General features: G+C 40.4%; 1 protein-coding gene across 3 annotated transcripts; it reads right to left on the bottom strand.

The window, feature by feature from the left end:
* Positions 1-45,473: 45,473 nt before the first annotated feature.
* CA8 (carbonic anhydrase 8) lies at positions 45,474-137,286 on the bottom strand. 3 transcript variants are annotated; one of them, XM_078072363.1, is made up of 9 exons: positions 136,879-137,284; positions 135,514-135,705; positions 124,297-124,421; positions 93,357-93,452; positions 87,447-87,509; positions 84,690-84,738; positions 82,957-83,069; positions 71,681-71,850; positions 45,474-46,483 (listed from the first exon to the last, which is right to left on the bottom strand). In XM_078072363.1, exons 1-8 carry the CDS (start codon positions 136,976-136,978, stop codon positions 71,716-71,718), a joined length of 873 nt encoding a protein of 290 aa, XP_077928489.1. In that variant the 5' UTR covers positions 136,979-137,284; the 3' UTR covers positions 45,474-46,483; positions 71,681-71,715. The 3 variants fall into 3 exon arrangements, with proteins under 3 accessions (XP_077928489.1, XP_077928487.1, XP_077928488.1); XM_078072361.1 differs by lacking the exon at positions 71,681-71,850 and having other exon boundaries at positions 136,879-137,286; XM_078072362.1 differs by lacking the exons at positions 45,474-46,483; positions 71,681-71,850 and adding an exon at positions 78,657-80,082 and having other exon boundaries at positions 136,879-137,286.
* Positions 137,287-144,179: the final 6,893 nt, after the last annotated feature.

Raw genomic sequence — 144,179 nt, 5'->3', positions numbered from 1 at the left:
AAGAGAACCAAGACCCCGCATTCAAGAAACATAACACAATAAAATAAAATAAAATAAAATAAAATAAAATAAAATACATCATTCCAGAAACTACACAATAGTCAGCTACAATTTAGTGAAACTCTGCCTTATCTTAGGTGTATCTAAATGTAAACTCATCACTGCTATATCCTCCTTAGTTATCACAGAGACTGTTAAATAATAGCAATAACTTTTTGTCTACATAAACTAATAAGTTAAAGAGGTAATTAATTTCTAACTAGAGTTAGGAATAAACCCACTGACAGTCTGTCCATCATTAACCATCTTGCAGTGCTACAATAATCTAATCATCTCTTAGTTCTTAGCACAGAATACGAATGTGCTCACTGAGTTTTCTAAGCTGTGAACGTGTGTATGATGTCCTTCTGTTAGCCAGTAAACAGAAGACAATGTTATTCTATTAGGAGATGTTTTGACCAGGAGAAGATCTTGTCAGGAAATTCAGGTCTATGTGGTCAAATCTAATTCTCCACAATTTTAATCAAGGAGATTAACATATTGACTCTGAGGTCAACTAGGGTCAGCTATGTTGACAGAATAAATAGGCTCTATATCTGTGGAACCTTGCTTTTCAGCCAATTCTTCAAGGTAGGACAATGAATTCATTTAATAAATATTTGTTGAGTGTCTATTATGTACAAAGCAATATAAATAGATACTTGAGGGGTATGAATATGTATGAGATAGCACAGAGCCACAGGAAACTCACTAAAGTGATCATGAGTGGATAGAATTTTAGACTAAGAAATGGACAAAATACCTTCAGAAAATCTTCCAGATGCCTCTTGGTAAATGTGTGACCTTTGGACTAAGTAACTATATAAAGTTAATGCTTGATGAGAAGATCTTTCTGGAGGAAAATAATGAATTGTACCAAACATAGTCTCCAGAAAGTTGTTCCGTCAATAGGCATAATTTTCTTTTTGCTTAGTCCATTTACATAAACCTCATATTAAAACAGTCCAAAAACAGCTAGCACTATACTTCATTTTGAGTAATTATCTCAATAGCTTCATGCTTTTGAATAATGTTGTTCCGTAATGACACAGATACTAAAAAACTATGAATAATCTATTCTATAGTCTTGTAGAGGCTACTTTATCCAGAAATATCTATTAACCAAGACTTGTGTAGATGTACAGTACAATGGAAATTGATGTTCATAATTATGTCCTAAAGGGACCTGGAGATCTCAAAATACCTTCTAAAAAAATGTCATCTAAAGTATAAAGCAATTAAAGTTAATCAGTCAGCAAATTTGTATTAGTCTCTATTATTATAGATAGAGACAATACAAAAATGTGTTAAGATGTGGTTTCTGTTCTCAGGAAGCTCAGAACCATAGAGAAATTTATAACTCACCCAACAAATCTTTAAGAAAGACCATGTGGAGTATTAAAAAGGGGAATTTGGGCTCCCATCCCATGGTCCCTGCCTAGCCCTCCTGCCCTCAAATGAAAAGATGTTACTATTGGCCAAAACATGACACCTTTATTGGACTTTGTTTTCCCAGTGGGAGGGATCAGCACCCATGCACTGAGGCCATCTTTCACTTCCTGCCTCCATGGGGTAAGCAGATTTCTCAGATCCAGTCATCCTAGATTCCGAAGAGAGGTTTCAAGCCTGAGCCATGTTCTCCTGCACAGATATTACCAAAGAGGACTGTGCTGGAAGAGATGGAATGATTATCAACTATTAATAAATCAGTATTTTATTAAGAACTGCTATATAATAATCTCTTTGCTTGAAGCCATGAAGGAAAGAAGAATAAGTAAGAAAATTACCAAAATCATGCTTTGAACTGTAAACATGGCATTAGGCCAGAAAGTAAAACTAAGTTTAGATTTATTTGTGTTATCATGAAGTTATTACATGCGTTTAACTTTTTCTCAGCTTTACTGAGATGCGATCGACATCGACATATAACATTGTGTAAATTTAAGATGTACAATGTGTTGATTTCATACACTTATATACTGCATTATGATTAGCACCCTAGCCTTAGCTAACACCTTCATCACATCACACAATTACCATTTCTTCTTATGGTGAAAACATTTAAGATCTACTCTCTCAGCAACTTTCAAGTACGTAATACAGTATCTTTAACTATATTCACAATGCTGTGTATTAGATCCCCAGAATTTATTTATCTTCTAACTGGAAGTTTGCAGCCTTTAACCAACATCTCCCCTATATGCATCTAACTTTACCTTTAATGTTAGCTGGAAACTATGTGTGATTTCCATACATTACTTTTGTAAACAGTATTTATGTGTGCTTTTATATATGCACCTATCCTATGTGTCTTAAGAGGAAATGCTGGAAAATGAAAGGAAGATTGCATGACAAAACATGAATGCTCATGTAACTAACCCTACCTTCCTCATTCTTTCTCTTTACTGTAGGCAGCTGGAGGGTAAACGGTGTCATTTCAGTACTTAACTTAGTGGCTGACAATTAGCAGTGCTTAAAATGGCTTGTTGAATGAATGAATGAATGAATGCATGAATTTCTAACCAGGGTTTGGAGAAAATTAGCTAAGGTGCTACCCAATATCCACTGTCTAGGTAATCTAACCATCTTTCGGGGCTTATCGATGAGCTAAAAATTAATTACGGAGGTGTCTGGGTATGAATGAATCTGGTGTCTTTTTGCATCAACAAGTGAAGGATGATGTTACTGGATTGCAAGATATTTCTGACTTAGAATAGCCCTTGTGGTATAAAAATGACCGTAAAGCACATTTCCTAATACCACCTCTCTGTCTCTCTCTCTCTCTCTTTTTCACTCTCTCTCTGCATGTGTGTGTGTGTCACACAGTTATCAAAATCAAGGTTTTTAGAATTAATATTATCTCATTATTAGTCCACATTCAAATTTTGCCCATTGTTCTCATGATGGCCCTTATAGTTCTGTCTTCAGTGCCCACATATTACATTTAGTTGCCCTGTCTCTAGTCTCCTTTACTCTGAAATAGTTACTCAGTCTTACTTGATGTTTCTTGCCTCTTGAAATGGAGGGGTTTAGGCAGTTATTCTGTAGCAGGTCCCTACATTTAGGATATACGCATATCATCAAAATCAAACTAACTGAATTTTAGCACATGCTTAAAATCAGCCTCTAATTCCACTGCTGTGCAGACCCAAAGTCCACATCTGTTCTTGGATAAAAGACGGAGAGTGGTTCTGTTTTGCCAACTTCTAAAATGCGGACTTATTCCACAACCATTTTGACAAATTTGCTGCAGGGAAAATTTGGAACATTGGAAATGGGCCCAAAAGGAAGGGTCACATGCATGAGCACCCAGCCAAATGTTTTGCCAACAGCAACGATTTAATTGACAGGCCATATTCAAATAACAAGCGTGTGGCTATTGATGATATTGCTGATGACTGAGAAAGAGAAAATTATACTTCTACGTCTTTTTCTTTATTAGTTTTTATTTTGACATAATTTTAAACTTAGAGAAGATTTCTGGTGTATATATATATATATATATATACATATACATATATATATATATATATATATATATATATATATATATATATATTACCCTTTACCAACTCGATTCACCAATTCCATTTTGCTTTCTCATTCCCTCTTTCTGTCTCTCTTTCTGTGTGGTTTGTGTGTGTGTGTGTGTGTGTGTGTGTGTAGTATATGCATGTATCTGTATGCATATATATGTTTGCATATTTTTTCTGAACCATTTGAATAAGTTGCAGACATCATGATGTTTTCAACTTAAATCTTCAGTGTTTATTTTCTAAGGATAGGATATTTTCTTATATAACTACAACACAGTTATCAAAATCAAGATTCCTAGAATTTATATATCTAATGGACTGTCCATGTTCAAATTTTATCAGTTGTTCCAATAATGTCTCTTATTGCTTTTTTTCCTTGTCCATGACCAGACATTGCATTTAGTTGTCTTGTCTCTTTAGCTTTCTTTAATCTGAAATACTTTCTCAGCCTTGCTTTGTGTTTCTTGCTCCTGATATTTTTGAAGTATACAGGCAGTTATTCTGTAAGTTATTCTCAAATTGAGGTTGCTATTTTTGAGATGTAGTTTAGAAAGTGCTATAGGACCCCGGTTGCCTGAATAGGTGTGTTCTATGAACATACCTGGGTATCTGGGATGCCCAACATTGGGATACTTGCTTTAAATTGAGATGCTCTTGGGGCGCCTGGGTGGCTCAGTCGTTAAGCGTCTGCCTTCGGCTCAGGTTATGGTCCCAGGGTCCTGGGATCGAGCCCCGCATCGGGCTCCCTGCTCGGCAGGAAGCCTGCTTCTCCCTCTCCCACTCCCCCTGCTTGTGCTCCCTTTCTCGCTGTGTCTCTGTTAAATAAAATCTTTAAAAAAAAAAAAAATTGAGATGCTCTTTTTTGAATATTCCTAAGTCATTTATATTATTTTGAGTCAATGCTTTAGAACCCAGTATAGCACTCTGTGATTGTTAGTTTCAGAATAGGCTGCCCAGCTATATAGGATGCAAATATGGCTTAAACTGAACTTTACTTCCTGCTTATGTAACAGGCCAATGAAGAATGTTCTAGAGCTGCTTGGGTGCCTCAGTCATGTTCAGTGCACAGCTTCTCTCTCAGGTCCGGAGCAGCTGCTCTAGGTCTTGCTATTACCCAACCAGTGGGAAGAGCCAGAGATGTGCACCCATGTCCCTTTTTAGAGACATGCACTAGAGATAGGACAGCATCACTTTTGCTTATACGCCAGTGTGCAGAACTCAGTCACATAGAGCACACCAACCTGTAAGAGAGGCTAAGAAATGGGGTCTCCAGCAGGTGGCCATGTATCCTGCAGTCCCATTACTACAGACAGGGAGAAGAGTGCTGATAGACATCTGATCGTCACCGACCCAGAGGCTATCTACACATGAACACTTCCTGATTAGCAGACTGTCATATAAAGAGGACAGTATCCAAAGGTACAATATTAGGAAAGGGGAATTTAGTGAGAAGCCCAATTTATATAAAGTCTGCCTCTCCCCAAATGCAAAGGGAAGGGCTGAGACGGGGAACCCCTTGAAGATGCATTAGATGCCCGGAAAAAGAGTTCAGCTGGTCATGCCTCTTGTGCCTCTCGATCTTATTTCTTACCAAGTACTTCCCTTGTCCACCATACTCCAGTGACACAGAATCACCTGAGGCTTTCCCTATGTGCCTGGGGCTTCATGTTCTTTCCAACTTAAGTCTTACTCGTACCTCTGTGTGGAATGTCCTCTTGCTGCCACTATTGTCCAGTTGGCAAATATCAACTCATCTTTGAGCAGGCATTCAGATCTCACCTCTGAGAAAGCAGTCTTGACTCATGGCCAGTTTACCCTTACAGCACTGAGAGTCCCAGTGCATTTGCATGGTTGTCTCCCACTACGGGACTCTAAGCTTCTTGAGGGAAAGGCTGCCTGACTACCTCTGCACCCTTGTGCTCTGTGGTTCTGACAGACAGACCCCGGTTATTTACTCTGCCAGTGTGTTAGAGGGTGACCACAAGGAGAAAGCTAGGAAGTTAGAAGATCAATGGAAGGCATTCTAGGGCAACTGGTGGCTGAGGGAAAGAAACCAAGGAAGACACAGAGACTATAGATGTAGAAGAGAGAGAAGAATTCAATCAAGAAATGAGAAGGCAGGGGCGTTGGGTGGCTCAGTCGTTAGGCGTCTGCCTTCAGCTCAGGTCATGATCCCAGGGTCCTGGGATCGAGCCCCGCATCGGGCTCCCTGTTCAGCGGGGAGTCTTCTTCTCCCTCTCCCACTCCCCCTGCTTGTGTTCCCTCTCTCGCTGTGTCTCTCTCTGTCAAATAAATAAATGAAATCTTAAAAAAAAAAAAAAAAGAAATGAGAAGGCAATAGAACAAGAGCATGGAGCTTGTCACAAAAGAATATCTAGACTTAAAAGCGAGAATAAAGAGAGAGACAACAGAGAAAGTCACAGAGAATTGCTGAAGTAGAGAAAAGGCAAATTGAAGTTACTCATTATGTACATACGTACATAAATTAATAAGTCATGTACCAAATTCCTTTCTGATTTATGTGTTTATGTTAAAAATAAGGTTTTAGGTTTGATTCCCTACCAAAATACACTTAAACAAAATAATGTCTGTCCTTAATTTAAGACCCAAATTCTTTTACTGTAGCATTTTAATCGGAAACGATCTTCACATGGAGTTCTGGTAAAATCTAGCAACTTTTGGTTGCAGTGAATTTAATGAGCATATTTTCAGGAAATAAATTGAAGAAGGATGTGACATGAAAGACCTGATAAATGCCTTTGTTTCTAATAAGTAGTGACAAGGTTCAGATACTTTTTCCAGATGGCTTCTTAAATATTTTTTTTACAAAGGTGAATTGTGGGGTGCCTGGGTGGCTCAGATGGCTGAACATCTGTCTTCGGCTCAGGCCATGATCCTGGGGTCCTGGGATCGAGTCCCACATCAGGCTCCCTGCTAGGAGGGGAGCTGCTTCTCCCTCTCACTCTCCTGTTGCCCCTGCTTGTGCTCTCTCACTCTCTCTGTCAAATAAATAAATAAAATCTTTAAAAAAATAAAAAAAGAAAGGTAAATTGTTCAATAATAAAAAATATCAACACCATAGTCTAGTTTGGATACCAAATCACACTGGGCAGAGGGGAAGTTTTTTCTATCATCTCTCTCTTCCCTTTCACCCCTCCTATCACCCCCATCAAGTGCTCTGTCATTTGGCGTGTTTTCCTAAAATCTGTGCTGCCTGACACCTGCACCTCCTGGGTGATCCCTGTTCAGGCCTATTTTGCCCTGGGCTGCCCCCACTAGTCCTAATAAACCATGATTTACTGGTGTTAACGTCACCTTTGATAAAGAGATTGAGGGATGTTAATATCCCTTTGATTAAAATCAGCCTATCCTGAATCATCAGGGCAGTAACAATGAAATGATACGATTGGTGATTCTGGTAAGATGTGCTCTAGGAAGGAGATCAGAAAGGCTTCTCATGGGGATTTCTTTCCAATTAATTCATGTGATTCTTCAAACTTTCTGAAGATGAATGGCTAAAGAAAATGTGGAACATGAATACAATGGAATACTACTCAGCTTTAACAAAGGACACCCTGCCATATGTGACAACATGGATGGAATTTGGGGACATTATGCTAAAGTGAAACAAGTGAAATAAGCTGAGAAGGACAAATTTTGCATCATTCCATTTATATGAGGTATCTAAATTAGTCAAATTCATAGAAACAGAGAGTAGAGTGGTGATTATCAGGGTCTTGGAGATATGGGGAGATATGGGAAGTTGCTTATCAGTCAGTATAAACTTCTAGTTATTCAATATGAATAAGTTCTAGAGAACTGCTGTATGAATGATATTGTGCCTTTAGGCTATAACAACACTGTACTGTGCCCTTATAATCTGTTAAGAGGGCAGAACTTAAATACTCTTACCATAATAATAAATAAATAAATAAATAAATGTGAAAAATATGCCTTTTTATTAAAAACAGAGAATGACCTTTAAAATATTATATTAAAGCACACATCCTCAAACTTGGAAAACATTTTTTGGGCTTTTCAGTGTGTATGCATGTTCATGCCCACGCACATGCACATAAATAAATGATTTACCTTTAACAACATATTACATTTTATATTATATCACATATTTTAATATATATCACATATTCTCTAGTGTGGTTGCAGCATGCAAAAAGGATATAATTTCTATAATGAAGTAAACTGATGGGAAACACATTGCTTTTCAACTTAACTATATATCCTTTGAGCGGACATGAGATTCAACCTCCAAGTAGTTTTTGACATTTGACATTTGATAGCAGACCTTGCTATAAGATTTCAGTTTTTAAAGCTCTTATCTACACCAGGTGCTCTTGCCACTCTTTTGATAGTGTTTTATAGCTGATTCTTCCGGTGAATGTAAGGCAGATTTGTTTATCCTTCCCCTCCTCTATCTAAGGAACACTACACTAAAATTCCCCTAAAAACGTATTTTTTCGCTTCCCTGTGTCTCTTCCTACCCTGGTCTCCCCACAAGAATTACAGTAATAATCATCATCATCATCATCATCTAACCACCAAAATGGCTGCTTTCCCAAAACTCAAAAAGAATTGTAATCTGGGTAGCCTGGCTATTTTCTCTATTAACCATGCAGTCAGGGACTAAATCTGACAGATTTCTCAGGAATATCTCTGCCTGTCAGTATCATGGTAATGATTCAAGAACAGTTAGGCTAAATGCCTCAGACTTTTCTAAACACAGCCGATCCCATGTTCTTTTCCATTTTATGAGCTGCTGTTGACATTGAGATTTTCCACATCCTCAGAGCCGTTATGCTATTTCTGTTGGAAGGACTGGCTATTTTAGTCAGTGTTGCTCTGACAAAAAACGTGCCTCGAACATCCTCTGGTGGTGACAGTGGGAATCATCAGCTTCCACATAACTAAAGGTTCATTGCCAGCCCCATTCCTCACCACCGACACTTCCCAGAAAACATACATAATGACAGAGAAACCTGCTGCTTTCAACACATTTCAACTACCCAGCCACATATTTTAGTCACTCCGCTGTCGAAGTTCTTAACACATGGTGGCATCATCCTGCCACAGGACTTGCTTTTTTCACTTTTTTTCTACCACAGGTATAAATCTGTGAAGAGACTTTACAAGTCTGTTTTTAGAAAGGCAAAGTCTCATATGACCCTTCTTCGCAAATTTCCACAAAGATACACAAATTATTATTCTACAAAGGTAAGTATTTAAAATTATTCTGCACTAAAAAGAAGAAATTCTAACTCATGAAAACAGCAAGTAGAATGATGGTTGCCAGGGCCTTAGGGGATGGGGAAAAGGGGAGACGCTGGTCAAAGGGCATAAACCTTCAGTTGTAAGATAAATGAGTTTTGGGGATCTAATATACAGCATGGAGACCATAACTAACAATACTGTATTGTCTACTTGAAATTTGCTAACAGAGTAGGTCTTAAGCATGTTCACCACACAAACACACACACACACACACACACACACACACACACACACGGTAGCTATGATCAACTTCATTGTAGTAATCACTTCACAATGTATACATATATCAACCCACCACACTGTACATTTTAAGTACATATCATTTTATTTGTGAATTATATTGCAATAAAGCTGGGGAAAAAACCCTGAATTTTTATGAATAAAAATGACAAAGTATTACACAAAGATAAACAAAATGTATTGTTTGGATTTCTTTGCCACAAAAATTAAAGTTTAATAAAAGCTGTGCAATCATCACAGTTGGAGATTCAAAAGCTGCAAAATGACATTTCCTCACCTGGTGATTGTGGTCTTGAGTGCTTTGCTTCAAAACTGCAAACCCCACAGAGACTGCGTTTTTTGTTTTTTGTTTTTTCCAAGAGTAAATTATAGAAATCAGTAAACAATGATAGTCTTTCCAGAGATGGGAGGTCTAAGGCATCAATTATGAATTAATTAAGCTTATGTGGCAATTGAAACCTGTGAATTAGGTGAGAAGCAGTCTTCATTTAAACCAGTGATGAGAGCTATTGAGATCATCATGCCGCCTGATCCAGGCTACGTGTTCTTTGTATTTTATTACACATCATAGAATGAATTAAAACTAATGAGGCTGGCTTGTGTTGCTAATTTCATTAATGATTTTGATTAATGTAAAGTTTAAAGGATGTGGCACATGACTAGCTGTTGAATGTCATGGTACTGACAACATTTTTTTGGGCTTCTGGCTCCCAGAGATGTCGTCATCCAAAGGAATTACTACTTTGTAAATGTTTCCTTTGTAAATTCCTTAGGATGTTAAGAAGATAAATATGAACACGTGTTCCTGGTTCACAGACTAGAACATTATTATAGTAATCATAGGTTAAAAATAACAATACTATGACGTCAAAGATGGAAGTATCCTTTGCCCTATTTGAAACAAAACAGATAATCGATAGTACATTCCAGACAACACAACGCCCCCTACCACTTACCCTTTCTACTTGGTTGGCATTTCTTCAATCTCAAGCAGCAAAAGTTGAACTCTGGCTGGATACAGCAAAATTGGTAATTTAATAGAAAAATCCAGGAAAGCTCCCAAGTCTGGAAGACAGACTGAAAAACCCAGCTTGGAAAAGTCAAGAAAAGGCAGCTCTGCAGTTTCCCATGGGTCTACCTTCGCCATGTGCAGGATGATGGTGACAAGGATTGGAGGAAAGAGACACAGAGATCCCACTGGCTTCCCTCACAAAAGGAAGGCACCTGAATTTACCATCCCACCCAGACTAGGCACACTGAGGGAGAAGCATTTCTTCAAAGAGAAGTTGAGTGGAGAAGGGATAATGTACGCAGGTAACTGGATGGCAATTGCCCACCACCCAAGCCATGGTCCCCTGCCTTAGCATGTGCCTTTCCACCCTTCAACTGATGTTGGATTTGGAGCACCATGACCATGTAACTCTACTTAAAATCCTTTTTGTGTACACTTTCAATGTTTCGCCTTTTTTTTTAATTGTACATTTTCAAAAATTTAATATTGTTTTTAATCTTAACATGGCACAGGTCTAAGAAAAAGATGAATAAAATTTTTAGGGAAGGTTTGCTTCATAATTCAAGGTGTCAGGCAGGACTACATAGGACAGAGGCGACACCTCCTTTGATTGACAAAGACGACCAAGTCCACAGCCACTGTTGACCATGCCCTTGCTTAATCACTGGGATGATACACAATTCAAGTAAAGAGTTGAGCCTGGTCTGGGGTCCCAGTCAAGAAAGATGGGATTTATAAGACTCCCAGTCCACCAGAGAGCCAGAGTACACACCATAACAAAGTCTAGGGACTGAGCACACACAGAAAGCCAGGGAAAAAAGACACACCTTACACACCGGATACTGAGACCAAGTGCAGGACATTAACGTTAGAGCACCCCTGTTGGAAGGATTGAGTTGAAACACACTTCCCAGTGTGACCTACAGTGGCTGAACCGGACTACTCAGAGAGGAGCTTATGGAAGGCAATTCTTTGATGTCAGGAGCTAAAAAATATTAAATTTACAAAATAATAATTCCCCATGTGATAACATCTCCAGAGGTAGGTGATCTATAAAATGGTGCTATCATCTTGCCATTCACTAGGTATTTGTGTGGCCTGGACTGATGAAGTCATAAAAAACACTTGCTCTCCCCCGAGCCCCCACCACCCCCAAACCCAAGGAACAAGAAAAGCACTTTAAGTTCAGTGAGGGGAAGGAGATCTCATAATTTTCTAACAAGTAAGAGGTAGACATGGAAATCAATATTTATTCACCTGTTATTACTAGGTTAGAATGAATTAGTATCTTTAATATGTCTTTCTGTATTACTTTATTATTATTATTATTGCCTAAATAGCCATAAATAATATTTATAAGAGTCAGTACATTTAATCCAGACATTGATCCCCTTGTGCCTCATAAACATTCCTTTGTGTGCCTAAGCAAATTGTCCCTCAAGGCTGGGGGCAAAAGCGTTGTATAAATGTAAAGCAAAATGATGGAAGAGGTTTGCCAGGGAAGAAACTAAGAAAATGTTAGCAAATAACCAGAACTGATTGTATTAATTTCTGGTAGGCAGAAACGATGCCTATTGTTTTCAGTGTTATTTATCATAATCAGCCATGGGGCCTGATAATAACACAAATGTTCAGCAATGGTTATACTTTATCTCAATCTAACTAGCTAGCTGTTTTCTCAATTCAGATCATCAAATACTTATGTACCCCCAATCAAATAGGTGCTGTAAGGATGTAGAGATGAGATCACATGACTCCTGTCCTCAAGGAGGTTATAGTCTGGCATAATAGAGATACATCAAAGTACAAAGTGGAGCACCACAGGTTAACACTTCAACCACAAAGTGTGAAGGGAACAAAGAAGACAAGTTATATGGAATATGATATCCTCAGAAACACAAAAGAGCTTGTCACAAATATTCTATCAGGTAAGAAGGAAGTCCTTTTTGTTTTCTTATTTTTTTAAAGATTTTATTTATTCATTTGAGAGAGACAGAGAGAACACAAGCAGGGGGAGAGGCAGAGGGAAAGGGAGAAGCAGACTCCCCGCTGAGCTGGGAGCCCCACATAGGACTCAATCCCAGGACCTGGAGATCATGATCTGAGCCAAAGGTAGATGCTTAATAGCCTGAGCCACCCAGGTGCCCCCAGGAAGCCCTTTTTAATTGAGAACTTCATGCGCACATTCTTATTCTCCCTCACGTATTATAAATAAAACAATGCCCTTCATACCAGTGGACCTTGAACTTCGGTTTGCATAAGGATAGCTAAGGAGATAGTAAACATGCCAACACCCCACCCCCATTCTTAAGCATCTAATTCAGTGAGTCTACATTTTAATGTGTACTCAAGGTGATTTTGATATGGGTCCTTGGCCTATACTTTGAGAAATGTCATTCAGACGTTGATATTTTGTTCCGTGTCCTTTAAAGTTTGTACTCCTTTACCACGGCAAAAGTGAGTGATAAGGGTTTGGGAGAGTTCTGTAAGATATTTTATACAGGTACTGCCCTTTCCTCAGATGACACCCATACTAACTTTGCCTACTCTGTACTTTAGGTAAAAACGTGGCTGCATTTTAATGGGGCTGACGAAGAATTCTAAGATGCGTTAAGCAATAGAAGAGCAAAATTCATACACTATTAAGGCCTACATATCATTTGCCCACAAATCATTATTTGGAAAGAAGTAGACATATCTGACATAACAAGATTTAGGAGAGACCAACACAGATATTTTCACTTCTTTGCATTGCAAATTTTATGTGATACCTTATCATTATATTGAAAAAATATTATCAGGTTTATATGACATTGATTTGTTCTTAATAAACCCATGCTGTTTATGTCTCAATTCATTTGATTGTAGAACTCTGAATAGACTATAAAAACAAATTTCTAGTTAATGAGCTAAAAAATTGCCATTAATTGAAGTACAAGCATTTATTTCAATTAAAGAATGTCACAATATTTAGTTTACATCTCATAGCTACCACCGTAAATCTAATCAATGGCGTAATTTATACCAAAGAGCAATTTGAATAATTTAATACACTGTACTTAATGTTGGTCATTAGATGTAATTGCAAATTTATACTATTATAAATGCAATATGTACTGTTCTTTACTTTGTGTATTTCCTGCACATTACTTATTATTACTATTAATAAACAACACATAAGAAACCACCCCTTTTTACCAATAGCCTCAGAGAAAGTTTAAGCAGTGTAATCCCGTGGGCAAAATCCATCCTTCCTAAATAAACTGGAAAAAAAAAAAAAAAAAAAAAAACCCAGATTTTATAAATATTAAACATGCAATTACTTGGGATTATTCAATAAACTTAAATATCTATATTCTAATTTCCCCTTTTGTGCCAATTAGCTCTTGCTAAGGTGAATTTCAATTTTTTTTTTTTTTTAAGATTTTATTTATTTATTTGAGAGCGAGAGAGAGTGAGAGAGAGAGTGCAGGAGGGGGTAGGGTTAGAAGGAGAAGCAGACTCCCCGTTGAGCAGGGAGCCCAATGTGGGACTCGATCCCGAGACTCCGGGATCATGACCTGAGCCGAAGGCAGTCGCTTAACCAACTGAGCCACCCAGGCGCCCTGAATTTCAATTTCTATAGAAGGAAAGTAAAAAGCAGGCATGTGGTTGCAAGTCTACGACTCACCTAATACCTCCTACTTGAAACAGTCCCTTGTGCAGGAGATTGAGGGTAAGTCATAATGAGATCATGCACCGTTGAGAGGATGCGGTGAGAGGACACTTCACCTCTGTGATCTTCCATGATCTTCCTCCCCCAAACACACCCCAGCCAAACCATGAGAAAATATCAGACAAACCTGAATCAAAGGACAATCTACCAAATCCCTGACCAGTCCTCCTCAAAACTGTCAAGATCATTAGAAAAAAGGGAACCCTGGGAAACCCGGGTGGCTCAGTCAGTTAAGCATCTGCCTTTGGCTCAGGATCCCGGGGTCCTGGGATCAAGTCCCGCATCGGGCTCCCTGCTCAGTGGGGAGCCTGCATCTCCCTCTGCCTGCCTCTCTCACTGCATGTGCACTCTCTCTCTCTCTCACTCGCTGTCTCTCTGTCTCTCTGATAAATAAATAAATAAATAAATAAATAAATAAATAAATAATAAAATCTTTTAAAAAATAGGTTGTAAGGACCTGGATTTAAAAAAAAGAGGTGGGGTGGGGGGAGTCTGACAAGAGGCACAAATCAGAGGAGGCTAAGAACACTTGACCACTAAATGTAAGCTGACATCCTGAACGGAAGCTGAACCAGAAAAGGGGCTTTGCAGAAAATTAATAAAATGTGAACTCAGCATGGGCTTTGGTTAATAGTAATGTATCAATACCGGTTTGTCATTTGTGGCAAATGTAGCTTAGCAGTGTGAAATGTTAACAGGAGGGGGAACTGAATGAAGGGGGTATGGGAACGCTCCGTATCACCTTGGCAACTTCTCTGCAAACTGAACACTATTCTAAAATCAAAAGATTATTTACAGATGAAAAAACAATAATATTAAAGGACAACCCGGGTGGGGGATGGGGCAACTGGGTGATGGGCATTAAGGAGGGCACCTGATGTGATGAGCGCTGGGTGTTACACGCAACTGATGAATCACTGAACACTACATCGGAACCAGTGATGTACTATATGCTGGCTAATTGAATTTAAATTAGAAAACTAAGGAAAAAAAAGGACAACCTGAGAGAAAATACTTGTAGCATAATAATAAACTAATAATTAGCATCCAGAATATAGCCTCCAATTTTATTAGAAAAAAGACAAAAATAGAAAAGTGGGAAAAACACCAGAAGTGGTAATTGCCTAAAACACACAAAATGTTCAATAAACATAAAATGATGTTAAGCGAAACACAAATTAAAATGACCACTTTTTATTCATTTTGTTGGCAAATGTAGATTAACTACATCTATGTCAAAATTAGAGAAACTGCATTGCCACGCGCTGCTGGTAGATCTGAGTGGTATTATGACATCTTTGGGAAGCGATTTGACAGTATATATTATAATTATAAATGCTCATGCCCTTAAACCCAGAAATTCCAAATGTCATTATTTATCCTAGACATGCAATGGCCAGAAAGCAAGTACAAGGCCATCCATGGGGCAGTGTTTGTAGTGGTAAAAAATTTAGAACTATGCACATATTCATAGAGCAATCATTACATAAATTAAACGTGATAGTATATGCATCCCACATATATGATACATGCTCTATCACAATGTACAAAATGAGGCAGACCTCTCTGAGCTAACACGGAGAGATGTCCAAGATTTTGCTGAGGGGGGGAAAAAAGCAAGCTACAGAACAGCAAGTTTATCGTGACACATTAAAAAGTAAAGAGAAAAAAAAAATGCTAACAAAATTATATGTTTTATCTGGAACCCCAAAATATATAAATACACAGAAAGTCATCTGGAAGATTTATAGTGTATTGATAGTGGTGGTAAAGCTTAAGAGCGAGGAGGTACAACTCGTGTTAAGGATGCTTGTCCAAGAGAAATCTAGTCGGTGCTGTGCTCATACGGGTCTGCCACAAGCCCCCCTGTGGAAGTATCTGCTGATTTCTGACAAGCAAATACACACCTTGCAAAATTCCTAAAACATTAACAACTGTTTCTTCCAAGTCAGTACAATCCTGTTCTAGTACCTTGCTGACTCTAGCCCTACCTCTTTTTTTTTTTTTTAAACTTATGTGGTTAGAAGTTATTTCTCAATTAAAAAAAAAAAATCTTCTATTTGAGTCATTCAGGGACATTCCAGAGGCGGAAATTTCCCGAATTATATTAAAACCTCTAAGTGCTACAAAGGGCTCCTGATGTCATAGAAAATGTCTGTGTCCACAGATGATGGTTTTGGGGTGTTTGGACGGTAGACATCGTCTCTCTCACAGTAGTATAAGCAAACTTCAAATAATTTTAAACAAATGATTTCTCTGCTTTTCATCATGAAGCTTCATGAATGACGAGATCATTAAGGCTGTTGTGTTAGTTTCCTCCACCTGCTGTAGTAAATCACCACAAATGTAGTGGCTTAAAACAATATAAATTTATCTTACAGTTCTGCAATTCACAAGTCTGAAGTGGGCCTTAGTGGGCTAAAATCAAGGTGTCAGCAGGGCTGCATTCCTTTCTGGAAGCTCTAGGGGAGAATCTACTACCTTGCCATTCTTAGCTTCTAGAAGCCACCTGCATTTCTTAGCTAATGGCCCCGTCCTCCGTCTTCACAGCTGGCAGTAGTAGGTTGAGCCCTTCTCACCTCGCATTCCTCGGACCTTCTCTCCAGTCTCCCCTTCCCACATTTTAAGGACCCTTGAGATTGCACTGGGCCCACCTGGAGAATCCAGGATAACCCCTCCATCTCAAGGTCAGCTGATTAGCAAGCTTAATTCCATCTGTGACCTTAATTCCATTTGCCATGTGACCTAACCCATTCACCAGTTCTGGAATTAGGACATGGACATCTTCAGGGGACTATTAATCTGCCTACCAGAGTCAGGAAGAGAGCTATTGGAATAATGCCACTAATGACCAGTATGACCCTCCTGCCTCCCATTCCAGCCCCTGACAGTCCACAGATTTGCTGCCTCCTTTTCAGTCTTGGCTGAAGGGTCACAAAGATGATGGTGTGGGGTTGCTGACCATTTGTAATGAGAGTGTTAGTTTCTCTGGGAATGATGAAGTTGGTTGGAACTGTGTGATACAAGGTTTTGATCAGACATGAATAGCAATGGTAACCCCAACGACCAAGACTTTTCTTTCTGATGAATGTGATAACAGCAATGTAACAGGACTATCAGACTCGTCTCTGGAGCCATTTGGTCCTGACATTATTCGGTTACTTCACCCAATAATACTTAAGAGTCATAGGGAAGCAATGGTTTTGGTGGGGCTCCCACAGATGCTGGGTTGAATTACCTGGCACTCGGTTCCCACCTTCTGCATCTATCCTGTGGGCACTTAGACTAGAATTGCTCAGCGGAGTTCTTAAGCCAGGGAAGTGCTGGAGCCCGTATATCCCCTGCCTGTTAATTATTCTTTAACACAAAGAAGAAAAGGAATGTTTTGTCCAGATTTTAAGTACCAAAGGCATTATGATGCTATTAACAATGGGCTCTACAAAGGCAAAAATTAAACAACAAAAGCTTTAACTGCATGAAATGGGAAATCAATGTTGTATTTATAAAAGCACCAAGGGGAACAGGATATAATTGAAGGTTTCGAGACACATTCAGTACCAATATGATGCGTACACACTGACTTGGACAGCAGGTAGGATACAGGGAGGTCAGTCATGGGAGAAGAAAAAAACACTAATATATTATTCCTTCCACAGAGAGAAGGAATTTGGTTCTTTAAAATACTATTTTATATTTTCAGCTACTTGATACATACACCATAATATAATCCAGGGCTTTTGATGAGTTGGGTTTTTGTTTGTTTGTTCGTTTACCTAATTTAGTGTGATAATAGTTTGGTAAAGTACTCAAAGTGTTTCCAGTTTAGTTGTTGGATAGCAAGGATCAGGTCATGAACCCAGGAGCTGTCATATGGTGTTGAGGCTCAGACCCTTGTCTTGGCATCTCATCTCTTGACCCGGGGCTGCAAGTGTGTCTTCATCCCAAACACTCAGTGAAACTTACACAGTTAAAGAACTTAAGAGGATTATGAAATATCATCTTAGGTTAAAGTGATTTGGATAGCTACCTTGTTTTTTTATTCCCCCTCCTCTTTGTACCCCTCTGAGCTTTCTGGGAATACTTGTTTTGGGAAAAACTAAAGTATTAAAATTATCTTAAGTACCAACTTCACAACATACAAAGAAAGTCTTTAAATTCTTGAGAAAGTTAATGAGAAGATGATATGACTACCTCTACTTTCAAAAAAAATATGTTAAAGTCTAAAAAACACTGAAGTGAGAAATTTCTAGTCTATACTTCAAATAAGAAAACACAATAGAAGATAAGCTAAATTACTTTCTCCCCAAAGTAGACCAAAATACAGGGGGGAGGGGTTGTGTATGAATGAAGAAAAAACATATTTCTGCATCTGCCATGTCATTTTTCTTTTCTTTTCTTTAAACACAGAGTCTTTATGAAGAGAATGAAGAAGTATGGGGCAGAAAGGAAGATAATAGATTCAAAATAATAACTTTAATTCCCTCATGTATACGTGTCCTGAGAATGATTTTTGTCCTCTGTGAAAAAAAAGAGATCCAGTTATAAATAGAGCAACATTTACCCTCATATTTCAAAGGAAATAAATTTGAAGTAAACCGATATGCATATTACTTGTTTGAGTAACATTATATTCCTAATCCTGGAGGCATTTGGAAAAATAGTATAATTCAAAGCCTCACTTTTCCCAAAGGAACAATGGTATAATCAGAGGGATAACTGTAAGATATTTCTGGTTAGATGTGATAAAACTGAAAAAAGAGTTAAAATAAATCAGATGACAGGCTGGCAAGAAATGAGGGTGAGAAAAGAAGAGAAATTCTTATGACTTTGCTGCAGTTCGGTTTTATCTTCTTGTTGGAATGAATATTGAATTCAAGAAAGCACAATTATTAGCAGTTCTTAGAAAAGAGGGAGTTTCAAGCTTAACAATTAATGTACTTAGGTTATTTCAAAGTAACTTTTAATACTATTTCTTTTATCGACAGCAGTCTATATCAGACAGGTAGCTCTTGGATAGTCTTTCAGGGACCATATCACTGTGATCAAATCTCTCAGATTCTGTAAGACACCCTCAATATAATCAGGACAAATTACAGTGTAATATCTGTGTGGCTATTCTTGTGCAAAAGCACTGTTACTGCTCCATTACCTGTACTTTTTGATTATCTTCTAAAGTAGTAGAAACAAATAAAGATCGCATATAGAACTTTCTTTAAAAAAAAAAAAGACTTTTTTCACTAAGGCAATATAAATATTAATCAGTTAAAACTCTAAAAGTCCTGTGACCCAAAATATTAAATCTAGAATAATTTTATTTAATGTTTGAAATATACAACAAGGAGCTTAAAAGGGAAAATAGAACATTAATCAAATAAGTTTTAATCAAATATGCAAAAGGCATGACTATAAATCCCTGGCCCAAAGTTAGCTATTAGATCGTTAGCTTCTCCCAAATTAACAGATTTAATAATATGAATAGATAAAGGCAGATGTACACATGTATTTCTTAACAACACAATGGAATCTCAATTTGTAGCCCACTAATCAATTCAGACAGATGCCACAGAATTTTTTTAAAGATTTATTGATTTGTTTGAGAGAGAGAAAGAACAGGGAGAAGGTCAGAAGGAGAGGGAGAGAGAGAATCACCAAGCAGGCTCCTTGCTGAGCTCAGAGCCTGATGCGGGCCTCAATCCTAGGACCCTGAGATCATGACCTGAGCTGAAATCAAGAGTTGGCCACATAACTTACAGAGCCCCTAGGTGTCCCAATACCACAGAATTTTATAATTTATAAAGACCCTAAAGATATTCAAGATAAGATTTTATCATCTGGGGCCTCAAATTATTCCATAACTTTAGTGTCCAATAGACAACTAAGCATACAAAAACCAAGACCCCATGAACAAAAATCAGCAGAAATGACAGAAAACTGAAATAGATCCAGACTACAGACTATGAAACAACTAGTATTATTATAAAGCCAAGGTTAAAATTATCAACACCAAAATGGAAACTATTAAACAGTGACATAGATGATTTGGAGAAAAACCAAGTAGAAATTATAAAAACTGAAAAATTAACAACTCAATGAAAAGGTTTATCAGATTACATCCAGCTGAAGCGAGAGCTAGTGAACCAGAAGATAGATGAAATTAGCGGAATGAAACATGAAGAAATGAAAAGACAGAAAATATTTTTTTAAGTGTAGGATACGCAAAAGTGAACAGCATATATAGTAAGAAAAGGGTCTATCATAGGTTTAGTTGGAGACTCAGGAGAGAACAGAAAAAATCAAGCAGAAGCAATATTCAAAAAACCAATGGCTAAACATTTTCCAGAATTGATGACAGATATCAACTCACGTATTTGTGAAACCCAATGAATGCTAAGCAGGAAAATATAAAAGAAATACACATGTATATTATAGTGAAACTGAAAAAAATCAAAACAAATATACAACTTTAAAAGAAGCTAGTGAATAAAGGATAGATTTATTTAAATAACACAAAAGAACAAATAATCAATGACTCTCAGTTTTTGTTGGTCTGAAAAAAGTCTTTATTTTGCCTTTATTTTTGAGGACTATTTTGCTGCATATAGAATCCTGGCAAAGGCTCTCAAGAGGAAAATGCTTCTGTCAGGAATGCAACAATGACATCACTAAAACTTCTATCTGGCCATTTGGGGCTCCTTATACCACCGAGCCAAGAGATGAAAAAGATGTTGGTCTACTAATTGGGGTGATTATTCCCAGTTACCAAAGGAATATTGAATTGCTGCCTGACAGTGGAGGCAAGGAAAACTACATCAATAACCCAGAGGATCCTCAGGGATGCCTCTTGGTATTTCCATGCCCAATAGTAAAAATTACTTTAAAAATACAAAAAGAAACAGAATGGGTGAGGACTCAGGCCATTCAGGAGAGAAATGTTTGGCTCCCTCCACCAGATAAAGAACCCAGGGAAGCTGAGATTCTGGCTGAGAGCAAGGAGATACAGGAGAGGCAGTCGAAGAAGACATAGCCAACAATAAGCTTGTGACCAACTACAGAAGTGATGACTATATGAGCTTTCCATATTTTTTTCTTTGTTATGTGCATATATTTGTCTACTCTAGCCACTTACTTCTTTCTTCCCATTCCTATTTTATATATAAGTTATTAGAAATTGCATTTAGATTTCAGTTCTTAAGTAATAGAATAGTCTAGCTAAATTTGAGAAGGAATTAATATAATTTAGTAATGGATACAATGATTATTGGGACAGTGAGGTTTTTCCTTTTGGGGAAAGGATAGGAACTTTTACGTGTCAGATGGATGGATGGATCTTATTAGGTGCAAAGATAGAGTTGTTCTGATGATGTACGAAAGCTCAAATGTGTGTAGAAAAGTGCATCTGGAAGCTCGGTAGTCAAGAGGTGGACTGGGCCAGTTACCGGTTTATTGTGTCTCAGCTCCAAAGTCATATTTCACTGTCTAGTCTGCAAAAAAAAAAAAAAAAAAAAAAAACTAGATCTGGACCCTTTGTCTATTTTTTTCCTTTGCCAGTGGCTGTAAGTTTTGTCAATAAAGGGTGCTGGGAAAGACACTGCAGTAGGAAGGGGCTTTCGATTGGGTTCTGGTGTGCTCATTTGGCAGGACTCTGCAGTGCACGCAGCCAACAGCAGTCCATTGCCAGCAACTTCCCCTGGCACCCTACTCAGGTGGTTTTGTAGCAGAGTGCCTTAGCGAAACACCTCCCCGTGAACAGCTTTCCCCAGTGCCCTAGAGTATGGAATGTTAGCAAGTTCCAGAGGGCACATTTCCAGCAAGTTCCACAGCATGGCACCACGGTGACTTCTCTGCCATCAGTGAGCCACAGCTGTGCCTCTGCATTGAGATCTGGATCTCAGCCCTGGATGGTATCTTCCTTGAGCGCTCTACCTCAGCCCTAGGCTGCTCCTTACACTGCTGCTCCTGTATTCCTCAGAATCCTCTTTATTTCTCACTAGTGAATCTCTCATTATGCCAATCCCCTATTACAGTTAATAATTCTTGATATTAAACCTTCCCTTTCAAATTCCTTTTCCTTTCAAAAAAACCATGTGGTTTCCCTCTTCTAACTGGACACTGATTGACACACTGTGGTTTTCTCTATTTTTATTTTTCCTGAGGTTTATGGATTTTCTTGGATTCTAAAAAATTACTCTGTACCACTCTTTTTCCTCTTACTCTGAGACTCTGATTAAACATACGTTAGACTGCTTGATATTGTATCATAGGTCACAGAGATTTTGTTCATTTTCTCCAGTACTTTTCTCTCTCTCTCTCACTTTATTCTGGATTCTTTCTATTGCTTTGTCTTCAAGTTCATTGATCTTCTGCAGTGTCTAATCTCATGTTAATCTCATTCAGTCTGTTTGTCTTTGTGGATATTGTATTTTTCACCTCTCAGTTTCATTTGGTTCTTTATCATATCTACCATTTCTTTCCTCATCTTTTTTCATGTTTCCTTTTATATCCTTGAGCATATGTAAGATTTATAAATGTTGTCTTAAGATCTTTATCTCCCGATTCCTTTATCTCTGTCGGTTTTTGTTTCTTTTACACTGATAGATCTTTCTCCTGGGTATCAGGCATATTTTTCCTACTTATTTGCAAGCAGACTGATCTCTTTAAATCATTTCCTGGCCATTGTGAATTTCATGTCATTGGGTGTTGGATTTTATTGTTTTCCTTTAGTATTTGGCTTTCTTACAGAATTTTACTTGCACATCACTTTGCTCTTTTCAAGGCTTGCTTAAGCTTTATCACGGTGGGCCTAGAGCACCTGCTTTAGAGCTAGATTGCCTGGAAACAATATTATGACCTTTCTGAGGATTCTTTCCCAAACCCCATGTCATACCAGATTTCTTTACCCAGGCTGGTGCAAAGCCAAACTTCCCCCCTGAGATCCACGTGAGCTCTGGGAATTATTTGGCCCACTGCCTTCTGGTGGCTCTCTTCTTGGCTTATGAAGATTCACCCCCACCTGCATGTGCAGACTCAGAGAGAACCCTATGTAGATCTCCAGAGCTCTCCTTCTGTGGGGCCCCCCTCTGGTACTTTGCCTACGAACTGTGACTACTTGCTGCCTCTCCAAACTACAGTCTCTGTCTCCCCAGTCAGCAAACCACTGGGCCCACTTGTGTTCTCTGTCTTGTGCCATGGCCTGGAGACTGGCCCTCAGCAGTAACCCGGGGCGACTGTAGAGCTCACTCCATTGTTTTCCTTCTCTTGGGGTCACAGTCCAGTTTTCTAGGTTTCATGGAAGGAGAGTGATTTCCAAAGCATTTGATTCTTCATGGGCAGAAGTAGAAGTTCTGCATTAGCTATTATTTTATGCTTTCTTGGGAATTAATAGTGCAAATGCAACCCACATTTAAATTTATTTAAATAGCATACACCAACAGATATTTATTCCCAGGATTTTAATAATAATCACAAATCATGTTTTCCATGTAGCAAAGCATCTTTAAAAGAGATACTGGATGTACTCTGTTATTTGTGCAAATGTATGCTTTGCAATTAATACATCTCAATTTTTAAAATTATCCTATAAAGCTTTCATTCATTCACCCAACCACAACTTTTCTAAATAACACTAAGTTTTATGCCCGAAACTTCAACAACTACATTTGCTACTTGCTGGAGTTCTAAAGGGAAAAAAGCCAGAAGAAAGGACGCTGATGTTTGACAACGGTGAAATCTGAGTTTCACGTGTATGTAATACTAGCTCACTTTCTGGATAGGAATAGAGGAGCACCTGCCCCAGGCCACGGAGCTAATTAGAGACCATGATGACTCTGATTGCAAGTTCAAACTCTTTCTAAACCATTACATTGTCTACACCCAGTGCTCCTGTTCCTTGTGATGACATTTAGCACTTACAACCTGCATAGAGAAGTGAAGTATTTATCCTTTGAGACAACTGCTACAGCCCACATAGTCATGCAATGGGGAAGAGCACTGAACTTGGAGCAGCTCACATGTATTCAGTGTCATCTTGCCACTGGTAAGATCTGTGTGGCCTCCGTTCAGGCCTCAGTTTCCACCTCAAGAACCACGTATAACCAGAGAAGTGAAATATAAAAGTTCCTTATATGTCAAAATACAATACTTTGTCTATTTATGTCTAACAGTTTTAATCCAATTAAGTTCTAGGATATAAAGGTGTTAGCATCTAAGACTTTCTCTCTCCTCCTCAACCTGTCACCTGACCCTTTTCTCCTTCAAATATTTAATTACCTGGCTACCGTCATAAAATATTCACTGATGAGGTCTGATATATGGAGGAATGAATATGCATTGTACTGAGTAGGCTGCCTGCCGCCCTCATTTACAGACTAATAAGGAATCTCACCTGTGATGATCTGGCTGGTCAAGGGTTAAAGATTAGTAATTTCTGTTTCAAAAATGACAATACATTCCTTGTCACTTCCTAAATCTGAGTCATTCATATCAGCCTGATAGCTGACATTTTAAAGAATAGATCTCTCTCTGTGATTTTTTTTTCCATTGGACTTATTTTTGCTACTTCTAAGGAAAGTGTCACAAGAAAGCAATATGTATGTACATCGTCTGAGCAGCCACCCTGGGTAAAGCATTAATGGAATGGGATGTTGGCTTGCGAGCAGATCTATGAGGAGGGGCAGGAGACAGGTGGAAGGATGCAGATAATCGAGGCGGGAGACAGAGAAAGAAATTTTGAAAACTTTGCAAAACAAAGCAATGCTATCAATGCTGAAAAAGGAAGAATTTTGGCATCAATATAACTACCATAGGAGGAAGGCTAAGGTTTTAACACTGTGCAAAGATCTTTCCTATAGTACAAAATTTACAAATGTTGTATGTTAGGGGTGCCTGGGTGGTTCAGTCGGCTGAGCATCCAACTCTTAATTTCTGCACAGTCCATGATCTCAGGGTCCTGGGACTGAGCCCTGCATTAGACTCTCCACTCATCTGGAAGTCTGCTTGGGGATTCTCTCTCTCTCTCTGCCCCTCCCCTTGCTTGCCCTCTTTCTCTCTAAATAAATATTTTTTAAAAATCCTTCAAGGGGTGGGGCGCCTGGGTGGCTCAGTAGCTAAGCATCTGCCTTCAGCTCAGGTCATGATCCCAGGGTCCTGGGATCGAGCCCCACATCGGGCTCCCTGCTCCGCGGGAAGCGTGCTTCTCCCTCTCCCACTCCCCCTACTTGTGTTCCCTCTCTCACTGTGTCTCTCTCTGTCAAGTAAATAAAATAAATAAAATCTTTATTAAAAAAATCCTTTAAGGGGTGCCTGGGTGGCTCAGTCGTTAAGCATCTGCTTTCGGCTCAGGTCATGATCTCAGGGTCCTGGGATCAAGCCCAGCATTGGGCTCCCTGCTCAGCAGGGAGCCTGCTTCTCCCTCTCTCTCTGCCCCTCCCCCTGCTTATGCCCTCTCTCTATATCAAATAAATAAATAAAATCTTTTTAAAAAATCCTTTAAAAATGCTATATGTTAGAAAAGGTCTCATACAGTTACAAAGATAGATATTTCTGACATCTTTAGAAAGAAGCAATCTAAATGGCCACCAAGTCAGGAACAAATGAACAAAATACAAGCATAAGATAGAACACTCTACAACATGCCGAGACAGCAAAAATGTAATATTGGGTAAAAAAGATAAGATAAAATGATACTAACATAATAAATGCATTAATAAAAACATGCAATACTATGTAATTTTACATGCATTTTGACGAACTGGAAAGCTACACACTAATCATAGTGATTGCCTCAGGAAAACAGGTTAAATGGTGGGACTGGTTATAATGGTCAAAGGAGATGTTAGCTGCATGTTATGTTTCACATTTTTAACAAGCAGAGAACACAGATATGACAGCTTTTTTTTTATACTTAACTCTTGGTGATAAGAAAGTCGGTATTCTTAATTCCGTTATCATTGTTTTAGCTTTTTGTAAATTTTAAATTTACAAATTTATTGTCCAAAGTAAAAGTAAAATAAAAAGAACTCAAAGCCTGAGAATTTAAAAAATGATTTGTTTGGAGCAGTGATGGAGAGAAGACACTAGAATCATGAGTGGATCAGAGCTGAGTAAATGTGACTTTATACGGTCTCCTTCTCAAGCTATGCACCCTGAAATCTGTGGAGATGAATATATACACACACTTATTATTTATTATATTTATATAAAATTCTATTGCTTTTATTATTTATATATTATAATATGTAGTATATATATAAAACAAATATATATACATATACATATATATATTTACATATATATAAAACAAAACTGGTATGCTGAGATGTGCACTGTGAACCCCCAAGGAGAACCTTGGCTGAGGGGATAAAAAACCATTTAAAAACCGACATTTCATTAGCATGGGATGGAAGTGTTTGTATACTTTATATACTTCATCAGACTCTTTAAAAGAAACCCCAAGGGAAGAAGCAACGGCCAACATGTTTTTGCAGGGGGGCTATTTTATAACGTTAACCAATAGTGGCTTAAGGACACAGAAATTAGAGACCTGTAGTTGGAGAGAAAGAAAGGTGAGAGGAAGAAGGAAGGAAGAACTACAGATGCCCATCAACGGATGAACGGATAAAGATAAAGATGTGTATATATATATATATATATATATATATATATATATACACACACAATGGAATATTACTCAGCCATCAGAAAGGATGAAACCTTACCATTTACATCAACATGGATGGAACTGGAGGGTATCATGCTGAGTGAAATAAGTCAATCAGAGAAAGACAATTTTCATATGGTTTTACTCATATGTGGAATATAAGAAACAGCACAAAGGATCATAGGAGAAGGGATGGAAAAACAGAATGGGAAGAAATCAGAGAGAGAGAAAAACCATGAGAGACTCTTAACTACAGGAAGGAAACTGAGGGCTGCTGGAGGGGAGGTGGGTGCCAGGATGGAGTAACTGGGTGATGGATGGGCATTAAGGAGGGCATGTGATGTGATGAGCACCAATGATTTACTGAACTCTACATCTGAAACTAATAATGTTCTATATGTTGGTTAATTGAATTTAAATAATAAATAAATAAAATATTCTTAACTTTTTAGAGCTCTCCTTTTGAATTTTAAAAACCCCAGTAAGTCCTATATGATATTATTTATGCATTTAAAATCCACTGATTGAAAAAAATAATTGCAAAAACCTATTTTGAATTAGGCAATATTTCTCAAGAAGATTTACTTAATTACTAATTCAAAATTATCTTTCGATACTTGAAAAATAGTAGCATACTATTTTTGTTTATAGGCAATATAGAGGAAGTATCTCTGATTCTGTGGACACTTATAACAATTTTGTAGACCCCTACCTCTTTCCATCAGATTGTGGCAACATTAATCTGGACATAACCTCTGGCTTTAGGTGTAAGATGATTAGAATAAATGGAAAAACAACTCCACAGAAATTTGTGGCATGAGTTCAGTAGAGAATTCTGTGGGCTTAGAAATGGATTAAGAAAGCTTATTTGCCAAATGCTAAGTGGCAGAACCAGGACTCAAATTAATCTGATTGATTTCAAAGCTTGCGCTCCTTCCACCCAACACACAACACTATTTTTGAACATTGCATTTTGTACCCAACGCTAGGATGACTAAAACACAGTTAAAGCCAAACTCGACACAAGCCCTAAAGTGAAGACTTAAGCTTTAGATAAATCAGTTGATATATTATACTGGTAGAGGTTTATTTTACATTATTCCAACCAAGATCTTCCCTGGGAGCATAAGGCTGAGCAAACAAACCTGGTCCATCCATGAGGCAACCTGGCAATGTGGGCAGGGCCCTGCTGAATGGGCAATATTCACTGTCTTACTCTGTATCTATGGATGCCTCATTCATGCATCCTGAGACCCTCTGTAAAAATTGTCTTTCCATTGTCCAATTTTAGCAAAAAGAGAGTCAGGGCAGACCTGGATCTCCTGGACAAAGATTGAACTGAAGAAAGGAATCAAATCACCTGGTGTTTAACAACCGGGTGCTCCTGACCAGGAACATGAGCAGCTAAGCAATGAAGCTGAAATCCTTAGTCATAGTTCCAGGAGCCAAATGCTGACTCCCATTTGGAGTATGTTCCTGAGTAGAGTCCTGCCTCTATTTTGAAATGCAAGCACCATGGGAACAGAAGCTGATTCACACATCCCCCCTGCTAGTGCCCCAGCACCAGCACATAGAACAGTGCCTGAGACATAGAAGCACTCAAATATTTGTTAAATGAATGGATACTAGTGGCTGTGGGATTTTTATTCCTTTCCTGTTAGTATAAATTATAAACATAGTTCACTTGGAATCGTGATGATACCTTTGAGTAGAAGACCAAGATTCAGCTTAAGAGCTGATAATCTCACTAGAGTATCTGAGAGCTTCAGCAAAGTGTTCACTCCCTTAACTTCCCCATCTCAAGGCTAGTGGGCCTTTCCAAGTCCTTCACCCATGATCAGTGATGCATTCCATAGGTAATGTATGTAGTTTACTTGCACCTACCTTACCTCATGCAATCATCACAGCTAATCTTTAAGGAGAATAATAATGCTCATTATTATTATTATTATTATTATTATTATTATTATTATTCCAATTTTACCAATGAAGAACCCAAATGTTCTTGTCAGGACTCAAACTAGTCCAAACAAAATGAAACACAAAAAGGTTAAAAAAAAAAAAAAAGTTGATTCCAAATAACTGAAATGTCCAGAACTGGATCCAGGTTAAGTTTAGAATCAGTGACTCAAAACATGTCAGAGCTCTGTCATGTGGGCTCTTCTCAGCTCTGTGGGCTTCCTTCTCTGCGGGTTAAAATTTATTCTCAGGTGAGTTCATTCCAGTTCCATAACTGGAAACTCAGTTAATACCATCCTTATAGCTTATGATCCTGGAGAACAAGAGCTCACTTATTCCTCTTTCCAAGAAACTTCAGCAAAATTCCCAGATTGGGCCAGTTTGGGCCACGTGTCCACCCATCCCACATTAATCACCGAGGCCAATAAAGTGAGTGTTTACATTGCCCCAGTCCACATCATGTTACGGAGGAGGTCAGGTATTGGCCACCTTGTTAGGTAGAAGAGAGAGAGTTCCTACAGAAAATTGCTGGGCAGACGAAATGTGACAGACTGTCCTCAATACCAAAGCCCAAAAAATTCAGTTCCACATACACAATTCCATTGCCACTAAGAGGCTGAGCACCTGAGTCCATAACACATAAGTATTTACTGAGTAACTAAATAAATGTGAGCCTGCGTTCTAACTCCCAAACCCATGCCCCATCTACTATGCGGGTAGCCTCCTGTATTTTCAGCAAAATGCAGAACTACCCCCAAGTTCTCAAAGTGAATAGGATTCACCATATGGATTGACATAGAAAACTGAACCATAAAAATGGTCATTCTTAGAACAGTGCTACATAATATTGACCTATTGTCGAATGCTTTCTATTACTCTTGGTTGTAAGGATTTCCTAATTGATCTAATAGTTTGAAAATGCTTCATTTTCTGTGCACTTAGCCAGCCAACATCAGAAGTAGTTTCGCTCAATAGGAATGACAGAACTCGCTCCCTTAAGAGATGAGGAACAGGACCATCATGTTGCTACTATTTCTGTCTTCCATCTAGTATGTCTTATCCCCTCTCCTTTTCTGATTGATAAGACACTTGACTTGAATTAGTGAGAAAATGAGTGGGTAGCATCTGTAAAATGTTTTTAAACCTCCTTTTTATCTTGCAAAGGTCCAAATGATTTTTATTTTCACTTCAAGGAGAAAAAGAGAAACAAGCCTAAAAAGTATCAAGAGCAGGTGGAACCATTTGCATTTATGTTCTGACACTAAAGTATTTTTCTAGTGTCAACAAATGGAGAGCTTTATTTTAAATGTTGCTAGACTCTGCCTAAGCTTCATTATTCCAGTCCGCTCCGATACAAAAAGGACAGGTACTCTTTCTTTATAATCTAGGATTCCTGGGGAAAGCTTGAGGCATCCTTTCTGGCTGGGAGGAAAATGTGTGACTTTTCATTAACGTTAGCAGGAGTGCTTTGTGCTGAAATAGCAGACTCCATGTTTTTAAATGCTTGAGTGATGATTCACACAAAGCTGGGAAAAGCCTTTTTGTCTTATGCAGCTCTGACCACTGTTGCAGTACTGGGATTACGAATCACAGGAGGCTGTCCTTCTAAGACAGTTCATCCATCCACAGACATTCCAGAAAGATGTCATGGCTCCTCACTGCAACATCAAGGGACAAGGCTTCCGGGTAACACTCTTGTTAGACCCTTATGAAAAGAAAGACTAAGTTAATTGAAAAACTGCTTAAGGCTGTATCTTTTCTCTGGTAGGTTTAAAGTCAGAGAAAAATAATAGTATTGCTCCTGTATTTGCAAAGGCTGAAGAAAATCCATTGAAGTATGTGGACACAAGAAGCTAAACCTGGTAATTTTTTTACCCTGTATTTACCACATAAACAGAATGATGCTGTTTTCTTATGTTCACTTCTAAATAAGAAAAAAAAAGTATAACTTTACAACCTTTTAAGTAAAATAATTATGAAATAAGAAGAGATATTAATGGTTTTTTAAAGATCCAATAAATCATATAAACTAGACTTTCCAAGTAATATTTGTAAGTTGCTGAAGATATGAAGAGAGGAAGAAATGACTGAAATTAATTCCAAAGACAAATCCCCATCAAAATGAGAAATAGTGCACTAGCTTATATTAAATGAAAAATCACTCGGGTGGCATAAAGCAGATAGAATAAATCCATTTTTTAAAGGAATACAAATATGCAAAGGAGCCCTGTGTAAAAATAAGCAAAAAAGAGAGCGGAAGACTGGACACTGACCAGGTAAGGGATGAGCCCATGAGAGCACCACGGTGGGTTTGCCCACCCTTTGGTCTTGCTCTGTCTCCCTACCCAGTACTCCCCCAGCCTGGGGACCTCTGTGTTCAAATAACTCTCCATGGGCCAGCAGAGGAAGGCCCAGTGCCCACCTCCTCTGCTTTGCCTTGTGGATGCCCATCTCCAAAGTCCTTTCCGATTTGTCTTCTATGGCTCGGAGAAGTCTGCTGGGTCTGGAGAAAATGGGGAACCTACAGGGTTCCAGGATGCTGAGGGGGAAGTTGAGGGGGCCGGGCCCATGCATCCTCTTAAAGAACACTTTTAGAAAATAGAAACAAGGTCAGAAGCTGATAGAATAACCACATGGTCCATTAGTTTGTATCAAGAAGACACGCCCATCCTGAGCATATGACCCTGAACAACTGTGTTGGCAGCAAATCGAAAAGAAGAAGGGTGATGTGGCTTTAGGATCATGTGAAGGGCCAGGAAGCTGCTGGGTGTTTTCCAGATCACAAATATTTCCACCGTGAAATCATGGATTCGGCAAGGATTGCTGAGAAGAGATGAGGGCTGGGGGAAACACACACACACAAAGATTATGTTTTACCTTCCCACAAAGATAAGTAAATTTGTATTTCATTGTTACTGAGGTTTGTTTGTGTCTGGTAGCAAGTTCAGAATCTTTTACCTCATTGGGAAATCTGTCAAGCATCAGAAGTGTATGGGAGAAAACATGCTGTGGGAACCTATCAAAGAGACTGAAAATAGTCCTTACTTTGGAGGTGTCTAAATGCTACCTGCGAGGAGCAGACATGGGCCCAATACCGTTTTTTGAGGGCAATTTACAAGTAAGACATTTAAAGCACGCAAGAGAACTATTTTCTATTTCTTGGAGTCTGCGGAGTAACAAGAAATGTTTGTAGATGACCCGTCCCACAAAGTAAGCTGAGGATAGCTACACTCATCTGCTCGTCAGATGAGTGACTCATGAGGAGAAGAGCTTGTACAAAGTAAGGAGGCAGCCTCATACCCCAGCTCTCAAGCCAGGAGGTGGAGCAGGCACCTGTCCCACCTCATCAGCTTCTCCATCTTGCTTCTTGGCCCTGATCTGTCTCTGCCTGCCCACATCTGTGGGCAATGGGCCTGCCAACCCCCAGGTTCCCCCCTTCCAGACCACCATGAATAACATGGGGGGCTAATCTCCAGAAACCTCAATCCCCTGTTCAAAATTCTTCTGGGCCTTGTTGCTGGCTCTGTATCATTTATCCTCCAGTGTCTCCAGTGTCTATTATGGTGCATGCTACTTAGGTGCTTGTAATTAACTTGCATAATGAATCCATTATCTCCGGTAGATAGATAAAGGTCAAACTTCATAATCTAGCTCTCAAAGTACTCAGTGCGATTCCTTCACCTGCCTTTTATTGTAATATTTCTCCACTTTCTTGCATATATTTAGATTCAGAGAAAATGGCCCATCACCAACTCTGTACCCCATCCACCCTCCTCACACCTCTCTTCCTCTTTCTTCTGATCTATGTACCTGGATGCCTTCTCCTCACCTGCCTCTCGAACCTTCCTCTCCAACTTTCAAGTCCAATGCCACCCTCCCCATGAAACAGTCCTTGCTCACCTCAGAATGTTCTTTTTTTTTCTTTTTTGAGCATATACTTTGCACCATCCATCTGGCTTTAGAAGATGCTCTGAATTATATTTAGGTGTGTGTCAGGCAAGAAGTGAATTTCCCTTAGCATGGGACACTAATTGACACACAGTAAGAACTCAGTAAGTATTCATGGAATACATAAACGATATGCTTGCATGCTGTCACCCTCACTGCCAAGGGAGAAATGTCAGATGTTACCAATCATGTTTAATTACAACAGAAGAAGAGAAACAAACAGAAGGAGGAGCGTATTACTGCACTTGACTTTGCCAGGTTTCCAAGGCCATCATAACCATCTTGTATATACCCTTCCTACGTGCAACAGCCCTTGTGTTTGTGGATAGAGATGCCTGCTCACCGAAACATCAAATCTGCATCAGGACATGCATGGTATTAAAGATAACTATAGACTATATGATAAACATTAAGTAAAATTATCATAATGGGCTTGTCTGACCCCAACAACATGTAAACCTTATTCTATCTTCAGCTTCAGAGTGAGTCTGGCCATCATCCCAGGAGGGATCTCAGTGAGCAGTACCTCTTACCCCAATCAGTTAGGGGCCCCTGTCAGTGGGACTGCTCTCTAGAAAGCTCTACATCTCTAAAAAAAGATAATGCATCAACTAAATGCATCCAAGAAAATAATTTCCTTTAGGAATAGTTTCACAGTATTATATAGGGCATTTGTTAAATATTTCTGATGGGTGGAAATTGAGAAGCATATAATAATATATGGTTACATAAATTTCACTGGATCTGACTAGAGAGTGGGCATGGAAATAAATGGAATGTGTACATTAAGAAAACTTACCAATGGTGATACCATAAATTGGTGTTCTGTGATAGAAATGTATAAAGGAACACAATAAGGTAGTGTTCCAATAGTGTGGGATTAATTAGAAATATGGGAGAATGGAATTAAAAGGACTATTGTTAACTCACACTTATATTCTGGATCACCTCCCACAAACCGACATCCTGTCCAAGAAAGGACTTGTCCATTGTGTACGTGAATGAGACTTTCAGTCCCAGGGTGACCCTCAAGTCTCCTTGTCACTTAATTCTGTACTCAATGTGCTACCGCAAAGGGCCCTGCCCATTTCCTAACTATGCAATTCAATAATTCAGTAATTGCTGATTTTTTTAGAACCTTGTCTAAAACCCAGCTAACACAAAGCTACTAAAATTTTAATGTACTAGAACTAGAGCAAATTCAGTAGCTTTGAGTTCATAGGAACCAAATAACCATCTATTTTATCTGCTTCAGATTCTCTTGCTAGAGTGTTTTTAGGCAGAAACAGGAAAGTTCTGTTAGCATTGTATATTTGCTTGGTGGATGAAGGGCAACTGAAAATCTACCTCTGTGCAGACTTATTCATTTTTATGCACACCCCAAGATGAAGCAAACAGTCCATGCATTGCAATTGTTTGCCTTTGGTGCTCTATCATTATGAAGAAGTCTGATTTATCAATGTAGATGGCCAATCGAAGAGCTTACTTTCATTCACCCACCTGGCCCCAAGAGAGGCCTCATTAATGTGGGCAATGAACAGGCCACAGACTAAACAAATGCCGACTCTCCACTGGAAGCAGAAGCAATGAGTGTTGATATTTAGTGAATATAGAAGTTCTCCAGATAACAATTCCACTTACCTTCACAGAGTTTTCAACTCTTTCTCACCTAAGTGGCTCTTGGAAATTAAATATTCTACTTCCATTTGAGATAAGACAAGCTAAAAATTCTTAACCTAACCATTATCTAGCACACACAAACCTGGGAATTCATGGATTAAAAAATATTGCCCCATGCTACCCAGATTTCATGTTGCTGCCTAGGAAGTCTGGTGTGTTGTGAGGGAATGTGGGAGATAAGATTCCAGTCAGATTCCAAGGAGAAAGTGACTTTTTCCAACCAGATTGGTGCTAAGTATGACATCCATCATGACGTAGTGGAGAATGATATCACCAGACAGAAAGAAGCTGCCATGGAGGACACCGAGAGCACCTTCAAGACAGGAGGGGCAGAGAGCTGTGGCTTCATGTGGCCACTTCCATTAACAAGTCTGGGTAGCAGCCTCCATCTCACGGAACATTACGGCGGGAAGAGAGCCTTCAAAACAATCTGCTGAGAAAGACTCAGGACTTAACAACTGCATTTGGAATGAGTACGTAAGCAAAAATCAAAGAATTATCAGGGCTGAGGAAAAAAATTATGAGGAAAAAGGGAGTTGGCTTGGAAGAGAACAATCTGCAAACACAAGGACAGGATCCAGAGAGGACGACATTGATTCCTTTTGTCACATTGCTTAAGGACTGACAACACTTCCTTAGTGAGGAGGAACTGCAGATTTATATCTGATTCCCCTGTGTCTCCTTTACAGTTTGTTGGGTATAAATAATAAGTAGGACTACCCTTACCAGTGTGAGCGTCAAAACTGTTCACCTCTTTTTTTAGTGTGGCACTTGCAGCTCCACATAGCCTCATTCATAGAAAGTCTAAGTACCCCCTTGGGGAAAGCTGTCCAAGCAGGTACCATTTGCATCCCAAGGGAGCCAGTCTGGGCACTTCTGGTTTCTCCCATAGCCTTCAGAGTCACTCACATTCTGCATTGTTATCCAAGAGGGTGAAGGGTGGAGAGATCCAGAGAAGATTCCAGCCTCAGCCCCCAAAATACTGCCACCAGTCCTAAGCCCACAACCCTTAGGCTTTAGCTTTCATCGGATGTCACCAGATCAGCCTGCCCCTCCCACGTGGTGCCTTGTTTTGTTGGGCCTCCGGTGCCCTTCCCAAGGAGTGAACTACCACCAGGTTCCTCTAACTTTCAAATTCACTTGAGAGTCTTAGCTTCTTCCCTCCCCAGAAGGACCCTAGCTCTTCATGGAAATAGTGTCAACTCTACCCCAGAGCTCTCCTTACAGAGAGGAGCTCCCCTTTGTCACACTCCTCTGTGCCCTCCCTCCAAGTGAGGCGTACCTACGTGCCAACATGTGCATCTCTAAGAGGGGGTCCCTCAGCGACTCTGAAACACAAGGAAGTTACCTTGGGAGACTGTCTCTACCTAACCATACAAGAAGCAGGCACAGTCAGCTCTTTAAGCTATTTGCATCAACAGACAATAACATATAAAATGACACTAAGTAAACCTATTGACTCCTCATTTCAGAGTATGGCTTCACTCGTCCTTCACAAATTATTTCATCATCTTTCTTCAAGTAATTTGATATTCAGGCACCTAGTTGAGGCTGATCCTTCCTAAGGACTACAGCTACTTTTAGTGCCCAGCATGTGGGAAGAAGAAAAATGATGAGAAACTCCTCAGGAGATTTTGCCTTGGGGAATGATATTCCTCTCTCTCAGTATGGGGGTGACTAATATGGCATGTGCCACAGAGGGAGGTCCTGTCCGTGCGGAAGCCCAGGGAGAGCCAGTGGGCACAAAACCGATGATCTTTCCAAAAAGGCAAAAGGGAATGATAAAGAAGAGAAGACTGCCCAACACAGTCCCCTTCCAAAAGCCTAGGGCTCTTGGGCACTGGTGGTATGAAGTGCCCCCTTCATCCATGGACACGTGGACCTGCCAGCCATCATGAAGAAAGCACAGAACCATAAGGAGGGTCCATTCCAATCTTATGACAGAGTTAATACGTGTCATTAACAAGGTAAGGCAATGAAAACACCAGACAGTTACAGTTCTTCAGTCTTTATATCGTACTCAGTGTCATGAAAGCTTCTGTTTGCTATTTTGTCATCAGACTATTAAAGGTTAGAGAAAACCTACCTCTCAGTGTTTTGACCAAGAAATGAAAGACTGGAACTGGATATCAATCCTCTTGGATATGAAATGAGATCTGGGGAGATCTATGCAGTCCTGGATACGCTGAGAGGCTAAATGCAGAGGTGTATACATTGCAAAGTCTCCAGAAAGAGTGCAAGATGGGTGGGCAAGCTGAGGTCGCCAGGCAGCCTACCCACTGTCACTCCACAAAAGTGGGGACTGCTCTGACCCATTCTTCACTATATCCCCATCACCTCGCACAATGCCTGGGACTTATAAAACTGCATAATCAACAGTTGTTGCACAAGTGAATACATCTTTTATACATGATTAAGACAACTATATGGTAAAAGGGCTTCTCTAAGGTCTTAGACATTCCTGTAAGTGATGGAGTAGTAACAGCAAACACTTAATTTAGATGCTCCCATGAGTGCTACAGTATTAAAAACGAACAACATAAGATTTAAATCTTGAGATCCAAAGATAAAGAAACTGATACCAATGTGATTAAGTACATGACTCTAGGTCACATGTCACTCGCAGGAGGACTCAGACGCAGAATTCAAATCAAGAAGTCTGGCTCCAGTCTATGCCTGGAACCCTCTAGAACACCAGCCCATGTGACCACCTGACACGAGGTGAGCACATAACTGGGAGTCAGTCAAAAACTTTGCCCAGTGAATGGTGTGAGGAATACCACTTTGGATCATCTAAGGTACTGACCTGTATTTATTACAGCCATTACTCTACTGTGGGTCTGGCTTCACTGAAATTCTTTGTTCCTTTTGTGACGTTTTCACCTCCTTTCATTCGTGCACCTGCCCCAGGTGCGTGCTCTTACTATATGTCACTTTCCACGTGCAGGCCCTGGTTTCCCTCCATTTGTCTATATGTTGGGGCTTCCTTTCCGCACATCAGCTGGAAGACATGGGTCATAGCTTCCTATTCCTGATTCTCCCACCTCACACGGTAACAGTGGGGACTAATGCTGTTGAGGCAAGTCTGCTTTGTTAAGAGCATTGTGCAATGCATTGGAAAGATTCCAAAGGAAATAAAAAATACAAATAATTCATCAGATGCAGAGGTTTGACCATAGGTACTGGACACATTTTTTTTTTCCTTTCTGGTCAAAAAAAGGAAAGAAAGTTTCCCTTGGCTGAATCAGAGGACAGAATTAAGAAACTCCAGAAATCAATTATGTCATCCTCTCTCAATAGTTTTTAAAAGTGAGTTAGAAAGAAAGAAAGAAAAAAGTCTCTTCTGGACTCAATATTTTCTGCCTCCTTTGAACTAATTCCTATGGTATAGAGATTACAATGAGAAAAAAATATATTTAATACAAATGTGTGAGAATGTAAAAATACAGACCAATTGTTAGTAAGCCAGAAGAAAGAAAACTTCTCCAAGGGTAGTACTGAAAATACTATCATCCTGCCAAAGATGTGTAAGTTAGCAACAATGTATCCTATAGTCTCAAGGAGGCTCTGAGAATAGAGCAATGCAAGGCTGGAACCCAAGGGTCAGAACTGCAGTGAGAAATAATAGGTGTAATCAATGTCCATAAGATGTTTTCAAATATGTGGTTTTGTGCAAGGACTAGCAGTAATAATGGTCCTAACCTAGGTGTGATGTACCATCCCTTGGAGCTAACTGTTCACCTGCTTCTTGTCCCACACAACAGAGTACCACTTAGGATGTTTTCTCACATTTACATAAATGAGAAAATCACCTCCTTGGGGCTCTGAAGTATTAATTTCTCTTCCTGGGAAGACCCATCTCCCCACAAGAACTATATTTACATTTGCTTTGTGGGGACTTAGAAAATAAAAACCTGTGGAGTTATAGGCTTCTCTTAACTGGTCTCTGTTTTTCCCAGACTGCTTCACATTTCTGGTTATGGGTGAAGGCTGAGCTTGGCCATCTTGACTACTGAGCCTAAGAGCAGAGGCAAGTTCCTTTCTGCAAAGCCATCATAAAACACTCCCCTAGACTGGCGTGTGAATTTTTTTAATAATGCCTCAAATATATTTATTGGATATTTGGAACCATTTCACATGAAAATAATTTCTAAGTATGAGTAGAAAAAAGGGGAAAGAAGGCACATATATTACAGGAGTTTTTTTGTATGAAGATCATTTCATTCAAATGAGATTTGTTCAAAAAAGTATTCATAAGGAAATTTATTTAATATGACTGAAATTTCAAGGGCTCAATTTTCATCTCAGTCTTGTGCTACAATAATACTGTAGATCTCTTTTATGCCATAAGGAAGCATCTTTATGTTATAAAAGATAAAATGTTTTTCATGCAACATATAGACTTTAATCTGCATTTTCAGAAAATCCCTTTGGGCCAGATTCTAATACAATTTCACAGGAAAATTCCTATTGAGGCTGACTGAATTCCAATATAATTTGAAAGCAATTAAGGTTTATCAAAGGAATTATGCAGTAGAGTTATTCTGGAAATGAATCAGGCCCAAAGGCAGTAAAACAAGCATATTAGGTCTTTGGAGCAGCTCTAAGAAATTTCTTAAGTTCTATTGACTCACTAAAACTATAGTGTTCCAGTGGAGGGAGGGAGGACAAAAGCCTTATAAGGCAGTTTAAACAGAGTCATTGAAAAGTTTCTTAAAACTTGACACCGTCATTTGCAAATGGGCATTCCTGTACAACCTGAAGTATAACGCTTCTAGTATGCTTTAATAAAACATAATCTAAGCCTGATACAACACAAAATTTCCAATTTAAAATCCTTTCTTCTGTGTTGTTTTTATCTTTCTTAAAAATGTCTGAAGGGTCATATTTCACCACCTCACTACCTCAGTGAGTGCCAGTTAAGAGTTTCACACAAAAGTAACACTGGAAACAACTCTAAACAAAGGAAGGGAACATAGAAAGGAAGGAAAGAATGTTTCCCTGTGCATATCCTCAGGGGTCACATTACATCATCGATGTACAATACCTCATCTTTTCCATAATGTTCTATACTATTAATTAAATTTAATTAATTAAATATAGGTTGCTTTTTATCATAGGAATATTTGCTATATCAATATGCTCTAAAAAAGTGAATAGATTCTAAGGAAAATGAGATTTATCGGGAGTCTATTTATGCACATGCCACCTTAGGATTAAGTTTGTAGAGTTAACTTGAAAATCATCAGCACACGTTAGCTAATTGCTTTTAATTAGTTGGTTAAATAGAGAAATAAGATCTCAGGGTAATTAATTCCATAAGTTAGTGACTAGTATTATGTCAAGGTCATTTTCATTTTAAGAAATTTTACCAAAAACTACAAGTTTACCCTCAATCACAATGATGATATTTGACACAAAATTCTGGAAAATATGCTCACTCAAGTGAAAATTCCAAAAGGGAAATGATAGCCAGACATTTCAAGTCAATACACTATCTTAAATGAGAGAAAATTACATCCAGAATGACAACATGTGGAGCTTCACAGACCTGCTCCCCAGCAAAACAACCATGACTGATAAAATTGAAAAAAAAAACAAAAGAAGAAATTTAAAAGTCTGAAAATTTTTCTAAGGACACACAGCAAAAGAAGAAACATTTATTCAAGAAAATCTCCTAAATCTCAGTAAGAACAGGAAGAGTATTTGGAATCTGAGCCATAAACCTACTCCTTCCCTTCCCCTACTCCAGGCTTATAGCACAATTAAATCTCCACTTTTGGTGGGGATGACCAAGAAGATGGGCCTCACCTCAATTCCCAATCAAGGGATACTAAACAGGCTGCAGTGGCTAAGCCCCTGAGGACTACAGCCAAGAGCTCACAGATCCCTTTCTTCCACAGCCCCCACTCATAGAGCAGAGGTTCTACACCAGATACAGCAAGCTGAGAATACTAGGGTCTTGATCACCTTAGCCTCAGCTCACTCATAGAGCGGTAGTTCCATCCTGGGAGAGGCAAGCCACAAAGATCCGAGGCTATTGCCCCTACCCAGAGACCTATTTGCAAAGCAGGAGTGTCACTTGCATAAGAAGCAAGCCACTGACCCCACCCACAGCTGAAGAGCTGTGACTTAAAGATTTTGCCTAGGGCAAGAGGCAGTTGGTAAGAGCAAAGAGCACCAAAACTTCTCCAAAGAATTAACTTTACTCATAACAGAGTGTGGGGAAGTTCAAGCCTGAGGTTGCTCTGGAAAACAATGGAGATTCTGGTGGCAAGTAATTAAGAGGAGAATATTAACTGTATGAAGGTAACAAGTTAAATCACTAGCTAGTTTATCAGACAGAACCATGGAAAGAGACAGCCAAGAACCCTCCGAGGATCAGAACAAATCTCACAGCTGGCCTCAAAACCATTCCAGCAAAGGGGTCCAAATTTAACTGAACCAGATGTGGAGCAATTTATGCCCCAGGGCATTGTCAAAAACAATGAAGCAACCAGCCAGGAAGTAGTGGACATAAGAGCTAGGGTGTTTGTGAGGCAAAGAGCTTAGCAGAGAGATCGAGGAAAGAGACCACCCAAGAGAGTCCTGTTACATCACTGTCATCCCAGGATGACTGTGCACATGCCCAGAATTGCAGTTCTCTGAGAAGCTACATCATAGGCTTCACAGTGCATAGAGTAATAGATGTGATAAAAAAAAAAAAAAAGTCAAGTCATTAAACAAGTAAACAAAGCAAACAACAACAAAAACAAGCGGCGGGGGGAATGGGGGGAAAGGGGAGAAAATGAGCACAGGATCAGAGAAATATGGGACAGTATCAAGTGTCCTAACAACGGGTGCCTGGGTGGCTCAGTTGGTTAAGTGTCTGCCTTTGGCTCAGGTCATGATGTCAGGGTCCTGGGATGGAGTCCCGTATCAGGCTCCCTGCTCAGTGGGGAGTCTGTTTCTCCCTCTACCCCTCCCCCCTGCTCTGGTGCTCTCTCTCTCAAATAAATAAAATCTTAAAAAAGAAAAGTGTCTTAATATTTGCATAACAGGAGTACCAGAAGGAGAAGAGAGAAGCAGGAAAAAAAATATTGAAAGAAGGAATGACCAAAAACATCCCAAATTTGATGAAACATTAATTTACATATCTAAGAAGCACAACAAACTCTAAGTAGGATAAACACAAACGGATCTACACCCAGACACATCATAGTAAGAATGCATAGGAGAGGGCAGGTAACAGGAAGGGCAGGAAAAAAAAAGAAGAAGAATTTGATAGCAGCAACATAAAAATGATTTGTCATGTAGAAGGAAACCCCATTAAGTTTAATGGCTGACATCTGGGACACCTGGGTGGCTCAGTCGGTTAAGCGTCTGCCTTCAGCTCAGGTCATGATCCCAGGGTCCTGGGATCAAGTCCCACATCAGGCTCCCGGCTCAGCAAGGAGCCTGCTTCTCCCTCTGCCTGCCACTCCCCCTGCTTGCTCTCTCCCTAATAAATAAATAAAATCTTTAAAAAAAAAGTTTAATGGCTGACATCTCATGAGAAACAATGGAAACAGTGGAGGCCAAAAGGCAGCGAGATATCATACTCAAAGTGCTACAAGAAAAAAAAACTGTTAATCAAGAATCTTATATACAACAAACTATCTTTCACACATAAAGGTAAAATAAATATATTCCCACATTAACAAAAAGAATCTGTTGCTAGTAGACTTGCCTTACATGAAATCCTTCAGTTTGAAACCAAGTGACCCCAGACAGCAATATGAATCCATACCAGAAACCAAAGAGCACTGGTAAAAGTAATTATGTAATTATAAAAGACAGTATAAGTGCATATTTCTTCCATTTCTTACTTAAAAAGCAGCTGTATAAAACAGTATTATATAATTGCACTATTAGGTTTATGACATACAGAAATGTAACATATTTGACAATAATAACATAGGAGATAGGTGAAAACAAAGTAAGAAAATGGAGTAAGAAAATTACACAGACGGCAATGTGAATCCACAGGGCCAAATAAAGAACCAGAAATGATAAATAAGAAGGCTAACTTTATAAGAAATTCTATAAATAAGAAATTCTACTTGTCCTTTCTTTGCTTAGCTTCTTTAATAGACAAACAATTCTATAAAGTAATAATTATAACAATATATTGTTGGATTTGTAGGATATATATATGTAATATATAAAACAATGATAGCACAAAAAGGAAGAAAAGTGAATAGAGAAATATAAAGGTAATATTTCTGATCTCACTGTGATCAAGTTAGTATAAATCTGAAGTAGATTCTGATGAATTACATGTATATCGTAAGCTCTATGGGGCACCTCAGTGGCTCAGTTGGTTAAGTATACGAGTCTTGGTTTTGGCTTAGGTCGTAACTCAGGGTCATGGGACTGAGCTCCATGTCAGGCTCCAAGTTCAGCATGGAATTTGCTTGGGATTCTTGCCCTCCCTCTCCCTTTGCCCCTCCCCCTGCTCAGGCTCTCTAAATAAATAAATACATAAACTTAAAAAAAAAAAAAAAAACACGTATATGGTAAGCTCTAGAGCAGCCACTAAGAAAATAAAGTCCAAAGAAAGTAAAAGAAAAAAATCATTAACTGAAATAGTACAATGGAAAATATTCACTTAATGCAAAAGAAAGCAATAAAGGAGGGAGAGAAGAACAACAAAGACATGAGACACGTAGGAAACAGAAAGCAAATTGGCAGACATAAATCCAACTACATCAACAGTAACACTAAACGTGAATGGGTTAAACAATGCAATCAAAAGTCAGAGAGATTGTTAGGCTGGATGAAAAAACAAGATCCAACTTTAAGTTGTCTACAGGAGACACACTTTAGGGGGCCTGGGTGGCTCAGTCATTAAGCGTCTGTCGGGCTCCCTGCTCCATGGGAACCCTGCTTCTCCCTCTCCCACTCCCCCTGCTTGTGTTCTCTCTCTCGCTGTGTCTCTCTCTGTCAAATAAATAAATAAAATCTTAAAAAAAAAAAGGAGACACACTTTAGATTTAAAAATACAAATACACTGAAAGTGAAAGAATGGAAAAGACAGATCATGCAAATAGCAACCATAAGAAAGCTGTAATGGCTATACTAATATCTTACAAGGTACTTCTTAAAGCAAAACAGATTTCTAGAGATAAAGAAGGACATTTTATAATAATATAAGGAGAACTCCTTCAGAAAGATATGAAAATTAGAAACATATATGCACCTAGCAATAGAGCCCAAAATGCCTGAAGAAAAGGCTGACAGAAATGAAAGGAAAAATAGATAATTCAAAAATAATAGTTGGAGCCATCAATATCCTATTTTCAATAATAGAAATAGGAAGATCAACAAAATAGAATACATGAACAACATCATAAACCAACCAGACCTAATAGACATCTACAGAACACATCAACAACAGCAGAATACACATTCTTCTCAGGTGCACATAGAACCATCTCCAGAATAAACCACATGCTAGGCCATAAAACAAGCCTCAACAGATTTAAAAGGATTGAGAACATGCAGAGTTAGTCCTCTCACCACAATGGAAGGAAATTATGTATCAATAACAGAAATTTGGGAATTCATAAATATGTGGGAATTAACCAACACACACCTAAATAATCATTAAGTAAAAGAAAAAATCACAAGGCAAATTAGAAAATACTTTGAGATAAAGAAAGCAAAAACATAGCAAACAAAACTTATAAGATGAAGCAGAAAGCAATGCTTAGAGAAAATTTTATAACTGTAAATGGCTTTATTAAAAAAAAAAAAAAAGATCTCAAACCAATAACCTAATCTTCCACCTTAAGAGATTAGAAAAATCACAAACCAAACCCAAAGCAAGCGGAAAGGAAATAATAAAGATTAGAGAAGAACTTAATGAAATAGAGAATAGAAACACAGTAGAGACAATCAAGAAAACCAAATGCTAGTTTTTTGAAAGAGCAACAATATTGGCAAGCCTTTAGCTCAACTGACCAACAACAGAAAAGACTCAAATTATCTTAATTGACAAAACTTTTGAGGACAATATTACTTTACACACCATCAGGTACATTAATCACCATGAATCAGAGACACTTTCAGATGTGTAAGCTATGTGAAAAAGCACCTCAGCTTGTTGCGCTTTTTTTCCGTTAGGTAAACAAATCCACCCTAAATTACATTTCAAGATCTGCGAAATTTGTCATTTATCCCAAGTTAACTTCTCCCTACACCCCAACACACACACACTTTTGCTTTGAGAGGCTCCTTCCTCAATTTCAGGGCCCATTACATACCTTTTACTTTCTTTCCCATGACACCATCAAAGCAGGATAGATTTGAGATCAGTTATTTGCACTTGTGTTGATTTACAAATTACACTTTCAAATTCATTCTTACACAAGCATACTCTCACCAGCATTCATATTCTGAGTCTGAGGTACCAAAGTGTGGAAGGAAGAAGGGCTTTCCTATATTAAAGATTAGTAAGCCTCCACACAACCTTGCCAATGGCTACCATAAGCTGAATCAAGTAGTTCATGTCAGTCTTTTGACTCAAAACATAGATGGTAAATAAATTTGATTGCGTCAATTAAAAAACATTGGAGGGGGAAATATGGGCAACTAGATATTTCCCTACAGGTCATTTGAATTGTTATGTTTATTTTGTGTTTTTCAGGGACAGATGGTTGGAGACTACAGGAAGCAGCAGAAGTTAAGTCCAAGACGATCCCCTAGCTGCTCAGTACCAACGGCATCAGGGGCAGAGGCTGGGTACCTGCACCCTGCTTTCAGGCCCCAAACACAGGCTCTACCAAAAGAGTGCGAGGGCGCCTTTTGACTGGCTTCTCATCCACAAGAAAATGAAATCTTCGGAGGTCATCTTTAGATGTCAACTACTAATGAGGCAACACCTACAACCCGTGTTAGGCGTGTGTGGCATGTTTTAGTCGAGGAGAGAGAAGTCTTTAAATATGCTACAGTTTTTGCAACCATGCTTTGCCATTTCTTCATTTTTGCATAGGAGAAACTACAGAAAGAAGAATCCAGGGCTTCTCTCCACTTCTGAGAGGCTCTGTCCGATGCTGCCCTCCTGTGGTGCGGGGCTCAGGGCAGACCCCAAACCTTCACAAGCCCCCGCGCTTTTCCTCACTCTCCTGCCACGCCCATCCTTTCTCTCCCTGCACAAGGCTCTACCAGGATCTTCCTTTGCTGCCATTTTCAGGGATACTCGGTGTGATTTTTATTTGTATTTAATGCTTTCGTTATTACAGCTCTACCCAACACATCTAATATCTAAAATCTACCCAACACATACTTTTTGCACCTGTATGATTTCTAACTTAGACATTGTGCATCCCCAAATCCCTCCAAATTAGGACTATGAAGTCTTTAGTTTTACAACAATAATTATAACAACAAATAACATTTATTAAGTACTTGGTTTGTGCCAGGCACTCTACTGCTTTACATAAATTATCTCATTCCGTCACATCTAACTGCTTCTAAGCATATGCTTACATTTGCCAGTAGCACTTAAAATTAATTAAAATATATTGTTGATTATCTTGGAAAGCAATGTCTCAACATACTAAAGTAAAATCCATAGAATAAAATATTTTAAGGTCTTACAAAATGTACACCACTAAGTTATTATAGGATACTATTAAATTTATGTTTCTATCATGGAAAATAAAGCTATTTTCTGGCATGTTGTACCCACTTACTTTTTTATCCTATTTTTATGCCTTTCTCAAACTCCTAGAAACCAGAGCTTCAATTACGTCAAATAAATACAATTAGATTCATACATTCAATTTGATCCTTTGAGAAATATATAAAGTGATTTTGTTCTTGCATTAACTCCCAAATTGTTTTGTATAATAACCAGCCTGACATTAATTGTGGCATGAGGGCTGAAAAACAACACGAGATATGACTTTTACTAATCCTTCACATTCCATTTTCAAGCCATATGCTGTTTCTGATCAAAACTCTTATTTATTATCAAGAATTACATTATTCTCTGAATGAGTGAATTTTCTCTCAGAGACAGGAAATGAAGGATCGCTAACACTGGGAGTGTATTTTTCCTGTCTCAGTATTAATGCATGATATATATTCATATTAATAACAACTCTGAAAACTAGTTTCATTTCTTCTACACATAAGCAATAAACAGTATGTGCAAAAATCTGAATCCTAGCAGCAGTGGTGTGGATATAGAATATTGGGTTTCTTTTGAAGGTACAGCCATTTCTAATATTTCATTAGAGCATGTGTAGAGGCAACTGTCACAGATGTCCATCAAAGCTGGATTAGATGAAGACAAACAATGCAGGCTTTGAGGATAAACTGTAGCTGCAGCTCAAAAGTTTCCGTTTCTCATCGAAGGGCACTATAGGATCATTGTCTTCCTCCTTGAGGCAAAAAGAATGAATCAGTTATGTTACTGACATCCCTCCACAGCAGACCGAAAAGTCTTTTTTGCAGTCCCACAAGAGACAGTGAGAGCAAGATTTCATAAGAAAATGTGGAAATTTCAAAAATATCTTCACGCTCAAGTTTGTCATCTCTGCAATTTTCCCATAAAGTGTACCATCATTTTATTTCTGTGGCAGAATCTACTAGTGCAAAATTTCACAGAAGTACTTTCAACAGAAGTAAATGCTTGAACTACTAAACAAAACATTTCTGTACCATGTTTAATAATAAAATTCAGCTTTAAGTTATTGTCATTAATTTCATGTATATTAATCACAGATGGTAACTGCTTGCACACAAAGACCACTTCTTGCTAGCCCCCAAATAACTTTGCAATTCTATTAAGTAAATGGATAAATAATAAATACAAAATAATACATGATACATAGTCTTTTTTGAGATAGTGAATTTCCCATTTAGGAAGAAAAAAAGACAGCTAAGATTTTAGTTCAATAACATCTATTCATGTTGCCAGCGATGGGAGTGGCAAAACCAACTTTCATATAGGTGCTGCACATTAACTGGTCCACTCTTTTGGACAATAAATGCCTATTAAAATTCAGATGCATATACTTTCTGACCTGAAATTATATTCCTAGAAGCTTACTGTACAGATAAACCATCCAATCATACGAAGATTTTGTGTCGGGATATTCACTGCAGCAATTAAATGACTTCCTTCCTTAATCAAGTATAGAGTAGGACACAATAGAGTACTTGAAAAATGTCCACATAGGCTGTGTGTGTATGGATGTATTGTACATACACACATACACGTGTCTGCCTACATATGCGTATGTACATACAGATACATGCAATTTCTGGAACAATTTATTAGAAAGTATTTGTAATGTGGGGTATATTTTTCCAAACTACATTTCAAAGAAGATATAGTCCTAATCAAATCTTTTAAGATCTCAGATAGAACTTCAAAGGTAAAATAGGACTTTGTGTATATATTTGACAATTATAACCCAGCAAATTTTAAGTCAAAGTGACTCAAATGAAACTGATAATCAAAATTGTGAAGCCACAGCATTTCAGAGCTAAAAGGAGCCTAAAGGTCATGATGTATACATTTTCTGCAAAAGAAAAATAACCTGGAGTCCCCCATTTTTACCTAAAATGTGTTCCACGTAAGTAAAAATTAGTTGGAAAAATTAATCCATGTTCAAAAAAAAAAAAACAAAACTGGAAACTCTGGTTAAATACAGTAACACATGGTTCTTATATGTAAAACCACCTCAGAGTTCTTATATACAAAACCACCTAACATGCTAATGTGCACTGTAAATCTCTGAAAGGAGGTTATGATATCCAGGATTCTCCAAATTTGTAGACTATCATCAGCTCTTGACTTAACAAACACCTTAATGGGTATCTTAATGGCTCCGCAGAACACTTTTGGAAAAGGCTAGTCGACAGGAATATATATTCCAAGTTTACCAGAGTAACGAAATTTCGTATTAAGAATATATGAAGCCATTCTAAAAATTAAACTATCATGGTCCAAAATACCAATTAAACAAAAGATAGTTAATATGCAGTCTCCCTAATCATACAAATTCAGGTCTTAACACAAAGCATTTTAACACTGAATGTTCATACACCCAGAGTGCAAGAGATGCACATGCCCATTGGTGTCTCGTTCATTTTGAAGTTCTAAGGGTCTGATGTAAATGGTTCTCAACAGATGCTAAGTGAATTCTAGTCTACCAGAGTGTGGACTCTTCCTGGTAAATTTAGGTACTCACTCTGCTAAAATCTCCCTCAAGAAGAAACTAAAGATAATAATGCCCCCTACTTGTTGGGCTTATTCTTCTCAACAAGGCACTGTGAGGATGATCTTTATGTTAGCTCCCCCCAAAGATGGATGCTTGATCTTGTTCACTGCAGAGACCAAGTTACCTGGGAAAATATTTATATCGATTGCAATCTGCGGTATGGATTTGGAATCAGGGAGACCAAGGTTCAAATCCCAGCTCTGCCACCAACTTGCTGTGAGATTTTAGGCAATCTACTCGCCCCTTCTGAGCTTTGGATGATAGCAGAACCAGATAGAACCTTCATAGGGTTGTGTGAGAATGTAACAGGACAACAGATAAAAGGTGACAACAGTGAGTCGCGGGCACATAATTGAACTACTAGCAAGGATTTCGGTTGATTCTACAGACATCTCACTAGCTGAAAGTTGAACTATGCTATGGCCTATTATTTTCCATAGCATGTGTTCAAAATTTACTTTTCAGAATTTCAGAGAAAGTTTTCATGGAAGGAAATTACACTTGATCTCATTTGCACTGTGTTCCCAAGGTCCAATGCAATATCTGGCCCATAGCAAGCACTCCAAGAAAATCAAGTGTGTGTGTGTGTACATACATTAAAAAGTATAACAAAATGACAGGGGCAACTTCATTATATAATTTTTTTAATTTTTAAAAATTTGTATCAAAATTACACATTCACATAAAGGGTTAAATAGCTTTAGAATGTTTCTTATGAAAACTAGCAGGTCCCTGTCTCTTACGCCACCAATTTCCTCAACTCTTTTAACTGATTATTTTATTTACACCAAAGAGCTAAATAGTGTAATTGTATTACTCCTTTTACATTTTTAGTATTGTCTTTTGACTTTCCCCATGGAGAATGAAGATTTGACCCTCCTTGTTCCTGTCAGACACCCCCCCGCCCCCCGCCACACACACACACACCACCCACATGCATATAAACCCTTCCTTCACTCCATCCTTCCAATACGGTTATGTAGTAACTATGGCTGGATCAGTTTCTACTCTATTCTTTCCATTATTGTGATGATGTAAATCTTATTCAGAGCTGAATTATGTGTATTAATGTATCATTTTCTTCCTGCACTACTTTTCCCCTTCTGGAGTGAATAACTGTAATTATCTTGGGGTTTTTCCACCTTAGTTTTCTATGTACTGAACCCAAAACTACCTCCCAATCCTCTGACACTCAGAAAGTTAAAGGCATATCATACAATTTCTAGAACCTTCTCATTTGCTCACATCTGGACTCATGACTCTATCCCTACAACCCTACTTCACAAACATTCTGGGCATCTCCTTTGCTGGATCTCCTGGTTCCCAAATTCCCCATCTGTTTTCCCCATTTTGGTGACGCATACCTTCTAGTAGCTTCCTAGGAAATAATCTTCAATGATCTTGATATTTAAAAATGACTACTGTAAGTTTGACTGGGTAAAAAATTCTAGATCAGTTGTAATTTTCACGCAGAATTCATGCTTGACATTTGGCTTCCAGTGTTGCTATTAGTCTGATGTTCAAATTCCAGGTTCTTTCAATGTTTTTTCTCCCTGTAATTCCTCCCTCCGTGTCTAGGAATTTCACAATGGTAGTGCCTTGCATTTCGATCAACCGTGCTGGAAATTCAATGGGTCCTTTCAAACTGTAAATGTATGTCCATGAGTCCTGAGAAAATGTTTAAATGATTTTGTTGCTACTTCCTCTCCTCCATTTTCTCTGTTCTCTCTCTCGTTTTCTGATTATTTGGACAATGGACCTCCTGCGCGGGTTCTCCAATTTTCTTATTTATCTCCTGGTTTTGCTCTATTTTCTAAGAAATTTCAGTTCTGCTTTCTGATTCTACTACAGAAGTTTTCATTTCTGCTATCATGTTTTCGGTTTCCAAAAGCTTTTTAGAATATTCCTTTTCTTCACAGCATCCAATTCCTGTTTCATGGTTGCAATCTCTTCCCTTACCTCTCTGAAGATATGAATGATCACTTTTTTGAACTTTTCCTAAGTATTTATTTCTTATATCTTGCCTTCTTCTATTTGTTTTGGGTTCTTATGTATTATATGCCTTCTTCAAATGTCCGTAACTGTTCATACCTAAGAATGAGAACCACCACTATAAAAACAACACACCACCACCACAACAAAAATCCAGAGTGGAGGCTCCGAGCACACAGAAGGCACTTATTTGTCTGTCCTGCCTTCACCATAGAAGTACCACCTGGGCCATTTCATTAAGAAGTCCCCGGGGTTCCTCAGATTCTCCAGAAAGACCCTTCCAGCCCCCAGTCTAGAGAGTAGAGGCCTTTCTGCCAGTGTCCTGGAGGCCAAGTGGGGGAGGAGCAAACACAAGACATGAGGATATTATTTAATTATCCTATTTTTCAGAGAGGTATCCTGATACTCAATTGCACCTAGGTCCCCTAATAGGCAGATTCTCTCTTCATCAGCTTTTAACAACTACACAGGATTCCAGCCTCCTCTCACTCCAACTTCTAGAGATTATCTGTTGCCACCAATTCCTGCGATTTTGAGAGATTATCACGTAAACAGGCTTGTTCCTCACATCTGCTAAGTCTGTTACCTCACAACCATCTGCTTCCAGCTTCCAAAGTATTTTTGCTGCTGTCTCTTTTGTTTTCTCTATCCTTGGAGATTTGTGCACTTAAAAAAAAAAAAACACACACACACAAAAACCTTTCCTGTTATTTTAATGCAATTTGTGGTGGAAAACAAAATTAATTGCCTACAATCAATGGATTACCATCATGTGATACAAAAGTTCTTTTTTATACATTTGTGTATTTTCTCAAGTTTCTACCGTAACTATATTACTTGATAATCAGAATATATATTTATTCAGAAAAGCCATCTAAAGAAATGATACTTTCAATATACAAAGGCAATCAGACTGACTTGCTCCCCGCTCCCCTTTGGGACGTCCTTCAAATACCCATTTATGTATATATAAAAAATAAGAAAGCTTAACTCTAAAAAAGAATGTTCTGTTATACGATGATCACTGTTCATAACGAGACCCTGAAGTATGGCCATATCCTAAGAAGTCCTCTAAATCATCTGGTATTTCAGTATAATTGTAACAGATGCTATCTTTCACATGTGAGTATTTCTGAACCTTAAATCACCTTCCATGAAGAGACCCTAGGGAATGAGTGCAAATCAAATCACTACTGGGAGAATTTCCTGAAAAGCTATCAAAAATAAACAAGCACGTAAAATTAAAAGAAATCATAATAAAATAATAAAAAGGCACGCATGCCCACGTGCCCTACTTCTCAGAGGTCACTGCAGGTCTCAGGACTGACCTAAGTGTTAGTCTGGCTCAGCTCACTGATAACACATTAAAGCTTCCCTCCTTAAGTAAGATAATTCAGGGTAAAATCTCCAAAATAAGAATCTTTTAAGAAATAGGGATGGGGGTGCCTGGGTGGTTCAGTCAGTTAAACATCTGCCTTCAGCTCAGGTCATGATCCCAGGGTCCTGGGATAGAGCCCTGCGTCAGGCTCCCTGCTCAGCAGGAAGCCGGCTTCTCCCTCTGCCCCTCCCTTTGCCTCTCCCCCTGCTCGTGCTCTCTGGCTCTCTCAAATAAATAAAATCTTAAAAAAAAAAAAGAAAAGAAATAGGAATATGTTATACATGAGGATTCTCGCTTTCAGAATGGTCTCTTTGTCCTGTACACTAGAAGAACACTTTCTTGGGGGAGTTTTTACATGCTGTTTTAATTTGGAATTAGCCATGTACCTGACTTACTACCAACATTAGGCTGTAAGCCCCTTTAGGGAGAGTCTATATATGTCTGATTATGTTATTTTCACACAGCCCCTAGAATGCCACCATACACAAAACAGAAGGCTAAAAATAAATGTCCTTCCATGACAAACAAGGATGCATGGCCACCTTCCCCCCCCCCAACATACCCACTAATAACAACATCAGGTCATGAGGAGGGAAAGAAAGAGAGAAAGGAGGAAGAGAAAGGAAGAGGTCAGAAGTGTCCAATGCATTTGAAGATTCAAAGAAAAGAGTGAGGAAAATGCCATTGTATTTGGAAAGAGAAGTCAAAGCATATCAGAAATAAGAAAGGGGTGCCAGATTATTTAACATTATTCTGAAAGTACTATATGGTGCGGTAAGTACTGAAATTAGAAAGGAGAAGACTATCATTATTTACATATGTGATCATGGTCTGTTTAAAAAATTCAAAATAATCAGCTAAAATGTTACTGGAAACTATGTGAAAGGTCAGTTAAGAAAGCCAAGGACAAACCTAAGCAATTATTTGTTCAATGAAGAAATATTAACCCATAGAAAAATATAATGGAAAATGACACTAATCAAAATCGATAATGACAGCAGTAACAATAATAGTAAAGAAAGAAAAAGAAAATAATAGTAATAGCTCACATTTGTTGAACGCTAACCTCAGCTAGGCACCACGCTGTGCATTTTACCTTATTTCATTTCGTCCTCACAACATCTCTAGGAGGTTATTACTCTTAGTATCTTTACATCATAGATGAGGACACTGAGGCTCACAGAGTATATCGTTAATTTGCCCAAGTTGTGGAGCAAGTGGTGGTGCCAAGTTCCCCATCAAGCCACACCCAAAGCTGACTCTAGAGCCCAAGTGCACACACATCTGTAATAAGTCTAGTCGTGACAAGAGAGAACCATCCAATGAATGAAGAACATAAAAACTTTTAATAAAGCACCGACCTATGCATTGTTCCTTGATAGAAAGATTCGATACCAATTCTCCTTAAAATTATATATTCAATGCAATCCAAATGAAATATTCTAACAAGATTCTTTTTTCTTTTTCTTTTCTCAAACTCTTTTCACACCCCCTCTTTCTTTTACTCTTTATTTCAACCCATCTGATAAAATGACCGTATAGATTATCTGGAAGAATTAAGCATGTGAAAACAGCTGGGGGTGGGGGTGCCACAGGGAAGAAAATAGCCAGGAAAATTCTGCAGGAGGGGCTAGGTAAGGGATCTTGTCCTACCAAACACTGAAACATACACAAATGCCATAAACATTGAGCAATGCTCATGAATAGGCAGGTTGATGGAACAGGAGAGGGACTTCAGGAATAGAACCAAGTAGTCACGAGATTCAATGTCGTAACATATTTTTATCCTTTTTAGTCAGATGAGCATGGATGAAAAATCTGAAAATAGTTAATGGTGGTGAAGGTGAGGAGAACTGTGGTTAGTGGAAGCATAAATGGATACAACTCCTGGGAAGAGCAATCTGCATATATATGTACTATAATTGAAACTCTCTGACCTGGTAACTCGTTACTAAGAAATTTTTAAGGAAATAGTTGCATAAATCAACCACAGTATGACTGATAGCAAAATACTGTAAATAACCTAAATGAATAATAATAGAGGAACAGCTCAATAAAATTTTGGTACATACTTAAAGGTAACTTATTTAAAAGGCAATCATTTAAAAGTATGGCATATATATACTTGATGGTATAAAAAGATATATTATCAAGCAGACAGAAAAACAGCCTGGGGCACCTGCCTGCCTCAACTGGTAGAGCATGCAACGTCTGATCTCGGAGTTATGAGTTCAAGCCCCACACTGGATAGAGAGCCTACCTAAAAAAAAAAAAAAAAAAAAATTCCTCTGGGTAGCCTGGCTGGCTCAGTCAGTAGAACATGTGACTCTTGATCTCAGAGTTGTAAATTCAAGTCCCATGTTGGGTGTAGAGATTACTTTAAAATAAAAAAATAAAATAAAAATTTTAGAAAAGAAAAAGAAAAATAGCCTGAATATAATCCCATAAGGAACATTCTACGTCTACATATCCCACAGAAGATAAATGCATAAAGAGAGATCAAATGGAGAAAAATAACAATAAAGTTTAAGTATTCACTGAATACCTACGCCATGGACCAAAAACATGTTAAGCCCTTTACATTATCTCATTGTATCTTCCCAATCACCCTATGGGGTACTTATGGACTTCTTTTAACTGAGGAAAAAAGTAACTTAGAGAAATTAGTAACTTTTTCAAGATCACACAACTAATTACTAATTAGTGGTGGAGTCAAAATGGAACCTGAGACATCCCCACTATGTTGTGAGGCCTCCATGTTCACATCCTGGTGACGGCCGTCACTCACAGAGGGTTTGAGAAATCATTGCTTCTTCTTTAGTTTGTTCTGTATTATTTGAATTTTCTGTCATGAACATGTATCATATTTAGACACATGGGAACAAAGAACAAAAAAAGAAAGAAATCAAAGGCGACTCTTGCCACAGCAATTTCAAGAGGTAGATGGAAGATGAACACATCTCAAGAAATCGAGGAGGAAAGAGGAGATGAGAAAGAGGTGGAAAGTATACTGAATGATAAAAAAAAACTGGCAGAAACACCTTCTATAAAATATTTGATCAATGGTACAAGCGTACATACATAAAGGGACTCCATGAAAAGCTGTTTTTGTTTTGTTTTGTTTTGTTTTGCTCCTTCTGCTTTTATTCTTGCTAGGACCCATACCCCTGCCTTCCACATGCCTCACATAACAGATAATGTCTGTCCTCGTTGCAGAGGTCAAGGAGTTAGTGATTTCTTTGGAGTCTTCAGCAAAATAGGTAACATCTTAGGAGTGACCAAGCAGGGTAATTATGTTTTCCAAGACCACTGACTCACCAAGAGCCCCGGCTCTAGGGCACACGTGACTTACGGAGGACATCTAAACACTCATCTTTGTTCCTGGATGTCTAAGAAGACATGTGCACAAGACCACAATCCCCAGTAAAAACCCCAGACCCCAAGTAACGACGAGACTCACTCTCCTCTCCTTTCCGAGTCTCCGAAACACTGTATCTGCACTCGCTCTATGTCCTCAGTGAACTCTGCTTTCACTTCGTCTTGGCTCGAGTTTGCCTTGTATCCTGCACTAAGCCAAGGACTATGTTGGCTGGTCCTGCAGGACCCACTCTGGGTCCTCAGGGACCCAGCCAGCCTGCATCATTAGCATAACCCTTATTATCATAACCCTGTATTTTAGCAATATGTTACCAAAAACGAAAACATGCGTGTTTTTTCCCAGAAATCTCATTTCCAGGAAATTATCTAAAAGAGATAAGGAGGCAAAGATATACAAGGACTTCATAACTTTCTGCCCTTTGTTATTTGAAATGTGGTATAGTAACAAGAGCTCCGGGTTTGCAGTTAAACTTGCCTGGGTCTGAATCCTTGCTCTGTACTTTACTGGCTGTGACCTTGACCAAGTTACTCAACCTCTTTCAGCCTCGGTTTATCTCTAAAATCTAAGTCAAAACACAGGCCTCACAGGATTGTTGTGGGGATTAAATGAGATAAAATACAGCACCATGTCTGAACGATAACAAAGCCCTCAATTCTTTTTCTTCCCACCACTCGCTAATATGTTTAACTTAGAATGAATACATAAACTTTAATCAGAACTCTAAAATAAATCATACAGCTTGGTAATTTCTACATTATTCTGCATCCAAGTATCATAAAACATTAAACTTAGCTTTTAAGTTTGTTCAGTAGTAAACCTATGTTATGATACTTTGACACTTCCTCAATCTCAATTAGCTGTAAACCAATTAACAAAACTTTTATACACTACAGTGAGTCACATTTTTCTTCTTTCTTCCCTAATCCCTGGTGTGTTGTAAGGGTGATTGAGTATCTAATTACTTCTTAATTGAATGCACATATTATACATTTTTCACTAGTTCAAGCTTAATGCTTTTAGTCCAGAAATCAAAGTCAATGAAATTCAGTTGAATTGGGATTTGGGCAACTATTACAATGAGAGAAGGTTTGTATTATGTCTAATTATAAGTAAATGTGGATTTTAGCATTATTTCCTATGGAAATATTTCAGGTACAGGAATGTGCCATAACTAATTTGGATGATTAATAACATTGTTATTCTTACTTACAATCTTTTATTCCTCATTACAGTGATTTTTATTGCTGGGACCCACTAAATATAATCATTCTTTAAAGAAAAGATACCATTAGAGAATCATTAGTTGCACCAAAATCAGAATGAACATTCACAAGAGTGACTAGATGAGTTTCTCTGCAGCATAAAGGTTACAGGAATTCTCAAATGCTGCCAACAGAAGAAAAACGTAACTTGGGAATATAATCAGTTACATTAATAAAAAATATTTATTTATGGCAAACCATAAAAACATTACTATCAAAATAGCATACCAAATTCAGTTAATACTTTACAGAGAGACTATTTTCATGAGAGGTTTTCTTCTTTCCCCCTTTGTGCATTATACAGGAGTGAAAAAAAAAAAAGTCTGAAGTAGATATTCTCCAACAACAAAGGTCTGTTTGCTTGTTTATAGATACAGGGAGCAGCCATCTGAAATAATTGAGTTGAAGACCTCCTCCCACAGATGACTAGATTAAGTAACTTTTTCAGGTCCAATTCAACTCTGTATTTCCAAGATGTCCTAAAAAGATTTTCTTTAGACAAGCCCTAAAGACCTTTATGGGTTTCTAAACACTAAAGTTACAACAAGAATTCAGAAATTTTGAAGGCGGTTAAAGAAGCACTGTAATGGAAAACAGACCCATCAAAAACCAATGTGGTTTTCTTGTTTTAACAATTTATTTTGAGAAGGTGTTACCTACCTAGTGGCAAATTTCTTGATCAGAGAAACCTCCACATTACCTAAAAGTATATCAGATTCTGCCCCAAGATATTGGGTATTATCTAGATTATTTTAGCTTTGTATGTTATCAAAACGAGTTTTAACTGGAATGTTTGTTTAATTAAACTGAAGTAGCCCCAGGGGCGAGAAGCAAGATGGCAGAGGAGTAGGAGACGTAAATTTCGTCTGGTCCCAGGAATTCAGCTGGATAGGGATCAAACCATTCTGAACACCTACAAACTCAACAGGAGATCGAAGAAAAGAATAGCAGCAACTCTCTGAACAGAAAAGCGACCACTTTCTGGAAGGTAGGACGTGCGGAGAAGTGAATCCGAGGCGATATTCGGGAAGATAGACGGTGGGGGAGGGGGCCTCTGTCAGCCGCTACAGGCAAGTCATAGAGCAGCGGAGCACAAAATCGGAACTTTTAGAACTCAGCTCCGCTGAGGGATGTCGCTCCAGTGGCTAAGCGGGGGGTGGAACCCTCACTGGGACAGTGTGGTCTCAGGACCCTCGGGGTCACAGAAAGACCGGGGATCCCTGAGTGCGGCAGAGCTCCCAGGTATTGGAGCAGGGAAGCCGGCTGCAGAGACGGAGCCGAGGTGCAGGCTCTCAGCTCGGGGTTGCCGTAAACCAGGCTCCGCGGCACAGTTGGGCCACTGCTCTTCCAGCAGGGACCCAACAAGTGGCAGATCTGGGGAGACTCCCTTTTCTCCCCTGAGAGGAGCAGCGTGGGAAGGCACCACAGGGATCTGCTGGGTTTGGAAACTCCACACGGGGTTGTGTGCCAGAGATAGAAAACGCTCGGTCACAGGCCGGGTGAGCACGGAGTGCAGCCGGAGACCGGGGAGACAGGAGTGATGGACTGCTTTTCTCTGGGGCTCACTGAAGAGTGGGGCCCCGAGTTCTTGGCTCCTCCGGGGCAGAGACTGGGAGGCCGCCATTTCCTCCAATGCTGTACGGAAAGTTTGCAGGGAACAAAAGCTCCGGAGAGCAAACCTGAGCAGATTACTTAGCCCAGAACCGGCGGGGGCAGGGCAATTCCGCCTCCGGCAAAGACATTTGGGAACCACGGAAACAGGCCCCTCCCCCAGAAGATCAGCAAGAACTGCCAGCCAAGACTAAGTTTACTGATCAATGAGAACAGCAGAACTCCAGCACTAGGGGAATACAGCAGAGAATTCATGGCTTTTTTCCCCAATTCCTTAGTCTTTCAAAGTTAATTTTTTAAATTTTTTTTTTCTTGAATTTTTCTTTATCCCTTTTTCAACCAATATCTTATCAATCCCTTTTTTAAAAAATCTTTTTTATTTTTCATTTTTAGAGTCATATTCTATCCCTTCATAGTAGTTAACCTTATTTTTGGTATATACATAAGTTGTTCTCTCTTTAAAATTTTGGGATACAGTTTTTTCTAACAGACCAAAATATACCCTAAATCTCTAGTGTATGGCTTTGTTCTAGTCTCCTGCCCGATCACATTCTCTCCCTTTTTTTCTTTTAATTCCTCTTCTTTCTTTTTTCAACCAACTTCTTATCAATTCCTTTTATAAAATCTTTCATAATTTTCATCTTTACAGTCATATTCCATCCCTTCATCGTATTTACCCGTATTTTTGTACATATATAAGTGTTTCTTTCTTTAAAATTTTGGGAGGCACTTTCTTCTAACAGACCAAAATATGCCCAAAATCTAGTGTGTGGCACTGATCTATGCACCAGCCTGATCATATTTGATCATTTTCTTCTTTTTTTTATCTTTTTCTTTTTTTTTCTTTCTTTCCCTTTCTTTTCCCCCGGTTTCAGGTCTCTTCTGATTTGCTTAGTGTATATTTTTGGGGTCGGGTTACCCTGTTAGCATTTTGTTCTCTCATTCATCTATTCTCCTCTGGACAAAATGACAAGACAGAAAAATCACCTCAAAAAAAAGAACAAGAGGCAGTACCGACTGCCAAGGACCTAATCAATACGGACATTAGCAAGATGTCAGAACTAGAGTTCAGAATGACAATTATAAAGATACTAGCTGGGCTTGAAAAAAGCATGGAAGATATTAGAGAAACCCTTCCTGGAGAAATAAAAGAACCAAAATCTAACCAAGTCAAAATCAAAAAGGCTATTAATGAGGTGCAATCAAAAATGGAGGCTCTCACTGCTAGGACAAATGAGGCAGAAGAGAGAATTAGTGATATGGAAGACCAAATGATGGAAAATTAAGAAGCTAGGAAAAAGAGAGATAAACAACTACTGGATCACGAGGGCAGAATTTGAGAGATAAGTGATACCATAAGATGAAACCATATTAGAGTAATTGGGATCCCAGAAGAAGAAGAAAGAGAAGAGGGGCAGAAGGTATATTGGAGCAAATTATAGCAGAGAACTTCCCTAATTTGGGGAAGGAAACAGGCATCAAAATCCAGGAGGCACAGAGAAACCCCCTCAACATCAATAAAAATAAGTCAAAACCCTGATACCTAATAGTAAAATTTCAGAGACAAAGTCTCAGAGACAAAGAGAAAATCCTGAAAGCAGCTCAGGAGAAGAGAGATGTAACCTACAATGGTAGAAACATTAGATTGGCAACAGACCTATCCACAGAGACCTGGCAGGCCAGAAAGGATTGGCATGGTAATATTCAGAGCACTAAATGAGAAAAATATGCAGCCAAGAATACTATATCCAGCTAGGCTGTCATTGAAAATAGAAGGAGAGATAAAAAGTTTCCAGGACAAACAAAAACTAAAGGAATTTGCAAACACGAAACCAGCCCTACAAGAAATATTGAAAGGGATCCTCTAAGCAAAGAGAGAGCCTAAAAGTAACATAGACCAGAAAGGAACACAGACAATATACAGTAACAGTCACCTTATAGGCAATACAATGGCACTAAATTCATATCTTTCAATAGTTACCCTGAATGTAAATGGGCTAAATGCCCCAATCAAAAGACACAGGCTATCAGACTGGATTAAAAAACAAGACCCACTGATATGCTGTCTGCAAGAGACTCATTTTAGACACAAAGACACCTTCAGATTGACAGTGAGGGGGTGGAAAACCATTTACCATGCTAACGGACACCAAAAGAAAGCTGGGGTGGCAATCCTTATATCAGACAAATTAGATTTTAAACCAAAGACTATAATAAGAGATGAGGAAGAACACTATATCATACTTAAAAGGGTCTATCCAACAAGAATTGTAACAATTGTAAATATCTATGCCCCAAACATGAGAGCATGCAATTATATAAGCCAATTAATAACAAAGGCAAAGAAACACATCGACAACAATACAATAATAGTAGGGGACCTTAACACCCCCCTCACTGAAATGGAGAGATCATCTAAGCAAAAGATCAACAAGGAAATAAAGACTAAATGACACACTGGACCAAATGGACTTCATAGATATATTCAGAACATTCCATCCCAAAGCAACAGAATACACATTCTTCTCTAGTGCCCATGGAACATTCTCCAGAATAGATCACATCCTAGGACACAAATCAGGTCTCAACTGCTACCAAAAGACTGGGATCATTCCCTGCATATTTTCAGACCACAATGCTTTGAAACTAGAACTCAATCACAAGAGGAAAGTCGGAAAGAACTCAAATCCATGGAGGCCAAAGAGCATCCTACTAAAGAATGAATGGGTCAACCAGGAAATTAAAGAAGAATTTAAAAAATTCATGGGAACCAATGAAAATGAAAACACAACTGTTCAAGATCTTTGGGATGCAGCAAAGGCGGTCCTAAGAGGAAAGTATATAGCAATACAAGCCTTTCTCAAGAAACTAGAAAGGTCTCAAATACACAACCTAACCCTACACCTAAAGGAGCTGGAAAAAGAACAGCAAATAAAGCCGAAACCCAGCAGGAGAGGAGAAATAATAAAGATCAGAGCAGAAATCAATGAAACAGAAACCAAAAGAACAGTAGAACAGATCAACAAAAGTAGGAGCTGATTCTCTGAAAGAATTAGTAAGATTGATAAACACCTGGCCAGACTTATCAAAAAAGAAGAGAGAAATGACCCAAATAAATAAAATCATGAATGAAAGAGGAGAGATCACAACCAACACCAAAGAAATACAAACAATTCTAAGAACAAATTATGAGCAACTATATGCCAGCAAATTAGATAATCTGGAAGAAATGGATGCATTCCTAGAGATGTATAAACTACCAAAACTGAACCAGGAAGAAATAGAAAACCTGGACAGACCTATAACCACCAAGGAAATTGAAGCAGTAATCAAAAATCTCCCCACAAGCAAGAGCCCAGGGCCAGATGGCTTCCCAGGGGAATTCTACCAAACATTTAAAGAAGAATTAATACCTATTCTTCTGAAATTGTTCCAAAAAACAGAAAAGGAAGGAAAACTTCCAAACTCGTTTTATGAGGCTACCATTACCTTGATCCCAAAACCAGACAAAGACCCCATCAAAAAGGAGAACTACAGACCAATATCCCTGATGAACATGGATGCAAAAATTCTCACCAAAATACTAGCCAATAGGATCCAACAGTACATTAAAAGGATTATTCACCATGACCAAGTGGGATTTATCCCTGGGCTACAAGGTTGGTTCAACATCCACAAATCAATCAATGTGATACATTAATAAAAGAAAGAACAAGAACCATATGATCCTGTCAATAGATGCAGAAAAAGCATTTGACAAAGTACAGCATCCTTTCTTGATCAAAACGCTTCAGAGTATAGGGATAGAGAGTACATACCTCCATATCATAAAAGCCATCTATGAAAAACCTACAGCGAATATCATTCTCAATGGGGAAAAACTGAGAACTTTCCCCCTAAGGTCAGGAACACAGCAGGGATGTCCACTATCACCACTGCTATTCAACATAGTATTAGAAGTCCTAGCCATAGCAATCAGACAACAAAAAGAAATAAAAGGCATCCGAATCAGCAAAGAAGTCAAACTCTCACTCTTTGCAGATGATGTGATACTTTATGTGGAAAACCCAAAAGACTCCACCCCAAAACTGCTAGAACTCATACAGGAATTCAGTAAAGTGGCAGGATATAAAATCAATGCACAGAAATCAGTGACATTCCTATACACCACCACCGAGACAGAAGAAAGAGAAATGAAGGAGTCGATCCTGTTTACAATTGCACCCAAAACCATAAGATACCTAGGAATAAATCTAACCAAAGGAGCAAAGAATCTGTACTCAGAAAACTATAAAATACTCATGAAAGAAATTGAGGAAGACACAAAGAAATGGAAAAACGTTCCATGCTCATGGATTGGAAGAATAAATATTGTGAAGATGTCAATGCTACCTAGAGCAATCTACACATTTAATGCAATCCCCATCAAAATACCACCCACTTTTTTCAAAGAAATGGAACAAATAATCCTAAAATTTGTATGGAACCAGAAAAGACCCCGCATAGCCAGAGGAATGTTGAAAAAGATAAACAAACCTGGTGGCATCACAATTCTGGACTTCAAGCTCTATTACAAAGCTGTGATCATCAAGACAGTATGGTCCTGGTACAAAAACAGACACATAGATCAATGGAACAGAATAGAGAGCCCAGAAATGGACTCTCATTCAACTCCATGGTCAAATAATCTTCGACAAAGCAGGAAAGAATGTCCAGTGGAAAAAAAACGGTCTCTTCAACAAATGGTGTTGGGAAAATTGGACAGCCACATGTAGAAGAATTCTGCATTTCCTTACACCACACACAAAAATAGACTCAAAATGGTTGAAAGACCTCAATGTGAGACAGGAGTCCATCAAAATCCTAAAGGAGAACACAGGCAGCAACCTCTTCGACCTCAGCCGCAGCAACTTCTTCCTAGAAATATCAGCAAAGGCAAGGGAAGCAAGGGCAAAAATGAACTATTGGGACTTCATCAAGATAAAAAGCTTTTGCACAGCAAAAGAAACAGTCAACAAAACCGAAAGACAACTGACAGAATGGGAGAATATATTTGCAAATGACATACTAGATAAAGGGCTAGTATCCAAAATCCATAAAGAACTTACCAACTCAACCCCCAAAGAACAAATAATCCAATCAAGAAATGGGCAGAAGACATGAACATTTTTCCAAAGAAGACATCCAAATGGCCAACAGACACATGAAAAAGTGTTCAACATCGCTCCGCATCAGGGAAATCCAAATCAAAACCTCAATGAGATACCACCTCACACCAGTCAGAATGGCTAAAATTAACAAGTCAGGAAACGACAGATGTTGGCAGGGATGTGGAGAAAAGGGGAACCCTCCTACAGTGTTGGTGGGAATGCAAGCTGGTGCAGCCAGTCTGGAAAACAGTATGGAGGTTCCTCAAAAAGTTGAAAATAGAGCTACTGTACGACCCAGAAATTGCACTACTGGGTATTTACCCCAAAGATACAAATGTAGTGATCCAAAAGGGTACGTGCACTCCGATGTTTATAGCAGCAATGTCCACAATAGCCAAACTATGGAAAGAACCTAGATGTCCATCAACAGATGAATGGATAAAGAAGATGTGGTATATATATACAATGAAGTATTATGCAGCCATCAAAAGGAATGAAATCCTGCCATTTGCAACGACGTGGATGGAACTGGAGGGTATTACGCTGAGTGAAATAAGTCAATCAGAGAAAGACATGTATCATATGATCTCACTGGTATGAGAAATTCTTAATCTCAAGAAACAAACTGAGGGTTGCTGGAGTGGTGGGGGGTGGGAGGGATGGGGTGGCTGGGTGATAGACATTGGGGAAGGTATGTGCTATGGTGAGCGCAGTGAATCGTGTAAGACTGTTGAATCACAGGCCTGTACCTCTGAATTAAATAATACATTATATGTTAAAAAAAAGAAGAAAATAGTAGGAAGGGAATAATGAAGGGGGGGGAAATTGGAGGGGGAGACGAACGATGAGAGACTATGGACTCTGAGAAACAAACTGAGGGTTCTAGAGGGGAGGGGAGTGGGGGGATGGGTTAGCCTGGTGATGGGTATTAAAGAGGGAACGTACTGAATGGAGCACTGGGTGTTATACGCAAACAATGAATCATGGATCTCTACATCAAAAACTAAATGGTGATTAACAAAAAAAAAAAAAAAACTGAAGCAGCCCCCAAAATAAGGCAAACCTATACACACATACACACACTCAGGCACACACACACACACGCACCTCCAAGACCTATACAGTTAAATGAACTTTTTATGGCGTATTTTTACTAAAAATATTTTAAAATATGTTCTCACCCTTTTGAGGGTCCTATCAATATCCTTCTCTTATATGGTTTCTTCTCTAACTCACCATTTTCCCTTCTTCAGGAGATGGCTTTCAAGAGGTCCGGGGTAGTTTCCTCCTCACTGTCACGGCATAATTCTTTCCTCACCCTCATGTCATTTCATTTCCATGCTGAGATTTTAGATTCCCTAGGTTTTGCTATATGTAAGCAATTTGCTATATATAATCGTCAGGACCATAACTATTGCATAACAAAATGAAAATGTTAAAAAGAGGACTTCAGTCATTTCGTCATGCTTCCGTGTTTCCTGGATAACTGCTAACACCTAGCTGCGGATCAGTAGCTCTAATGCAGATAGGTTTTCCAAAGCCCATTTTCAAAAGACTCTGTACCTTAAAAGCAAACATTAAATCAGATGCCAATAATAGTACCTTTCGTTATGGATGGCAATCACCACCACCACCAAACTCCCAACGGCAGGTGTTGCCAACTAGTCACAGCACCCCTTCGCACTGTGCTGAGAGCAAGCTTCATTGTCCCTTTCAACCAATCACAGCTGACACACAAGCCTGACTGCACCATGTCCTCCATGTCTTTTATTTTTATCAATCTTTCCTTAATAATCCTATGTAGACACCACATCCTCCATGTCTTTTATTTTTATCAATCTTTCTTTAATAATCCTATGTAGAAGAGCGGAGGGTGCTCTTGTGACAGTCTAGGTGAGAAATGGGGCTAATTTCATGGGGTGTGATGCTGGGGATGGGGACACAGAGACAGATTTGGGAGCTGTCAGAAGGCAAATCTGCAGAACTGGATGATCAATTAGAAACATTGAGGTGAGGTGAGGAAGAGAAGTGTCAAGTGTAACTCTGGTTTCTACGAAAACTGGAAGAGAGCCAGGTCTGTGAAGAAAAATCGTAAATACACCCTCGTATATATTGAGTTTAAGATGTCTTTGACACCTCCAAAAGAAAAGTCGGACAGACAGTCGGGCATTCAATACTAGAGTTTAATAGAGAGACCTAGTCTGGGACTAAATGCATGGGTCATCTGCAGTTGGTGGGAACAGAAACTGTAGGTTTTCTGTCCCCTACCAAGAGAGCACGCCTCCTCACAGGTTGAGCTGTGAGGACTCCAACCGGAAGTGGCCTCCTGGAAGGTCCGTCTGAGTGCTGAGTGCTGAGCTTTTATACCTCCCCAGTTCCAGAATGACTGCTTTCCTCAGTCTCTGTAAACTCCATCATGAAAAAGAGAAACTCGAGAGAATGGACAGCAAATAAATGAGGAGGAAACTGAAATGAGTGCCTCCTTATGAGTATGGTTTTCTTAATAATTCGTCTCAAAGTGGAAAAACGGAGCTAAAAAAATTGATCTGAGGAAATTACCCAAAACGAGCACCCATGATGCAAAAGGCATAAGAGAACATGTTTAGAGGAGATCACCTGGTCTCAGGAATTTTCTTATGGAAAACATATGCTCTAGGTTTAAAATCATGAAACCTACCATATTTAAGGTATCAGACTATATGAATGTTCAACATACAAGCTGGCCCATGACTGCAAAATGTTCTCTTTTCTTCCTCCCAAACACAATTTTCTTTGAATTCATTGGGGGGGGGGGGGAGAAAAACCAAATCATTCTGCAATTTTTATCCACAATAAATCATTAACATTTCTAAAACATAAAAAGGGATATATGTGGGGCGCCTGGGTGGCTCAGTCGGTTAAGCGACTGCCTTCGGCTCAGGTCATGATCCTGGAGTCCCTGGATCGAGTCCCGCATCAGGCTCCCTGCTCGGCGGGGAGTCTGCTTCTCCCTCTGACCCTCCCCCCTCTCATGTGCTCTCTCTCATTCTCTCTCTCAAATAAATAAATAAAAAAATAAAAAAATAAAAAAAAAAGGGATATATGTGGAAGTAAGGATTATTTGCCTTGTTGAGTAATCTTAAAGAAATGCCTATACAGCTTTGATGCTTTTCATTCTTGGGTTAATAACAATTTTTATATCACATAATCAAAACATAATAGACAGATTGAGCACCCTTGATATTCTGTCTTTTTCCTGAAATCATTTTGAAATCCTGTAGGAAATCCATTCCATTTTCAAGAAATTCTATATGATACAGTAAATAGAAAACAGCTATATCCGAGTTTTCATTTCTCACCCTAATGCTGTGCATCAAGTTAAATTATTAGAGTGAGGAAAAGTCCAAGTTCTATTGACTGAAAATATGGCTTTGAGCTTTCCATTTGTCTAGGAAGGATAATAGCTTTTCCCTACTTGGTCATTCAGAATTGACGCTCTCCCTTTCCCCACGTAGCCCCTCCTTTTCTAGAACGCCTTATCCTTTTCTAACCTATAACTCTTTATGTTATAAAAGAGAACAGATAAGAAACTGATGCTTGTGATAGTGTTATTAAAGCTAAAAAGACAACATTATTAATTGCAAAAGTATATGGGGGGAAGAGTTCAACACAGTCAAGGGTGGCTTCAAAGACCCAGAAACAAAAATGAGGGCAAGCCTGAAAAGGGATCATTCAGAGTCATTTGGTTTATAACCCTCTTTTTTCTTCTTCCTTTATTTTTTCCCCTAATTTACTTGGAGGCATACTTAGATTTCTTCCCCCTTTTAAGGGGGGGGGGGAAGAAAGGAAACTATTTAAAGAGCATTGTGGCACAGGTTTTACAGAAAATAAATAATTATAATTAAGTATAGTTACTGTACACATGTGCAGCTTAACGATATCTGAGCTACTGGGGAAACAGACAAGTCTTTGAGTAGTCAGAAAAGCTCTAAATAATGGGCTAAAACTTCATGAAACAGGCAAGTAATCATCTCATCAGAACTAAGTACCAATATTAAGATACCAAGAGCAACAAGTAAACTGGACCAAAACTTTGGTCTTGCTTTTTGTTTGTTATTATTAAGATTTGGTTCTCATACAGAAAATTCAATGGGTAAAGGATCATTTCATGTCCACTGGCTCCCAGAAATCTGAACTAGCACTGCCAAACTAAAGAATTTCCAGCACCTGGATGAGTTATGTGCTAGTTCTTTAAACAAGTATAAAACCATAGTTCATACTTCTTAAATGGTAATATAAAAAGTCACAGATTATTCATGGAAATAATAAGTCTTGGTTATCAAAGCCCTCCAGATGTCTAGACATGTCATGCAAAAAAAAAAAAAAGTCATTTTAAGTCTAAAAACTAAAGTAATTTTAGTAAGACATAGCTAAAATAAATCTGAATTATTTTAAACATTTTTTTAGAGAATCACCAGAAAAAAATTTTTTTTCCTTTTCAGTTCCAAGAGCTTAAATGAAACATTCATGCATTAAATTCAAAGTCTGACTGTCAAATCATTTCACTTTAATAAAAATTTGAATTACCTGCCTTAGGGCATTATTAAATATCAAATAAAAAGCACACATCCATAAGTCTGATTTCCCAATATAATTTTTATGTAGAACTATGACTAGATTTGTATTACACATTTCAAGATAAAAGGGTCAAAAATGTATTCATAGAAGGATGAAGTCAGAACTGGAGTTGCCTTTGAAAGAATTCCTGCACCATTCTTAGGAATTTGGGGGAAAGTGACCCCTCTTAAGTCATCTCAGTCACCAAGATAAGGATACAAATCCGTCCTCCTTTGAAAAAACCTAGATCATAATTAATTTAAAGCCTTGAAAAATTATACATTATCTTCCTATCATATAAGGAATATGAAGCATCTGAAATACGCATAATCTCATCAACAGCATTTCAGTCTGTGTGCACGTACGGGGGAGATAAAAGAGTGATGGTTATTTAGATATTTAGAGAAAGGCAACTCTGGTCTAGGGCTAGATGTGGATCAAAAGTTCATGGTGGTAATGTGATTTCATAAAAAGTGTCATTTACAGTTACTGATATTCAGAGAGGACACAAAACCTAGACTGGGGAAATTAATAAATTCACATTCACCAAACCTCACCACACACCTCCTGCCAGCCCACCTGCCCCTCCTACTGGGTCGCTCCTGCGAGCCCCCCATCCCCCTTCTCCTCTGCTCCAGTCTCCCACCTTCCCTTCTCCTCTCACCTCTCCTAGCTGCAGCCCCACTCTTCCTTAAATAAGAAAGGCAAGTCACGGAAATGCTAACTCTACAAACCACTGCCTCCGTCTCCCTTCCTATTATAGCCCAGAAAGTGTCCCTTCTTGTAATAAAGGCAATCTCCTCCACATTTGCTTAGGATTTCATTGCCTTTCTTTTTTCGTAATCCCTATACCCGGGGTGGGGTTCGAACTCAAGATCCCCAGATCAAGAGGCTCATGCTCTTCCAACTGAGCCAGCCAGGCACCCCAGATTCCATCCCCTCTCAAGTCTTCAGAGACTGCACAGCTAGGATTAGCCCCTCTGAGAAGTGGCATCTTCATCGCCTCCCACCGACTGGCTCATTACCCCAACATACAGACAAGGGCTAGTGGTTTTTTTGTTTAAAAAGTGTCCCTGGATCCCTTCACCCCCTCTATTGCTGCAGCCTTCTGCTCTCCTCCCACCCAGCTCATCAACCGCTGCCATCACACTGTATCTGCCCCTCCTCCCTTCCCACTGGACTCCGCTCTAACACACCACCCTCACGGCAAGCTTGGGCATGCTCCCTGACCCCTGATGGGCAGTGGGTAAAAAAGAGGCTCTGCCAGCCAGGCTGCCTGGGTCCAATTTCAGCTCTGCTGCTCAAAGACTGCGTTCTTGGCCAGTGATCTAACTTCTCTGTGCTTCTGTGAACTTATCTACCAAGTCTCACATTAAATTTTGTGAACACTTAATGAAACGATCCCATGCAGCATTAGAACGTGATACATGTATATCCAAGCTCCATGCCAATGACTCAATGACTCCCATATTTGGTTCAGACCTCCTTTCTGATCTCCGCTTCTGAAAGTCCAGTTAGCTGCATGAAGGGTCCACTAGTGCGATTGACAGACATCTCTCATTCAATGAGCTCCAACTCAACTCTTAACTTCCCAAGAGTCTCCTCCAGTTTTCCTGCTGTCATTCGATGACGGCACTTCACCCGCACACAGTTTCTAAAGCCCCCAAATCCCAGAAGTTATCTTTGATATTTCTGTCTCTCTCCACCATCATCCAATTTGTCAACTAGGTACTATCACTTTCAAGGTCTACTAAACATACTTTAACTTCTCCCCATCTCCACGGCTCCTGGTCTAGTATCCGAGTCTCTGCGTCTTTCACCTCGGCTACCCGGCAGACTTCTAAAATACCTCCCTACTCCTACCCCTGGTCCACTATCATCCAATCTGTTCATTCTGCAGCTACTGTGATCTACTGGAAACGTACATGAGGTCAGCCCACGCCCCTGAGCAGAAGTCTTTAGAGATTCTCAATGCATCAACAGCAAAATAAAGATGCCTTAACGAGGCTGACAAGGCCTCCAAGATAAGAGCCCTGCCCCTTTGAGTCCTACACCCCAGACTCACAGGGCCTTCCTGTGTACCTCAATGCATCAAATTCTTACCTCCACAGGGAATAGCCCCTTAGGGCCCTTGCAAAAGATACTCCCTCTACCTGAAATCTCCTTCACTGCCTTTTTTTGTTCTTCTCATTCATGGATTTATTAGAAGTTGTAGTTGTATGTTTTCTGAAGTATTTATTTTAGTATTTATTTTTCTACTCTCAGGCTCCCCACAGGAGATTCTAAGTTTTCTGAGAGCAGAGACATCTATTCTTCTGAACTTTGATACCCAGAACCAATCATACGGTAGTGATTTTTGATCAAATATAATTTGAATTCTTTAATCCTTCCATCATAAGGCTTAGCTTAAAGCACTCTTGCATGTTCTCTCATGTTACCACATATGAATTACAGAAAGTCCCTTCGCAGTCCTACCAAAGCAACTTTGCCTGGCCCTCACCCTCTCCAAAATCAGAAGAAGAACCATACCAGCTAACTCAGAAACGAAGAGTCAGGAAATGACTGACATGTGGCTGGCTGATATAAGCTACGTGTAGCTCTCAAGAATTGCTAATGGGCCAACGGACATTCAAGACGCCAAGTGTTATGTGTCACGATGGATTCAAAGCAAAATGAACATGTTTCAACCCTTTAAAAGCTTGACTAACACAGAAAGTAAGAAATACACAAACAGCTAAATGGAAGAAAGAATGTGAATAGAAAGGTACAATTTAAGGGAGAAGCAAAGAATTCGTGCTGAGAACAGGATTTGGGTTGAGCCTGCAGGGTAGCTAGGATTTCAATAGGCAACAAGAGGGGTGGGAAGGACTGTATGAGCAAAGCACATTCACAAAGCAAAAAGACAGTTTGGATGGAGTACTGGATATATATGGTTATAGTAACAGAGAAGCAAGAAAAATGGACTGGAGAACACATGGACAAAATGATCACCTCTGAAAATTCCCATGTCAACTGTCTAGCTCAAGACACTGTTTGAGCTTCTCGAAGCCAGAGACTTCTATTCATCTGTGACTCCCACTCTATACTGTTCCACTTGCACAGTATGTGAGCTTATACTCACCACAGTCCATTATACCAAGTCCAAGCTCTGTCCTGTTTACCTACGTAACTTCCAACCGATGCTTTCCTCTTGTGGGAAGCAGCAGCTGGCCAGCTATGTGCGCTGATCTATGTTATGCACTCTTAGGCAATTCACGAGGTAAAGAAATAATCCAGGATATAGTCGTTCATGTATATTTGATCTTTGCCATGTCTGTGAGGTTTTATTTTGTCAGCTCTTTGGGGATAAGGTATGCATATATTCAATCCAATATATTAAAATGCATAGATTATATTTCAGTCAATAAGAAACGTACCATATTCATATACCTAGTAAGTGCTTCTTGATCTTTCAAATAAAAGCACTTCCACAGGACAAGGATTTTAATGCACGCCAGATCTGCCCTCGCCTACCCCGATAAAGAAGTCGAACATGCATTAGACAAGGGTCAGCCCTGAGGCTCACAAATCCCTCCAGAGGATCCCTTTATGTTCCTCAGTCATCAGGAGGTGACTGCTGCCATTTCAAGGGTGCAGCACAGGGAGCCCTAAAAAGGACTTTTACCTCTTTACCTTGAATAAAGAGGGGATGCTTCTCTGCCTTGGGGCTCCTTACCTGATTAAGGCCAGTAGTAAAGCAAAATGGGAATTAAAGGCTGCTCTGGTGGGAAAATACAAGGATCGGAGGTTCTTTTTCAACACTGCATGAAATTTTTAAAGCCACCTGACTTGTAATTAATAGGGTTTGAGAACATGTCATCCCTTTCATCAAAGCGAAGTGCACTCACACTGCTACATCATCAGGATCACCGTGAGACTAACTCTGGTGTGACAGGTTTACAGGACTGGCAGCCCCATTTTCCTTACTCGATCTGCACATACCCAGATGAAGGCCGTCTTGTTCCCATTCTCTCTGGCTACTGAAATGCGGCTCTAATGACTCTGTCACTAAGTGGCTGAGTGGGTCTAAAATTGTCTCCCAAAACCCCATCACAGCCTTCCACGAGCTCTGCCCCCTTCACATGTGTCCTCAGCCTGCGAAATTCTTCGATCTGAAAATAAAAACAGAGCAAAACAGCTTGATTATTTACTAGACATGAACAAGACTGGAGTTTCCTCAGTGACTTAAAATATGCATAAATTGTAGCAGTTTGTAAAAAAAAATGAAAATTAATCTTCAAGAAGAGTAAGACGGGGGGCACCTGGGTGGCTCAGTCATTAAGCATCTGCCTTCGGCTCAGGTCACGATCCCAGAGTCCTGGGATCGAGCCCCGCGTCAGGCTCCCTGCTCTGCGGAAAGCCTGCTTCTCCCTCTCCCACTCCCCTGCTTGTGTTCCCTCTCTCGCTGTGTCTCTGTCAAATAAATAAAATTAAAAAAAAAAAAAAAGGAAGAGTAAGACGGACTTAATTCTTCCAAACCTAGTAAGACATGAGACATCACTGCTGCACAAGAAGTGGAGACAGCAGAAGGAGAGGTAGTAACGTCTCCAGACAACCCCAACAGCCACAGAAACCTGCTGGATTTGCTCATGCCAAAATGCAATACACCTCTCTCTAAAAGCTCTCACGCCTGTCTGTAACATAATAAGAGGCGAACAAATGAGTAAGTGCTCCAAGCATAGCTTTAATTAATGAATTCCAGTATTACTGTATGTTAGCACCGATCAGGCATTAGATTTATCAGATGGAGGTGTCCTTCATCACAAGACTCTCTCTGCTGCTCTTCTACCTTTTTGGAGAACACTGGTCTAATGAAAACCTCGGACTTTCCAAAAATGTAAGCCCAACTTCCCCCCTTAGCAGTATCAATTTTCACATTCATCTCCCTTTCTCAGGTGGCCTCCCCAGATCCCATGGATTCTCATTACACGTTAAGAAAGTCCCAGAGTCCCAAGGGTCAGTTTCTCCAACTTGACAGGTCTGTGCCCCCTAAGAACCTTCTGAGGAGTAGCTGAACCCTCCGAGAAGCTGAACCCTCCGAGAAGTAGCTGAACAACAAGCAAACGTGATGAACGTTCGCCAGACTCATTCCCATCAGTCGATTTATCTACAGGACTCATCGTCTGCCATTCGCTTAAATGCCACATGGTCACACGACACAGTCCTCATTCCTTTCACAGAAGAGGAAAACTGAAAGATTAAGAGAGTTTCCACGTTAGCTGGGTCTGACAAGTCCAAATCCACCTGCCCTTCTCCCAGCTCCACTGCCACCTCCTCAGAAATTCCCATCAAGCCAGTATAACCCGCATCTTCCATATATCGCAGGATATGGAACTGCTTTAAACAGCATCAATCCCCCAAAAGTCCACCAGGTCTGTATCACAGGGCTTTATCTACAAAAGTTCTTCCTACAGCACAGACACAGAAGTCTGCCATTCATGAACTAAAATGAAATGCAGGAGATCCACGAATTCAGGGATTCTAATAAAAGTATACACACCCCTAGAGACTTTAGGGACTCATGAAACCCCTGAATGATATGCAAAATTTTACACGTGCATTTCCTAAGAAGAGGCTCCCGGACCCCAAAAGAATGGACTCTCACAGGATTCTAATATTCCAAAAACTCGCATACATGTTGGGAAACAGAGCTGAGGGAAAAGGAAGTCGCTTGTTATATTAGAACGCAAGTTAGAAATCTAACCTCTAAGGCCTGATTTTCTCATGTCTCCAAATGATTTCCCTAAATGTTGATTTCCCTACATGGGATAAGACTGACCCACTTGGTACTGTCCTGTTTTTTGCTTTTTTATCATACCTACGTGCTATCCTTCTACGGAAGTGCCAGTGACATAAGCAATTAGCTGTTTAATCTACACAGTGGTTTTTCCCTAGACCTTCTTGGGATCTTAGGTTGGGAATATAATATGAGCATCACCTATTGTTTGCTGCACCTGGAAAACTTCCAGAGCCAAGGCTGCATGAGAATCCCCTGTCCTTATTTGTGGCACGTATTTTTACTGAATTTTCTCTAAGCATGGAGTGGAAAGGAAACTAGTCAGGCTTTTTCAAACAGGAGAATATGAAGGCAGTTGGGCTCTGCATCAAAAGCCCAGTTCAGAGGCACCTGGGTGGCTCAGTTGGTTAAGCGACTGCCTTCAGCTCGGGTCATGATCCCAGGACCCTGGGATCGAGTCCCCCATCAGGCTCCCCACTCAGCAGGGAGCCTGCTTCTCCCTCTTCCACTCCCTCTGCTTGTGCTCTCTCTCAAATAAGTAAATAAAATCTTTCAAAAAAAATAAAAATAAAAAATAAAATTTTAAAAAGCCCAATTCACACCCTGGCTCGGACACCTAAGACCCAAACGGCCAGACTATGTCTCCTCTTTACGCTTCAGTTTTCACATGGATATAAGGGATGACAATAACAGGATTTGCAAGGACAGTGTAAGAAGCAAGATAATTCATGAGAATCACTCAGCATACTTCCACGGCACACAGAAGGGTTCAGTAGATACTGGCACAACTTCTTTTGAAGCCAAACCTTTAGCATCTTGAGATAAATATTTAGCTGAAATTTTCTGTGCAAAAAGTATACTGGAAATAATAAACCAATTGACTGAGAAAACAAAGTCCTGCCCTCCTCGTACCCCCTTCTACGTGTAATCACAAGTAATGGCGGCAACTAGAATCCACACGCTATGCACGGGGTCACCGATGAGCAATGCGGACTAGAAAGTGTACTGCCTAAGCATATTTTAAGAAAGACTCCATTTCTGATTGACTTTAAAGCTTATTTTAAAACTAGGTTAATTTTATATTTACATATTCTGAAGTGACAAATAAATCTTTCAAGCCCCAGACCTCAGCCTGAAGCAAATTCTGTGAAAACAGCTTCTTCTAGAACAGACGATCAGAATCCACAGCCAGCCAGTCTCAAATCACTGCATTCTTGGAGAGAACTATTTCACAAGAAATGTTTTTCTCTGATCATAGCAACACTTTGAAGACTTCAAACATCAACAGAGATGGAGGGGAAAACACGTCTTTCTGAAATGCCAATTTTTCTGAAGTAACCACCCCTCAAAACCTTTAGTCACTTCAAATGGTTTCAAGCGCGTACTGCGGTATCTCCCACTGAAAAGAGAGAGAGTGAGAAACGAGCAGAATAATACTTCAGGATAAAAGTCTGCAACGAAATTCAAATGTCAGGGCAGTACAGAGACTATCACACGTATCAGTAGGGATGATTTCGTCAATTTTTAATGCTACTCTACTTAAACATGGCTATTGGTTTTTAACCAATTTACAAGAGAGAAAGAGAGGACAGAAACCCAAGCTTCAGGGAGACATGCTTGTCTTCTGAAGGTAGCAGAGTTGAATAGCTATTCTCTGAATCGGGCGTGCACTCTGCTTGGTCTAAAGCATTGACTCCAACCTTCACTGACTCATGAACCAGATTATTCGCTCAAAGTTCAGCTTTAAAACCATTTTCTTTAGGAGTGCATTTAAAGTGCTAATTTACAGGGCTTAGGGTTTGGCATTAATTATTTTTAAAAGTTCCCAAGTTCCTGTGCATATCCTCTAACAAATGTCTTTTCACTTGCATCTCTGTTACCACGTTAAAATTAAGAGAAAAAGAACACATCAAAGTCAACGTTCTCGTCTTATTTTTTCTTTTATCATCAGGCAACAAAATACATGAATTCGAGTAATATAATTCCTGATGGAAGCCATCAAGTAAGAGTCAAAAGCCAGCTATACTTAAATAGTCCATAAATACATATATATACTGAGATTATGTCATTGATAAGACTCACCACCTTTCATGTACTCAGTCTTATTATTTCATTTTCTTCAACAATCTCACTTTTTTTCTAAAATCATTGCTTTTTTTTTTTTAAAGACTTCTCATCCATAAATCAACTCATCTGTCACTGACTCCTTAGTCTCATCTAATTTTTCTGAGCAAGAGCTCAGAGAAGAGAAGATCCTCTACCCAGTACGACTGATGCCAACTTGCCCTTCTTCCAATCCCCAGTCCTGGTCTCTGCCATGGGTCTTCCCATCTTCACTTGAGGGCAGCTACTGAAGAGCTACACGTAACGCAAACTTAGTCAAGAATTACAATCTAGGGCGCCTGGGTGGCTCAGTCAGTTAAGTGTCTGCCTTCAGCTCAGGTCATGATCTCAGGGTCCTGGGATCGAGTCCCGCATCGGGCTCCCTGCTCAGCGAGGGGCCTGCTTCTCCCTCTCCCTCTGCTTGCCAGTCCCCCTGCATGTGCTCTTTCTCTCTCTCTCTCTGTCAAATAAATAAATAAAATCCTAAAGAAAAAAAAAAAAAAGAATTACAGTCTATAGAGTTCGTGACCACAGAGGAAGCACTATCATGGAAGACACTGAGGAAATATATCCCAAACTCCCCACAAGTGCCTAAAAACCACACATTTTAAGAAAGGGAAGAAGGAGTGTCCCAGGAGAATCTAGAGTTGCACTGTCTCAGTGTGGCCCCTGAGCATCTGAAATGCGGCTGGTCTGAACTGAGATGTGTTGGCAACACAGGACACACCGCGAAGTCAGACTTAGCATGAAGTACCATGTAAAAAATCCCACTCATGCTTTTTTATATTCATTACATGTTAAAACAGTATTCGGGGTATATTGGGTTAAAATATACTATTTAAATTCATTTCAGCTATTTATATTTAGATTGTTTTATTGTGGACACTAGAAATTTTAATCTTATATATGTGGCTCACATGGTTTCCACTGGATATTCAATGCTTCCCTTAAGAAACTGCATTCTGCTGTTACAATGCGGTTCTAAATTACACATGGAGGTAAACGCCAGTAGACAAGAAACAGGGGTCCTCAAAGCGTGCTTCCTGGAATAAGTTCCTCTCCCAGTCCTACTGGATCGGCAACTCTGGGGTGGGGCCCAGCAATCTGTGTTCGAACAAGCCCACCCAGGTTTGAGAATCATGGATACGGAAGAAAATTCACAACAAATGTTCCCAATCACTTGAAATCATTTTCAAACATGACCATGTGGTGGTCCCACAGCAACTTGGGTCTTTAGAACCCATATGGGGAGCACACAGACAAGAAAGGCCCTGCTGCTGAGTCCTGGACCTAATCGGACCTCTCTCGTCACCCAGGACCAGGTGGGCTCTCAGATCCCAATGGCCAAGCACACACCATACCCTGACTCGGGCTGTCAGGGCTAGGAAGAGTCCCACTTCTCAACCTCTAAGAAATATGTAATGGGGAAGGATGAAGAAGAGGCAAAACCAAGAAGAAAAGAAAATTAAAGTGGTTTTCCAAGTTGTTACAGACATATATCCACATAGTGAAAAACAGTGAACACATTTATGTTCCTTTGCTTCACTGGTGTTACTGAAGTTGAAAGAGAAAGAAAAAAAGACAGGAGCATCTAACTGGAGAAAGCAGATAAACTAAGAAGTAGGAATAGATGAGTAAGGGGGAACAGAAAAAGAAGAGAGAAGCAAAGTAGAAAACGGAGAGTAAAACTTAATCATTTCTCTGTGTATGCGTGCATACTCGCACACATGCCATCATATTATCAATTCCGAATATTGTTCACATTTTCATGTCTCTGAAAATCAGGATGGGTCCTACAATTTGTTGACAGATTTGATGAAATTTGGTATTTTATTCTGTTCTTGGAATCTCATCTCCAAACATAACAATTCAGCTGAAAAAATTTTTTCCTTCAGCTTCCTAATGCTTAGACCACTATTTATTGAAAAGTAATTTAACAGTTATAGATCACAGCAAAATAAAATTACACTCATTGAAATCCATCCAGTTGCATGTTTTTTTCCCCTAGCATATGGTATGCTAACCAAGAATAAGATGAAAAAATTCAGTTGAGCAGGGGCTTCCAGTTGCTTACTCTAGAATTCTGAGTACCCAGGAGGATGTGAATGTTCCATGATAGGCTTAACTGTCAACGCTGCACGTCAACAGATGACTCCTCCTTAATTGAGATGCTGTGCATTTCATTAAAAACTACGATGATTTAGAGCCTTTTCTTTAATGTGGTTAGTGCAGACATTCTTATCCTATGGCAGATGGTACATTTCAAGAGACCAATTGTTTCCATAATAATACCCAGCAGCTTAATTTACATACATTAACCCCGAGATCTAAAAGGAAACATTTTTTCTTCAATACAAAGTTTTATATTTCTCAAAATACTCAGCTATGCAAAGATTCTACCTACTACTGGTCGTTCCTTTTGTTATTTTATATACAAATAATATTTTATAATCCCTCCCTCCGTCTCTGTTCCTCTTTAAGGGTAATAATATGAGACGTCTCAATTTTTCTTGGTCTGAATTCTAGAATCCCATCTTTCCCTTTAGTCCTCATTTTTACTGCCCTCTCTGGACCCTTTCTGTTTTTGCTCTGCTTTCTCTGAAGTTATATGAGCAGCAACAGTAAAACATTTGAGTCAAGAACAGATTAATTTACATTCTCCAAAGATTGTAATTTTTTTTTCCAAAATCAACCTAAAATGCATTTTAATGTGTGTGTGTGTATGTGTGTGTGTGTGTGTGTGTGCGCGCATTTTAACACCGCTGTCCTCTGAACAGATGCTGTAATGGAGCTTTGTGCTAATAGTACCTAAATCTTTTTTCTTAAAAAGCTGCAGCTAATTGGAAAGTCATCTATTTTCAAGAGCAGTTGATGTTATTCTTTCCAATACACATTCCTTTGGCTTTGGCTCCCAATTAGGAAGATATAGGTTTTCCCAACAATCGAGGAAATGACTTGGTGGGTTAAGGTTATTAGAGTCTGTCACCAGCCTTACTCAAAGGGATAACAGAAAGCAAGGTTCCCTTTGAAGCCAGCCAGACACAAAGGCAGGCACAGTGATTTGTCTCTGAATTTTGGTATAACGTGCTAGTCAACAGGGGAGTAAAACTTTATTGCTCACATTTACAGAACATCAGTTAACATTCACAGTATAGTTCAACAGTAACATTCCCACATATTAACATACTGGCAAGGGAATCCTTAATGGAATTCCAAGAGGAATTAAGAATGTTCTCTTTTGTGGCTCAACAAGGTTAATCTCAGCTAACTTCCAATAAACAGAAATTTATTGTGCTGATAAAAGTTTTATTTTTCACTAAAAGGTTTGATCTATTTTTAGAAAAATACCCCTAAATAGAGCAATGCTGAACAAATGGGACTGCAGACTCAGCTTCTTCCATTTCATCTCCATGCCTGAGACCTCTCCTTGTGGCTCAATCCAATTAATACTTTTCCGCCCTTCACTTAATGTGTGTGCAGAATCTGATACTTTCCATCTCTCCACTCCCTTCTCCTTAAAACTCACGCCTCCCTTGGCTTCCAGACATTACATCCCACCAACCTCCTGACTCTTCCCACCCCTTGAGTCATTCCATGGGGACAACTGTCCCAATGCATGGCCTTATCAGCTCCCCTCCCCATGCTCTGCATTGTTTCTTTTTCTCTCCCTAAAGGATCTCCTCTTCTCCACATGTGGCTTCAACCATCACCTATGTATTACGTCCCTTTCTTGGGACGTCTCAAAGGCATCCTCAAACTCTCAGCATTTACAACCACAAACTCATAGTACTCTGCATAAAGCCTGCTCTTCCATTTTTATCCCCTGTCATAGTGAAGAGCGACATTACACTCATCAGTCACTCAAACCAAAATCCAGGGAGTAATATGCGGCTTCGTCCTCCCTGAAAACCCTCCTATGTCGTCAGTCACCAATTCTACTGATTCTACTGCTTTATTATTTCTAAAGCCATTCCTCTCCTTTCATCCCACTTCACAATCTTAACTCAGATTGACATCTTCATACAGGAGCTACAGAGAGGTTTCTCAAATTCAGACTTGGTCTTGTCTCTCTCTCTTTCTCACAACGTTCCAGTAATTCCTTGCTGCCTTCAGGAAGCCTCCACAGCACAACATCAAGGCTCTTTGGTGAGTGTCAGGCCCATGATCCCCTCTCCGGTTGCATTTCATGACCCTGGCCCTTTACACTAACTGTGGGCATCCCCAAAGGCCTCTGTGCCCATGCAGACTCTTCTTCCCCAGTCGGCAATGCCCACTAACACACCACACCCCATTACCTGGCCTGGGGAAGGTCTACCAGATGGCTAAATCTTATCAGGTGCCTGTCTTATGTGCTAGGGCACATTCATGTCATACCAAAGCACTGTTCACATGAAATTACTATTCTTTCAATGTGAACATATTTGCCTTTCCCCCCAGATGGTGAATTCCTTGAGGTCAGAACCATGTCTTATTGGTCCTCCATTTGCAGTGCTTACTACAGCTCCTGGAATATAGAAAATGCCAAATTACCAAATTAATCAACGAATGCATGAATTAACGAATAAATTATCCACCTTACTCTCAAAGGAGAAATTCCACATCCTAACATCTGACTATGACAAGAGTAAAGGAAGATGGGACTACAGCAACATACTACCTTATCAGTAATTTGCTTGTGTTCATAGAATCAGGGACATGTAAAGGCAAATGAATGAGTCCCCAGCAAAACATACTGTGTATTAAGCTTCAGTGTTTGAAACTTAGTCATCTAAGATGTTGTGCTACTTACTGCAACAATGAGGAAATGTATCATTGTCCCTAAAAGCAAGGTGTAGGAAAAGTAAATGCAGAGGGATGTTCGCTCTTTGATATACATCATTCCCAGAACAATCACAACTCTCCTGCCCCAGCTTAGGACAGCTGAGGCTGCAGTCTCAGTCTGACCTGGACGGGTCAGCCAACAACGGCCTTCACATGCCCACCTGCTCATTCCAAACCTTCTTCCCTGCTTCGGAAATGTGGTATCAGCGAGAGAAGTGACTTGGAGTAACCAGATGGCAAATGGAGAGTAGTAAGTCCCATGGGACCCTACCAGCTTTGGAAGAGTTCTCTTATAAAAATTTTCTCAGGAAAACCTCCCAAGAGACTGCTTCTCCCATCTTCTCCACTCTTCTTTTCCCATACTCTTTTCTTTCATCTCATTTGTTTGTGTCCCTTGGCTCCTTCTCTTATGCCAATGATCCCTAAATCTGTATGTCCCCCTCAGCCTCTGAAGGTCTCATTCTGTGTTTCTGTCAAAAGAAACCAAACTCCTCCACCTGAGGACACAAAACAGGCCAAAAAGGTAGAAACCTTCTCTAGTACCAGTGAGATTTTCCTGACAAGGTCTCATATAGAAAGAGGATCTCAAAGGAACTGTGATATCATAAAGGGCAGGAGTTGAAAGGGGACAGTGGTTAAGCACCCAAACCACTGACAATCACCCGGAACCGGGTTGGATCCCAAAACCACCCAGTGGCATCTGGGCCCATTTCTATAAGATACAGTTATTTGCCACTCGGGCAGGCAGCACCCACCCTCCTTAAATTCTCTGAGGCATCTGTCACTATTAACTTCCCTCCCCTCCTCCACATGTTGGCCATCCTCTCCCCCGTCCTGGGCCCCAGGACATCACTCCCTCTCAGGTGTCCTTAAGTCCTTCTTAGCTCCCTGCATGGTACCATCTCCTCCAGGTATACTGAGGTTTGGCCATCAGCCGACTGTCTTGTCTCCTCCTCAACTTGAGCTCAACTCATCATCAAATCCATTTCTTCTCCTTCCTGGACATGAATCCTGAATGCACTTCCCAGCTCAGCAGGGAGTCTGCTTAAGACTCTCTCTCCCTCTGCCCCTCCTGAGTTGGCATGTGCACACACCCATGCTCTCTCTCTAAAATAAATAAATAAATCTTTAAAAATAAATAAATAAATCTCTTCTGTGAGAGGTCACTGGAATGTTGAGGTTTCTTTGTTACAGCAGCTACCATCTTTGTGGTTAAAATCCAAACCCGTAATTATTAGTCCAAACTTCTATCCCTAACATTAGGCTCAAATTTCTAATTTCTTTCCTCTTCTTTACCAGACTTACTCCTAATATTTTTCAGGAATTACTCCCAGTCCCACCTAGGCCAGGTTGGGTTTCTTTCCTATGTGTGTCTGGAGCACCCTTACTTCTCACAATCAACATAACCATCTGTATGACTGTCTGCCTCTTCTACTCTATGGTAAACATTTTGAGGGTAAAGACTGTGTTTTAATCTCTATATTCTTTGTGTGTCTGCTTGGCACTCAGGAATGGTTTCTTTTAAGAACACAGGGATATATGAATAAATAAGGGATTTGTCATATTAAAAATATGAAAGCCTAAAGGTGGTGTGATCAAAGGCTGTAAAAGGATGGAGAAGCTAAATTGGGAAGTTTTAAAATTAATCCTTAGAAAAAGAAAAAGAAGAAGAAACTGTTAAAGGTTGAAAGGATTTTGAAGATTTAAGGACAAGCAAAGGAAGGCTTTACTGAGTAGTTAATACACTTAAAGTTCTTAGAAAGTGATAGGAGATGTAATAAAAATTTGTAAAAAGTCACTAAAGGAAACTTCATTTGTTTGGAGTACAGCCTAAGCCTTCTGAGGTTGATCATGAAGGAAAAAATACAGCCTTTTAGAACACATCCCTGAGATCCCTGGAGGACAGGAGACATTTAAAGCACCTCTTTTGTAATAATATCAAAATCATTATTTAAACACATTATAATGATGTTGCCTCATGTTCCACCAGCTAACATCCCATGACAGTTCAACTCAGTGCCCCCACCCACTGTGCATCAGCATTTAGAGCACCTACGCAAAGCCCAAGGTGAGAAGTAGGTAACCAGAAGTGGAGCTAGAGAACAATCCAGCTCTTTCCAGAGCATTCTTTTTACCTCCTTCACCCTTCTGCTTACAGAACTTTTCCTGTGCAAGCCAAGGAAGAAGTATTGTACAAAGCCCATATGACTCACAGAAATAAGCAACATTTTCACTTCCAAGACCTTTCTCCTCTTCACTCCTGGGGAATCCCACACAAAGAAATAACTAGACTAATCAAAAGTCTGACTATTTCAGTGACTTGTATTTACTCTATAAAAACTAACTTTTAAAATACAAATCATAAACGATAGCTGGCTTTTATTCATCCCTGACCTTTCAATTGCTTGCACTGGTTCAAGACGTCTAACTTTCATCTGCGAAGATGTGACTGATCTAAAGGAAGCTAAAACATAAAACAGACATTTCCCTTTTACAGAAATAGTATTTAACCTTTAGCTCAGAACTTCTTCTGAAAGATTTGAAGTGCTATACTCACCTGCAGCTGGGATATAGTTAAAGGGTATCGGAATAATATCCAGGTAACACCTTCGCTGCAAGGTGGAATGGTAAGAGAGCCTTCATACACCCAATAATCCCGCAGCAAAGGATCTGTGCAACCGGGTGGACACGTCACAAAACAGTAAATTAATTAATAATAATTTTGAAGATGCCAACAATAATTTTCAAAATTACAAACTGCCTATAAACAACACTTTTCCGAATGAGGTCATTTTCAACTACAGCCTCACATATGCATTCTTAAACTAATGATCACGGAGAAAATAACCAATGGGAAAATACGATGAGCCCTCTTCCTAATATCATAGTGATTTCTATCCATGTATCACTATATAAGCCAAAGATGGCTATCCAAACCTGATATATACATATATGTGTGTACGTACAGATCCAGTTTAGTCACTTTAGAAGAAGTGGATCTGTGTTTTTACTTTATTGAAGGATTTACCTGACTTATTCATCACCTAACCCAATACTAACTACATATGAGGCACTATTCTAAGCATCTCACATGAACTCATTTAATCCTCACAACAAAACAATGAGACAGGTACTATTACGGTACTATTATTAGCCCCATTTTTCAGATGGGGAAACTGAACCACAAAGGGTTACATAATTTGCCCAAGGTCACCCAGCTAATAACTGGCAGAGCCAGATTCAAAACTAAACAGTCTGACTTCAAAGACTGTGTTTTTAAACATTCTGTCTTAGCCCTCTCTATACATCTCCCTCAACAGCAAAACACGGAAGTCCTATTATGACAGGACAAAAAAAATCATTCCTATGTAATCTTTAAGTTCTGCATTAGAAGAGCTCTTGATCAAATATGGTGGATAAATGTTCAACACATGGTAAAAACTGGTTTGTTGTAAAGCAATTAAATGTAAGCCGTAGATGATACATACAGTGCATCAGCCTATTTGGTTTTGTTTAAAACACTAAGAAACAGGGGCGCCTGGGTGGCTCAGTCATTAAGCGTCTGCCTTCGGCTCAGGTCATGATCCCAGGGTTCTGGGATCAAGCCCCCCGCATCAGGCTCCCTGCTCAGCAGGAAGCCTGCTTCTCCCTCTCCCACTCCCCCTGCTTGTGTTCCCTCTCTCGCTGTGTCTCTGTCAAATAAATAAATAAAATCTTTTTAAAATAAATAAATAAATAAACAAATAAAACACTAAGAAACAGCATATAATTTAGGCAGAGAAATGTGAAGACCAAAATTTTGTACAAAACAACCTTTAACTACAAACTATGTTTTGAGTATTTTATACCCAACTCTTACCTGTGTAGGTATACCTAAATAATTAGAATAACATCTATATGATAGTAGCACTGCAGAGTTTACCTTATTAAAATTAGATATAAAATCTAATTCACTCTAGAGATTAGTTAAGAACCTCACTGACCAATCCTAGAAGTATATCAAAGTTATGTTATTATGCTCATGCTTTACACAGAGGTAGCAATTTTTGCAAATGAAAATCCAAAGGAAACTCTTCAGAGAATAATGGAAAAAGGAACAAAATGTTTATTATTTCAAAAGGTTTACTCCCATGTGTAGAGCAGTCTGAAACTGCTACCTACTACAGAGAAAGTAAATTGTAAAGAAACTTTACTAACTAATAACATATAGCTATATGTATTGGGAGGTAAACAACGCAATCATATTCACATGGTTAAAATTCACCTGATGAGATCAAGATTAACACCTACCTGGTAATAAAGTGTTAGGATTGAAGCAGGGTATTGTTTTGGACTTCCCCTGAAAAACAAAAGAATTCACCATATGTTATCATAAGACTCCTAAATTTTATTATTTTTTATTTTTTTAAGATTTTATTTATTTATTTGACAGAGAGAGACACAGCGAGAGAGGGAACACAAGCAGGGGGAGTGGGAGAGGGAGAAGCAGGCTTCCCGTGGAGCAGGGAGCCAAATGCGAGGCTCGATCCCAGGACCCTGGGATCATGACCTGAGCTGAAGGCAGCCGCTTAACCAACTGAGCCACCCAGGTGCCCCAAGACTCCTACTAAATTTTAGAATAAAAAAATTGTTAGCACTGAAAACGCAGGTTGACATCTTTCTCAAATGGCACTCCGGACCACACAGATCTGGCGCGGTCTCATTCTGTCTTCTCACCGGAGCCACATCGGCTGATTCCAACAAGACACTCCTGCTCTGAGTCCATAGCTATTTCTTTGCGACCACAGTTCAATTTCCCCTATAATTTCAGAGTGAAACTTACAACTGTCTGTCCAGTGTCTGTCTGTCCCACTTTTCCTGCTCCTAGCACATCCACACCAGAGAGTTGGGCTTTGGTGTAAAATGCCTGTACCCTGGTTGGTTCAGAGAATGCTTTTGAAATGACCTTCCCCCTGCTACTCTGACCTCAGCTCCTAATCTTGGCATTACAACCTGCCTCCTAAATTCTCATTTTGTTTCATTTGCATTTGGTAACTTGTCTCTAGGATCTATTGTAGATGCTCTCTTTCTGCAGAGAGGGAAAACTAACACCTGAATGAAAATATTCAATTCTATAGGCTCCTGGGTGGCTCAGTCGGTTAAATGTCTGACTCGGTTTCGGTTCAGGTCGTGATCTCAGGATCCTGAGATCGAGCCCCGAGACAGGCTCTGCATTCAGCATGGAGTCTGTTTGAGATTCTCTCTCCCTCTCCCCTCCAGCTTGTGCTCTCTCTCTCAAATAAATAAATAAATCTTTAAAAAAAAAATTCAATTCTAATCAACTTTTATCAGAGTTGTATTTAAATTTCAATAAAATTGGGGCTCCTGGGTGGCTCAGTTGGTTAAGCTACTGCCTTCGGCTCGGGTCATGATCCTGGAGTCCCGGGATCAAGTCCCGCATCGGGCTCCCTGCTCAGTGGGGGGTCTGCTTCTCCCTCTGACCCTCCCCCTCTCATGCTCTCTGTCTCCCATTCTCTCTCTCAGATAAATAAATAAAATCTTTAAAAAATAAATAAATAAATAAATAAATAAATTTCAATAAAATTAAAATAAAGAATTTCACTAAAATATTTGTGCCATTGTTCAAAAGTCACATTTGCAATCACTATTTTAAATAGTGCCACTTAAATTGCTCAGGCCCTAGAGGCAAACAGACCTGTCGCAGTAGTTGGAGATCTCTTGTAAGATGACTCTGTCAATGCAGACATAACAGGGCAAGTTAATGTGTAACCTCTTAGTCTCTTCCTTACTTCTAAGAACTATTTGACACATTAAAGAATCCAGCTTACCTGCTTCCCACCAGCCCCCTGTATTCCATAAAGACGGATGTTGTATGAGCTGGAGCAATAAAAGAAAATTTCTGAACCCATTTCTATTGGACAAATGTCAGTCAAAATATGTCCTTCCCTCTTCTTACCAGCTTTTTGACTAGTCTGTGCTTTCCCTCGGTAGCTGGATTCATTCTAAGCCTGCTCAGGAAATCTATGGTAGATGTTTTTGCCTAGTCCAAGATGCCCTGGGTTTGCACTGGCCTGGAGCTAATCAGACTTCATTCCCAGATTGATTTTTGGATCGGCCTTGGGTCTTTGAATCTCTGTGCTGTATCTGCAGTAGCCATCCAGGATTAAACTACTGCCCTCCAAGGCCACTCAGATTCAATCGATTCAACGTGAGCGTAAAAGGTACTGGTTACAACAGAACTTGGCTTCCCAGCAAAGGTGGGCTGAATCACTACAGAGTCGTATCAAACTAAATCACCTTCTCTGAGATATGTGATCTTACAGCTTATGTGTACTTGCCTTTTTTCTTTTTTTAACATAAATGCTTTGAAGTATAGTCGCCATAATTTTTGTTTCATTTACACAACTTTCCTATAACCAATGGGCGGAAGGGGTTAACTCAGCAGGCCTGGGTTGCTCAAAAAGCTGCCTGTCTTGAGGACTGGCCTTGATTGGCTCTGAGGTCTTGGGATATTCTGCCTGATAAGAGTGTTTTTGTATGCCTGAGGCCTCGGGCCATGCTGTACCAGTTGGACCTTATAGCTTACCCCGACGACAATGTGATTTGTGATGAAGGCTTGGTTTGGCTGGGGCTGGGGGTGGAAAGGATGGAGGCAGGGTAGCGGAGGTCAGTTACACAGACACTGCATGCTCACATAACTGACCCCTCATAAAATCCCTATACACAAAGGCTCAGCTAGGCTTCCCTGGCTGGCCACACTTCACATGCGTTGTGGCACATCACTGCCGAAAGATTTAGGTTCATCCCCACGTGATTCCACTGGGAGGGCACAGCTGGAAGCTTGTGCCTGGTTTCTCCTGGACTTGGCCCCACGAACGTTTGCACTGTCCTCGTTTTTGATCTGTAGCCTTCCTCTGTCATAAGCCACAACCATGAGAGTAACAGCTACTCTATGAGTCTCCTTGGAGTGAATCATCAAATCTGAGAGTGGTCTTGGGGTCTGCTTTCATAACCAGTATTTTTATTTTCTTTTAAATAAAAACTTACCTTGTACTGGATATCCTGGAGGATTTCAGTCACAGCCTTCAAGCCTACGTGCTCTTTTCCTATCTGCAATACATAAAGCATAAACCATACCACAACCATCTTTAAATACTTTGCTTTCATCCAAAAGAACTAACAGAAAGTGAAGCTCAAGTCTACCTGAATTTCCTTCTCAGGGAATAAGTAAAATACCTTTTCATTAATAACCAGGTCAACATCTACATAGAGAAATTGAAGTTGTAAGAGAGGCTAGTACAAGAAAGTATTAGTTCTTGGGGCGCCTGGGTGGCTCAGTCGGTTAAGCGTCTGCCTTCGGCTCAGGTCATGATCCCAGGGTCCTGGGATCGAGCCCCGCATTGGGCTCCCTGCTCAGTGGGAAGCCTGCTTCTCCCTCTACCACTCCCCCTGCTTGTGTTCCCTCTCTCGCTGTGTCTCTGTCAAATAAATAAAATCTTAAAAAAAAAAAAAAAAAAAACTTAGCTCTTAGACATTTTAAAGAATTCATTCTAAATTCATCTTGCTGTGCACAGATTATCACCCACTGTGCTGTCTGCAGTCAACCCCTGAACACTGACCCCCGTGCCGTCAAAAATCGCGTATGATGTTTGACTCCCCCAAAAACTAAACTACTAATAGCCTACTGTTGACCAGAAGCCTTACTGATAACAATAGTTAATTAACATGTATTTTGAATGTGACATGCATTATATGCTCTATTCTCACAATAAAGTAAGCTAGAGAAAAAATGTTATCAGGAACATCGTAAGAAGGAGAAAATACATTTACAGTACTGTAAAAAATCCATGTTTAAGTGGACCCATGTAGCTCAAAGTCATGTTTGTTCAAGGGCCAACCGTATATCAAATGATAGAACACTGCAATGTAAACATTTCAAGGATATTTCTGAATTAAAATTGCTCATCACATTCCAAACCCTTTCATTTTTGCCTCTGGCATTCTAGATCATTGTTATAAAGATTGTACCTATGCTGGGGACGCCTGGGTGGCTCAGTCAGTTAAGTGTCTGCCTTCGGCTCGGGTCATGGTCCCAGGGTCCTGCGATCGAGCCCTGCTGCATCGGGCTCCCTGCTCAGCGGGGAGCCTGCTTTTCCCTCTCCCTCTGCCCCTCTCCCCACCGCCCCCACTCGTGCTCACTCTCTCTCAAATAAATAAATAAAACCTTTTTTAAAAAGATTGGACATAATCGTATAATCACCATTTTATTCTTAAACATATCAGAATATGCTGTTCACAGATTTCTACTTTAAAACATTATATATCATTACACATTTTTAGTGTAAAAAATGCTCCAAAGAATGTGAGGTTTCAAAAGAAATTTGACATTAAGTATTCTTGACTTTAACTTTAAAAATTATAAACGCCATCTGATTTCCACTTTTCAACCGGGTTTCAATGGTCCATGATAATGGAGGACAGTTAACAACAGGAGGTAATTTAAAATCTGAGATAAACAGTGTTATCATTTGCTTTTTCTCTTCCGCACAAATTTGTGCAGGATGACCTACAGGAGCTAGAAAAGCTGTCAACATGTCCACATTCCCGGTTTCTCGCCATGTGTACCACGTGAGAAATATGCCAGGTGAAAGGGCATCAGAGAGCAAAGAAAAGAGACAAGACACTTACATAATCTAAGATAGGCCAATCGGTTCAAAAGAGTCAAGACTTCAACTATTTCCCAAGTGTCTGCCATTCCTCAGACAGGCTTTAAAGATGCAAAATGAATTCTCTAAAGTTAAGAAAATAATACTTCAGGCAAGCGCACGCGTGAGTGCAGAAGCCTGGGCCCGACCTTCGGGGCAACCGACCTCCCTTCGCTGTCCTGGTTTAACCGTGAGGTAGCATTCGGAGGACTACGCCTCCATTGGTTGGCGTGTTTTCCTTTCATGCATCTCCTGTCAGACTGTAACTCTTGGAAGAGTCCTTATCTGAATGCTGTAAGGCCACATACTGTAGTGGTTCAGGAACAAGGCCACCTACGCTGGAGGCCGGCTTCTGGTCCTGTTTTTAGCTGTAAGCAAGTTTACTTAACCTCCCTGTCCTTCAGCTGCCTCATCTATCTAATGGGGGAGGGGCGGGGAGGGAGGATAAAAGTGATAGGGTTGAAGAGAAGACTACAGCAAAGACCGCAGAAGAGGACATGGACCGTCCTCATTCAATTAATATGACCCATTATTACCCTTACTCAGAATGCCAAACAGCATCAAATACAGTTTTTACATATATTAGCACTTAACTCTCACGGGCTCCTTCTTCCATAAAGATTCCGTACTTTATGGGCAAGAGTTTTAAATCTGCAACAAACTCCAGCTATTACTCCATCTCTTCCCTTTCCTTCTTTGCCAGATCTCTGTAGGAAGAGGTGATAACCACCAAACAGCAAGTATAGACGCTACTCTGCACAGCCGAGTCCCCCAAATCCTCGAGCAGTCCAGGTGACAACACAGCCTGGTGCCAGGAGTCTGCCAAGGACCACAAGACCCATTACCTCCTTACCTCTCACCATCCAAAAGGCAACCCGTCAGCCCTGCCCGGCCCTGGCCCTGTGCTTTTCCATTTCTCACTCGAACCTCACCTCATTTCCGTTGTGCCCTCTGCAACAGGCTGCCACCACCTGCTGGTCTGTGTGAACCCCTCAGGGCTGCTCAAGGCCCAGCTCTCCCGGGCCTTCCGAGTGGACGCTGTGCAGTCTCCCCCAGAGACAGGGCTGAAAGCTGTGGTCAGTGCCCTGCGGGTACCCTCCGATGCATACTCTGACCCATAGGCACAAGGCCGTCCTCCGAGTGGACCATCCTCCTCAGATACTACCATGCTCTACTTGTGGCGAAGTTCAACTGTCGCCAAGTTTTTTAAAAAACGACCCACTGGTCACTCCCCTGTCATCATCACCTCCTGCTGCCACTACGGAGGACTTCAACTCCCTGGAATGCGTCTTCACCCCTCAGCCCATGGCTATCAGCCCCCTTCCACCTCAGCACCCATCCTGAGAACATTCCCTGAATTTGTTTCACTCCGAAAACTTCAACTCCGAAGACCATTCCCTCTGACCCCAGCTTCTCATCCATGCAGCTTTTTTTTTTTTTAAAGATTTTATTTATTTATTTGACAGAGAGAGAGAGACAGCAAGAGAGGGAACACAAGCAGGGGGAAGTGGGAGAGGGAGAAGCAGGCTTCCTACGGAGCAGAGAGCCCGATGTAGGGCTTGATCCCAGGACCCTGGGATCATGACCTGAGCCGAAGGCAGACGCTTAACGACTAAGCCACCCAGGTGCCCCCTCATCCACGCAGCTCTTACTCTCTCTTCTCTCTCTCCCCATTCACTGATCTGAGGAGCCACGGCTCCCAGGAGCATCTTGGCTTTGTCTCTTTCCCTTCCTACCTACTGAATGACACCTCTCCAACCATCCTCAATTCTCTAATCCCTGTGTCCCCCTAAATCATCCACTCTGCAAAGAGATCAATGCAACAATTTGCAAGAATTTCCTACTCTTCTACTTGAATAGAGAACAATCCACAAGATCTTGTCCTGCACCATCTATGATGTTCAGTCATAAGTGGGTCTCCCACACTGACTGTCAAGTCTATTACCATTCCCCTCCTGGGCTATTTCAAAACCCAATCCCACACCCATGCTTCCCTTGCTCTAGAAATAATTCTGCTTGGTATGTCTTAGAGATAATGAAGGTCATCAGGCATGAGGTCCTCTAACTTCCTGCCTTTCTTCACCTTTAAATCCATCCCATTTCTACCCACTCTTTCTTCCTGACCCTCTGTTTTGGAGAAAGGGTGGGTGCCTGGTCTCTGAGGTTAGTCTAGCCACGAAAGCTCTCCATCCTGCATCCTCTTGTCTCCTCCTCTTATACATCAAGTATCCCTTTTTTGCCAGTATTTTTAAACTCTGCATCTGCACTAGTGCTTTTTGCTCAGAATAAAAATATAGGCAGATCTCAAAATGAAACAAACAGAACATTCCTGTACATCAGCATGAGTTATTACCCCATCTGTCTTTCTTTTCTTGAGCCACACTGCTTGAAAGGGAAACCTACGTTCACTGCCTATGCTGACCCCCTCCCATTTTCCCACTCCTCCTGCCGAAGTGTGAGAGCCCCAGATGGACTTCAGTCCCTCTCCTCTTTGCTTCGGTGGACACTCCTCATCAGTCCTCCTTTCCTTCATGAAATTCTGCTCTCAGTCTTTCTGTAACTTTACTCTCTCCTAGATAACCAGAATCTCTCCTCACAGCAAACTCAGGGAAAGTTAGAACCAGTGCGCATGCTCGCAAGCTTCCCCAGGCCTACAACAATGAGCTTCTTCCTGGAATACTGATGCTGGTTCCCAGAGTCCTGGCTTTCAGCCTAGTGCTCTATTAGTCCACGCCACCTGTCCTATGCTAAGGATCAGTTAAGTGAAAATATTCTCATATTTAACTCCATTCACAAATATTTGTTGAATACCAACTCCAGAGATGAAACAAACATGCTTACTTCCCTTCTAGAAATGACTGCTCAGGTATTTGTATTATTTTATTTCATTCTTATTTTTTAATAACAAGACACTGCCTTCTATTTCTATTGCCTCAACTTCTCAAATTTGGGTGCTTTATTAACTTTTTCAGGTTACAAAAATGGACTTCAATAGTTACTACTTTAGTACATTAGAGATTATCAAAACATTTTTACCGATACCTTGGTACCGTAATTTTATTCTACTTATACAATGCAGTTATAAAACAGAAGAAATACAGGGCCCTGCCTGTTAAAAAAAAAACAAAAACAAAAACAAAAAACCATGAAGTAAACAGTGAGAAGGTTCATTTAAAACTGTAAGAATTTGCTTTTAAATTCTATGACGTGTCATACTTTCAAGATACTGATCTTAAAATATTAAAAGGCTAAAGCCAGATGGCAGCTTCCAAACATCAACAGACAAATACCTGAGAGAGAAATTTATAATGGAAAACTGTTGTGCTTAATAATACTATTGAAATATATACGACACAAAAAAGGCAGGTTTGTGAAGGCCCCGCTGTCTCCGGAAAATTAAGTTACTAACGATCACTGGGCTAATGTGACGCTCAGGTACCACGTTCTCCAAGAGGCAGCCGAGAACCACGCAGAACTGCAGTTACAGCAGTGGTTTCTGGTCTTGACGGTGACACCAAATCTGTGTGTGTCTGTGACCAGTGACTGACCTCTCTGGCCCTTGGTTTCTCTTCTGTAGGATGGGGAAGGGGAGAGCAGAGTCTCCTCTACCTCTTAATCTTTTAGGACATCCAACAGATGACAAGACAAAGTTAAAAAGATCCACGGGGGAGACTAGATTAAATTTTTACTTTTGAAAGTATGTAGTCTGAAAATTAATTTAATTAATTATCCTGTGCCCACCACGAGCTCAAATCTGAACTTTATATTGACTGTATCCACCAAGATCTTCGCCAGTCTTATTTCATCAGTGTTTTTCTATCGGACACTTCAAATCAACCTGGAATGAAAATTATTAATAACAAAGAGCTAAAAGAGTCTACTACATGATTACATCATCGATTTTTCTTCGATTTCACAGCAAGCCAGCATCCAAAAACATTTTCTAAAATCCTTTTTCATTAATAAAATGAACTTTGCCTTCAGGAGACATCTTCGACATCATTTCTCCAAAGACCCTGAAGGCCAGCTGGAAGAAAATGTCTACTGACTAAATGAACCATCTTCTACCGATGACTATGGCTGCCCTCTTATGAGCCAGAAAAATCAAGTGTTCTCTTTTCAAATTACCTGTGTTCTCTGCACAGGAGTTTTAAAAAGTAATAAAATTGAGAGAGCACACAAAATATTCTGCAAAGGAATCAGAAATAAGCATCCCTGAACAATACAACAGTCACGGCAGGGGATGATTTACCTGAACAAACAAAGCAATGATGGCAATGCCATGTGGCTTCCCCACGGCCTCATCAATACTGCCAAACAGGGTGGAGTTCCAGTGGATCAGATGGAGCTGGGTAAACAACACACAAGTCGCCTCGTTAGTAATGCATTTCTAGTGAGAACCACAAAGACAGACCAACTTCTGCTTAATTGTTATCTGTTACATCTCTACAGTACCACATGCAACAAAAGTATCCCAAATAGGCACACACAGACCACTTCTTTAATCCAGGTTCTCTGCAGGAGTTCCTTTCTTCTTATTTCTGAACAGAGGCAACGCTCAGTGGGTCGCGGCCTCTTGAGTTCCACTTTAGTGCTAATCAGGAGCACATCTAAGGACACTGGCAGATTGCACATTGATTTAGTTGCTTTTCCTTAAATGCCATCCCCTCTGGTTCTCGAGAGGACAAAACTTCGGGTCTGGGCACAAACACCAGCACTCATTCCAGGTATCAGTACCTGCAAAATCACATACTGTGTCACCTGGTATTTCCATCAAAAATAAGACAAAGCCGGCCTCAAATTCTCAACTCTCTCAGGATATACAGAGATAGCACCCTGTAATGCTGCATCTTCTTAAAGTCATGGTAATATAATGAATGTCGATGTAGAGCTCTAAAAGAAGGCCATCTCCTGCACCGGAGATAAAATTTTATCTGTGAAGGAATGACAGACAATGCTCTAGAGGACTCCCGCACTCCTGGCTTCATAAAGCTTTGTAGCTTTCAAGTTTATCTAGAATATGTACTTGCTCTTACACCACTGATAAAACACTTGCAAGAAGCCAAATTCAATTCCCCGGTTTAAATCAAATGCCCACTGAGGTTCTTAGTAAAACAGTAGCTAGGTAAACCTTCTGCCTAGAATGCTATCTTCATCATTATAGCTTTTAATCAAGTTATAATTACTTACCATGTTAAAACCCTGTCTCGTTTAAAAATCAGTTCTGATCCAAAAGGACAGAGCTAAAATTCAATCACGATGTCATTTTAGCATCCATATTAAAATGTGAAGGCAAATCATCACGGGAATAGTCATCAATTTGCTTTTTCTACCTGCTGAGTTTGTCCTACTAGAATTCAAGATTATAAAGCTGACCGCTAGAGGGAGGTAATGAAGTCCTCTGCCTATAATAGAAACGGGAACCGAGAAAAAGACCACATTCAAGGCCAAGCTAGGACAGACCATGAAAAACCAACATGGACCACGACTGCCCAGTAAATGCAACTGTCAAGGCACTGCCTTTGAGAAAACAATGCTCTATAACGTTTCAATTAATAATGAAAGACAGACCAATTTTAATCTTTCCTCTTCTGGCTCCAACAATAGCTGAAGTCCCAGTGGTACAGATAAGTGTACAGTGTACAGATAAGAACCCACTGCCTTAATTAAATAAACAAAGAAGGCCCAAGGTTGAAAGCTGTTTTTATTCGGCAAATTACAGAGTTCAAATGAACGTTTTTTTCTCACTTCTCATAGCAACGTTACAGAGTATTTTTTCTGAAACAAAACAAGCCAAAAAAAAAAGGCTGGTTTCTTTTTGTGTTTCGCCTTGCCACTCCTTATAACTCAGCAACATCATGTACTCACACGTGATCTTCAACACCTGCTTCACGGTCTTTTTGTGTTTTAAAAATTGAGGGTCCCCACGCCGTAAGTGGATGCTGCACAAGGTGACTTTGTTTCAGAGAGTGAGTTTACAGTGAAGAAACGGGACAAATGCTACCTGGACCAGGGAAGCAAGATCAGCATCCACAGTCATCAGTCGTGTTGACAGCGTGCACCGTGGACAGGATGTGCTGAAAATGACATGTTACCCCCGTGGTCTTCCCCCCAGTAACCTATAACCCCAGTCTAATCATGAAGAAAACATCACAGGGATCTCAGTAGAGGGACAGTCTACAAAATACCTGACCGGTACTCCTCAGGACTGTCAAGGTCAAAAAAAACCAAGAAAGCCTAAGAAAATGTCAGTGACAAAAGGGGCCTAAGGAGACATAAGAACTAAATGTAACATAATATCATAGGTGAGCTCTTACAACACAGAAAAGAAGTTAATTTAAAACTAAGGAAACTGAATAAAATTCAGACTTCATGAAGTACAGATTTCGGTCCACTAATTCTAACAAACATAATAACATGCTAAGGTAAGATGTTAATAACAGGGAAACTAGGTATGGGTTATATGGGAACTTCCTGGACTATCTCCACAATCTTCTAGAAATCTAAAAGTGCTCTAAAAAAAGGGAAATGTTGGCACCTCAGCCAACCCAAGCTAAAAACGGGTAATTGGAAGATCGCTAAGACTCTTATGTGACTAGCACGTAACACAGAATGAACTAACCAGAGAACCTCTACCACCTGTTGCTCCTTCTACCACCTAGGTCTTAGCGGGTCAGTGGCAGAAGGGATTTTTCCCTCACAGTCAACAAGGGACCCAAGACTGGGAAACACAGTCCTGTTCTGGTACTTACTGGAAACCCTCTTCGCTTGGAGGCTCTTGCTCTCACTTTAAGACCAAACATCATTAGAGATCCTCTTTCCATGCCTTTAGAACGTGGTTAATTCAAGGACCAGGCAAATTGCCAACACATTCTGGAAATCAGCTATAACCCAGCAGTAGTAACTTCGCTGCATGACCCACTAACGTAACGCTCCACATTTCTGCGGCCTCTCCGCTCCGGCTCACTCTGTGCTCCCCGAGCCCTTCCTCACTCCACCTGCATTAGTGTGCTAGGGCCACCATAACAAAGCCCCACAGACTGGGTGGTGCAAACAACAGAAATGTATCTTCTCGAAGTTCTGGAGGCTGAAAGTCCAAGAGCAAAGTGTCAGCAGGCTTGGTTTCTTCCGAGGGCTCTTTCTTCGTCTTGTAGATGCCTACCTTCTCCCTCTGACCTCACATCATCTTTCCCCGTGTGTGTCTGTGTCCAAATTTCCTCTTCTTATATAAAGACACCAGTCATACTGGATGAGGGCCCACCCAAACCACCTCATTTTAGCCTAATTACCTCTATAAAGATCCTGTCTCCAAATATGGTCACATCTTGATGTGGCAGGAGTTCAGACCTCAACATATGAATGGGGGGAGGGGAGGCACAATTCAGCCCATCACACTATCTAGCTCACCCTTTCCTCTCTCCCCACCTTAATGAAAGTTTTTTCAGATCTCGAAAGCTTGAATTATTCGTATTGACTTCTGCTCTCCTATAGCCCCCTCCTTATTCCTATCATCTTATACTTTGCCTTGTATTAGTCTTGATTCTATCTCATAAAGCAAAGCCATAGTGATGGGAAATTACCAGTGTATATGAAGAACTAAAAGTCCCTCTGAGGGTAGCTAGAGCGTATGTACGTCTAACTGTGACAGGAAAGATGAGGCTGGAAGTTAGAGGGGTTCGGGTGGCACAGAACTTTAAATTTTATCGTAACTGTATTTTGGGGAACACTAAAAAATATATTAGCACAGTGACTATTATTATTACTTATGCTGCTTACAATCAAATTTGCCCGTGTCAGTGTCTGTCCTTCTAAAGTCCTATGGCAGTATGAGGGTAGAAAAGAAGTGGAAGATAGACACAGGAGGCTGGAAGATAAGCTAGAAGGATATCACAAAAGCTCCAGCTGAAAGATCATGCCAGAGGTGCATGATGGCTCATTTCATGGGTCAACATGGCTAGGCTATGGTGCCCAGCTGTTTGGTCCAACACCGGTCCAGGGGCACCCGGGTGGCTCAGTCGGTTAAACGTCTGCCTTCAGCTCAGGTCATGATCCCAGAGTCCTGGGATCGAGCCCCGTGTCGGGCTCCCTGCTGAGCAGGGAGTCTGCTTCTCCCTCTGCCTGATCTGCCTGCCACTCCCCCTGCTTGTGTGCTCGCACTCTCTCTCTCTCTGACAAATAAATAAAATCTTTAAAAAAAAAAAAAAAAACACCAGTCTAGATGTTGCTGTGAAGGTACTTTTTAAAGATGTGATAACACTTAAGTCAGCAGACTTTTAATAAAGAAGATTAATCCCCATAATGTGGATGGGCTTCATCCAATTAGCTGAAGGCCTATGAGAAAAGACTGAGGTCCTCTGAAGAAGAAGAAATACTACCCCCAGATTATAACATACAAATTCTGCCTGAGTTTCCAGTCTGTGACCTGCCCTGCAGATTTTGGACTGGCCAGTTCCTGCGATCTCATGAGCCAGTTCCTTAAAACAAATCTTAGTTTCTCTTTCTGTCTCAGATATGTATTCTCAATATATATTTTGTTTCTCTGGAGAACCCTGATCAATACACAGGTTGTAGAGACAAATGAACAAGCAGAAAGTGTGAAGACAAATGAACAAGCAGAGAGTGTGAAGAAAATGGAGGTTTAAATATGAACAAGACTAGTAGCCATAGGAATAAAGCCAAAGGACTCTAACAATTAAAGTGACAGTATTTGGAATTTCCTCTCCTAAGCCTAAGTGGAGTTCCAGTAGGGAAGGGGGACAGAGGGACGAAACAATCCACAGATGATTAGAAAATACATACCAGAACTTCTGCTCATTTATTTCTGTCCTTTTTAAAATTTCAGTTTCCCTATGCCTCACAAAATAATTATATATACAGAAAAAGATCTAGATCAAATACATATGAGTGCGTGAATATAATTTATTACTGAATATGCACAATAGTGAGGATACGTGCTCCAAAATCCACTGAGGGACAAAGGAGTTTGAAAGGAAAGGCGTAGGACACTTGAGAACATGGTTTAGAAAATGAGGAAGCAGCCCATCCAGTCAAAGGCAGGCTTTGGTCGAGGTCCAAGCAGTTCTTATCAGTCTAGGGCGCTTGGAAGCTAACTTCAAAGCCTAACAACAGTAGACGCAGGCTCTGGGGTGTGTCTGGTCCGTGGTACACTACAGAGCGCAGAGGCGGGGATGCTGGGCACTTCTGCAACTCTATTGATAAATCCTGAGAGGCAACATGCTCCCACAAAAGGTCTCTGAGCTAGCAATGAAGTCCTGGATTCTCGGTTCGGTTCACAGCTCTTTAGCTCTGTGAACTTCTCAAGTCACTAACTTGTCTGAGCATCAGGATCTGTAACATAAGGAGGGCTGTGTCTTCCCAGCTGGGCTTCTTCACACCTCTCTCCGCCCGCCCAGAGTACTCTCTTTATTCCTAGATTTCTCTCACGGTTCGCGCTCATTAGCATTAATTATATGCAGGCAGCAAAGACACAGAAGCAGGGTGATGAATTTTGAGAATGGAGAGCAGCTTACTTGAGAGTGAAGCCCAAGTATTTAAATGCCCCTGACCGTTGCTAAGGAGTCAGGGGTTAGACGGCATTCTCGCTACGTCTGCCGCCTGGACACACGGCGGTCCCACTCTGGGCGCCGCCTCGCTCCGTCGGAGTCCGCGGGACTCAAGGTGACTGCAGGCAGGGCTCTGCCTCACCAAGGCCTTCTGGAGCCTGAGCACAAAGCACAGCAGGTGGCAGAGGGCCTGCCTCTTGCCCTCTGAACCCCCACTCCTGCTATGGCTACCAACAACAGTAGTTGAAAAAGAGAGAATTCTTCAACCCAAAAACAGGGCAGTTCTCCACTCTCCCTTCAGAGACTCGCCCTCAAAAGACAAAAGGTGTTGGCTTCCTCCCAACGTGGGCATGTCTGAGTAGAAGAAAGTGGTTTTCTCCATCAAAGCCAAGTCTTTCCTCACTTCTTACTGTTCTCCACCCCCAACCCCACACTGCCTAACCACGAGGCCTCAAGCTACGTGGCCTCATGTGAGTTAACAACGTACGTATTACGGAGAAATAAGAAAGCAAAGATCCATTATTCCTCTTATCAGCATCATGACCATCATTCCTTCCTATTAAAAGAAAAAAAACACCTGACCATTCGGTAACAACCGCAAAGCACCCTTTGATAGTTTCCGAGAAAATCTTGGAGCTTTTGCTGTAGGGCTCACAAATTCAAATTTCCTGCAATTGATTATGCCGCTCTGCCATTAGTACCCGTGAAACGTTAATCTTAATGTACTTAACTCACAGCGATTGATAAATTTGTCCAAAGTTATGAAACTGACAAGCCATAGCCTTATAATCACTTATTTGTCACCGAGAAAAGTAAGTTTGAAGATTTCATGGCAGCCTAACAGAAAGCTATCTTCAAGATAAATGAGGTTTATTATTAACATAAATAACACGACAGCATTAAAGTACAAAAGAATGAATCACGAGGAATGGAAAAAGCAGCAAAGGCTGAAAAGGCACTTATGACTCACAAACTTCATTCTCCAGCCCTGTGCACTCATTCGCACAAGTTCTGTGAAATCGCTTATCCTCAGATGCTTGATGGACAATTCCTTTCAAACGGCTTCATGTCAGCTCAAGCTGAGTATCGCTAGAACCGACATCAGCTCCCTTCAAAGGTGCCCTCTTACTGTCTCACCACAGAGCCCAACCTCCTGGGCTTGAGACCTTGACCCCCCCCCCAAACCCCTTTATCTCCAACTCACCAACGCCTTTCCTGGCTCCTAATTGTTTGCATTATAAAGCTCAACTGATGTCCATTTCATGCAGCTTTCACCACATTTCCTCTCTTCAAAAATGTCTAATTAAAATGTCCTACCCACACAAGATTAAATTTCTCTAACCCCATCCCTCCCCATTCTATCTCCAAAATACTCAAAACAAGTGAGACTCCTGACCATTCACAACACCCTCCCTATTTTGTTTATGTTCCACTCACTTGGAATGCCGTTCCCCATCCTGTCCTGAGACTTATCCAAACTTACCTATCTTCCTGGTCCTCGGCAGGCATTTGATAGACAGACAGACTGAAGACGCAGATGATGGGAGATGGAAACAGATACAACTTGAACCAACAGATACGAAGGAAAAGGGATAACTGGGGTTTCCACCCTGTATCACTTCCCAAAAGTAAGATGAGTTCTCTTGTAGAGAGGAGTTGAAAGTTACATCACAACAGTCCAACTGGTCTCCCGTGAGTAAGCAATGCAGAATGAAGAACTGCCTTAAGAAGCAAGGCTGACAGTACGAACTACAGGTATCTTTAGATATCTAGAGAGATAGCCTTACAAAGTCCGTTCATCCATGGATCCAGTCACAAAAAAGAGTGACAGAAGGGCAAAGACTGAGCTTTCAGAAATGGTGAGATGAGAGAAGGGAGAGTATCAAATATGCAGGAGGAAAACCAGAAAATTCCAAAGTCCTGTTTGGACAAAAGACAAAAATCCTTCTAGAAGAAATTGTGGTCAACGGTGTCAAGGCTCTGCAACAAAGCTACAAAGAAACAAAAGAAAATGAGGAAAGGAAGAGATTTGGGATTTATTTCTTTTTAAAGATTACTGAGGAGGCAATGCAATCAAATGAAAGCAGCAGGGGCAGAACATAAAGACGTTAGGATAAAACCAGCAGGGCAAGGCCACTCATCCAAGCAGGTGGGCAGGGAGTATCAGAAAACAAATCAAGAGGTAACTACAAGTGAGTGCTAAGTGATTTTTTTTAAATAAGGACAAACAGTATGCTTGAGTTTAAGTAAAAGTCACCTTTGCCTTTAGTATTCTTTTAATCTATTCTTTCAATGGACAAAAGTAAAACCTGAGAGAATCACAAACTGCTGTAAGTTTTGATAAATCAGAAGTATTCCGTGCACCTATGAACTCACATGCAATTGCACCTAAAAACCATTTTTCTGCCAAACTATAGTCATCGAGAACTTTCCTCTGAGCTGGCCCACTACCTATCATAGATTCATCAGGAAAAGATCCTGGTACCTAGGTCCTGATTTTTTGCTCAACTGCTTCCCTTAGTCCCAAAGAAATTCAACGATGGAGAGTTGCAGCCCATCTCCCACCAGATTCTGAGTTTCAGAAGCCAAGAATGTCACCTCACCCACGCTCCATCACACTCCAAAACACCCATTATCAGAGCACTTGGGAAGAGCTATGAAATGAGAAAAAGGAGAAGAAAAGATAATGTCTCGGCTACAGTTAACACAGAGATGGTTGAAACAAAGAAGACATTAAGTATTCAAATTTTAAAAAGAACGGGAACCTGGAAGTGAAATGTTTTGAGTAACAAAGTGGGAGCAATAATTAAGTGAAAAAGAGCAGAAAAAGCAGCCCCTCTCTACAGATCCACTCCTCCTTAGATGAAGCAGATAAACTGAGATTTAGAGTGTATTCTTTTCAGGTGCTGCTGTACTTTAAGATGTCATGGTCAACATATTATGCAGCTATTACTCAGAGAAGGACATCCAAGGTGCAGACAGATATAATAGTGACAAAGCGCTGTAAAGCATGAAATGGAAAATAAATTATTTGAAATTCTATCTCTGACTGTCACTTACTGGTCATGTTTGCCTAAACTTAATTATGTATCCTCTTACATAGGTAGAAGAAAATAGGAGGGTCTGTTAAGACATTTCAGAGCAACTTCATCTATTAATATATTAATATCAAAAGCTATTTATAGTGTTCTAAGGGTTCGGAATTGTCAATTCAAAAGGCACTGGAGTTCTCTGTAATTTCTAAAAAGATTTTTTTTCAAAGCAGAATGACCTCTTTGAATGCTAATTTCCTTTTGTTTGCTTTGATGCTGCTGTCCTCTTCGAAAGAGAGCATTTTAATACTGTTAAGGCTCTTCTCTCAAAAAAAGAAGCTTCCTTCAGGAAATTCACTAGGAAAGGCTGGAAAAGGCTTGTTGGAGCAGTCATGAATCAAAGAAAACAGACATATCGTTTTGAATTAATTTCTATTTAATGTAAGAGCAAAAGCAATTAAAACAAATTCTTTGACATTGGTTTCTTTGCTTTCCAAGAAATATCCCCCATCTTTTTTTTAGTCCCCTGTCTTATTTTATTTAAAAAAAAAAAAATCTGAATTGTGGGTTATGGGCTGCAATTAACTTGCCATAACCGAAATTCTCTATATTTCATTTGTTATTCTATAAAATAAAGGCGGCTAAGGGATGTCAAAGGGTCTTGGTGTTATAGAACAGAGGTCATGTATAGACCGCCTCTGTTTACTCTGTACGGTGAATCAGTAAATAATGTCTGTGTTCTTTCCCCACCGCCCCCAAATAAAAAACACATTTGACACGAGTTCTGAAAGGATGGCAGCATTCAATAAAACATTTACGGAGCACCAGTAATCCCTGGGCTTTAGTGTTCACTGCTTTCAACACTGGAAACACAAATACCTCAAATCCTTTTATAATACAGGATATGAATAAATAAAAATACAAAACTTCTAATTCAACAGAAGGAAAAGATGAGTGAAAGGGGTCAGTTGCAATGTAAATTATGGAGGATGCTTTGGGTGTCTGATTTTTTTAATGTGCTCTGATGTGTGACATTCTCCACCAGGCGCTGCTCATTACGAACATGACCTCACTTCAATCCTCACTATCTAATGACCTCTTCCTAATGACAGATGCTAGGACTGCCACCAACACCCCATCTTGACAAGAAGGGAACGGAGGCACAGAAGGCAGAGGAGCCCGTCCAGGGTCACACAGCTAACAAGCGACAGAGCCAGGAGGTGGCCCAGGCGGTGGGGCTCCACCCTTCCGTGGCAGCTCTGTACTCCCAAGGGGGAGGGCAAGAGAAGACCGATCAGGATCAGGGCAGCTTTCACAGCGTACTGTTCACACAGTGCGTGGAGGAATGACACACAACGTTCTCTCTCAAGACAAGAAAAACCAGGGAGAAAGAATGAAGGGTGTACAAACCAAGAAACGGCTAGTAATCCAGTCACGCTGTGCCTGATGCCAACAGCACAGGGTGCCAAGGCACACCTGCTGTGAATGAACACTTACTCACTCTGAGCTCCCGGGGGAACTACCTGAGCTCGAGGAGTCTCTGCTATAGAAGAGGGATCGTACTATCTACCATTTAAGGCCCTTACAAGGGCAAGAGATACAACATGGAAAGCTTCTGGAAAATGTCAACGAAGTACTGGCTAGAGCCAATGAGAGTGGGGAGAGGCAGGAGGTGCCAACAGAAAGATACTGTAGGAAAACTGCATTAAAAGTCTTGGAAAACAAAAGTATGCTCATCTACCTTTTCTTTTGGTTATTTTCTCATTATGCTGCTGAACTCACCTATTTATTGTCCTCAAGGTTAAAAGTAACTCCTAAGTTTTTCCATTATAGAAAGCTGGATCATTTCTATCAGAGTTGCAAAATTCAAATGCCTCTGGGAAGCAGGCCGATCAATGAGGGAAAGCACGTGATGAACAGGGAGGGGGAGAGCTAGGAAAAACATCCTCTTGCCTCTTCTCTTCTCATTGAGCATATTGCTGTTGGATGATCCTATACACTCCCAGGACTTCCCTGGCCATCTAGATGGCCATGATTCCAAAATCAACACCTTTCACCAAAATCCGCCCTGAGTCTATCTCCCTTTACTAAACTGCCTACCGAAATATTTTAAAATTAGCTTTTCATCATTGAAGTCCCTCCACCACTCCACAGAGCTGTGTCCCCCTCTTTGCTCCTAGCTCTGTTAACGGACCTAAACCAGAAATCTCTTTCATCATCTTCTTCCCTTACAAACAACCAAGAGGTATGTCCTGCCATTTTCTACCTCCTTAAAATCTCCCACCTCCATCCACTTGACTTATTCCCATGAGCAATTCCTTAGTTTAAGATATCTGTAATCTACTGCTAGAATTAAGGCCCAGGTCTCTTAACTAATCTCCATGCCTCCAAAGCTGGCATTTCAAATTCATTCCTCACCTTGCAGTTATATGGTGCAAATCTTATCATCTCACCCTCCTTAGGAAAGCTCATTCAAGGCTTCTTACTGCCCCCAGGGTACAGCCCACACTCTTTAATTTAATGTCTTTCTATAATCTTCCAAAGTGTGCCGGCTTTATTATATATTAACTGTTTCACATATGTTGGTGGTAACAATAACAGTAATAAGCTCTTTTTAGTAATAAGAATGCACATAGAACGATTTTAATTGGGCTTAAAATTCAACACTATTTCATTTCTCTGTAAAATACCTCTGTCAATTTTCATATTCCAACTTTATATACCTAATACATTGCCTCTTAACCTAATTTTCAGGAAATATATTTTAAATCCAATTACAGTATTCAAAATATTACAATTCACAATAAAATGCATTTATCTGAAAACGTTAAAGAAAATCCATTTTAATCCTCACTGTACCTGAAAAGGTACTTGTCTGTTAACACAGCACACTCAGAGGCTTTCACTTTTACTTTGTGAATTGCAATTATCTAGAGCAAAAATCAGAATCATTTCGGTAGAAATATGAGAAGACATATATCGTAGAGGGAAAAGAATGGTACTCGGTCTGAGTCTCAGCCATTACCGACGTACCTGGGGCAACTTATTTAACGCCTCTTGACCGGATTATTCAACTGAAAAATATAATAACATCTACCTCTAAGGGATATTTTAATGATTAAATAAGATATGGCACATGCCTGGTGCATGGGTGGTCTTCAGAAGTATTAATGCTTGTCTCCACAATTCCCTGAGGACTGCAGGAAAATGCACCTTGCATTAACTCCATGGACATGAGATAATGCAAGGGACATAAAACTTTCCAACAATAACAAAAATCTTGTATCCTCGAAATATTCTGAGAAGAGTGAACTCTGACAGGCTAAAGAAATAAATGTATACATAGAAATGCATGTCACAGATTTTCACAAAAACATTCCCCCCACCAATAGAGGAATGTCCCCCTGGCTCTACAACCAGATGAAAACAGAGGATTGCTGTAATCCTCAAGACAAAAAGCTCTGCAAAAATGTACACCTATGTTTTTCCCACAAAGTACTTCCTTATTTACATAAGTTTTGTAATTTACTTTAAAGTCGTAACAAACTAATCCAACTCACTTGTTGCTCAAGAGAGTTGCACAAAGAACCATTCTTCAAGCAAACTCACTAAACCACATCAATTCTAGTGCTAACCGAAGGGGTACCATGTTTCCCTGAAATGTGTTAAGCCTCTCCTGCTAACACAGAAGCAATGCTACAGGGAGCCAAATGCGAATCAAATTATTTTAAAAGGGCTTCTAGAAAGCCGGGTTTTAACCTACTACTGACCTCAAACATGGAATCCAAGTTTCTTTTCAATACCGTGACAAGGTAAAGTATCACTTTGCTTGATTGAGATGGAACTTGTACCAAAACAGGTCGGGTTAAAAAAGGTCAAACTAGGAACAGGAAAGGCATGAATGGGTGTGAACCAGAAAAGGCACAGCAATTCAGATAGGAAATTTAACCTAGTTTATATGGCAGCGCACTTCAATTTTGTATAGCTCACACTGACTTAGGGGAAAAACATTTCTAAAACAAGATGATCACACTTGGCACATAGTCCAAAATGAATCATCACCAATGACCACAGTGCTCCCAATGTTCAGAGGGCAGATATGGGAAAGCCAATTAGGAAAGGAGACCCTTACCTAGGGCTGAATTTGCCTACCGATGGGGCCTGTCTCTCCAGGACTGACCAGAGTCTCTGTTTTATGACACTTACTCCCCTGGTCCACAGTCACGGTTGTCAGACCAGTACTTTTACTGGACTCCTCAAGGCCTTTATCATCTTGGCCATCCAAAACCACTCAAAAAAACGACAGAAATTCTAACAGAAACAAAATTATTTTTTTTCCAGAAGTCTTTAGTATAGGTAGAATATTTGTTTTATTTGTTTTATTTCTTTTTAAAGATTTTATTTATTCATTTGAGAGAGAATGAGAGAGAGAGAGAGCCTGAGAGGGGGGAGGGCCAGAGGGAGAAGCAGACTCCCCGCTCAGCAGGGAGCCCGATGCGGGACTCGATCCCAGGACTCCAGGATCATGACCTGAGCCGAAGGCAGTCGCCCAACCAACTGAGCCACCCAGGCTCCCAGAATATTTGTTTTAGACCACTGAAATGTATCAGTAAGTAAAACTGTATTTTTATGTGTACATGCAGTCCTAGAGATGGGCCCCTTAGAAAAGCAAGGACCCCTCCTTGCTCAACAGTAACACAACCCAGAAGATAATTTTGCTATCTAAAATTATTCTACAGGTGTAGAGTTACTTTATTACCTTTGCTTTTACAGAACACCATATGTGAGATTTTTAATTAATTTGCAGCTAAGCCTTAAACAAGAATGAAAATTTAATGGAAACCCTGTTTCTGTGGGGAAAATGGTAACTACTTTATAGTGGGCACTCCCCAGCACATTTTCAATAAGGCACTGTGATGAAGGTAAGAGTGAGGACTCGCTACCCTGTACAAAGGTCGACATTCAATTTATTATAGCAGGCCTAATGAAAATGTAATGTTAGAAAAATACAAATGAAAATGAGAAAAGCATAATCACTATAGAAAATATTTATTGAGGACTTACTATATTTAGCTAAACTGAAAACCAAAGGCCTGTTAAATTTTGAAAAAAATTCCAGAAGAGGTGTCTTGTGGGGCAAAAAGCCACTTTTCTGGTAGTCCTCTAATTGGTCTGAATGGATGTTCCTACTTTCAGCAGACACAACCAAATTCCACTTGCCATCCGTTCCCCTCTCCTACCCTCCATGCAGACAGAACCTCAATTGCATTTACGTATCAGGAGGCCAAGTGCTTATGGGAAGGCTAGACCACCCCCCTCAGCCCCACAGGGTGAACTTGATTAAGCTAAGAATTACAGCCTTGTCATTGACCTTGAAATGACTGTTTCAGGAACGTGCATGTACAGAAACTCTGGACAATGATACGGGAGGGGAATTCTGCCGGATGGTAGGGGTGAGGAAGACTTCTGGAATTCCTAAGACTGGTAATAGCATGGATGATGGCAAACACTTTGGTTAACTGCTCGGCAGCATTCACCATGCTGCACTATGCCTTTCCTACAACCCAGGCCGGGCCACCCTTGTAAGTGTATGAGCACCAAAAGGCTAGAATATTCACAGAAGTTCTATCCTGACAGACAAGATTCTGAATGTAATCCAAATGTCTGTCAGCAGTGGAAACATACTGTGGAAAATTCATATAATGAAAGTAAATTAAGCAAACATGAAGTACACACCACTGGTGTAGAAGATTCTATAAACGTAATGCAGAATTTTAAAAATCTAAGACACAAAATAACAACTGCTATGACTCAACTTATATAAAATCCCAAGACAGGCAAAATTTATCTTTGATGCTGGAAGTCAAGATCACAGTTAACCTTGTAGGAACCATGAAGGGAGCTTCTGGGCTACTGGTTATTTCTGTTATGTTTACTTTCTGAAAATGCAACGAACTGTCTATTTGTGGTTTGGGCAACCTTTCTGTGCATATATCATTTACTTATAAAAATGTTTTTACTGTAAAAAATAGAGATGGCGCCAAAAGCACAGCTAGTAAGAGAAAAAATCTGGTAAATTAGATTTCATCCCAATCAAAAAGTTTTGGACATCAAGCAACACCTTCAACAAAATGAAAACATAATACATATGGATGGCAAGCAGCCACATGAAAAGATGCTCAACATCACTAGTCATCAGGGAAATGCAACAAAACCACAATGAGATACCACTTCAAACCCACTAGAATGGCTATACAAAAAGACAGACAATAACAAGTGTTGTCCAGGATTTGGAAAAACTGACACCCTCATACAGTGCCCTCGGGACTAGTGAAATGATGCGGCCCCTTTGGGAAACAAATGAGCAATTCCAAAAATGTTAAACCCAGAGCTACCTTATGACCCAGCAGTGCCACACCTACGTATATGCCCGAGAGAAATGAAAACGTGTGTCAGCACAAAACCTTGTACACAAACGTTCGCAGCTACGTTACAATGGCTAAAAAGTGGAAACAAACTAAGTATCCATCAACTGGCAGATAAAGAGCATGTGGTATCCATACAAATGGAACGCTTTCCGGCAATAAAAGTCATAAAGTACTGATACAGGTTACGACATGAATAAATGAACCTTGAAAACTTCGCATGGTTCCATTTATATGAAATGTCTAGAATCGGAAAGTCTATAGAGACAGAAAGCAGATTAGTGGTTGCCTAGGGCGAGGGGTGGGGGGTAGGGGATGGGGAGTAACTTTTTCTTTTTGGGGTGATGGAAGTGTTCTAAAAGTAGACCATGGTAATGGCTGTGCGACACTGTAAATATACTCAAGCCGTTGACCTGTATGCTTTAAATGAGTGAATCTTATGGTATGTAAATTTTATCTCTGTAAAACGATTTTTTAATGCAGGAAAATACAACTTTTAATCACTAATTTGTGAGGATGTGACACTTAGAGGTGATACAGCCATCTTGCAACGATGAGTGAACAAGGGCGAAAAGCCAAACTCCTAAAATGCCTTAGCAGAAAAACAAAGCAACTGGCCCTCAGAAATATGGCTTAGCAGCTGAATTAACCAACCCTGGAACTGCCCTTTGGGACTTTCTGTAATGTGGAAGGGAAGTGTCTGATCTTTCTTTGTTGTGTCTCCTATTACCTGCCTGAAACCAAGACACTCGTCTAAAAGAGAGGGAGGATGCTAAACAAAAGCACTCCGTTGGTTTCTTACATCAAATCTCCTCGATGTATACATAGCAGAATAACTTAATAAATAAAAGAAAAATTTTATTACAATTCAAATTTGGGCTTCTGGTAGACAAAATGGAATATTTCCTGAAAATAAAGTTCTGTCTAAGAATACACAAAAGTGGATGGAACTTTTTGCTCTCACAGAGAGCTTTTCACAAAAATATTCTAAGAGGCATTTTCTACATCGTTATTTTTAATACCATGAAAAATGTAAACCAGTTATCAGTGAGCAGAAAATGTATCATCAGCTGCAGCAATTTCAGGAGTATAAATCTAGTCCTAAATCTCTCATGCTCACATTAGTATTTCTTAATAATAAGCAGTGGATTTTATCAGTAGTTTATTACTGAGGTGAGTAGCTTAGTAAGTTTCTAGAATGGATTGACTATTGATGTGGATGAAGCCAACATATGCTACTATGACAGCTACAATCGTAATACGTAAACTAAGGGCATAAAACAGCCATTACCTAGGATTAAGAATATAATTTCCCCTTGGTAAAGTACTGCATGATTAGGCTTACTCGGGAACATTACATACTCCTGTGATAGCAATAAGCAGTAGTAATTAAAACTACAAATGTTTTCCCATGACATTGCATGAAGAGAAGATACTATGTACTCTTATATTAACTCACTTACCTAGAGCCAGATTCAAATAGATGCATAAGTAAATAATATCAGCTGCTGCAATAAATCCTGGTTAGTGACTTCTCTTCTGAGTTCAGATCTGCATTTCGAGCCCCTTCCTGGGCATTCCCACTTGGAGGAAAGGCGGCTGTCAAATTCAAGGCATTTCAAAGTATACCCCATGATTTTCCACCACAACAGTCCCCCGGAGGTCATATTCAAAACATATCAAAATATACACTACGATTTCCCACCAAAACAGTCCCCCTTTCTGACATTTCTTAAAAGGTCCATTTTTCCAGTTACTGAGGCTCAAATCTCAGAGGAATCACTGATTTCTCATTTCACCTGATCTCCAGAAAAGCTATCAAAACCCTTTTTGGTCTCTGAATGTTCTCTCCCCACACTATTTCTAACACTCTCTTTTTCTTTGTCAAGGCCATCATCCCAGTTGTATTACATCTGGTTTTTAAAATGACTTCCCCAAAGCATCACCTTTCTGATCATTGAAAATTATTAGATTTCACTAGAAGTACAGTTTTAGCAGGGAAGTGACTTTTGCATGCTTTGTCACTGGTGTGTTCCTAGTACCTAAATTGCCTGCAACCTACATAGTAAGTGCTCAATAAATATTTAGTGAATGCATGAAAAAATCTGTAACTGTGAAATGTAGAACAGAGACCCCCACTGCCCTTAGTGAAATGCCATGTATACATCGTACATCTGACCAAGGAAAAGCGTATCAGTATAATCCTGACATTCAAAAGTTTCCATTCTTTGTCCCCAACCTGCCATTCAAAACGTATCTCCAGCTACTTAATTTCTGGATCCCCTAAACTCCAGCTACAATAGATTACTATAAAGTCGCTATATTTATATGTTTACATGTACATGGTATATATGTATAAATACCTATATATATTACTAAATGACTGTGAAATACAATGGAGAAAAACACAGCAGGTTAAAGAAAGCTAAAGTTAGCCTCACTGATCTTGTGACATTTGAATAGAGACCCAAAGGTGCTAAAGGAACGGCTGTGTGCCTCTCTGGTGGAGAATATTCCAGACCAGGGGACTGCAAGGACAAAGTCCCCCAGGTGGGAGAAGGTCGTAACTGTCTTATTTACCTCCCCAGAACCTGGCACTATGCCTAGAACTTTCCCATCTATTCTTTCACACTCACTTGTCTATTATTTATTTAGAGCCAGGATTTGAGATTCTATTAGAAATCAAACAAACTTCCAAATGTAAAATTCCTAGAATTTACCTTTGAGTTTAATTATATAAAAATCTCAACCAATCTCAAATCCAGCACAACTTCAGTTGACCCTAGCAACCTTCCTCCAAATCTCTCTCCCTCCTGGCATTCCCCATGTCATTTCACAAAGCACAGTGCTCCCAAGCCTCCCGCTCAAAATCTCTATTCCTTTTTGACAAACATAACACTATGTACATGCCCACTAAAGATTATCACCCCCCCCAATTACAGTATTTGGCCAGCCCACTTTTACACCTACTATCTTCCCCAACCCCACTCCCAAAAAGGAGGGCTGGGAAGAGAAAGGCAAAGCCATCTGCCATTATCTCAAATCTTTGTCCCCAACAGAATTCAATATTTATTCAATAAGAGATGCAACCAGGATGTTTCTGATGTTAGACTCAAATAACCACGATAATTCTTCCTGTCAAGGCAGTTCAAATTTGACTGGTATCGAGAAGCACAAAGTCTAGTTCTCCAGAGTCTTCTGGCTCACCACACCAGTAACGCCAGTAATGCCAATCTTAATAGCCTAAAACAAAATTCTGTGCTGTTTGCACAAATACGGTTTCGCACCGAACTCAAAATCAAGTCTCTAATAAAATTTAGACATATGGAAATGTAACTATCCACTTAACCTCATGCACTTTCTTGTATGTGTTTCCTGGTCAATATCCTTTCTATTTCTGCCACTTTAATTTTTAAAATACAGAAACTTCTGAGAGCCATCGGGGCACTGACAGGGCACGGACACCTATGTTAAAAAATAACATGGCCAGAGGAAAGGTAGGAGGAGGAGTCACTCTGGAAACAGCAAGTGATAAGGGCAAACTATAGCAATTCCAAGGAGCACAGATATCAAGAGAAAGTCTCTTCAAAAACACCACTAGAAAGGAGAGGTTCTGCTAGGTGTTGCCTAGGAAAACGAGGGCAGAAATACATGCTACCCAGTGAAGATCCATGCTTTCAGACTATCAAACTAAAGAGAGGGGATGAAAATCCCAAGGCTGAAAATTATTTCCCTGAGAAAACAAATCAACTCCAATTAACAATAAACACAAACTAAAATGTGGCAATCCTCCGTGTAATGCACTCTCCTGTTGTGTAGAGAAAGCTTAGCCCTGCTTTCATTAAGACTCAAATTGTGTAAGGCTAAAGAGAATTTCACATATTTTTCTCTCTTCATCTTACCTACAGATGAGAGCACCTTTACAACCTTTCAAGGAACTGCAACCCCAACTTGTGCTGTTTTTTTACCTAATTTGAGAGTGTTCTGGGATTAAAAGCAATAGGGATGTAATTGAGTCAAGTGCCGCTTGTTAAAATAGTATCATTTATTAACCCAAATTCATCAGCCTCTCCCTACTGTGGTACTTCACTTTCTGATTCCCTCATTTTCCTATTAATTGTCCACGACTATTTCAATTACTCAAGTTCCATTTCTCAGCACATTGGCCTTTTCAAATCACTCATCAAGCCCTATTCCACTTGTCCTTTATGACAAGCCTTGCGTCCACCTCTTCCTTTTCCATATCATTTGTTTCCTACCAAGTTGTCAAGGCCCAGCTCCAAAATCCATTCTTTTCCATAGCTTTCTCTGAGTCCAGCAGAAATCCACTATTCTATGATATGTGTCCCCTTTTATATGTTATCCTCTAAAGATTTTTTCACACATAATAGCCATTTTTAAAGAATTTATTTATTCATTTATTTTAGGGGGAGAGGGGCAGAGGAAGAGAAAGAATCTCAATCAGACTCCCCAAGGAGCACAAAGCCTGATGCAGGGCTCGATCCCAAGACCCCGAGATCATGACCTGAGCCAAAATCAAGAGTTGGCCATCCAACCGACTGAGCCACCCAGGTGCCCCATAACAGCCATTTTTAATGGGTCTGTCACCCTGTTGGGAATACAAACTTCTTCTAGACGTGGGTTATTTTTCATATATCAGCACCACACACAGCAGCAAATACATAACAGCTGCCCCAAGTGTGTTTTGAATCGTTTTAAATCTAACCCTCCAATTATCTCTTCACACGTTTTTATCTTAATTCCACCTCTTCCAACCACACTACAGAGTCATTAAATACAAATGCTGTTGTCTTACATGTTGTGTATCTCACAGGGTTTGGCTTTAAATACAGACCCCTAACAAATGTTGGCTAACTGAATGGTACACACCACTCTACCATCTTGCCTTCCTAAGAGGCTCAAAACCCAGTCGTAGCTTTCCTTTCACTTGCTCATGGGGAAGCCAGCCTCTAGAAGGGAAAGCCTCAAAGGAGGTACCCCCTGGAGCTCAGCAGAGGAAAAGGTAGCAGACATTACTAATGGTACAGTCTTTATTCCAGACCCAAGCCACTGACCGACACTGCAAGCTCTAGATCGGCTGGAAAACAGCAAGATTGGGAGCACCATTAAAGCACATCAGGGCTAATAAGTTAATTAGAAACAATGCCCACTGATAAAAATCTGTGATATTTGTTCTCCGTGACAAGGTGGGTAAGTGACATTTGTTCTTAAAAATTATTGCAAAATAGTTCCAGCGCTGTACAACCCAAATTTGGAACAGGATTAATAATCTAAGCCCTGGAACCAGCTCACCATTTTTGAAAAGTGAACAGTTATTTATATATGTAAATACAACTATAGCTTTGGTTTAAACAGTGACTGGCCCAAGTGAGATGTTGCGTTGGGCGAAAACCCACCCAAGTAAATTAGAAAGAAAAAAATTAAATCCTGCACATGCATCAAAATCCTTGCTCACTCCATCTCCCAGCTCGTTCTAGAAAGTGGGAAACTGTGTGACTATCTTCGGTACAAAGGAGCAGCAAGCAAAAAGGGAATGATTTGGTCCCAGATGGTTAAAATGAGCAAACCTACAATAAAAGGAAACAGAACTTCCTCCACTGATTCCCAAAACGTAGGTGTCTCCTGTGTCGAGTGCCATTGAATTTTAAAAAGTACGAGGGAGAATTTTGAAGAGTCTTGTCTTATTAACAGGAAATGCCTCTTCCCTGTTCCCGGTTCCTATAAAGAGGGATTTTCCCTAAACGGGACTGGCCTTCCTCCACACTCCTTCAACTAACTCCTCTTTTTTTCTTCCTCTTTTGAAATTTGAGCTACCCTTACAGAGCAGGCTAATAAACCCTACCTGGAACCTCCCCCACCACTATCAGCTCTGTCCTCCCTCTCACCTCCTCCCCTTGCCTGCAACTGAATGGGCAGAGCCTTTTCTCTTTCACACTAAACTATGTCTCCACTATCATTCTAGTCACGATACAGGTGACATTCTGTTCTCTGTATGATGACTCTAATAATACCCTATTTCCTAATCTGTTCAAAACTCAGGCTGGAGAAAGGGATCCCTTTATGGATCTCCTCAGAGAACTCATCAATTTAGAGAACTCATCGAAGAATGTTCGCGACAAATACATTAACGCTGAAGCCAAATAAATCGGTTCCACTGAATAAGCTCTAGCGCCCAGAGCTCTAAGTGACTCGTTAAGCTGTGTTTGGAGAACATACTTGCCTCAGGGTCCCCAAGTGAAAACATTAATTGATGAAAAATAGGTTCATCTTTCATCTGTCAGCCTTTACAAGCATAAATGTTCCTTCTGGACCTAATGTTTACATTCAACAGTTTAAAATCTGGATTTCTTTTCTATTCAAGGCTTCTAAAAAAAAAAAAAAACAACTATACTGTCATAAATTACAACATTTACATCCAATACAGCTAATTATGCCCTTAAAATGCTTTTACAAAGTACTTTAAGTGAACACCAGATTGTGTTTAAACCACCGTATGAGACACTTAAGTGGCTGGTGCCTCCAGTATTAACCCCGTTAATTTTTATAGTCTCTCCCTAAGTTTCATAAGGGTAGGTGCAACTGTATTATCCTTATGTACCAGCGCAGGAATGGGGCTGAAATGGCCACACATAAGTCCCACAGCAAACCCCACGGTGAAGCGGAATGAGTGTGGCTCTCCCTCACTGACAGTACCCATCACCAGAGCAGGCTTCCTCTTGGAAAACCAGGGCACCAAAAATTCCAGTTTCCCAAAGGGCTCATGGCATGTTGTTCTAGGATTCCATCGGGAGCTCCTGTTGCGTGGCATCCTAAGAAGCTAAAAGAAAAAAAAATGTATACAAGCACAGCAAAGCTGTAGCCAGGGCACAATTCTCTTACCAACATCACTGCGCCATTTTAAGTGGTCATTCTTTTTTTTTTTTTTGAGAGAGAGAGCAAGCACAGTGAGCTGCAGAGGGAGAGGGAGAAGCAGACTCCCTGCTGAGCAAGGAGCCTGATGCGGGGCTCAGTCCCAGGACCTTGTGATCATGACCTGAGCCGAAGGCAGACCCTTCACCAACTGAGCCACCCAGGGCCACCCCTTAAGCGGTCATTCTTAAATATAAAAAACAGAACAAAACAAACTTACATAGCTTTTATACTAATTAAGATCTTACAGAGTTAAAAATCTCTTAATATTCTTTTGTTTGATTAGAAGTTTTATCATACCATTACTCAACAACCTTACACAGGAAATATTTTATTTTCACTACAAAATAAGCTGATATAAATTCTACTGCATATACACACATAATAATCATAAAAAGATGTCTCAGGAAATATCATATTGACCAGACTTGTAGAGGATAATATATTCAAGTAAAGGGGGGAACAGGGATTTTAAAGAAAACAAAAGACTTCAAATTTTTTCTTCATTCATAGTCTATGTAGTAACAAAAAACAACAACAACAATAAAAAAAAAACCCTTCTGTTTTCCCCTCAGGATATTTCCACTAGGTTTTTATCATCACAACTACAATTGCCCCTTTGATGTCCCCCCATCTCTTCCGAATCACAGGAATAACATAATAATAGGGATAATAATACCTTTCTAATATACGAAAAGGTTTACTCCTTGCCAACCTCTGAGCTAGTTTCGAGCCCCTTACATAGACAGGAACATCAAGGCTATAAGAAGTTCAGTAGTTTGCCCAAGGTCGCAGAGCTGGGATCTCAGTCCTGGTTTTTCTGCCTTCCCAGCCTAAGCTTTCACCAACCTGAGCACTCTGACCCCCCTCCCACATAGTCCCACCAATAAATGGCCTGGGTTCTCCAGCAGCTTTCCAGAACCTAAGACCTTTCTTAACTTTCCCCTCACCATCAAAACTTTCCTATCATGGGTCTCAGTGAGCCTAATTATGTTAAGTTATGGCAGTTAAATTAACCCTGTAGCAGCGTTACACCTAAAACAGTGCCTTTCACATACTAGTCGATAAATATTTTGTTTGGTTGACAATCATTTACATCTCAAATAATGTATCTGCTTTCTAACAAGTGACTTCAAAACCTTCCTCTAATTAGCTTCTGACAGCCAGAGTCTGCATATTGCATTGACAGGATAGAGGGAATGATGCCCTTTAACTGTCATGAACACAACTGATTTAAACGCTCACCGATTTGGGGGGGTGGGGGGGCCGTGGGAGGAGACAACTCCCATACACTACATTTGGACTTCCCCAGTGTAATAAACCCTACTTGTTGTCTTTCCCACTCATTGTTATCTCCCTATCACTTAGCCCAGAGCATGAACAGTAGATTCCAAAGAAACACTTGATCAGATGCATGGATGCATGGATGGATGGATGAACAAACAACAGACGGACAAATGGATGAACAGACGGAAGTGAGTTATTTTAAAGATGGCCACTTGGTTACGGACTATATATTTAAATCAGAGTCTATTTTTTATCTGAAGACTATTTTTTTAGAGGGTGGGAAAGGGACAGAGAGAGATGGAGAGAGAGAATCTTAAGCAGGCTCCACGCCTAGCAGGGAGCCTGACACAGGGATCGATCTCACAACTCTGAGATCATGGCTTGAGCCGAGATCAAGAGTTGGAAGCTTAACCAACTGAGCCACACAGGTGCCCCTATCTGAAGACATATTAAGGAGATATGTTTTATTGTAGAATTTAGATCTGTTAGAACCCAATTTAAAATATTTTCAATCTGCAAGTCTATAACCACCTATAAATTAAATTATATATCATATACATTTACAAAAACAATTTTTCATTTTGTACAAATTTGCCTTACGTTGTAAAAATATACATATAAAGCATTCTTTCAAATTTAGTTTGCCAAAAACATTTTATACATCTTCAAACAACAAAGAAAAATCTACTAAAAAAAATTTACAAATATAAAATCAAAGGTAAGTTCAAAGACTGCTCAAAGGTCAAGTTGGCCTTATACACTTCTATTTCTAAGTGGGAGTGGCAGATTGCCACATCATGTGGTACAGCTAAAAGAACATTTCTGTTTGTTCAACACTGTAATTTATTTTCTATTCAGTAAACTGTGAAGTTTCTACACTAAATACATTTTCATAAATGAGAAAATAAACATGCTAAATCAAAGCAGGAACTGTGATTTTTATGGAGTAAAAATGCAAGTGTTCATCAGAATTCAGGAAACAGGAAATTTGTTTTTATTTTTTTACCCAGATGTGAGAGGGAGTTTCCACAATTATGACCACAGAAAGGCCATAGCACAAGGTTCTAACTCCTTCATCTGTCTTTCATGAGGCTCATTCTGCTGGCCCCGTGGAAGATTCCAGGATGCCAAATTATAATCATAATAATCATTATATTGACAGTTTGTTCCTTTTTCTGGTCAAAATAATAAAACTTCCCAGAGAAACTGAACATTCAAATTTTGAATCATTTCCTTTAGTCATCAGTCTTTACTCGTCCTCCCTTTTCTTCTCCTAAAGCAACCTCAATCCAAACTATTAACTACCATTGCAAATAAAATCTCAACACTATTATTGATTTTCCCAGTAAGAATTAGCTTTGAAAAGTGGGAAAGAAAAAAAGCACCCCTTGGAGAAGGCAGTTCACAGGTGTCGTGTGGCCTCTGCCATTTCCTAGGTGTACGACCCTGAGCTAGTCTCCTTCTCCTCCAGACCTTGGTGAGCACCCCGGCAAAGTGGGGGGACTACAGAATCCATTAAACCCACCCCAAGCCCCAGGGGGCAGCAAGGATTCCACCTTCGTGACACCACAGTCCTGTACCTTCACGGAGCCACTGAGTTTTGTCTTCATAGGCTGTAAAGCCAGGGCCCCACGCCACAGCTTCGCTACAATCCTACACAAGGTAGGACATGCCCACCTCTGAATGCGGGTGCATGGAGACACAGAAGCCCCTCACCGGGGTGTGTGGGGGGAGGTAGGGAGACAAAGACTGTTGTGTTGTCTCTTTTGATCTAACCTATTAGAGACAAGACCAATATTAAAGGATAATTCTTTCTTAAATGGAATATTTAATTAAGCAAAATACCCCCTTCTCTACCCAGGCTGTATACATTATGGCTTCCGGTAAGTTGCCCTGTGACCCTTAACCTTTTGGAGCTTCAGATTTCTCCTATGTTAAACAGGAGTTTGTGCTGGGTGAGCTCTAAAGCTCCTTTTGAAAATAAATTAATTATATATCTTATTAAAAAATAATAATAATGATTATATATCTCATAGATCTGATCTCATCACGTTCTCTCACTGAAGTCAAGGAAAGTGAATGAAGTCTCTAATTTGGAAGCGATTCACAAACATGAAGCTCTACTTGAGCTATCCATGGAAATAATGGAAATAATGTAACTTGAAAAGATCCTCATTTCACTGTTAACCAGGCAAACTCTTCCTGGTATCTTCCCAGAGTAGTAAAATAAATGAATACAAGATACATGTCTTTCAGTCAGGCGAATACACAAATGACTTGGGAGGCGGCGAAGCAAAAGGCCAGATCATTTTTACTAAAAGAAAACTTAAATGGCAGACACTAGTATTTGCCTGAAAAGGAAAGAGAAATATAGGATCACTGGGAGACCTGGGACTTGGAGGGTGGGGAATGTAATGTTCAGAATTGCCACTATATCATGAGATAACATTCTTCACAATGTTTTGTTGGCCTATTTTGCAACCAAGGCCTAGACTCTTTGCAACTGAAGAATCCTGCTCTGCACACAATCAAACTTACTTTTTCTTTTTTTTAAATATTTACCTAATGCACTCAACTTCCACTTCCCATAAACAGCTGGTATGTGGCTCAGTTACCACTGAACCCTTTCAGCAATGGCTGCTCTTTAAATATGCAATATAAAGATAAGCATGTGTCCTACAATATGCTCTTTCTTGGTAGTTCACTCTCCAATTATAAACTTTCAGGCCCACAGGGCCAGAAAGACAGACCCACCATGCATGATCTCCTGCTGGTCTGTGGGCAGGACCAGTGCCCATCCTGACAAGACTATCATTCATCTTCAGTGAAATGAGAAAATAGAACTAACATAGTGAGTTTTTTAAAAGTTAGAATCTGTTCAACTTACAGTCTATGTTTATTCTCAGACTGCATCCTTCCTACATTTAGCTAGTAAAGATGTTCTCTCTATAAAATGATAGGGACAGTACAGTTAATATGTTCTTATTTAGAAAAAATAAAACTTGGCCACACTATTGGTTTCCCCCTCCTCTAATTTTTTTTTGAAGACTTACTTATTTATTTATTTGCGAGAAAGAGCAGGGGGAGGGGTAGAGGGAGAGAAACCCAAGCAGACTCAGTGCTGAGCACGGAGCCCGACGTGGAGCTCGATCCCATGACCCCAAGATCGTGACTTGAGCCAAAATCAAGAGTCAGATGCTTTACTGACTGAGCCACCCAGACTCCCCTAATTTTTTTTTTTTTAATTTACTGCTCCAGCATAAAATCTAAATGCCTGGGAAGCACTCTTCCACAGAAGTATGAAAGTAGCGATTCATGTGTAAAGATTAATCATAATTTCCAAGAGCTATACAGGCCACAAAGTTAGGCTACGTCGAAGTCACAGAGAAGCTGACAGTCTTCTCAGACAAGAGACAAAAACAGAATATACAGCCTGAAAGTCAAATGTGAACCTCAATACTCAGAAATTCCTCTATCAGTTAGATTTGTAACAAAAATTAATGGGAAAATAAATAATTCCGGTAGTATGGTGGATGCACAGAGCACACCACTGTGAGCAAAATGGCACAATTCATAGAGCATTGAAGTTGGACTTTAAGAGCTATAGTATCTAGTGATGTCCAAAGAAGGTATGAAGCTTCTGCGGCCACCAGAAGGACAAAGACACAAGAACTAAGTTTGACTGGATCTCTTAAATCAGCAACCTTCTATTCCTGTTGCCTTCCTGATGAAATACCATGATGCAAAATATCTGCACACTAAGTAAAAGAATTCCAGCTGGTAGACATGACTCAGACATTTGTAAGAATATAGTTAATACATGCAAGCCCATTAGGTTTTCAGGTAACAGGAAGAAAAATGCAGTACAGTTTATTTTTCTCTTGCTAAGGCACTGTCATGTAAGCATAAACCTCGAGTATTAATAATAGAATCCAGGTTTACAAGATGAAAGCATAGTGAGAATGTCAGATGCCGTGGAAGCTCGTGTGTTTCTCAAAACTAAAAACTGCAAGAAGAAAAAACAGAAGTGGCCTGCTTTATCCATCTTGCTTAACGAGAGAGCTGCGGTTTAAATTGTTTAAAGTCACAAACTGTTAATTTTTGGAAATGATGTGGATGCTGGCTACTAGTAGTATCAAAAATATATTCAGGATCGTTTTTACTGTATTTGTAATTTTAAAAAGTTGAAGGAGGTTGATGAACTACTGTTAGAAGCCATTCCTGTGTTACATGTAACAGACATGGTAATTATTTGTTTACAATGTTTAGTAAGCCATCCATTTAAGTTTAAACAAAATCAATAAAAACGAAATATGTTGGGGTGCCGGGGTGGCACAGTCGGTTAAGCAGCTAACTCTTGGTTTCGGCTCAGGTGCTGTTCTCAGGGATGTGGAATGGAGACCTGCATTGGGCTCTGCGCTCAGTGTGGAGCCTGCTTAAGATTCTCTCTTCCTCTGCCCCTCCCCCCCTCAAATAAATAAATAAATCTTTAAAAACAAAAAGGAAATATGTATACATATATGATCTGGAAATTAAAGTTAGTCTTAAAATGCAAATAAAATATGGAAAGGGCCTTAAAACTTTTTTTAATCACATACTCAAGAAGGTACCTACCTGATCCCCTCACTCTCCACTATTCTATTGGCAAGGTGGCCCTTGTCTCCAAGGTGGCCCTTGAGGGCAGTTCAGGACCAGGGGACCAATGGCAAGTTACCTACCTATCTCCACGTTAGCCTTCTCATTCCCTCCTGGACTATTCTACGTGACGTCTGTCTCTTCTCTCTTTCAGCACACCATGTGAACCCTCTCTTCCTTAAAACCCAGCTCAGGGGCGCCCGGGTGGCTCAGTCAGTTAAGTGTCCGCTTTCGGCTCAGGTCATGATCTCGGGGTCCTGGGACTGAGCCCCGCATCAGGCTCTGTGCTCAGTGGGGAGTCTGCTTCTCCCTCTCCCTCTGCCCCTCCCCACTGCTCATGCTCTCTCTCGCTCGCTCTCTCTCAAATAATAAATAAAATCTTTAAAAGAAATAAAATAAAACCCAGCTCAGTATTCACAGCCTCCATGAAAACAAAGCAAAACAAACTAAACAGAAAACACGTGGCTTGTAGATCTCTCCCTCTACTTCTGCACAGCCCCTGCATTTATGCACTCAGTAGGATAGAGCACTAAACAAACACTGGATGATGATACAAGTATTTTCTCTAGGACTGAATCAGGGATAATCTGGGATAACAAAGAATATAAATATTATTCATCACCTATTTTGGAAAAATTACAGCCAGTAATTCCATTATCCTAAATATAAATATTTCTGCAGAAACAAAGCCTATCGGAATTTAATCTTTACTCAAAACAAACCATTACCTGTGTTTAATGGACCAGAGCAGTTAAAATGCCACCAAGTAACAGGACCAGTCTGAACATGTGGTCTGGAAATTCTATTCGACCACAGAGCAAAAAGCACACACCACTGACTCGCTTAATCTAATTAAGCTTTCCCAAGGCTGTAAATTCTGTGTGTCGCAAGCAAAGCCACTAAATTCTCGCCCAGAAGCTGTTGCCTACCCAATTACTCCCATCTCTCCCTCTTTGAAGATGGGTCAAGAGGAAACGATGAAACAGTCTTTCAAACCCAAAGCAGCCCTGCCCATCAGTGTCCTCCAGCCCCTCACTCTGCCCTCCCCTACCCTGCAGGTTGCACTGTTTTGGACCGCTTTGAGTCCTCTCTCCTCTCTGATGCATCCTGGTGTGCGCTTTTCCTTCTCATGTTGGGTAAGGACAGTGCAGTAGCCAGAAGTGACACAGAGACAGGGCAGAATTGTTTTAAGGTAATACAAGTGAAAGGATGTCTGTAGGCACTGAGAAAAAAAAGTCCCTAGAATGGTAACATATGAAGTCCTGACTGTCCTCATCAAGGCCTTTATCACAATCCGCAATCACATACTCAGGTGCTTCCCAACTTACTGCAACCGATTCCCCTTCCCCTCCTTCCTTAAAACACTTAATATTTCACTTTTAAGACTCGAGTCTTGAGGCACCTGGGTGGCTCAGTGGGTTAAGCGTCTGGGTTAAGGTCATGATCCCAGAGTCCTGGGATCGAGCCCCACAACGGAGAAGCAGGGGAGCCTGCTTCTCCCTCTGCCTCTGCCCCCATTCATGCTCTGTCTCTCTCTCTCTCTCTCTCAAATAAATAAATAAAATCTTAAAAAAAAAAAAAAGCATTCAAGTCTTTTTTAATGAAAGGGATATCCTGAGATTCCAAAGGCACTTTTTAAAAATTGTAATTAAAGTAATATGGAGAAATACTTCCTCTACCTTGATTCTATGAAGTACATGTATCACTTATAGGAAATATACAACAGTGATTTTCAGTCACTGACGTGGGACTGGACACAGTATCTAGCCATGTTCAATTCCATACTTAAGGATACAGGCAGTTGGGAACAATAGAGAACGAAGACCGGCACCCCAATGGCCCCCAAAATATACTGCTATGCGCCACCGAAATGCTATTTCCTGGAGAGAACTGTGGGTCCTTACAGGAAGACACATAAACAAGGCCTGGACCAACAGCGACATCGCCTGAAGTTCACCAACACGGACTGTCTCTTGAGTACCCAGCAGTGGATGAATGATGAGTGTAAAGAGAAGAATGCGGGGGCGCCTGGGTGGCTCAGTCATTAAGCGTCTGCCTTCAGCTCAGGTCATGATCCCAGGGTCCTGGGATCGAGCCCCGCATCGGGCTCTGTGCTCCATGGGAAGCCTGCTTCTCCCTCTCCCACTTCCCCTGCTTGTGTTCCCTCTCTTGCTATGTCGCTCTCTGTCAAATAAATAAATAAAATCTTTAAAAAAAAAGAGAGAGAAGAATGGGAGGGAGACTTTTTTTCAGCTTAGTCAACGTGGGCCGTTATAACAAACGACCACTGACGGGGTGGCTTACACGGCATTTATTTCTCACAGTTCTGGAGGTTGAGCGATCCAAGATCAAGAGGCTGGTAGAACTGATGTCTGGTGAGGACCCACTTCCTGGATTGCAGGCAGCCATCTTCTTGTCGTGCCCTCACATGGCAATGAGCAGGGAAGAACAAGCTCTCTCTGGACTCTTATAAGGGCACTAATTCCATTCATGAGGACTCCACCCTGGTGACCTCATCTAACCCTAATTACATCCCAAAGGCCCCACCTCCTAATACCATCATATTCAACATACACCTGGGGGGGAAGGGGGAGAGGCACCAACACTTTGGTCCATAACGGGAACCCACAGGATCAGTGAAAGTGTAGACACTAAAGGTTACAATCCATGAGTGCCATGGCCCCAATGTGTCAAGTATGCTGGGCACACAGAAGAGGGAGCACTTAATTCTGCTTAGGGAAGGGACTCAGAAAAAGTCCCATGGAAGAAAGGATACCTCAACTAGGTATTGAAGAAAGAGTAGGAATTGACTAAGAAGGTAAGTGGAGAAGGAATTCTTCAGACAAAAGAATGACACCTTAAAAATCTCCTTCTCTCTCTCTCTCTGTAATTGCCTGGGGTGAATAAAACCAACTTACCAATTTTAATCAGAGCTAAACTAGACTTTTGACTAATGTTGAGATTTCTCCAAAAGTTATTGGTTTTCAGTTTATCATCTATTCGTAGCATCTACAAAAATGACCTACTGAATTCGCAGAGGCAGCAGAATTTTTAGAACATTAACAATACTGAAATGAAACTTAATAGTGTAGTTTACCTTTGTGGCCAATTGCCCGTGTGCATTCTCCAAGCTCACCAAAGTTGATGGGAAGTGTCATTTGCTGCCCAAGCATACATTTCCTTAAGTACTTTGTTATTTTAATATAAATTGATAAAATTTAAATGCTATATACCTACTTCTAAACTCAACCATTCTCAGTAAATCGCTGAATACTTTACATAAACAATAAGATTTTTACAACATGATTTGTTATTCTTACCTCCATGGGAAAAGCTTTGAAATTAACTGTGTGCTCAGAACCACGCTGGTTTTCTCTCCCCCAATGAAATCTAACTTCATACAGTTCAAATTCATGCCCTTGAGGCAATGGACCTCCTGACAGAACTGAAAAGAGAAAGTAAGTTCTGTTTAAATAACAGAAAACATATTCATCAGTACAGCAGAATACTGTAGAATAAACATGGGGGACGTTTTTTGACAGAAAGCTCTTGTGAGCTCTAAAGATTAAATTCATATGGCCAAAATGAGAAATATATTCTAACTGTGGGAAGCATTCACACTATCATACTGATACAGTAAAGTTCAAAAACTCTGAAATACTTGGTAATATTGCATACCATCAACTTCTTGTGTTTCAGGTAAAGGAGTAGACAAAGAAGACACAGAGGACCTATCTCCCTGAGACTTACACTTAGCACTACTCAGGAGACAAGGACAGGGTTTACGTCCCAGACTGACCAACAATTTGCTATCGACCAATCAATAAATTAAACCTTGTTTACAGATCATCCATCTGTACCATACTTTCAATTCAGAGAATAAGTGTAAGCTAACAAAATTACCCTTGAAAAGAATGTTCACACCAATATGATTTTTCGAAAACAAAATCACACTTATTTACCATTTAGTACCACAGAAATGCAAATGAAATAAAATTATGATAAAATATTAACAATATTTAAAATGTTAACATTTGGGGGGAAAATGTTAACATTTGTTCTACAGGGCCCTGCCTCTATTTCTTATTTCTGGATAGGACCCAGAACTTTGTCCCAAACAAGAGCACTCTAAAGGATGATAAAAGATACATTTGTGTAAAAGAATCTGCCTTGAGGCAATAAAACACTTTCCTTAGTTAAACACACCCTGATGTCATAGAGAAAAACTTCATTCGTTACAAATGACCAATTTTGACACAGATGAAGACTGTCTGCATTTTTCCTATAAAAACTGTGAATTCTAGGGGCGCCTGAGTGGCACAGTTGGTTGAGCGTCCGACTCTTGGTTTCGGTTGAGGTCATGATCTCAGGGTCCTGGGGTCTAGCCCCGCGGTGGGTTCCCCACTCAGCATGGAGTCTGCTTGATATTCTCTCTTTCCCTCTCCCTCTGCCCCTCCCGCTCGTGCTGGCTCTTTCTCTAAAATAAATAAATAAAACCTTTAAAAAAAAAAACCTAATTGGTATCAGCTAAGAATTATAAGTTATTTTATGGTACCTAAATTCTAAATGGTATCAGCTAAGAATTATAAGTTATTTTTAGTCCAGGAGCTGACAAAATTTATCCCCTCCCCCAGGAAGCAGTCTCTGAAAGAGAGGGGCACTCACACTTGGGCTGGCATTGCGGAGGAAGCAGTATGCCCAGAGCTGAGTGCCGCACAGGGGAACGGGCCTGTGTTCAGCCTTACCCTAAACCCTAAAGGACAGGAAAGGGAATTGGTGTGGCAAGATTTATTTGTTTGGCTGGTTCTTCTTCTAATCACTTGTTCCAAGAATTTAAGGCTTCTTACATCAAGTACCTGTCATCCAGCCAGAAGGCATAAATCAGAAAGAAGAGCAAAAGGAAAACGAAGACAGAGACAGAAAACAGATGGAGACGTGAGGCTATTGCACAAATGAATGCCGTGAAGTCCTTACGAAAAGTACCCTATATGTGTGGTTCTATGCTTTCTGCCAGCTCAAAGAAGAAAAAGAGCATCAAGCAGCAGAACACAACTGTAATTTTCCTCTCCAGGGGGAAAGGAAGTGAGACACATGGCCGTTAGGATAACACTATCTCACACACGATTTTTAGGTTTTCTTCGTGCTTGGTCTTATTTTAAGTTGTACAACAAATCAGAGGGGTCAGGAGCGCCTGGGTGGCGCAGTCGGTTACACATCCAACTCTTGGTTTCAGCTCAGGTCGTGATCTCAGGGTCGTGACATCGAGCCCCACATCAGGCTCTGCGCTCAGTGCAGAGTCTGCTTGAGATTCTTCCTCTCCCTGCCCCTTCTGCTTAACCCCTCTCTCTCTCTTTCTCTCAGATAAATCAATCTTTAAAAAAAAAAAATTGGAGGGGTCAGTCAGTGTCCCCATCCCAATGAACAGGGGAGAAAGTGTGGCTGGGACAGTTCAAGAGTGACCTGCCCTGGGGCACCCAGCTAGCCAGCTCCAGGAGCCTGGAACTCCAATCTTCTGACCCACATCTCACCCTGAGACAGGACAGGGAAATTCAAATCTCTGCGTCTGTGAGCCAGAACTGAAAAAAACAATGAGTTCTTTAAGCCTGGGTTTCTAAACTGCAGTCCCTCCTTTGAGTACTACACCTCATCCTATTTCCCAAAACAAACAAACAAAAAAAAGTGAACACGTGGATCACAAAGGTTTACAGATATCCCAAACTGCAGAGCAAGCACACGGCATGCTCTCCAATAACCATCCACACTGTGGATGAAACGCTTGTATTTCAACAAGCAATGCCACAGTTTGTAAATAACCTCAAAAAATCACTCCTTTCCCACTGGCTGCCCGATGTTGGTCTTAAGAAAAACCAGGAAGGAAGTCTGGACTGTACCCACTCCCAGAGGTGGAATGTACCCCACCTCCCAAACCAAAAAGAATCCATGGGAAAAAGCTTCTTGTAACATCCCGTGCCACACCCCGGCCTCCACCATCAGAACTCGAAAACACTCCCCACGCTCCCCTCAGCGGGGCAGCGAGGGCCTGACCTGAGGTGTGGGGGCCAGTTCCCTAACACTCCACTTTTTTTTTTTTTTTTTAAAGATTTCATTTATTTATTTATTTATTTATTTGAGAGAGAGACAGAGATAGTGAGAGAACAGGAGCAGGCAAAGGGAGAGGGAGAAGCAGGCTTCCCGTGGAGCAGAGGGCCCGATGCGGGGCTCGATCCCAGGACCCCGGGATGATGATCTGAGCCGAAGGTAGACGCTTAACCGACTGAGCCACCCAGGCGCCCCCCTAACACTCTACTTTCAACAGAAGGTGGAAATTGTCTTAGAGGAGGCTTAGCTCCGCGTTGCTGAGGAAAAAGAAAGGTCAGCACTGTGAATGGAAGCACATGTGACATGGAAAAGAGGATTTATAAAATCTTTCCCCCAAACCTCTTTGTAGGGCGCACGCACAGAAGCGCACCATATTTCTGAGCTGGTATAGAGCCGTCTACCCATACTTTCCTATAGAAACAGAGGAAAGTGACCTTGACAGTGAATTCAGGGCCCCAAAATACAACGCCCATCTGATCGATGCCCAGTATTTCTTTCCTAGGAATCAAGCCTTTAGTTTAGAACTTGAAGACAGAGCTGCTATTTTAAAAGCCCTAGAAACTCAAACTGCACCAATTTATGTGTTGACAGGGAGCAGTTCCAGGCCCACAGGGCTTCATTTACTCATCCTTTCAACTAATATTTTTATACCAGGTACCACATTAAATGCTTAAGATATACTGACTTGGCTAAAACGACAACATTCACTAGCCTCATGGATCTTACATTCTATTAGAGTGAAATGAAAATTCGCACGTTTATCAAGATCAACATTTTGCTGAGTGGTATTTGGTCACCGCCTGGCAGATTTGTTAGCTGTGATGCCATTATGTTCAATAAAATTATAATGAAATAAGACCCTCACAGGTCTTACACTCCACTGGGTTGAAAAATAAACGCAAAGAAGGGAAGCCTTTTGCCCAGGCCTGGTCCCCAGGGAGAGGTGACAAAGACGCCGCTTTCAGCCAGCAATCAAGGCTCCGGGTACCTTTTGCTTTTGCTGCAGATGAATAGTCCAAAGTTAAACCACACTAAAATCACATGGCTGTACAAAGCCATAAAAAATAACAAAATACTGAATTCAGAATTTTATGAGGTGCCAGCTAAAAGCATTACCTGTTCATCCCCCAAGAATGATTGCATTGATAGACTAAAAATAAATAGTACCTCTGTTTTACCCATTTGGCAACATCCTCTTAAAGCATTATTCTCCCTTTTCACAGCTTATTTTTTTTTTTTTAAAGATTTTATTTATTTATTTGACAGAGAGAGACACAGCGAGAGAGGGAACACAAGCAGGGGGAGTGGGAGAGGGAGAAGCAGGCCTCCCGCTGAGCAGGGAGCCGGATGCGGGGCTCGATCCCAGGACCCTGGAATCATGACCTGAGCTGAAGGCAGACGCTTAACGACTGAGCCACCCAGGCGCCCCTCACAGCTTATTTTTTTAATAAGAAAACTAGTCATACCAAAAGGGGTGCACTTTTCCTACATTTATGAGCATCAAATTTTGCTGAGTGATATTTTGTCACCATGTGGTAGGTTTATTAGTTGTGATGTCATTATGTTCAATAAAATTACGGTAAAACAACATGAAACTCCCACTGATGACACGCTGCACTTCCTTAGAATAACACACTTGTGGAAAGAATATAAAATAAACCACTACCACTACCACTAGCTGCTTTTTCTTTAATGCTCTTTAATAGGCACGGCTGTTATGCTTATACATATAAAAAGAGCTCCTTTCAGAAGCCTCTGCAAAATCTGAGAACCCCATAAAGACATGATATATATGCATTTACCTAAATCTAGCTAAGCTTCCATAAGCCTTTGCCAAAAACAAATTTGCCAGATAGTTCAAAGGCTGTTGATCAAGGCTTATCCCCCCTCATTTCATTTGAGTTCAACCCACATTTAAAGCTGGACTCCATGCCCAGCCCTGTGGTGCCCACCAAGGAGGTAAAAACAAGGACACAGTCTCTGTGCTGGCTGGACATTCTCAGTGCTTAAGAAACTTAATACTGTCATTTAAACATGAGGAGCAGTAAGGGAAAGTGCGAAGGAACCAGGAGAGCACCAAGCAAGGGCCATGCCAGAACCACGGTGGCATCGGAAGATCAGAGAAGACTTTCCAGAGGAGATCACTAAGCAGTCTGGAAGAGGAAGCTAAGGGAAGTGAGTAAGTACATTCCAAGCAGAGAGAAGGGGCTGAGAAAGGCCTGGGTCTATTTCAGGAGAATAAAAGTAGGCTTCAAGATGCAAGCACCAGGAAGGGACTTGTAGGCTATGCCTAAGAGCTGGGAGTTTATCACAGAGGGAATCACCAACAGCTTTTAAGCAGAGGACTAATATCTTCTACATTTTAAAATGTTATTCCCGGGGTGCCTGGGTGGCTCAGTTGGTTAAGCCTCTGCCTTTGGCTCAGGTCATGATCCCAGGGTCCTGGGATCAAGCCCCCTATCGGGCTCCCTGCTCAGCTGGGAGACTGCTTCTCCCTCTCCTGTTCCCTCTGCTTGTGCTCTCTCTCTCTCTCTGTCAAATAAATAAATAAATAATCTTTAAAAAATAAAAAAATAAAGTGTTATTCCCATACCTTCATGGACAGTGGACCAGCAAAGCGCAAGCCTAACTACTAGGCTGTCATAACCCAAGCACAGATGGTGAGGCCCAGAGACAGAGTCCACCAGAGCCGTATCTCCAACATGGAGGGAAACTGTTAATGGTCCCTGATGCGTCCCTCAAACGTCCCTAAAGACCCAAACAGTTCATTCTCGATGGGTCTAAAGATTTTATAACTTCAGTTTAACTTCTAAGGAATCCAAAATGTATTCACAAAACGTTCCAAAAATAGTATAAATTAGTTCTTCTAAAAAGCATTTGAAATCTTAAAAGCAAAAAATCAATTCTTTTACTGCCTTTAGCTTCTAACCTACAGTTTCATTTCATATTAAAGAACGAATATTGTCAGCTCTTAAGAGCGGGGATAACATGGGCAGTATGGGGAGGAGGCCAGTTAGCCTGGGTCTGCATAAGCGAAGGGAAGCAGATTAAGGCAACTGTCCAGGTAATGCAAGACCCCCAAAGTTAGCTAATGATAAGGACAATCATAAAGAAATTCAACCCTGACATCTCATGTAAGTAAACAATACAGAGCCACTTCGTAAGTGAAAATAATTTTAAGATATTTTTGACAACTTCATCTTTAAATCAGCAAGGCACTACAAAAAAGTTGTCGTTTTTGAAAAAAAAAAAAAGTATGATTAATAATAACAGTAATCTAGCCTAAATTTAATATTGAGAATTAGAAAAGACCCAGAAGTAAACTGTCTAATTAGGGTTTCTATAATAAGTTACAGCGAAGGGCACAAATGACCCATCCTGATTAGCAATTTCTCCCATACCAATGGCCCATTAAAAATGTCATTACCCTTAACACAGCTTGTCATGAAATGGAATGACATTCTATTGCAGAAGCTTGGCCAGTCTCACACTCTCTCATGACTTGAGTAAGTATCCAACCACTCGGGCTAGAAATCTACAGTTATATTTTTATACTTAAGCTACTCTTTATACCGCTGTATCGTGTCTGATTTAGGGTCGTGTACACTAAACGTGGCAATTCCTGTGTTACACTGATTCACGGGTCCGACAGAGAGATTAAATGACAGATGCGGCAGCCTGAATAACGTTCTCCGTACTCCAGGAGATCCCAGGACCCGGAATGTGAAGCTCGGCTCAACTCCACGTTAAGAGGCACTCTGTCACCTTGAAAGATGCTGAGAGCAGAGGGCGAAGCACAGTGACGGGAACCCAAAGCGTGGTCCAGTCCCGGGGCTCCTACCCAGCGCATCCTCCCAACGGGTCCCTCGTCACCCCTGTTCCACATGGCCAGACACCGACTTCCTGTGGATGGCATCTCAGAACTCTCTCCGTGTCATCCCTGATTTCCCACTAGCACTGCCTACAGCAGCGCCCCCTCTCTTCCAGGTCCCGTCTTACTCACTATGGCCCGGTGAATTTTCCTAAAACAACATATTTTACAGGAAAAAAAAAAGGTTATACTCTTTAGACTTGATCCAAGATCCCTCATGAGTTTGCTCCAACACAGCCTCTCGATGTATATATTAATCTCATTTACCATGAATCAATCTTTTCTTCCAGATACACTTCAGATTCACTTTTCCTCATCCAACGTCTAGACCTTCAAATCGCTATGTCTTTTCTGCTTGTTGCCCTCTCTTCCCATATAGTCCAATCTTCCCCATCCAAATGCTCTTCACTCTTCAGTGATCACTGCAAATGCTACTTCCTCTGCCCATCCTCCCCTAATAATGGCAGCCCAAAATCATCTCTTCCTATACATCTATCTTTCATAATCCACCACTGTAATCTTCTTGAGGGCAGGTTGGGGGCTTGATTTCTATTTACCTGATCCAAAGCAGGTAGGTAAAACAAAGATTACATCTTTGCAAGCCAGAGAAAACCAGTAAAAGAAGCCAATGCAAATTGCTAAGTGGAAGAAGTCAATGTACGCTTCCAACTATATGACATTCTGAAAAATGCAGAACTATGGTGATGGTAAAAAGATCGGTGATTGCCAGGAGCTGGAGAGGGGAAGGAAAGAGTAGGAAGAGCACAGAGGAGTTTTAAGATGATGAAACTATTCTGTAGGACAGTATACTGGTGGAGACATGCCATTATACATTTGTGGAAGTCCACAGAATGTACAACACCAGGAGTGAACCCTGATGTAAACTTTAAGTTTTAGGTGATAATGATGTGTCAACACAGGTTCATCAACTGTAACAAATGTGCCACTCTGGTTCGACTCTTTTGCCTGTGGGTCAACAGCCAGAATGCTGACAGTCAGGTGTGAGCCCCCACATCCCTTTCTCCAGGAAAATGGGTAACATGGCCTACAGAAGTTCCTTCTACAACATGGCCAGATCCTTACATGATCACATTACTGTGATATCCACCAGATCACAATCCCTGCCCATGTGCACAGAGCTTCTAATCCAATTTTTAGACTCATTCTTAAATATGAACAAAGAGCCAAAGATAACTAAACATTTGAGAAGAACTCCCATCTTAAAGAGAGAGACCAAACAAATAGAAAAACCCAGAATCAACAGAGACACAGAAAGAACAGAAAAAAAAAAAAGCAATACAGAAAACAATGGAAAAAGAGTCTGCATTTATAAAATAAATAGCAGAAGCTGTACTTGAACAACTAAGAAAAATTATAGAAGAAGCACAGCTTTTTTAGAAGTAAAAAACGTAAGAGCACGAAATAAAAGTTTAATAGAAAGACCAAAAGCGGGGCGCCTGGGTGGCTCAGTTGTTAAGTGTCTGCCTTCAGCTCAGGTCATGATCCCATGGTCCTGGGATCAAGCCCCGCATCGGGCTCCCTGCTCAGCGGGAAGTCTGCTTCTCCCTCTCCCACTCCCCCTGCTTGTGTTCCCTCTCTCGCTGTCTCTCTCTGTCAAATAAATAAAAATCTTAAAAAAAAAAAAAAAAAAAAAAGACTAAAAGATGTAAGTTGAGGAAATCTACCAGGAAGTAGAACAAAAAGACAAAAACAGAGGAGTTATGAAAGAATAAAGGAAAAACAGAGAACTTATCAATTACATAATGTAAGAAAATTTCTAAGAAATGGAAGACACAGTTATCCTGATCAAAAGGCCCACCAAGCACCCAGCACAGAGACATACAGGTATCCAAACATTAGCCCTCACATGCCCTTCTCCTCAGGAAGTTACTGGAAGATGGACTATAGGAGGGAATAAACCAAGAAACTCCTTGAAATGAGGGATCAACTTCGAAAGTGGCTGCCCAGCATTCAGGAAACATGGTATTGGACACGGGAGATAAGCAAAGGGACCTCCTAGGCATAAGGTCCAGGGAGCTGCAGGTGATGGCTAGAGGGCAGGCCTAGAGATCAAGTGATCCAGAGGGGCAGAAGAAGGGAGAGGCCTCCAAGGGGAGCTGGGAAGGACCAAAGGAAGGAAGGGAGGGACTTCTCAGTGTAGCTGTGCCATCTGTCAGAGTCTGGAAATAAGATCATGATAGATAAAATAAGAAAATAAATAAACAAGACTGCATTAACTCCAGGGGAGAAAAACTCCACACTGTTCAATAAAGGAAAGAGAATATAGTCTCAGCTGGAAACAACAGCTACACGGTCATAGTGATAAAAATACTGAGAATTTAAAGAAAAACTGTAACTTAAGTATACAGGGACAACAGAGGGGCAAACCATGATGGCGGAGGGTAGTAAGAGAACCAGCCTCATTCCCATAGCAGGGAGTTCACAGATATCTTAAATGTCAAAGGAGGACGGTATGAACCTATCCATAAGGGATGGAGACAGGAGAAGTAGCTAAGAATTGAACATGGTTGTCACCAGGGCAGAAAGTTTTAGCTGGGGCCTGGGGGGTAGGGTCTCACCAGGGGCAGAGAGAAACAACATATAGCACAAGTCAACTATTTAAATTATGTGTATATCCTATTTTGATAAAGATAACCCTTGAATTAAATAAATGAAGGACAGGGTGTTCGGGGCTTGCAGACTACTCCTTTGAAAAGCTTAAATATCCTAGGAAAATAAATGGTCCACACATGGTATTTTTTGTCCCTTCTTTTTTAAGTTTGAGAAATATGGAAAAGGCAGAAACAACGAAGAAGACATTATTCCAGCAGCAGAAAGGAGACCCGGCATCTAAAGGTGCAAGCTCTCCAAGGAGGCAGGAGTAAGGGGTCTGGAACATGTGTATCCAAATTAGGCTGGGACAGAGAGCTCTCCCCTGCTGGTCAGGGGTGGAGGATGGAGGGGACTGGACTGCAAGGGAAAAACCTTGTGGTTAGAGAGTTGAGGCACTGCTTGATAGTCTCTGTTTTGGGAATGAGTGAAGGGGCCAAGGAAAATCGTGAATGTTTGAGAAGGTACCAGAAAGAAATGTTAAATTCAATTTGATCAAGTAAATTGGATCTTAGAGCAGAGAGTATTTGTACTCAGTCATTCCTCCATGCTTCCATATTTCATAACTCTTCCATAACATCTTTATACTAATACTTTAAAGGACTCTCTTTTCACTAAACTATGAATCCTCGAGAACGGTCTTATGCCTTTGTCTACACATACAGACTCACCACGGTGCCTGATGTGAAATGCATTTTTGTTCTATAGATATATAAATGTTTATTTCCAAAAATACAAAGGCATGTCAACACACCAACACACATTTATTACATTAATATGCTTTTTATAAACCAAGACAGTCAGCATTTAATAATTTTACTATAGTTTAAAAATAATACCTAATGTCCCTCATGGATAGCCCCCCCCAAAAAATCTTATTTAAGTTCAAATTTACATCTGAAGCTGTCTCTCTTTGACTACATATAATAACACCTAGGATCTGTTTGGGATGATGCCCATACCTTAACTCAACTGAGAACATCAGGGAAGACTACATGAATCTATGACTAACTAGCTCGTAGATTCTAAATTAAAGTTCGGGAACATTCACAATGAGTTTTAAAACAAAAATTCCATAGTTGAAAATCAATGCCTGCCCTGTCAAATAATAAACCTGAAAAGTTTATGGTTTGAAATATCAAAGTATTGATTCAGAATTAATTTTGAGTACAGGTGATCTCTGTTCATTAGTACTTCCTAATATTTCAACATACTCTAATTTTATATTCCAACATACTCTAACTTTATATTCCTTCCAAGAGAGAAATCCAACTATTCACTAAGAAAAGCATAATATAATGCTAATTTTTAAAAAATTCTCCTTTCTTCTCCCCTACATTTAAGTCAATTTCCTTGATAATTTCCAACACCTTTTCCATAAAACATTTCAAATCCATCTCAAACAGGTTCAAAGGGGAGAGGAAGAGCTAAAAATAAATACAAACAAGAGTTTTGTTGGCCATTTAAATCTTTTATACTAAGGTTAGAGAATGTTTTTGATTGCTATTAAAATCCTTGCCACATTAATATAGTAGAGATAATTAATTTGAGAAGTCTATCTCGAATGCCAGATTATGTCAATAAATCCTAATCTTTAGTTTTACAAAGCAGTGAAACAGAAAATTTTAATTTTCTAAATGAATTAAGCTAATGAACGATTCAGGACAAAATGCAGATTAGTACACCTGCATATACTTTTCCTTAAATCTCACAAAGTTTCAGTTGATCAACTAAGGTTGTTCCAGGAATCATATAACACAACCAAACTACCACCTCCATAATTTCATCCTTTTATCCTTTCAAAAACGTTTTAGAAATGCATTTTATAGTATACTAAGCTATCCTGATAATGGTAGTATGTTAATTCTACCTTTAAAGTCATATAAGCCAAATCAATTCAATAGCTCCATAAGAACTTCTAATTTACAAAGGCATGCAAAAGCATCTTCTAATATACCTGATTTTGACTTCAGGATAACCTGAATGGTATGTCCATCGTTGGTGACTTCACAGTCTCGGCAGACCACATAATTTGGGGAGAGGCGGACATCCAGCAGTGAGGGGTCATATCTAGCTTCTCTAGAGTTTAAGTTAATGGGAGACTGGTATTCCCCATTAGCATCAGGAAACACCAAGCCCCACTCAACACCTAAGCACAAAATAAAGCAAATTTAGAACAGGTTAAAAGAAAGTTCCAACAAAATTTAACATGTAAAAGCTAGTTTAGACACTGTTTATGATCCTTGACATTATTAAAGTTATGACTATTCTTTCTTTACAGATGAAGTATGGTAAATGTGTATGAATTTCTGCATTCATATTTTCAATGATATAATGCTATCAAATACCACACACAAAGTATTGTACTAACAAAATATTCTATTTGTCTTTGTCCACATAGATGTAATAATACCTGATTCTAGGAAATTTAGGTCATCTTTAAGTGACTGAAAAAGAATCAATAGTTCCACAAAAATTTCCTCGGCTCATTAGTTCAATTACATGCAGTACTTGAGAAATACCTGAAACTCTGAACTTGCTTGATGAGTGCCAAAAACCATAAATCTGATGCTAGTGAATAAACACCTCTTATCAGAAATGCAAATACAGCAATTCTGAAGTGGGCATATGCATATATACGCACACCGATATAATCATACAATATATACATATATTCTCTTAGCATATTTTATAAAATTATAAATTCCCATTTGTTTCGACATCAGAACCAGTGGTCAATTAGGAGCACCAGTGGTCTATTACGAGTCCTACATCTTCCGCGATAAATGGAGCAAACAAAACTTTTTAAAAGTCAACCCCCTTCCGACCAAGCCCACTGATTCAGCTTGAAATTTGGGGCTTCTTTGGAGTTGAACACTGTTAGTACCCTTCACGCAAAGAGTAGTGGCAAGAATGCTTTCCCCCAGCAGGGTCCGCACAGCAAGCAAGAAACGAATAGTTTCGGTAACACTGTGTACCTAAGGTGCTGAGTAACGCAGCTCTTCGCGGGCACTCAGTACACACAAGGGTTCCAGGCGCAGCGTAAGGCCGGCCCTCCGGATGGCCGCAGGTGCCAACTGCTGCGCGGCAGCACGGCCCGGCTCCCCGACCCGAACGCAGGTGGCGGGCACGACCGCTCTGCCTGCGGCCACTTCGGCCCCAAATCGGGCCTGGGGAGCGGGAAAGCGACAGAGACGCACGTGGGAAAGAGGAGACGCGGCAGTGCTGGGAGCGCGCGAGAGCTGCAGGGACTCGGCGCTCGGCGGGACGCACACGCGGCGCCCGGGACCCCGGACTCCCCACCCGACTCGCGGCCGGTTACCTTCTTCGTAGCCCCACTCCACCCCCTCCTCCTCTTCCTCTTCATCCTCTTCCTTCTCCGGGAAGGCGACGGAATCTTCGATGAAGCTCAGGTCAGCCATGGGAAAGGCCGTGGGTCCCCTCGGCGCTCTCGCCCGAGGTGCCTGCGCGGCAGCAGGGAAGCGGGCAGGAGTGGGAGTGTGAGCGCGTGGGAGTGTGAGGCCGAGCGGGAGCGCGTGGGGGTGCGAGTGCGCTAGTGTGTGAGTGTCAGCGCGCGCGTGTGGGTGTGAGCGCGCGAGCGGGCGCGAGGCGGGAGCGAGGCGGGAGCGGGCTGGGCCGGAGTTTTCGGGCGGCCGGGGCAGGGAGCGCGCGTCCCGAGTCCCGGCGGAGCGCGAGGGGAACCGCAGCTCCAGGAGCTGCAGCGGGCGGATTATAAACACGACCGGGGCGTGTCTGGCACGGGAGGATCCGCCCCCTTCGCTCGGTGGCCCCGGCGCCGGGGGCTGGACAGGAGGGAAAGGGCCTGGGGCTACCGGCCCCACAGGGGAAACTTCGGAAGCCGGGTCGCCCTACCTGCGGGGTTGGCTCCCCACTCCCGGCTCTCCCACGCTTACCTTCCAGAAGCCTGCGAATCGCCCAAGGACCCGTGTGTGCAGGCCCTAGACCCGGGGCTTTCTACCTTATTAACTTTCGGCTTTCCTACAGGAAGTACCAAAAAAAAAAAAGTGGAGGGGTGGGTCGGGAAGGAGAGAGATTAATTGCCATGGGTAAGAGAAAAGAGAGGGCTGGGAAGACCCTGGAAGAAGTTTCCCACTCTGAATTTTTATTATTGGCTATTTACTTTATCCTTCGTCCTTAAAGGACGGTGGAAAGGAGAATGGAAAAATTTCCAAGAAACTTGTAGTTCCTAAAACATGTAAGACAAAATTGTTTTAATCCAGAGGAGTGGATATAATTTGGAGATTTTTTTCCCTAAAATAAATTATCTCAAAAGCAAGAGTACTGACAAGCAATAAAGAAAGGGTGTTTGGTATTAGTTTCAGAGTCTGGGGTGCTGTTGCAAGTACAGCTTGCTGTGTACACAGCTCCCAAACGCCTCGTGAAATCGTGTAAATAATGAAATGCACACATTGCATAACAAACAGGAACTTCCCTGATCCTAAGAGGTCGCACTGTTACCTCTTAAACGGACTTCCCAATGACTTAATCCCTTAAGCCCCGTGTTTCAATGCGTTTTAAAAGCCCCAGCTAATAACCCCTGATCGGGTTAACTCCGTATTTTTAGAAGCTCAGATTTGGACCTTAAGCAGAATTTGTTTTTTGGGGGGTTTTTTGTTTTCTTTTTTAACTTTTTTTTTTATGTTATGTTAATCACCATACATTACATCATTAGTTTTTGATGTGGTGTTCCATGATTCATTGTTTGCGTGTAACACCCAGTGCTCCATTCAGTACGTGCCCTCTTTAATACCCATCACCAGGCTAACCCATCCCCCACCCCCCTCCCCTCTGGAACCCTCAGTTTATTTCTCAGTCCATAGTCTCTCATGGTTCGTCTCCCCCTCCGATTCCCCCCCCTTCATTTTTCCCTTCCTGCTATCTTCTTTTTTTTTTTTCTTAATATATAATGTATTCTTTGTTTCAGAGGTACAGGTCTGTGATTCAACAAAGCAGAATTTGTTTTTATATGCTCTGTACACGCACCAAAACGTCTGTTAGCAGTTTGAATAGCCGGTTCTTAAATCATCCCATCTTGGGCGCCTGGGTGGCTCAGTCGTTAAGCGTCTGCCTTCAGCTCAGGTCATATCCCAGGGTCCTGGGATCGAGCCCCGCATCGGGCTCCCTGCTCAGCGGGAAGCCTGCTTCTCCCTCTCCCACTCTGCCTGCTTGTGTTCCCTCTCTCGCGGTCTCTGTCAAATAAATAAAAATAAATAAATCTGTAAAAAAAAAAAATCATCCCATCTTTATGAATGCTTAATTCCTCATAGGATGGAGATGCTCCTCCTAGGGATTTTTAGGTTCTGTGCTCCTAGCATTCAGTGCCTGCTCAGCCCTCCACTTTTTTTTTTTTTTTTTTTTTTTATTTGACACAGAGAGAGAGCAGGAACACAAGCAGGAGGAGTGGGAAAGGGAGAAGCAGGCTTCCTGAGGAGCAGGGAGCCCGATGCGGGGCCCGATCCCAGGACGCTGGGATCATGACCTGAGCCAAAGGCAGGCGCTTAAAGACTGAGCCACCCAGGCGCCCCAGCCCTCCACTTTTTAAAAAAGCCACTTAACAGATTATTAGAAATTACTCCAGAAGGTGGATTGGGATTGGCGGGGGACCCTCAAATCAATCAATTCTGACACTTCCTGGAACAATTAGCTAAAGAGGTGAAAACTATTGGTCAGCTTTAGCTTTGAGGATTCCAAGCACTTGTAAAAAAAAAAAAAAAACCCCCCTTAACATAAAGACTAAAAAGTCTACCATTATGAGGACTTGAGCCACAGTCTAAGAGACATGAAATTCATTCTTCACTCACTGCCTTTAGGGTGTTCTTTAGTGGATAACCTCTCTCCTCTGCTCTTCTAATAAGCCTGAGACTGACAGAAGTATAAGTCTACCCTATAGTTTTTAAAAATAATAAGCACTACCCGAAGTATTAACCATTTTCACTCAAGTTCTTCTAAAAGGAATGTTTCATTTATCTTTCCATTGTTGAAAACTTTTTCACAATCTTGAAATTTTCATTAAAGTTCCTTTCTAGAAGTATATTCACACATTAATCAAATGCTGCAGCTAATGCAACCTGTAGAAAATAATAAAATCATTTTGCCACCCTGAGCTCATCAGTAATGTCCATACCCCTTGGCCCAAACGTGCATAGATGCCAAACTGTAACTGTTGTGTGACCACCAGTTTCATTTAAAGTATCACATGAATTATAGAGATGTTTACCAAACCAGAGGACAACAAAATCACCATGGAAAAAACTCAATGTTCCATGAGTAAATGGTGTGCCATATTTACTGCAGACAGCCTGAAAGATTGAATTACCAATATTGAATTTCGTAGCTAATAGACCATTTTGTATATAGCCAACAATATATCACTATTCATAAATGCAGTTAACCACTAGACAAACATATGTTTACCCATACTTGTTCTTTCTAAATTATTCAACATCGTGTGTATAATGTAGCTCCCCACTGCAAGCCTAGGATACCCTACCCAGCAACATATGAACCATTCTACTGTGCATCCAAGTATTCAATTAACAGCCTTAATTGCTTTGAGACTGTGTGCTTTAGATTTCTGCTAATTAACAGCACCTTAAGACCTTCTCTTCTCAGGTCCCTGTACTATATTATCGCTAAAGATGGAATTTCTATTTCTAGTTATTATAAGGTATCTGTCACCATAAAACCTAAACACACAGATGGAAGATATAGGCCAATTCTTTGATTTATAAACTAGAACAAGCACACCTAAATCTAATATCAGAGAATCTAAAAATATTCATGCTCTCTATTATGAACATAAGTACTCCACATATCCCCATATGTAATTTTAAAAATATTTCAACCTAATATCATATTTGATTCCTTAAATTAACTTTCTATTGCTCGCTTTTAGTGTTTGCATAACTGAGGTCAAACCACATCAGTAGAACAATTTGTTAAAACTAAGACCTATATAACAAATTACTATTTGATACCAAGAAAACAGAAATACCTAAAAAGGGACAAACTGATCTAGATGCCACAGGGACAAAGAGACACTAAGATTGCGTCACAGCACCCCTGACTTACACACCCCTCTCCTCTCAATCTTTTCCTATCCTTTGCCTACCTTATCAAAGCTTTCTTCTTGTGTTGGTGAGTTTCAGCCCTACAGTCGTCCCAAACAATTATTACTTAATTCTTATGTGCATCTTATGCTCTGGGAGCATCTCAAGGACAGAGCTAACATATGTATGTCAAAATGGCTTCTAACTAGATTGTAAATTTCTGAATTTCAACAATGAATTGTGTTCCTTCATGTGCACTGCTCTGCATTGTGCACTGTGGGAGACCCCAAAATGAATTAACACTCCTTCTGCCAGTAAGGAATTCATAGTTCTCTTGGGATTGGGGGGGGCAGGGGGAGTCAATAATTAACTATAATAAAGGCAATATATTTAATAGAGATGCAAGCACCATTACATCTGAGGAAGATGCAATTCATACAGATGGGAATGATCGAGCAAAGTTTCTTAGAGAAGATGGCTTTTAAGGCAAATGCAAAAGGATGAGTAGGATTTAGAGGACAGTGAGTGAGCAAACAGCATTTCAAGCACAAGTAATGATGCCAAATCATGGAAGTGCTGATTGTGGACCCGTTTCTCCATGAAGTACCGCCGTGACCTGCCAAAACCAATCTAGATTACTCAAAAAAAGTGTGCTTCAATGGGATTATGTCTGAAGAAAGAGATTTCTTTGGTTTAGTTTGTTAGTCTGATTTTTGTTTTGTCAGTAAAGACATCTTTAACCTTAAAAACAAAGCAGTCACCTGTTTTACCAGCAAAAATAGATTTATTTAGGAATATCAGAGAATTGCAATGGCAAAACCATAGGCAAGTCCAACAAATAAAGGAAAGGGGTATTATTTTATGGAGAAGAAGGAGAGGTTGGAAGGGGTAGTTTTGAATGAAAGCCCATAGGAGAAAAGCAAGAGTTAAAGGTGATAATGGTTTCTTATTGGCTGAGTTGCAGGGATGGTTCATTTCTTGTAAGAGATATAATGGACATCATTCCCTATTGGGGCCTGTAACTGATGATTTTTTCCTGTTGACAATTCTTCTATTCAAGTCTGTAATTGACAATTCTTCCTATAATAGACATTTGAGAAATAAAGCTCCCCTTTTCTGTGCTCGCCCTCTGGCCTCCCAACTCCATTTTAGTGAGGCTTCCCTTTATTAAATTTCACAACATCAAAATTTTCCTCCTTATGTATATTTTGATTTCTGAAGCTTTCAAGCTTTGCTTATAAGGCAAGAAGTTCTGATTCTTTCATATTTTTTCTGATCAGATTAATCTATTTTGCTTGCTTACAGCTTTGTTTATGAACCTACTTTGGTTTGGTCTCTTCTTGATCTTTGTCTTCCAAACATCAGTTTTTAGTCTTCAGGCTTGGTGTAGCTGTGGCAGATTGTTTTATTGTTTCTGTCATTCGCGGCCCCTCTCCATGAGATTTTACTTCACTGACTGACCATAGAACCTGCTTTGACCAATTGAATATGAGTAGATATGCACATGCCACTTCCAATAGAAGCCTTAAGGAGTTGTCATGTGGTTCCACCTCCTATTTGTCCATCTGTCCCCAGATTATCCAAGAAAGGCACTGCTTCTTCAGTCACTCTGGATCCTGGCATGAAGAAGACCCATAGATCAGAGCCACAGGCAACCAGAAGTTGACGTGTAATGTCAGTGAGAAGTAAACCTTTGTTTTAAAAGCCACTGAAATCTGGGGATAATCTGTTACAGCAGCATAACCGAGCACAATCTAGCTGTTACAGTAGCCCATTGGGTAAAGGTGAGTCCAAGGATAATTTTCCTTTCCTCAAATGCTTTTTTCATCTTTTTCTTCAGCGTAAAAGTACCTCTCTGGCCTGCAAGGAAACTGAACAGTCTCAAGCTGTGCCCTTATCCCACCTTGCAAAGGTCTTAGAAGCCCTGGCCCTAAGTAGGATCCTCACAATCTTACCACACGGTGAGAAAGCCCTTATCCATCAGAAATCCCCATCCGCTCTAAGTAAACATAGGCTATAACTTCTGAGGTCATACCACTTATGCGTGGGACCCCACATCTAGCACCAAAATGACAAAGGCTGCAATTGGGATGCGAGATCATTATAGTGATGCTTCTCGAATCTACCTGTATTAGAAAGCAAAACTTTTTTTAGGGAACCTTCCTAGTATTCTGCCAAATGAAACTCCCACTCAAGTGGTTAGAGTGCTTCCATTTACCGTGTACAGATCTCTAGCCCTGAAATTATGATTGTGTTTAAAATATGTACTTTATAGCCATCTCCTCCTCCAATCAACAATGAGCCCCCAAGAGCAAAAGATTCATCTTATTCCTCTTTGTAGTCCCCACATGGTAGGGACCTAGGAATTTATTTCCCTGTGCCAGCAACCATATGGTGACCTGATTAGCCTTTGTAAGTATATTAGTGCAATAAAAATTATGATTACCAAGGTAGAAGCTTTCAAAGTGCAGTGGGGCCACAAAAAGAGGGAGTGGTCCAGTTTACTTGGTGGCAGCTGTGTCATTAGGGGCTTCATAAAGGAAGTGACATTTAAACGGTCTTGAAAGATAAATAAGTGCTCTTTTGCCCACGGAAGGGAAGAGGAAAGGAGGTTAAAAGAACAGACTAGTCCAAAGGAAAAATAAACAACAAAAACTCAAATACAGAAGCCAGCAAGACTTCAGCTTTTCTTTTTCTATGGCGTTAATAGAAGGTTTTCTACAGTTAATAAAAATGCAAAATGACACATTCAAATAATGTGTCTATGTTTGTCTTAGTGATTTCTTTTTTAAAAAGCCTCAAAATAATCTCATGATGTGGAGTAAAATACGCAGTAGATGGTATACTTATGTGAGGACATAGTATTGACAGAACAACGATACTAAAAATGTATTGAGCCCTTTTCGACATTACAAGGAGATGCAATGGCCAAGTTAGACTAGTGCCTTGGCCACACCCATACTTCAGTTCCCACAGCAACTGAGATACCTCACTCTGCCTTACAACATGCTATTTAGCGGTAGGAGATAAAGGGGTGCCTCTTATGCAAGATGTCAAACCAATTCTAGGAAAGTAATCATTTGAGCACTGTGGTTGTCTCCGAAGATGGCCGCCACAAAGCTTGCCCTCCTGTAGACACATGCCACTCTCCCATTCCAGGGAGATTTCCCCTCCCCTTATATCAGAGCCAGCTTTGTGACTTGCTTTGTCCAACAGACTGTGGTGGAGTGACCCTGTGCAATTTGGGGCTTAGCCTTCAAGAGGGCTGGCCAGTTCCTCTTTTGCTCTCAGAAAACTCGTCATCATGAAAGAAACCCTACTACCCTGAGCCCACGCCATACTGTTAGGAAGAGCAAGCGAGGCAGGTCATGACAGGTGGAGGAGCACAGAGGCTTAGGTGCATGCATAAAGCCCTCCCGGACCTTCTAGCCCAGCTTAGCTACCAGCTGAATGCACCCAAGTGAGTGACCCCAACTGAGGGTATGTGTGGCAGAAAAACCCTGCCTGAATTCCTGGCCCCAGAACTGTGAGAAGTCCTAAATCATTGTTTTAA

Source organism: Halichoerus grypus, chromosome 5 (genome assembly GCF_964656455.1).
Source record: "Halichoerus grypus chromosome 5, mHalGry1.hap1.1, whole genome shotgun sequence".
NCBI lineage: Eukaryota > Metazoa > Chordata > Mammalia > Carnivora > Phocidae > Halichoerus > Halichoerus grypus.
This window is presented reverse-complemented; position numbering and strand designations above follow the sequence as displayed.

What these genes read in the sequence shown, in the direction of transcription:
- CA8 (XM_078072363.1), bottom strand. Translation starts at nt 136,978, where the DNA reads ATGGCTGACCTGAGCTTCATCGAAGATTCCGTCGCCTTCCCGGAGAAG. An exon ending in TCAAAGCTTTTCCCATGGAG is followed by an intron (nt 93,453 to 124,296) that starts GTAAGAATAACA and finishes TTGTTTACCCAG; the next exon opens with CTCCATCTGATCCACTGGAA. An exon ending in TCCAGGATATCCAGTACAAG is followed by an intron (nt 84,739 to 87,446) that starts GTAAGTTTTTAT and finishes TTTGTTTTTCAG; the next exon opens with GGGAAGTCCAAAACAATACC.